The sequence below is a fragment of the Delphinapterus leucas genome, chromosome 13 (genome assembly GCF_059928025.1).
Source record: "Delphinapterus leucas isolate spDelLeu-1000000601 "Yukka" chromosome 13, BTC_Dleu_Yukka2, whole genome shotgun sequence".
Lineage (NCBI taxonomy): Eukaryota > Metazoa > Chordata > Mammalia > Artiodactyla > Monodontidae > Delphinapterus > Delphinapterus leucas.
This window is the reverse complement of record NC_143141.1, coordinates 63,367,058-63,480,464: the sequence shown is the minus strand read 5'-3', so window position 1 is coordinate 63,480,464 and position 113,407 is coordinate 63,367,058. Positions and strand designations below refer to the sequence as shown.

The 113,407-nt window shown below is 39.5% G+C and overlaps 2 protein-coding genes across 5 annotated transcripts; one reads left to right on the top strand and one right to left on the bottom strand.

Moving 5' to 3' along the window:
- Window positions 1-33,668: 33,668 nt before the first annotated feature.
- On the bottom strand, window positions 33,669-90,536 carry DHX57 (DExH-box helicase 57). 4 transcript variants are annotated; one of them, XM_022574036.3, is made up of 24 exons: window positions 90,373-90,536; window positions 80,409-80,626; window positions 75,846-76,004; window positions 74,653-74,835; window positions 73,520-74,358; window positions 71,560-71,738; window positions 69,653-69,774; window positions 68,154-68,349; window positions 67,485-67,609; window positions 63,079-63,212; window positions 62,108-62,162; window positions 60,232-60,437; window positions 56,267-56,383; window positions 53,528-53,624; window positions 52,300-52,473; window positions 51,483-51,683; window positions 49,821-50,097; window positions 45,348-45,443; window positions 45,181-45,264; window positions 41,928-42,065; window positions 41,198-41,272; window positions 39,527-39,661; window positions 36,131-36,331; window positions 33,669-34,475 (listed from the first exon to the last, which is right to left on the bottom strand). In XM_022574036.3, the coding sequence occupies exons 2-24, from the start codon at window positions 80,618-80,620 to the stop codon at window positions 34,332-34,334; spliced, it is 4,149 nt and encodes a 1,382-aa protein (XP_022429744.1). In that variant the 5' UTR covers window positions 80,621-80,626; window positions 90,373-90,536; the 3' UTR covers window positions 33,669-34,331. The 4 variants fall into 4 exon arrangements, with proteins under 4 accessions (XP_022429744.1, XP_022429741.1, XP_022429742.1 ...); XM_022574033.3 differs by having other exon boundaries at window positions 74,653-74,838; window positions 90,373-90,534; XM_022574034.3 differs by lacking the exon at window positions 90,373-90,536 and adding an exon at window positions 90,146-90,347 and having other exon boundaries at window positions 74,653-74,838.
- Window positions 90,131-96,352, top strand: MORN2 (MORN repeat containing 2). The gene is made up of 5 exons (XM_089922495.1): window positions 90,131-90,218; window positions 92,685-92,768; window positions 93,195-93,301; window positions 94,033-94,169; window positions 95,563-96,352. Exons 1-5 carry the CDS (start codon window positions 90,131-90,133, stop codon window positions 95,663-95,665), a joined length of 519 nt encoding a protein of 172 aa, XP_089778621.1. The 3' UTR covers window positions 95,666-96,352.
- Window positions 96,353-113,407: the final 17,055 nt, after the last annotated feature.

The following is a 113,407-nucleotide window of genomic DNA, read 5'->3' as shown; positions in this document are numbered from 1 at the left end:
GTTCCTAAGGTGACTGGCACATAGTACCTGATTAAAATAAGTTGGTTATATTGAAATTATGAGTGTAAATAAATGTGGGAGGAATTTCTGCAACCCCAGTATGGGTCTCAAACTAGCTATGTAGCACACATTAGTTATAAAGTGGACAATCGGCCTTCTTGTTAACTAATCAGATTGCATGCTTCAATTAATCCAGGCTTAGCCATGCTTACTGTGGAAAAGGATGGTATAAAGATTTATGGGCTAGAAATAATGGGGACAGCTTGAGTTGAAATGGGAAAGTGCGCAGGTGAATTTCAGAGACAGAAGGGTGGCATTAACAGAAATGTCTTTAATTACAGATTGTTTTGTGCTGGGTCTATAAGTAGTGGATTAGTTTCCTCACATGGGATAGTCCCTTGGTGCCCGTTGTATAGCGTGGCCTCTGATTTGTAAAGACATCTGTCTTCTAAAACACATAACACATTTTCGACGTTCAGTCTGGTAATCTTACTAATAAGTCATAACAGAAGGTGATTTTTTTTCCAGCTCAATTTATGGGAGACGGGTTACTGAGCATAGAAATTATAGCTCCTAATTAGTCTTCATGTTAGATTTAAACACTTTACAGTCATACACCTGTAGTGCTGTGTACTCCATCCCCCCCTTTATTAACACTATTTGTGTTTTAGCTTATTGGCCAAAGTCTACTAGGTTGGACTCTGTTCAAATAACACAAAGATAAGGTAAGGGTGTGTGTGTGATTTAAACATCTTAATGTGGGCCTAAGTATGAGAATTTTTGCAGAGGAAAGTGCTAGCAGTATTAGCGTCACATACAAGTCACGTTTTCGAAAAAGCATGTTTTGACTTATTTTCACATTTTCAAAAAAAGTGACTTAAAAAAACAAAATTTCGGGACTCCCTGGCGGTCCAGTGGTTAAGACTCCACGCTCCCAATACAGGGGGCATGGGTTCAATCTCTGGTCAGGGAACTAAGATCCCTCATGCCGCAAGGTGCGGCCAAAAAAGACACAAAAACAAAAACAAAATTTGATGGTGGAACATGTTTTTAAAGGAAATATATCCCTACCCATCTGTGCATGACTTTTGCCATTCATACATACATTTACCTCAAATTCTCAAGTACTCTATTTTCTTATAAAATCATGTCCTTCCAGCTCCTCTTCACATAGTACATGTTTATTAGAATTGATTTGGCGGAGGTTTTGCTTTTGTTAGTCCAAGTATATCTACATCTTCAAAGACAACTATGGGCATAATCTATATCTGACTAATAACAGTTAAACTTTATAAGCAGTCACCTGTCTCATTTTTATTTATTTATTTATTTATATTTATTTTTGGCTGCACTGGGTCTTTGTTGCTGCGCGTGGGCTTTATCTAGTCGCGGCGAACAGGGGCCACTCTTCGTTGCGGCGCGCGGGCCTCTCACCGTGGTGTCCTCTCTTGTTGTGGACCACAGGCTCTAGGCACGTGGGCTTCAGCAGTTGCAGCACGCAGGCTCAGTAGTTGTTGCTCACGGGCTCTAGAGTGCAGGCTCAGTAGCTGTGACGCACAGGCTTAGTTGCTCCATGACATGTGAGATCTTCCCAGACTGGGGCTCGAACCCATGTTCGCTGCATTGGCAGGCGGATTCTTAAGCACTGCGCCACCAGGGAAGCCCTGTCTCATTTTATTTAGACTGGTGTTTTCTACCTTGGCACTACTGACATTTTGGACTGGATGATTTTTTTGTTGGGGTGTCTTGTGCATTGTAAGATGTTTAGCAGCATCCCTGGCTTCTAACCACTAGTTGCCAAAAATACCCTCTCCCCCCTCAGTTGTGACAGATCTCCAAAAATTGCCCCCAGTTGAGAACCACTGATTTTAAAACAGAAACTACACTTTCTCCTGTGAGGAAACTTCTTTAGTTTTTGTACATAAGGTCCGTATTTGTTACAGTTAATCAACCTCTCTGGACAAGTAAAGTCTTACAACAAAAGTGTCTGTTAACCTTTCAAATAACACATTTGAAACCCAAGGCTGGAATGAGACAAAACTTATTAAAAGGAGACTCTCATGAAGTACATGGGTCTTCTTGGCTAAGTTATCCTGTCTTTAGTTGTTGTAGAAAAAAACAGCTATGGATAGTCTCTTGATTAAAGTAAAATCATTCAACATAAAAGGAAAATTAACTCCTTCAGGCCATTTTTAGTAAAAGCCAGGTTAGAAGAGGTAGCAGTAACTGCATTTTCTACATAAGGCATAGTTTTTTAAAACTTCGCTTTGAAGTGCTGCTGTTGAAATGTTAAATCACTTTACTATATACTTTATTATACCATTTTTAGCAATAGTGTATTTGTAACATGTCAGGGTCATCATCCTAAACACTGATTCTCACTGTTGGTAGTTATGGGATTGGGCTGAATTTCCAAGGCCACCCCTGGGTAGTTGCTTTTCCAAACAAACCCCTCTAGTGCTGGCTTTTGTTGGCATTTGTTTCTTTCTGAAAAGGTTAAAATAGAGGTGAAAAAACCTAGTTTATTGATTCTAAGCCATCCTCCTCCTAGCTATCTTGCTGGGGCACTGTGTTCTGGCTTGTTTACCCAAGCAGCTGGGTTAGAACTGACTCCGGAGCAGACCTGGAGCCGGCCCAGTTCGGGCACAGATGGAGCAGAGGCCAAACTGTCTGTGGGAAAAAGTTCATGTTTGGGCTGCTGTCCTGTATATTTATGAAACATTGATTCTGTGCTTTCCTGATGGTTCACATACAGGGCTCGAGTTATTCTTCAAAAGAACTCCTTTTCTGCTGTTTGATAAAACAAATTATGAAAAAGATTTTAAACCACCTTAAGGATTAGTGATTGACTGCAAATCCTATTTAAGACCAGTCTCTTTGATATACCGTTTGGGGGTGATAACTTGGAAATGGCAAGAAAAGTCTCTACGTGTTAATGACTCATTGTGGTTTACTGGTCACACAGTCACTGCAGTTTTAGACATGGAAGAAGCCCGTCACTCTAAGAATGGTCTGAAACTATTGCTGTGATAATAAATTGTACTCATTGTTTCTACCTGCGGCACTCTGTACTGTGGCACTCAAATACTGACTGACACAGATTCACGATCAAGCTCTAATTTCTGAAAACAACAGCTCACCTTGTGTGTATTATTTTAAGCAAACTTTCTCCCTGCATTTTGGGGAAAATAAACCCTAGGGATTATGCTTAATTCTAGCATGATTTAGGAAGAAAGAGCCAGCCTCTGCCTAGGCTTGTTCAAGCAAAATAATGGCACTGTGAGCATACTCTGCTGTCCCCAGGAATCCATTATTCATGTGGCAACTGGGTGACACCCACAAGACACCCTCAGAAAGTGAAGCCCAAGCTCACCAGCTCCCAGCCCAGCAATTGAGAACACAGCAGAGTGGCACCCCAACAGAGACAGCCTGGGCTGCATCTGAAAACCACACCCTCAGTCCTAATTTGCTTACATTAGCTATATTTTAATTTTAGGAAGTACTTTTGTTAGAGACCAGGGTTCTTGGCTTCTTTAATCAATAGAAATTGACAAGAAGCCAGACAAATTCAGGCAAGGCTTTATTGGGGCTCCTAATGCCGCAGGCAGAAGGAAAACAAGTAACAGGTTCCCTTACTCCCTCCCAGCGGCAGGCGAGCTGGTTCCTTTCATGGAGGGAGGGTAGGGGCGGGTCCAGGGGTCGGGCCAGAGGGGGTGTTTAGGTGGTCTGCCCACACCCTTGGTGCTGCTGTGTGGGGTTTTGGTCTTTTTGTATCTTGTTGTTCATAATTTGCCCCAACTGCCCATGCACAGCTATTTTAAGTCCCTTATATGTTTTGGTTTTTTGGCCACGAGGCATGTGGGATCTTAGCTCCCCGACCAGGAATCGAACCCACACCCCTTGCATTGGAAAGCAAAGTCCCAACCACTGGACCACCAGGGAAGTCCCGGTGCCTGTCTTTTGAATAGGTATCTAAGATTTCCCACTGGCTTATAGGTATATTGTTCTTCTGTTGTGACCTGTGGGGTTTCTGGAGGTAAAAGCTTTAGTCTGGACAAATGTACCAGCTAGATATCCCTTGCAGTTTGATAGCAGTGAGGGTGTCTAAAATTACCTTATAGGGGCCCTTCCATTTTGGCAATATTTGGTCTTTTGGGGACCTGTCTTTCCAGGTTTTAAGAAGAACTTGATCCTGGGGGTTCATTGGTGAAGGAAATACTCCTGCATCTGTATTTTTATTGGGAGTTGGCAGTGCCTTGTGGGCCTAGTCCTGGATTACCTTCTGAACTTGTCCTAAATTAGTAATATATCGGAGCACCTGGTTCACATGCTCACCCAGTAGAATGTTAGTAGTAAGGAAAGGCCTCGCATAGGTCATTTCAAGTGGGCTGAGTCTCAGACCACTCCTGGGGGCTACACGGACCTGAGGAGTGCAATAGGAAGCAAGTTGGTCCAGGAGGCATGAGTTTCTTGGCAGAGCTTTGCTATGGTTTTCTTTAAAGTATGGTTCATTTTCTCTACCTTCCGTGAAAACTGGGCGTGCCAAGAAGTGTGGTCTATCCCTAGAGCCGTTGTGAGCCCTTGTGTAATTTCAGCTATAAAAGAGGGCCCGTTATTGCTCTGGAGGAACTTTGGAAGTCCAAACCAAAGAATTATTTCTTTAAATAAAGAAAAAGGGGCTTACAGACTTCCATAACCTTTTAAAAGGGGCTTACAGACTTCCATAGCCTTTTCAGATCAGGTGGGGAAAGCTTCAACCCATTCTGTGAAAGTATCAGCAAACACAAGAAGATATTTATGTCCTGATCGTGGGAGGCATTTGGGTGAAATCTAGCTGCCAGTCTTTCCCTGGACATGTCCCTCTGGCCTGAGTAATGAAGGGCGTGTTGGATAGGCCTGTGTTATTATGCGCACATAAATCACAGGCAAGCATTACTTGTTTTACTGTTCTTTTAAGCCCCTTCCCTGAAAAAGCCTTTTGTATCGAGCCTTATCCCTCCCATAGTGGGTGGCATCATGTAAATTCTTAGTAAGTTTCCGGCCTCAGGGATTAGATCCTTATCCTCCTTTTTATACCAGCCTGTGCTTCCTTTCTCATAGCCCCATTTCTCAGCATTTTCTTGTTCCCCTCAGGAGTACTGGGGGAGCTAGGGACTTCAGGGGGGCCCATCACTAGGGCCATAACTTGCTCAGGCTCCTGCAGTCGAGCTTCCTGTTCTGCAGTTTGATCAGCTTTGCTGTTCCCTTGGCTCACAAAGGCTCCATCCATCTGATGGCCCCTACAGTGGATTACTGCTACCTGAGTCGGGAGCTGCACTGATTCTTTTCTTTTCTTTTTTAACTTTTAAATTTTATCTATCTATCTATCTATTTATTTATTTATTTATTTTTGGCTGCGTTGGGTGTTCATTGCTGTGCACGGGCTTTCTCTAGTTGCGGCGAGCGAGGTCTACTCTTCGTTGCGGTGCGCGGGCTTCTCATTGCGGTGGCTTCTCGTTGCGGAGCACGGGCTCTAGGCGCGTGGGCTTCAGTAGTTGTGGCACGTGGGCTCAGTAGTTGTGGCCCACGGGCTTGGTTGCTCCACGACATGTGGAATCTTCCCGGAGCAGGGCTCGAACCCGTGTCCCCTGCATTGACAGGCGGATTCTTAACCACTGCGCCATCAGGGAAGCCCCTGCACTGCTTCTAAAAGAGCCAGAAACGAATCTTTATTTTATGGGGAATTTCAGGCAGTTAACATTCCTCTGTTTTTTTGTTTTTTTTTTTTTTGGTGGGAAGTCAAACACATTTTTAGTTCCACATATTATTCATTCAAACAAATTATGTAAGTTACAGTTTAATCAACTCTAGATTTCATTGTTTTATCAGTGATTTAGCTTTATTCCTAAATATGCCTGATCATCGAAGCCTTGATTCAGAAGAGAAAGTTCTGGTGTTTGGGTTTTTTTTTTCAAAGCTACCCAGGCAGTTCTGTTAACCAGTAGTTTGTAATCAATCTTTAGATTGTAAAACTGAGAATTTATTCAAATGAGATAAAGCTGGACGAAAAGTTTTACCTTTTAGGAATGGAAAATGACTAATGTAGATAAGTTTAATATTTAGGAGAGAGCATATTGTAATATTAAAATTTAGTATCAGGAGTATAATACACAAAAACCAGGAAGATGTCAGTTAAACCCGAGTGATCTCTTAATAGAATAGGACATGATTTTTAGCTTACATATTTTAAAAGATGTATACAAATATTTCCTCTCTGAACATTCCTCTTTCTTTCTAAATGACAGCATGAGCATGTAGCACGTGGAACCCATATTTAGAGTCAGTAAAAATATTTAATTGCTTATCCTTCCCTAATTGCAAAGCTCTCATTAATGCAATAAGTTCAGCCTTCTGGGCCAGTGTCTGGGGTGGCAGGGTCTTGGCTTCTATGACTTCATCTAAACTAACTATGGCACACCCCACCTTTTGGGTTCCTCTCTCTATAAAACTGCTCCCACCAGTAAACTGTTCAACCTCAGGGCTGTTAGGAGGTTCATCTAGAAGATCATACCTGCTGGAGTAAGTTTGTTCTCTGGTCTCTATACACTGATGCAGTAGGGCTTCACTGTCGACCGATGGAAGCAGAGTTGCCGGGTTCAGCGTTTGGCACACCTTTAAGGTAATGTCGGGGGTGTCCATTATGAGGGCCCGATATCTTGTTAATCATCCTCCAGTCAACCAATGTTGTCCTTTGACTTCCAGCACAGATGGTACCTGATGAGGGGTTAATACATCTGAGTGTTGTCCCAGAGTGAGCGGGAAGCCTCATTAACCAACAGGGTTGTGGCTGCTACCGCCTGCAGACAGCTTGGCCATCCCAGGGCTACTGAGTCCATTGTTTTGAACAGCAAGCCACTGGTCTCTGATTCGGTCCCAGCTTTTGGGTCAGGACTCCTAGTGCTGTCCCTGAGCTCTCATGGACTTGTAGGGTAAAGGGCTTGTCCAAATTTGGAAGCCCCAGTGGTGGTGCTCCACTCAACTCAGTCTTTAGAGTTTCAGAGTCCCGCTGATGGTCCTTATTCAACTGAAAGGGTTCCCTTTCTTTTCCCTTTAGAGCCTCACATAGGGGTTTGGCTATAAGGCCATAATGTGGAATCCAGATATTACGACAGAACCCAGCCATCCCAAGAAAGCCTCAGAATTGCCTCTTTGTGGTTGGAGATGGTAATGGACTAATTGCTGTTTTTCCATCTATGGCCAGGGTTCATGCCCGTGGGGTCAAAACAAAACTTAAATATTGAACCTGTTGCTATGAGATCTGAGCCTTGGTTGGGGAGAATTTATATCCCCATTTTGCCAGAAAATTTAGGACCCTAACAGTATTTTGATCTGAATCTTGTTTGGTCTCACTACGTATCAATAAATCATCAACATATTAAAGCAGAGTTCCCTTCTCAAGGCCCAGTTCCCTCAGTTCCCTTACTAACACGTTCCCAAAAAGATGGGGGCTGTCTGGAAATCCCTGTGGAAGCACTGTCCAGGTATATCGGGTAGCCTCCAGGGTGTCAGGGTTCCTCCATTCAAAGGCAAAAAGGTATTGAGAGTCTGGATGTAGGGGAATACAGAAAAATGCACCTGTGAAGTCAAAAACAGAAATCCTGAGCGCTTCCCGGGACTTGGACAAGAAGGGTGTATGGGTTTGGCACCAGTGGATGTATAGGGATAACGGCCCTATTCACTGCTCGTAAGTCTTGCACAAACTGATATTCCTTGTGAGGCTTCTGAATGGGAAGGATTGGGGTGTTGTAAGGGGATTGGCAGGGCCTAATGAGTCCATGTTTTAGGAATCTGGTGAGCAGCGGTTGGATTCCCCTCAGGGCCTCAGGCTTTAAACGATGTTATCTCTTCCAGGGGTATTTTTCCCCAGGCCGTAACCTTATTTCTATTGGGGGAACACGTTTTGCCCTTCCTGGCCCTGAGGTATCCCAAACTGCAGGATCTACTTGTTTTCTAATTTCTTGAGGGATGTCTTGGAATATTTTGATGGCCAGCAGGTGGGTCATCTGGGGCTACTAATAGATGCATTCTCTGTTTGAACTCTCCTTGGACTTATATTTTGGAATACCTCCTTGGACTTCGCCATGGCCTAAGAATATTGTACCTCCTAACTTATTTAGCAATTTTTTCCTGTGGAGAGGGGCAGGGCATTCTGGCATATACACAAAGGAGTGAGAATAATAATGGACTGGATTCCACAGGTGTGGAGAGATGTAAATCGTCCTACCTTTGTCTGTCCATCAACTCCTGTCACAGCACAGTCCCGGTTGGAGAGGGGGCCAGCCGGCCAAGTCAGAGCAGGTGGCTCCGGTGTCTACAAGAAATTCAGTTCTCCTACCTGCCAAATTGAGGGTGACCTGAGGCCCCGCTGGAGTGATGAGGATGGATCGAGTGGGATCTGGAGCTGGGCAGGCACTCAGGTCCCGTCAGTCGGTGTGTGGGAATCTCTCATTTGAGAGATTCACAAGGAGCTGGGGCCAGTTGGGGTTGCCTAATCCCACAGGAGGGTGCTCAGGACATTCCCCCTTCCACTGCCCCCCTCCTTCTCACAAAAGGCACACTGGTTTGGGTCCAGGCGGCTTCTTGGTGGTCTGTCCAGTCTTCTCGGCCCTCCAGAGTCCCCTCCAGGTGGTGGATAAATCAGAGCAGCCAAAAGGTGTGTTTTCTTTATTAGCCTCTTATCCTTATTGGCCTTCTCCATTAAGTCTCGGTTGTTATAGACCTTGAAGGCCTCCTCTACCACGGTTGACAGCGGCGTTTGGGACCCAGCCTCAAGCTTTTGCAATTTTCTCCTGATATCAGGAGTAACCTGGATGATAAAATGCATGGCCAGTAGTGTCCTCCCTTCTGTGGACTGAGGTTATGTATTTGTGTACTTCCTGAATGCCTCTGTCACCTGGCTCAGGAAGACTGCCGGTTTTTTGTTTTGTTTTTTTTCTTGTGTAACCTCTTGGACCTTATCATAATTTACAGGCTTCACCATACACCTTTTCATTCCCTCTGATAGACAAGTACTAGCCTGGCCTGCACAATCTTCAGGGTCCCAGTGTGGGTCATGTTCTGGGACTGCATTCCCATCCACCTGATAAATTTGGTGGTGTGGATTGGTGGCCAGTAGGCCATCTGTGTGTTCCCTGGCCTTTCTCAATATACACTGCTTTTCATCCGAGGTGCAACAGTGGGCCAGAATAACCATGATGTCCTGCCAGGTAAGAGAGAATGTCAACCCCAGCCTGATAAAGTCATCCCTAAACTTGTCACAGGAACTCACACCTTCTGTTATCAAAAGCAGCATTCCAGGAAAAACTTTGTTCTCTTACGAGAGAGAGAAATGAAATCCAGTCTTGCATCAGCCTACTCTTAATAAAATCCATTTACCTAATTAAATTTAATCCAAACTTAGAAAGTCCTGACCACATAAAAGTTATTTTCCCAATGCTCCTTTTCCACAAACCTTCTGCAACTTTCTCTAGCCATATTTTCTCCCTTATTCTTTTCCTATTCAGAAATAACGAGCTCTATGGCAAAATCACCCTTTTTCTTTTAACAAAATATTCCTCATACCTTCTTTTCTTGAGAACATACATCCTACTTTCCTTAAGCAACCATGAACTGTCTTTTACACTAGCATTCCCTGACTGGAATATCCCATAACCTCTAGAAACATGCAACATACATCATCCCAAAGCACAATTTCCTCAATATAGTATGTGGTCCAAGACACATGTCTAATAAACGCAAACATCTTTATTTATTGATTGGCCATACGGCATTCAGGATCTTAGTTCCCTGACCAGGGATTGAACCCGCAGCCCCTGCCATGGAAGCATGGAGTCTTAACCACTGGACCACCAGGGAAGTCCCACAATCTTTAGTTTCCCTCTCACAAGAAGACAAAAGTAGGTAAATTTAGACCTGTTCAACAATTAATGTTCCAATATTTCATCTTATTTGAAATGGCCTGGATATTTATTCAGTGAATTTCTATCATTTAACTTAATTTAGTTTCAAGTTACCAAAATCTGGAGAGACTATTTTAGATGGACATTTCCAAAATATAATTACTCCTATAGAATTTACCAAAAAATTCTTATCCCAGTTATACTTACTTAAAAGTTTAACCATATCAGGTTATTCTCCTTGTTGACAGATTTTATAACATAAACAATATGCACTTATTGACTTCCAGTAACCCTAGGTACATTAAAAGTATACTTAATGTTGATGACTCTAAAGACAGGTCTGTAGTAGTTAAACCCATAAGCTCAAGCTAGCTTTAATACCAGATATTAATTTAATATTGAATATTTCCCAGATCACATGAACCTGAAATGTTTTCTGGTGAGTTTCTTTTATATTTCTGAGAATGTATATAAGCACTCAGTCTCCTTTAAGCCAATTAAATACAGCTCATTTACAAGTTAGTTTTTACGTAAAGACAGAACCAGAGATCTCCTAGTTTTCCTGCTTGAATTTAAAAAGCCTCTTTTTTTTCCCCCCCTCAGTCTGGGAGGCTACAGATGGATCAGGTAGTTCCTGAGAGCCCAGGCAGAATAGTTACACTGCAAATGCAGAGGAGAGAGATGCAAGCTCCTCTTATTTATTTACTTATTTAGTTTTTCCTCTTTAAAATCCCACCAAGCAACCCAAGGCTAGAGTTTGGGCAATGTGGGCTGTGTTTGTATTTCAAGGATTAAATGATCCACCCTGCCCACAATTTCGGCAGAGACTTGCAGGAGCATTTGGACAGACAAAACTGCATAAAACAAAGACGCCAGGGACAGAAACTTAGAGACAAGAAGCCTTTAGGATAAAGGAGGTGGGATTTTAGGGGTGAGGACCAAGGGAGAGGTAAAGGGAAGAGGGACAGAAAAGACTCAAAAAGAGAAAGATTGCCCTTTCAGCCCGCGCCCTGTGGATGTCTATTCAGGTACCAAACCAACCAGTTGTACGTAGTCTGTGGGACTCTGACCCACAGATGGGACTCACCCACGCATACACCAGTATATAGAAATCTGCCTTTTCAGCCCATTCCCAATGGGACTTCTCTTGGTGGCAGGAAAATAAAGATGAGAATATTGGGACAATTGGACTTCCAGCCACTGCACAATATGAGGTTTGAAAACCTATTACTCTCAGAAGTCTCCCATCGGAGAGACTGCTGGACCGAGATCTGCAAAGTGCGAGGCGAGCCTGTCACAGCTCTGCTTGTCACCTGCCAGCATGAGCTGTTACCTGCCAGAGGGAGCAAGTCTCACAAGCTGAGAGGAGTGATGCTGTAGCTGCCTGATGTCCACTCTCGGAAGGATAGAAGTAAGAGAGGACAGAGAGGAGAAGTAGATTTCAAGAGAGAGAAAAGGAGACAAAGGGGAGGGGGAAAGTGGTGAGGGAAAAAGGACAAAGGGGAGGGAGAAAGCGTTGCCTGAATGAGGGCACTGAGGCCCTCAGGGGCCAGGAAGGCAGACCTACCAAATGTGGTGACACTGAAACAAGAGGTTCAGGCAGCCACTTGTCACCCACGGGGAAGCTGCATTTGGTCGTCCTGGAGGTGCCCAGATCCTCTCCTGGGAAGGGGACAATTGTCCCTGCAAGCTGTCATCACAAAGTATGTTACTGACCAGGGTTCTTGGCCTCCTTAATCAATGGAAATTGACAAGAGGCCAGAAAAGAAATTCAGGCAAGGCTGTACTGGGGCTCCTGCTGCAGCAGGAGAGAGGGAAAACAAGTAACATGTTCTGTTGCTCGCTCCCTGAGGGGTGCGAGCTGGTCCCTTCTATGGGGTGAGGACAGGAGTAGGTCCAGGGGTCGGGCTGGAGGGCTGGCTTAGGTGGTCTGCCCACCCCTTTGGTGGTGGGTGTGCAGGGGGCAGGCACAGTACTCTGCTTTTGCTCCAGGCTCTTCAGAAATGGCATTTGGGCTCTTTTGGTCTTTTTGTATCTTGTTCGTAATTTGCCCCAATTGCACATACACTCAGTTATTTTTAGTCCCTTATAATTTCTTTGTATTTTGTTGCTTGAGGAGACGTTTGTCCAGGTGCAAGCACTGCAGCAAAGGGACCCAGGTCCCAGCCTGTCTCAGCTGCACCAATTTATTGGGTTGGCCAAAAAGTTCATTCCGGTTTTTCTGTAAGATGTTATGGAAAAACTCAAATGAACTTTTTGGCCAGCCCAATACATTCCTACCAACAGTGCAAGAGGGTTCCCTTTTCTCCACACCCTCTCCAGCATTTGTTATTTGTAGACTTTTTAATGATGGCCATTCTGACCGGTGTGAGGTGGTACCTCACTGTGGTTTTGATTTGCATTTCTCTAATAACTAGCGATGTTGAGCATCTTTTCATGTGCCTCTTGGCCATCTGTATGTCTTTTTTGGAGAAATGTCTATTTAGGTCTTCTGCCCATTTTTTTATTGGGTTGTTTTTTTGTTATTGAGTTGTGAGAGCTGTTTGTGTATTTTAGAAATTAATGCCTTGTCGGTTGCATCATTTGCAAATATTTTCTCCCAGTCTGTAGGTTGTCTTTTTGTTTATGGTTCATTTGCTATGCAAAAGCTAAGTTTGATTGTCCCATTTGTTTATTTTTGTTTTTATTTCTATTGCCTTGGGAGACTGACCTAAAAAAACATTGCTACGATTTATGCCAAAGAATCCTTTGACTATGTTCTCTTCTAGGAGTTTTATGGTGTCTTGTCTTATATTTAGGTTTTTAAGCCATTTTGAGTTTATTTTTGTGTATGGTGTGAGGGTGTGTTCTAACTTCATTGATTTATGTGCAGCTGTCCATCTTTCCCAACACCACTTCCTGAAGAGACTGTCTTTTCCCCATCGTATATTCCTGCCTCCTTTGTTGAAGATTAATTGTCCATGGTGTGTGGGTTTATTTCTGGACTCTCTATTCTGTTCCATTGACCTGTATGTTTGTTTTTGTGCCAATACCATGCTGTTTTGATTACTGTAGCCTTGTAATATTATCTGAAGTCTGGGAGGGTTATGCCTCCTGCTCTGTTCTTTTTCCTCAGGATTGCTTTGGCAATTCTGGGTCTTTTATAGTTCCATATAAATTTTAGTATTATTTGTTCTATTTCTGTGAAAAATGTCATGGGTAATTTAATAGGGATCACATTAAATCTGTAGATTGCTTTGGGTAGTATGGCCATTTTAACAATATTAATTCTTCCAATCCAAGAGCATGGGATATCTTTCTATTTCTTTGAATCATCTTTAATTTCCTTTATTAATGTTTTGTAGTTCTCAGCATGTAAGTCTTTCACCCCCTTGGTGAGGTTTATTCCTAAGTATTTTTTTTTCTTTTTGGTTGTGATTTTAAAAGGCATTGTTTGTTTACATTCTCTTTCTGATATTTCATTGTTAACGTAAAGTGCACTAAATGCAGCCAATTTCTGTATGTTAATCTTGCATCCTGCTACCTTGCTAAATTCGTTTATCAGTTCTAATAGTTTTTGTGTGGAGTCTTCAGGGTTTTCTATATATTATCATGTCATCTGCGTATAATGACAATTTTACCTCTTCCTTAACAATCCCCCAGTGAAGCCATCTGGCCCTGGACTTTAGTTTATAAGGAGTTTATTTCATTACAGATTCTATTTCATTTCTAGTGATTGATCTGTTCAAGTTATCTATTTCTTCTTGATTCAATTTTGGTTGGCTGTATGTTTCTAGAAAGTTGTCCATTTCTTCGAGTTTGTCAAATTTGTTGGCATATAATTGTTCAGCGTACTCTTTACGGTTTTTATATTTTTGTGGTATCTGTTGTGATTTCTCCTCTTTCATTTCTTATTTTGTTTATCTGGGTCTTCTCTCTTATCTTCTTGGTGAGCCTGGCCAGAGGTTTGTCAATTTTGTTTACCCTTTCAAAGAACCAGATCTTGGTTTTATTGATTTTTTCTTTTCTATTTTTTCTTTTAAATCTCTATTTCCTCTCTGATCTTTATTATCTCCTTCCTTCTGCTGACTTCAGGTTTTGTTTGTTCTTTTTCTAATTCTTTTAGGTGGTGGGTTATGTTGGTTGAGATTTGTTTCTTAAAGAAGGCCTGTATCTCTATGAACTTCCCTGTAAGAACTGCTTTTGCTGCATCCCGTAGATGTTGCATGGTTGTATTTCCTTGTCATTTGCCTCAAGTTATTTTTTAATATCTTCTTTGATTTCATCGTTGACCCATTGGTTTTTCGTAGCATGTTGTTTACTCTCCATGAAATTTTTTTTCTCCTTTTTCTGTTGTTGATTTCTAGTTTTATGCTGTTGTGATCAGAAAACATGCTTGAAATAACTTCTATACTCTTGAATTTGTTGAGGTTTGTTTTGTGTCCTAGTATGTGGTCAGTCCTAGCGAATGTTCCATGTGGACTTGAAGAGAATGTATGTTCTGCTTTTTCTTGGCTGTAATGTCCTGAAGATACCAATTAAGTCTAACTGTTCTATTGTATCATGTAGGATCTATGGTGCCTTATTGATTTTCTGTCTCAAAGATCTGTCGATTGACGTGAGTGGGATGTTAAAGTCTACTATTACTGTATTCCTGTCAGTTTCTCCCTTTATGCATTTTAGTATTTGTTTTATGTATTTGGGTGCTCCTATATTGGGTGCATATATGTTGGCAAGTGTAATATCCTCTCCTTGTATTGATTCTTTATCAGTATATAGTGTCCTTTTTAATCTTTGTTTATAGCCTTTGTTTTAAAGTCTATTTTGTCTAATATGAGTATTATGACCACTGCTTTCTTTTCATTTTTCTTTGCATGAAATATCTTTTTCCATCCCCTCACTTTTATAATACTTTTTTCTTTTTTTTTTGCGGTACATGGGTCTCTCACTGCCGTAGACTCTCCCATTGTGGAGCACAGGCTCCAGACGCACAGGCTCAGCGGCCATGGCTCACGGGTGCAGCCGCTCCGTGGCATGTGGGATCTTCCCAGACAGGGACACGAACCCATGTCCCCTGCATCGGCAGGTGGACTCTAAACCACTGCGCCACCTGAGAAGCCCCATCCCCTCACTTTTAATCTATGTGTGTCCTTGGCCCTAAAGTGGGTCTTTTGTAGGCAGCATATTGGAGGGTCTTGCCTTTTTATCCAGTCTGTCACTCTGTGTCTTTTGATTGCAGCATTTAGTCCACTGACAGATAATAATTATTATTTATTATTTTTTTTTAAATTTAAAGGTTCATAGTATTCTGATATATATATATATTTATACATCTTTATTAGAGTATAATTGCTTTACAATGGTGTGCTAGTTTCTGCTTTATAACAAAGTGAATCAGTTATACATATACATATGTTCCCATATCTCTTCTCTCTTGTGTGTCCGTCCCTGCCACCCTCCCTATCCAGCCCCTCCAGGCGGTCAAGAAGCACCGAGCTGATCTCCCTGTGCTATGCGGCTGCTTCCCATTAGCTATCTACCTTACGTTTGGTAGTGTATATATGTCCGTGCCTCTCTCTTGCTTTGTCACAGCTCACCCTTCCCCCTCCCCATATCCTCAAGTCCATTCTCTAGTAGGTCTGTGTCTTTATTCCTGTCTTACCCCTAGGCTCTTCATGACATTTTTTTTTCTTAAAATCCATATATATGTGTTAGCATATGGTATTTATCTTTCTATTTCTGACTTACTTCACTCTGTATGACAGACTCTAGGTCTATCCACCTCATTACAAATAGCTCAATTTCGTTTCTTTTTATGGCTGAGTAATATTCCATTGTATATATGTGCCACATCTTCTTTATCCATTCATCCGATGATGTAACAACTTAGGTTGTTACAATCTCCGGGCTATTTTAAATAGAGCTGCAATGAACATTTTGGTACATGACTCTTTTTGAATTCTGGTTTTCTCAGGGTATATGCCCAGTAGTGGGGTTGCTGGGTCCTATGGTAGTTCTATTTGTAGTTTTTTAAGGAACCTCCATACTGTTCTCCATAGTGGCTGTACCAATTCACATTCCCACCAGCAGTGCAAGAGTGTTCCCTTTTCTCCACACCCTCTCCAGCATTTATTGTTTCTAGATTTTTTGATGATGGCCATTCTGACTGCTGTGAGATGATATCTCATTGTAGTTTTGATGTGCATTTCTCTAATGATTAATGATGTTGAGCATTCTTTCATGTGTTTGTTGGCAGTCTGTATATCTTCTTTGGAGAAATGTCTATTTAGGTCTTCTGCCCATTTTGGATTGGGTTGTTTGCTTTTTTGTTATTGAGCTGCATGAGCTGCTTGTAAATTTTGGAGATTAATCCTTTGTCAGTTGCCTCATTTGCAAATATTTTCTCCCATTCTGAGGGTTGTCTTTTGGTCTTCTTTATGGTTTCCTTTGCTGTGCAAAAGCTTTGAAGTTTCATTAGGTCCCGTTTGTTTATTTTTGTTTTTATTTCCATTTCTCTAGGAGGTAGGTCAGAAAGGATCTTGCTGTGATTTATGTCATAGAGTGTTCTGCCTATGTTTTTCTCTTAAAAGTTTGATACTTTCTGGCCTTACATTTAGGTCTTTAATTCATTTTGAGCTTATTTTTGTGTATGGTGTTAGGGAGTGATCTAATCTCATACTTTTACATGTACCTGTTCAGTTTTCCCAACACCACTTATTGAAGAGGCTGTCCTTTCTCCACTGTACATTCCTCCCTCCTTTATCAAACATGAGGTGAGCCTATGTGCATGGGTTTATCTCTGGGCTTTCTATCATGTTCCATTGATCTGTCTTTCTGATTTTGTGCCACTACCATACTGTCTTGATTACCGTAGCTTTGTAGTATAGTCTGAAGTCAGGGAGCCTGATTCCTCCAGCTCCGTTTTTCATTCTCAAGATTGCTTTGGCTATTCGGGGTCTTTTGTGTTTCCATACAAATTGTGAAATTTTTCATTCTAGTTCTGTGAAAAATGCCAGTGGTGGTTTGATAGTGATTGCATTGAATCTGTAGATTGCTTTGGGTAGTAGAGTCATTTTCACAATGTTGATTCTTCCAACCCAAGAACATGGTATAACTCTCCATCTATTTGTATCATCTTTAATTTCTTTCATCAGTGTCTTATAATTTTCTGTATACAGGTCCTTTGTCTCCTTAGGTAGGTTTATTCCTAGATATTTTATTCTTTTTGTTGCAGTGGTAAATGGGAGTGTTTTCTTGATTTCACTTTCAGATTTTTCATCTTTAGTGTATAGGAATGCCAGAGATTTCTGTGCATTAATTTTGTATCCTGCACCTTTACCGAATTCATTGATTAGCTCTAGTAGTTTTCTGGTAGCGTCTTTAGGATTCTCTATGTATAGTATCATGTCATCTGCAAACAGTGACAGCTTTACTTCTTCTTTTCCGATTTGGATTCCTTTTATTTCCTTTTCTTCTCTGATTACTGTGGCTAAAGCTTGCAAAACTATGTTGAATAAGTGTGGTGGGAGTGGGCAACCTTGTCTATTTTCTGATCTTAGTGGAAATGCTTTCAGTTTTTCACCATTGAGGATGATGTTGGCTCTGGGTTTGTCATATATGGCCTTTATTATGTTGAGGAAGGTTCCCTCTATGCCTACTTTCTGTAGGGTTTTTATCATCAATGGGTGTTGAGTTTTGTCAAAAGCTTTCTCTGCATCTATTGAGATGATCATATGGTTTTTCTCCTTCAGTTTGTTAATATGGTTTATCACATTGATTGATTTGCGTATATTGAAGAATCCTTGCATTCCTGGAATAAACCCCACTTGGTCATGGTGTATGATCCTTTTAATATGCTGTTGGATTCTGTTTGCTAGTATTTTGTTGAGGATTTTTGCATCTATGTTCATCAGTGATATTGGCCAGTAGTTTTCTTTCTTTGTGACATCCTTGTCTGGTTTTGGTATCAAGGTGATGGTGGCCTCGTAGAATGGATTTGGGAGTGTTCCTGCCTCTGCTATATTTTGGAAGAGTTTGAGAAGGATAGGTGTTAGCTCTTCTCTAAATGTTTGATAGAATTCGCCTGTGAAGCCATCTGGTCCTGGGCTTTCGTTTGTTGGAAGATTTTTAATCACAGTTTCAATTTCAGTGCTTGTGATTGGTCTGTTCATATTTTCTATTTCTTCCGGATTCAGTCTTGGCAGGTTGTGCATTTCTAAGAATTTGTCCATTTCTACCAGGTTGTCCATTTTATTGGCGTAGAGTTGCTTGTAGTAATCTCTCATGATCTTTTGTATTTCTGCAGTGTCAGTTGTTACTTCTCCTTTTTCATTTCTAATTCTATTGATTTGAGTCTTCTCCCTTTTTTTCTTGATGTGTCTGGTTAATGGTTTATCAATTTTGTTTATCTTCTCAAAGAACCAGCTTTTAATTTTATTGATCTTTGCTATCATTTCCTTCATTTCTTTTTCATTTATTTCTGATCTGATTTTTATGATTTCTTTCCTTCTGCTAGCTTTGGGGTTTTTTTTTTTATCCTTCTTTCTCTAATTGCTTTAGGTGCAAGGTTAGGTTGTTTATTCGAGATGTTTCCTGTTTCTTGAGGTAGGATTGTATTGCTATAAACTTCCCTCTTAGAACTGCTTTTGCTGCATCCCATAGGTTTTGGGTCATCGTGTCTCCATTGTCATTTGTTTCTAGGTATTTTTTTATTTCCTCTTTGATTTCTTCAGTGATCACTTTGTTATTAAGTAGTGTATTGTTTAGCCTCCATGTGTTTATTTTTTACAGATCTTTTCCTGTAATTGATATCTAGTCTCATAGCGTTGCGGTTGGAAAAGATCTTTGATACAATTTCAATTTTCTTAAATTTACCAAGGCTTGATTTGTGACCCAGGATATGATCTATCCTGGAGAATGTTCCATGAGCACTTGAGAAAAATAAGTATTCTGTTGTTTTTGGATGGAATGTCCTATAAACGTCAATTAAGTGCATCTTGTTTAATGTATCATTTAAAGCTTGTGTCCTTATTTATTTTCATTTTGGACGATCTGTCCATTGGTGAAAGTGGGGTGTTAAAGTCCCCTACTATGACTGTGTTACTGTCGATTTCCCCTTTTATGGCTGTTACTATTTGCCTTATGTATTGAGGTGCTCCTATGTTGGGTGCATAAATATTTACCATTGTTATATCTTCTTCTTGGATCAATCCCTTGATCATTATGTAGTGTCCTTCTTTGTCTCTTCTAATAGTCTTTATTTTAAAGTCTATTTTGTCTGATATGAGAATTGCTGCTCCAGCTTTCTTTTGGTTTCCATTTGCATGGAATATCTTTTTCCATCCCCTTTCAGTCTGTATGTGTCTCTAGGTGTGAAGTGGGTCTCTTGTAGACAGCATATATATGGGTCTTGTTTTTCTATCCATTCAGCCAATCTGTATCTTTTGGTGGGAGCATTTCGTCCATTTACGTTTAAGGTAATTATCGATATGTATGTTCCTATTTCCGTTTTCTTAATTATTTTGGGTTCGTTATTGGAGGTCTTTTCCTTCTCTTGTGTTTCTTGCCTAGAGAAGTTCGTTTAGCATTTGTTGTAAAGCTGGTTTGTTGGTGCCGAACTCTCTCAGCTTTTGCTTGTCTGTAAAGATTTTAATTTCTCCATGAAATCTGAATGAGATCGTGGCTGGGTAGAGTAATCTTGGTTGCAGGTTTTTTTCCTTCATCACTTTAAATACGTCCTGCCAGTCCCTTCTGGCTTGCAGAGTTTCTGCTGAAAGATCAGCTGTTAACCTTATGGGGATTCCCTTGTGTGTTATTTGTTGTTTTTCCCTTGCTGCTTTTAATATGTTTTCTTTGTATTTAATTTTTGACAGTTTGATTAATATGCGTCTTGGCATGTTTCTCCTTGGATTTATCCTGTATGGGACTCTCTGTGCTTCCCGGACAGGATTATTTCCTTTCCTATATTAGGGAAGTTTTCACCTATAATCTCTTCAAATATTTTCTCAGTCCCTTTCTTTTTCTCCTCCTCTTCTGGAACCCCTATAATTCGAACGTTAGTGTTTTTTGTTTTTTTTTTTAACATCTTTATTGGGGTATAGTTGCTTTACAATGGTGTGTTAGTTTCTGCTTTATAACAAAGTGAATCAGTTATACATATACATATGTTCCCATATCTCTTCCCTCCTGAGTCTCTCTCCCTCCCACCCTCCCTATCCCACCCCTCCAGGCGGTCACAGAGCACCGAGCTGATCTCCCTGTGCTATGCGGCTGCTTCCCATTAGCTATCTACCTTACGTTTGGTAGTGTATATATGTCCATGTCTCTCTCTCGGTTTGTGACGGCTTACCCTGCCCCCTCCCCATATCCTCAAGTCCATTCTCTAGTAGGTCTGTGTCTTTATTCCTGTCTTACCCCTAGGTTCTTCATGACATTTTTTTTCTTAAATTCCATATATATGTGTTAGCATACGGTATTTGTCTTTCTCTTTCTGACTTACTTCACTCTGTATGACAGACTCTAGGTCTATCCACCTCATTACAAATAGCTCAATTTCGTTTCTTTTTATGGCTGAGTAATATTCCATTGTATATATGTGCCATATCTTCTTTATCCATTCATCCGATGATGGGCACTTAGGTTGTTTCCATCTCTGGGCTATTGTAAATAGAGCTGCAATGAACATTTTGGTACGTGAATCTTCTTGAATTCTGGTTTTCTCAGGGTATATTCCCAGTAGTGGGATTGCTGGATTCTCTGGTAGTTCTATTTGTAGTTTTTTAAGGAACCTCCATACTGTTCTCCATAGTGGCTGTACCAATTCACACTCCCACCAGCAGTGCAAGAGGGTTCCCTTTTCTCCACACCCTCTCCAGCATTTATTGTTTCTAGATTTTTTGATGATGGCCATTCTGACTGGTGTGAGATGATATGTCATTGTAGTTTTGATTTGCATTTCTCTAATGATTAATGATGTTCAGCATTCTTTCTTGTGTTTGTTGGCAGTCTGTATATCTTCTTTGGAGAAATGTGTATTTAGGTCTTCTGCCCATTTTTGGATTGGGTTGTTTGTTTTTATGTTATTGAGCTACATGAGCTGCTTGTAAATTTTGGAGATTAATCCTTTGTCAGTTGCCTCATTTGCAAATATTTTCTCCCATTCTGAGGGTTGTCTTTTGGTCTTCTTTATGGTTTCCTTTGCTGTGCAAAAGCTTTGAAGTTTCATTAGGTCCCATTTGTTTATTTTTGTTTTTATTTCCATTACTCTAGGAGGTGTGTCAGAAAGGATCTTGCTGTGATTTATGTCATAGAGTGTTCTGCCTATGTTTTCCTCTAAGAGTTTGATAGTTTCTGGCCTTACATTTAGGTCTTTAATCCATTTTGAGCTTATTTTTGTATATGGTGTTAGGGAGTGATCTAATCTCATACTTTCACATGTACCTGTCCAGTTTTCCAGCACCACTTATTGAAGAGGCTGTCCTTTCTCCACTGTACATTCCTGCCACCTTTATCAAAGATAAGGTGTCCATATGTGCATGGGTTTATCTCTGGGCTTTCTATCCTGTTCCATTGATCTATCTTTCTGTTTTTGTGCCAGTACCATACTGTCTTGATTACTGTAGCTTTGTAGTATAGTCTGAAGTCAGGGAGCCTGATTCCTCCAGCTCCGTTTTTCATTCTCAAGATTGCTTTGGCTATTCGGGGTCTTTTGTGCTTCTATACAAATTGCGAAATTTTTCGTTCTAGTTCTGTGAAAAATGCCAATGGTAGTTTGACAGGGATTGCATGGAATCTGTAGATTGCTTTGGGTGGTAGAGTGATTTTCACAATGTTGATTCTTCCAATCCAAGTACATGGTATATCTCTCCATCTATTTGTATCATCTTTAATTTCTTTCATCAGTGTCTTATAATTTTCTGCATATAGGTCTTTTGTCTCCTTAGGTAGGTTTATTCCTAGATATTTTATTCTTTTTGTTGCAATGGTAAATGGGAGTGTTTTCTTGATTTCACTTTCAGATTTTTCATCTTTAGTGTATAGGAATGCCAGAGATTTCTGTGCATTAATTTTGTATCCTGCACCTTTACCGAATTCATTGATTAGCTCTAGTAGTTTTCTGGTAGCGTCTTTAGGATTCTCTATGTATAGTATCATGTCATCTGCAAACAGTGACAGCTTTACTTCTTCTTTTCCAATTTGGATTCCTTTTATTTCCTTCTCTGATTACTGTGGCTAAAGCTTGCAAAACTATTTTGAATAAGTGTGGTGGGAGTGGGCAACCTTGTCTATTTTCTGATCTTAGCGGAAATGCTTTCAGTTTTTCACCATTGAGGATGATGTTGGCTCTGGGTTTGTCATATATGGCCTTTATTATGTTGAGGAAGGTTCCCTCTATGCCTACTTTCTGCAGGGTTTTTATCATCAATGGGTGTTGAGTTTTGTCAAAAGCTTTCTCTGCATCTACTGAGATGATCATATGGTTTTTCTCCTTCAATTTGTTAATATGGTTTATCACATTGATTGATTTGCGTATATTGAAGAATCCTTGCATTCCTGGAATAAACCCCACCTTGATCATGGTGTATGATCCTTTTAATATGCTGTTGGATTCTGTTTGCTAGTATTTTGTTGAAGATTTTTGCATCTATGTTCATCAGTGATATTGGCCAGTAGTTTTCTTTCTTTGTGACATCCTTGTCTGGTTTTGGTATCAAGGTGATGGTGGCCTCGTAGAATGGATTTGGGAGTGTTCCTGCCTCTGCTATATTTTGGAAGAGTTTGAGAAGGATGGGTGTTAGCTCTTCTCTAAATGTTTGATAGAATTCGCCTGTGAAGCCATCTGGTCCTGGGCTTTCGTTTGTTGGAAGATTTTTAATCACAGTTTCAATTTCAGTGCTTGTGATTGGTCTGTTCATATTTTCTATTTCTTCCGGATTCAGTCTTGGCACGTTGTGCTTTTCTAAGAATTTGTCCATTTCTACCAGGTTGTCCATTTTATTGGCATAGAGTTGCTTGTAGTAATCTCTCATGATCTTTTGTATTTCTGCAGTGTCAGTTGTTACTTCTCCTTTTTCATTTCTAATTCTATTGATTTGAGTCTTCTCCCTTTTTTTCTTGATGAGTCTGGCTAATGGTTTATCAATTTTATTTATCTTCTCAAGGAACCAGCTTTTAGTTTTATTGATCTTTGCTATCATTTCCTTCATTTCTTTTTTATTTATTTCTGATCTGATTTTTATGATTTCTTTCCTTCTGCTAACTTTGGGTTTTTTTTTTTTTAACGTTTCTTCTGTAATTGCTTACGTGCAAGGTTAGATTGTTTATTCGAGATGTTTCCTGTTTCTTGAGGTAGGATTGTATTGCTATAAAGTTTGCTCTTAGATCTGCTTTTGCTGGATCCCATAGGTTTTGGGTCATCGTGTCTCCATTGTCATTTGTTTCTAGGTATTTTTTTATTTCCTCTTTGATTTCTTCAGTGATCACTTCGTTATTAAGTAGTTTATTGTTTAGCCTCCATGTGTTTGTATTTTTTACAGATCTTTTCCTGTAATTGGTATCTAGTCTCATAGCATTGTGGTCAGAAAAGATACTTGATACAATTTCAATTTTCTTAAATTTACCAAGGCTTGATTTGTGACCCAGGATATGATCTATCCTGGAGAATGTTCCATGAGCACTTGAGAAAAATAAGTATTCTGTTGTTTTTGGATTGAATGTCCTATAAATATCAATTAAGTGCATCTTGTTTAATGAATCATTTAAAGCTTGTGTTTCCTTATTTATTTTCATTTTGGATAATCTGTCCATTGGTGAAAGTGGGGTGTTAAAGTCCCCTACTATGAATGTGTTACTGTTGATTTCCCCTTTTATGGCTGTTACTATTTGCCTTATGTATTGAGGTGCTCCTTTGTTGGGTGCATAAATATTTACAATTGTTATATCTTCTTCTTGGATCAATCCCTTGATCATTATGTAGTGTCCTTCTTTGTCTCTTCTAATAGTCTTTATTTTAAAGTCTATTTTGTCTGATATGAGAATTGCTGCTCCAGCTTTCTTTTGGTTTCCATTTGCATGGAATATCTTTTTCTATCCCCTTACTTTCAGTCTGTATGTGTCTCTAGGTGTGAAGTGGGTCTCTTGTAGACAGCATATATATGGGTCTTGTTTTTCTATCCATTCAGCCAATCTGTATCTTTTGGTGGGAGCATTTCGTCCATTTACATTTAAGGTAATTATTGATATGTATGTTCCTTTTCCCATTTTCTTAATTATTTTGCGTTCGTTATTGTAGATCTTTTTCTTCTCTTGTGTTTCTTGCCCAGGGAAGTTCGTTTAGCATTTGTTGTAAAGCTGGTTTGGTGGTGCTGAACTCTCTCAGCTTTTGCTTGTCTGTAAAGGTTTTCATTTCTCCATGAAATCTGAATGAGATCCTTGCTGGGTAGAGTAATCTTGGTTGCAGGTTTTTCTCCTTCATCACTTTAAATATGTCCTGCCAGTCCCTTCTGGCTTGCAGAGTTTCTGCTGAAAGATCAGCTGTTATCCTTATGGGGATTCCCTTGTGTGTTATTTGTTGTTTTTCCCTTGCTGCTTTTAATATGTTTTCTTTGTATTTAATTTTTGACAGTTTGATTAATATGTGTCTTGGCATGTTTCTCCTTGGATTTATCCTGTATGGGATTCTCTGTGCTTCCTGGACTTGATTAACTATTTCCCTTCCCATATTAGGGAAGTTTTCAACTATAATCTCTTCAAATATTTTCTCAGTCCCTTTCTTTTTCTCTTCTTCTTCTGGAACCCCTATAATTTGAATGTTGGTGTGTTTAATGTTGTCCCAGAGGTCTCTCAGACTCTCCTCAGTTCTTTTCCATCTTTTTTCTTTATTCTGCTCTGCAGTAGTTATTTTCACTATTTTATCTTCCAGGTCACTTATCCGTTCTTCTGCCTCAGTTATTCTGCTATTGATCCCATCTAGAGTATTTTTCATTTAATTTTTTGTACTGTTCATCATTGTTTGTTTCATCTTTAGTTCTTCTAGGTCCTTGTTAAATGTTTCTTGCATTTTCTCTATTCTGTTTCCAAGATTTTGGATCATCTTTACTATCATTATTCTGAATTCTTTTTCAGGTAGACTGTCTATTTCCTCTTCATTTGTTATGTCTGGTGGGTGTTTATGTTGCTCCTTCATCTGCTGTGTGTTTTTCTGTCTTCTCATTTTGTTTATCTTACAGTGTTTGGGGTCTCCTTTTTGCAGGCTACAGGTTCGTAGTTCCCGTTGTTTTTGGTGTCTGTCCCCAGTGGCTAAGGTTTGTTCAGTGGGTTGTGTAGGCTTCCAGGTGGAGGGGACTAGTGCCCGTGTTCTGGTGGATGAGGCTGGATCTTGTCTTTCTGGTGGGCAGGTCCACCTCTGGTGGTGTGTTTTGGGGTGTCTGTGGACTTATTATGATTTTAGGCAGCCTGTGTGCTAATGGGTGGGGTTGTGTTCCTGTCTTGCTAGTTGTTTGGCATAGGGTGTCCAGCACTGTAGCTTGCTGGTCGTTGAGTGAATCTGGGTGCTGGTGTTGAGATGGAGATCTCTGGGAGATTTTCGCCATTTGATATTATGTGGAGCTGGGAAGTATCTTGTGGACCAGTGTCCTGAAGTTGGCTCTCCCACCTCAGAGGCACAGCACTGACTCCTGGCTGCAGCACCAAAAGCCTTTCATCCACACGGCTCAGAATAGAAGGAAGAAAAAGTAGAAAGAAAGAATTAGAAGTAGAAAGAAAGAAAGGAGGGAGGGAGGAAGGAAGGAGGGAAGGAAGAAAAAAAGAAAGAAAGAAGATAAAATAAAGTAAGATAAAATATAATAAAGTTATTAAAATAAAAAATAAGAAAAAAAATTAAGAAAACAACAACAAAGAAAAAAACGGACGGATAGAACCCTAAGACAAATGGTGGAAGCAAAGCTATACAGAAAATCTCACACAGAAGCATACACATACACACTCACAAAAAGAGGAAAAAGGGAAAAAATCATAAACCTTGCTCTCAAAGTCCACCTCCTTAATTTGGGATGATTCGTTGTCTATTCATGTATTCCACAGATGCAGGGTACATCAAGTTGATTATGGAGCTTTAATCCGCTGCTTCTGAGGCTGCTGGGAGAGATTTCCCTTTCTCTTCTTTGTTCTCACAGCTCCCGGGGTTCAGCTTTGGATTTGGCCCCGCCTCTGCGTGTAGGTCTCCGGAGGGCGTCTGTTCTTCGCTCAGACAGGACCGGGTTAAAGGAGCCGCTGATTCGGGGGCTCTGGCTCACTCAGGCCGGGGGGAGGGAGGGGTATGGATGCGGGGCGATCCTGTGGCAGAGGCCAGCGTGACGTTGCACCAGCCTGAGGCGTGTGTTCTCCCGGGGAAGTTGTCCCTGGATCCTGGGACCCTGGCAGTGGCGGGCTGCACAGGCTCCCCGGAAGGGGGGTGTGGATAGTGAACTGTGCTCGCACACAGGCTTCTCGGTGGCGGCAGCAGCAGCCGTAGCGTCTCCTGCCCGTCTCTGGGGTCTGTGCTTTTAGCCGCGGCTCGCGCCCGCCTCTGGAGCTCCTTTAAGCAGCGCTCTTAATCCCCTCTCCTCGCCCACCAGGAAACAAAGAAGGAAGAAAAAGTCTCTTGCCTCTTCGGCAGGTCCAGACTTTTCCCCGGACTTCCTCCCGGCTAGCCGTGGCGCACTAACCCCCCGCAGGCTGTGTTCACGCCGCCAACCCCAGTCCTCTCCCTGCGCTCCGACCGAAGCCCGAGCCTCAACTCCCAGCCCCGCCCGCCCTGGTGGGGGAGCAGACAAGCCTCTTGGGCTGGTGAGTGCTGGTCGGCACCGATCCTCTGTGCGGGAATCTCCCCGCTTTTCCCTCCGCACCCCTGTTGCTGTGCTCTCCTCCGTGGCTTCGAAGCTTCCCCCCTCCGCCACCCGCAGTCTCCACCCGCGAAGGGGCTCCTAGTGTGTGGAAACCTTTCCTCCTTCACAGCTCCTTCCCACTGGTGCAGGTCCCGTCCCTATCCTTTTGTCTCTGTTTATTCCTTTTTCTTTTACCCTACCCAGGTACGTGGGGAGTTTCTTGCCTTTTGGGAGGTCAGAGGTCTTCTGCCAGCATTCAGTAGGTGTTCTGTAGGAGTTGTTCCACATGTAGATGTATTTCTGGTGTATCTGTGGGGAGGAAGGTGATCTCCGCGTCTTACTCTTCCACCATCTTCCCCTCGTCCTCTCTAGATAATTATTGATTGATATGTATTTATTGCCATTTTAAACCTTGTTTTCCCATTGATTTTATATTTCTTCTTTGTCCTTTTTTTCTTTTTGTTTTTCCTTTTGTGGTTTGATGATTTTATTTTGTATTATGCTTATGTTCTGTTCTTTTTGGTTTTTGTGAATCTATTGTGTTTTTGATTTGTGGTTGCCCTGTTTTTCAAGTATGTTAACCCTTTCCTGTATCTACTTGCTTTACACTGGTAGTCATTTAGACTTAAACACAATCTAGAAAAAAAAATCTACATTTTCTTACTCTCCTCCCCCACATTTTATGATTTTGATGTCCTCTTTTGCATCTTCATGTTCATCCTTTTGCTGTTCATTGTGATTATCATTGCTTTCACAGAAATTTTGTGATGTTTTAAAAAATCTGTGTACTGGCTTATTTAAGTGATTTACTTTCTAATTGTGATTTTCTCTTTCCTATAGACTCTTACTTTTCTATTTAGAGAAGACCTTTCAATATTTCCTTTAGGATAGGTTTAGTATTGCTGTATTCTTTTAGTTTTTGCTTGTCTGAGAAATTCTTTATCTCTTCTATTCTAAATGATAACCTTGCTGGGTAGAGTATCTCAGGTTGCAGATTTTTCCCTTTCAGGACTTTGAATATGTCTTGCCACTACTTTCCAGCCTGCAACATTTCTGTAGAGAAATCAGCTGATAGCCTTATGGGGGTTCCCTTGTAATTAATTCTTTGTTTTTCTCTTGCTGTGTTTAGAATCCTCTATTCATCTTTAACTTTTGCCATTTTTATTATAATATATCTTGGTGTAGGTCTGTTTGGGTTTATCTTGTTCAGAACCCTCTGTGCTTCCTGTATCTGGATATCTATTTCCTTCTTTAGGTTTGGGAAGTTTTCAGCCATAATTTCTTCAAATACATTTTAAACCCCTTTTTCTCTTTCTTGTCTTTCTGGGATCCCTATTATGTGTAGAGTGACATGCTTTATATTATCCCATAGGTCTCTTAGCTTGCTTTCATTTTTAAAAAATTTTGGTTTCTGTCTGCTGTTCTAATTGGATGATTTCCATTATTCATCTTCTAGATCACATATTCATTCTTCTGCATTATTCATTCTGCTATTTATAGCCTTTAGTTCAGCTTTCTTCTCTTTAAATGAATTCTCTAATTTTTCTTGGCTTCTCCTTATAGTTTTTAGTTCCCTTTTACAGTAATCTGCATTTCTGTTGATAGCCTTTCTTAATTCTGTCAGTATTTTCATTATCTCCTTTTTGGGCTCGGCATCTGTTAGACTGAAGAGGTCTGTTTTATTCTTTCAGGGGAAATCTCTCAGTCTTTTAATTGGGAGTGGTTCCTGTTCCTTCTTCATTTTACTTATATTTCTCTTGCTCTATGCGTTTAGGGGAAACAATTATCTACCGTGGTCTTGGAGGGCTATTTCTATGTGCGAATGTTCCTGTGTAGCCTGTGTGGGTTTAGTATTTAGTGGTGCGAGGGCTGTTTTTAGTATGGGTGGCTGTCGTTTCTTTCTTCATTGTATACTGGCCGTTATCCCCTTGATAGGAGGTGTGAGTGATGTCGTGGTGACCAGAGCCTGCACTGGATATTGAGCAGGCCTTCCTCCTTGCTCTGTGGTTGTCACTGCCCTGTCAGGAGCAGGGTCTGCTCCCTAGTTGATGGAGTAGAAGCTGCCAGGTCCATTCTGAGCTGAGTTTCTAATCTGTGGTGCAAGGTAGGTGGGATTGGAGCACTCCCATTGGGAGAGGAGCCACCGAGTATTCCTCTGCTGGAGCTGTTCACCTGTGGCTGTGCTCTGTTGTGTCACCTTTCACAACCCGTTGTGTGGGCTCACAAAGTACACTGTTGTTCGCATTGCCCTTGGCCCTACGGCCACTGTATGCTGGCGGTTGGCCCTGGTGCCTCTCAGGCTTTGTTTTCACAAGGCTACCAGCACAAATCCACTGAAGCCGGTCCTAGGACTGCAGTAGTCACGCACCTGGGCCCGCTATGGGAGCTGTGGAGGCAGCTCAGACCCTGACCCAGCCCAGCCCCTGCATGTACATGCCCACAAAGCCCATAGCTGCTAAGGCCAGACCTGTCCCAGCTGTGAGAGCACCCATTGTCCATGTGGATGTTCCGCAGGTGCTGAATTCACAAAGCTGCCTGAACCTCTTGTTTCAGCGTCACCACGTTTGGTAGGTCTGCCTTCCTGGCCCCTGAGGGCCTCAGTGCCCTCATTCAGGAAACGCTTTCCCCTCCCCTTAGTCCTTTTTCCCTCACCACTTTTCCCTCCCCTTTGTCCCTTTCCCTCTCCTGAAATCTATCTACTTCTCCTCTCTCTGTCCTCTCTTCTTTTCTGAGAGACTGGACATCAGGCAGCTACAGCATCACTCCTCTCAGCTTGTGAGACCTGCTCCCTCTGGCAGGTAACAGCTCACATTGGCAGATGACAAGCAGAGCAGGGAGAGGCTCCTTTCACACTTTGCAGATCTCGGCCCAGCAGTCTCTCCCTGATGGGAGATTTCTGAGAGTAATAGATTTCAAACCTCATATCAGGTAGGGTCTGGAAGTACGATTGTCCCAATATTTTCTCCTTTATTTTCCTGCCACCAAGCGAAGTCCCATTGGGAACAGGCTGAAAAGGCAGGTTTCTATACACTGGTGTATGCGTGGGTGAGTCCCACCTGTGGGTCAGAGTCCCACAGACAACATACAGGTTTCCAGGCTTGATCACCCTGGTGGGCAGTGGACAGGGTGCTGCCACCTTCACTGGCCCTTTCTGGAAGTTTACAGGTTGGTGCCTGGATACCCACAGGGAGTGGGTTGAAACGGCAATCTCTCTCTTTCTCTTTTTTCAGTCTTTTCTGTCCCTATGTTACCGACCAGGGTTCTTGGCCTCCTTAATCAGTAGAAATTGACAAGAGACCAGACAAGAAATTCAAGCAAGGCTTTATTGGGGCTCCCCTTGCTCACTCCCTGAGGGGTGCAAGCTGGTCCCTTACGTGTGGCTGAGGGTAGGGGCGCGGGTCCAGGGTTTGGGCCAGAGGGGTGGCTTAGGTGGTCTGCTCACCCCCTTGGTGGTGCCGTGTGCAGGGGGCATGTGCACTACCCTGCTTTTGCTCCTGACACCCTGCTTTTGTTGGGATTTTTGTCTTATTGTATCTTGTTGATCATAATTTGCCCCAACTGCTCATGCACACAGTTATTTTTAGTCCCTTATAGTTGTTGTTGTTTTATTTTGTTGCTTGAGGAGATGTTTGTCCAGGTGCAAGCACTGCAGCAAAGGGTCCCAGGTCCCAGCCTATCTCACTTTCACAAGATCTTATTTTATGATAACCTCTAAGGGACATATTCAGACCATTGCCTAGAAAGAAAAAACCATGATCATGCCTATAGATCCACAGGCTGCATGCTTTGATATACTTTTATCCTCCCCATTCTATTATCCGAGCAGTTTAAAGGCCAAAGTTCATTACTTGTCAGCGAGTTTGAATGGTAACATTCAGATATGGAACTTGAGGAAGAAGACAAAGCTAATGTTTTATCAATCTCACCCCCTCTGTAAGTGTTGAGATAGTCTCATTTCCTGAGAGCTTCCCAATTACATGTACTACAAAACAGCAGTGCAGACTAATTTTGTAGCGAGTATTTCATTAATATTGTTCCCTAACTAGATTCCAGTAAAACAGATATTTAAGAAAACATTTACAGAGTTCTCCATAAAATTAGCATTAAATTCTGACCATCTTGTTGGGGCTCAGAAATCCAGTTCCACCTTGAAATACTACTGTATTCTGACTTTAATCAAAAAGAAATAATCCTATTTCATTTCTTATTTCATAATTTTAATGATGAGCTTAAAGAAATTTAGTTTGGGGGTGAGGATTTCCTTATGAATGCCTTCAGTCAAGGCTTTCCAACCTTTTTCACATTCTGGCACATCTACAGGATGATAGGGTTTGTGCATTTTTTGTTTTTTTGGTTGAATTACAGTTAGTTTACAATGTTGTGTTAGTTTCAAGTGTACAGCAAAGTGATTCAGTTATACATATATATACTTTTTTAGATTCTTTTCCATTATAGGTTATTACAAGATATTGAATATAGTTCCCTGTGCTGTACAGTAGGTCGTTGTTAACCTATTTTATATATAGTAGTGTGTACATGTTAATCCCAAACTCCTAATTTATCCCTCCTCCCCACGCCCACCCCACCCGACCTGGCTATCCTCTTGATAACTATGTTTGTTTTCCATGTCTGTTAGTCTGTTTGTTTTGTAAATAAGTTCATTTGAATCACTCTTTTAGATTACACACATAAGTAATAGCCTATGATATTTATCTTTCTCTGTCTGGCTTACTTCACTTGGTATGATAATGTCTAGGTCCATCCATGTTGTTCCAAATGGCACTATTTCATTCTTTTTTATGGCTGAGCAATATTCCATTGTGTCTATATACATCACATCTCCTTTATCCATTCAATCTGTTGATGGATATTTAGGTTGTTTCTGTGCCTTGGCTATTGTAAATAGTGCTGCTATGGATTTGTGCATTTGTGTGTGGCTGAAAGTAACCAGCCCAGCACGGCTTCCCTGAGAGAGCAGTTTCTCAGCACTCTGAATGGAAAGTTTTGTTATTAACTACCTTGCAGCTGCGTGCTCTGCTGCAAACTTGCATTCAAACCTGCAGGTCCGGGCTTCCCTGGTGGCGCAGTGGTTGAGAGTCCGCCTGCCGATGCAGAGGACGCGGGTTCGTGCCCCGGTCCGGGAAGATCCCGCGTGCCGCGGAGCGGCTGGGCCCGTGAGCCATGGCCGCTGAGCCTGCGCGTCCAGAGCCTGTGCTCCGCGACGGGAGAGGCCACAACAGTGAGAGGCCCGCGTACAGTAAAAAAAAAAACAAAAAAACCTGCAGGTCCACGTGGGCAGATGGCTCTAGTTAGGGCAGCATGAGCTCTGCTATAGCACCAACAGTCAAAACTGGTTTGAAAAAAACTTGTTTAGAGGGTTAGTGCAGTTTTCTCTTTCATTTCTCCTAAATGTCCCAGCCTAATCGGTTTTGTAATGTGAGCCTTGTTTCAAGAGCAAGTCAGAACTTGTATACTGTGGGTGCTATGCATATGTATGTTATTTAAAGTGATGATATGAATTAATGCCTTTTTTTTTTTTTTTTTTTTTTTGTGGTACGCGGGCCTCACTGCCGTGGCCTCTCCCGTTGCGGAGCACAGGGCCCGGACGCGCGGTCCCAGCGGCCATGGCTCACGGACCCAGCGGCTCTGCGGCATGTGGGATCCTCCCGGACCGGGGCACAAACCCGCGTCCCCTGCATCGGCAGGCAGACTCCCAACCACTGCGCCACCAGGGAAGCCCGAATAAATGCCTTTTAAAAGCACTGCTTAGAGCCTAAGCTCTTTAAGTGCACCGAAGCTTAAACACACTTCAAAATGACTGTTTTGGACAGTTTCAGTGGTTTCCTGAGAACTTAAATACCTTGAAAAGTGAACATCCTTCACTGAGGTGGTTTTGTTGAGTTAGTGTGAATTCCATGTATAGTGGGAAACCTGTAGTGACTCTCTACCTGAGGACTACCGAAATACAGGAATACTTTTTCCACCCAGCTTTTTGGGATTCTTCTTAGTCACACTGAAAAATGTCCAGGGAAAGTGTAAATATATATATACTTTTTTTTTCAGAATGCTAGTGCCCCATTACCCTAAGTGGTGGTTGAAAATAACAGTCCCATGGAAGGTATTTTTATGGCTGTAAACCTGACACTAGTATGGCAACCTTTTCTACCTTAACCATGCCAACTCTGTTCTGAGAATACCACTAAAATTCTCCTTCGGGTAATGTGAAATGTGGCCATTAGATCCAGGTGAGTTCATAAGACAGAGTTCATAAGATTCCTAAATAGAAAACCTACAAGAGAATGAAAACACCCAGACTGTTCTGCTTTTAAGAATAAGTGTGGGGGGCTTCCCTGGTGGCGCAGTGGTTGAGAGTCTGCCTGCAGATGCAGGGGACGCGGGTTCGTGCCCCGGTCTGGGAGGATCCCACATGCCGCGGAGCGGCTGGGCCCGTGAGCCATGGCCACCGAGCCTGTGCGTCCGGAGCCTGTGCTCCGCAACAGGAGAGGCCACAACAGTGAAAGGGCTGCGTACGGCAAAACAAAAACAAAAACAAAAAGTATAAGTGTGGGGTTTCCCTGCTGGTGCAGTGGATAAGAATCCGCCTGCCAATGTAGGGGACACGGGTTCGAGCCCTGTTCCGGGAGGATCCCACATGCTGTGGAGCAACTAAGCCCGTGTGCCACAACGACTGATCCTGCGCTCTAGAGCCCGCGAGCCACAACGACTGAGCCCACATGCCACAACTACTGAAGCCCACGTGCCTAGAGCCCGTGCTCTGCAATAAGAGAAGTCACTGCAATGAGAAGCCCGTGAACCACAACGAAGAGTAGCCACTGCTCGCCGCAACTAGAGAAAGCCTGTGCACAGCAACAAAGACCCAACTCAGCCAAAAATTAATAAATAAATTTATTAAAAAAAAAAAAAGAAGTGTGTTACGGATAAAACCAGCTCACATTCTGATAACAAATAAGTGCTCATTAAATTTGGTTTTTTTAAGCTGAACTTTAATGAGTAAAAATCCCTCACGAATGAAGTTTATGTAATGGCCTATAGCCGAAATGAAATTTTAATTTTTCTTGCTCACATGATTTTTTTTCCTTCTCTGTTCTGACTTCTTTCAGTTGAGCCTTTATGACAGAAAAAAAAACAACTGATATTTCTCCTCATGCCCTTTATCTCACCCCAGTAAAAAGCTAGGAGAAATATAATACATAGATTAAAACAGAATTGTATTAAATATTCACTTTCCTGTTAATCAGATGAATTTCATTCATTCCAGGGCAGTCAGAGAGAAAAATACAGGCAAGTTGGTTTTCGAACTCACATCGACACTCCAAATTGTGCTGGGAATGCCCACTGCTTGGTTAGAAATACTTAGTGTGGAAAATTTCCCTAAAGGTGTGCGTCGCCTCAGCTGACTTGGCAGTGCCTGCCCTGGGCTCCTTCACCAGGGCAGCCCCATCGCGGAGCTGCAGGCTCGAGGTAGAGGTGCTGCCGTCATTTCCCAGCTGAGCAAGCAGGTGAGTAGCAAGCACTCTCCCGAGCCTGGTCTTTATTGTGTGGTGACAAGTTTCACAATCATGCTGATGATCCGTGACCCTCGAGGACAGGTACACAGATCTATGCTTGGGTTTTTTATCTTATCCTGGAGAAGCTGGTCAAGTTCGCAGCGAAGTTCCTTTACTAATTCAGCCACCTAAAATGAAAGTTGCAATGTAAGCAGTGCTTGGACCAACAGGGGAGGAAAGGTTATTAAAGGAAATTCTCCAGTTATGATTATCATTATTCTAGATTTCTGCTATTTTAATTCCATGGTGGGGGAACTAAACGTTTTTTTCTAAAACTGCTTCTAAACTTTCTTGATGCAATTATAGGAACATACACTCAATGTCAGCTCTGTAATATACTAAGTGGGGTCCATTTTAAAAAGCCTCCTCTCTCACATCTCATTTAAAGAAAAGATTAAATCGGGAAATATGGCTTTTATATAGTGTGCTCCATAGTAAAGCTTGGTCGGCTTTTACAATTTGCTCTGAGAGGAGAAGCAGGAAAATGGAGAATTAAAAATGGCAGATGTTAAACCAAAAAAATCTCTTTAACTTTGGAATTTGTCCGCTTTTGTTGGTGGGGACAGGGTTGGGAGACAGCCTCCATGTTTTACGGCGGTTTGCCTGTGCTGACGCAGTGCCACTGTGCGTGTCTTGCCAGCATCTGTTCGGCTGCTGCTCCTCTGTCTGGCAACCCTGCAGCGTGGACTCTGTCTGCATCACGCAGGCTCACGCCATGTGCCCTGCCAGAGTGAATGGTTCAGGGGGTCCAGGCCTTAGAGTCCATGACATTCTTCAGCCACAGGAGTTGGTTTAGGAGAGGAGGTTTGCTGGAACTTTTAGGAAAGAAGCGTTCTGTCTTCCCTTTTGGACAGTATATGCTGCACGGACGTGACCCAGGAGCCGCTACAGCCGTCCTGCTACCACAGGGCCAGACAGGCTTTTGTTGTTAAGCAGCTGAATCAAACCAACACTGCCTGGCCCTCTTGACCTGTACTGTCCCATGTGGCTAATCTCCTGACCACATGAAATGTGCCTGATCCGAATCGAGATGCGCTGTGAGTATAAAATACACACCAGATTCTGAAGACTTAGTATGAAAAAAGAGTATAAAAATCTCAATTGTTTATATTGATTACATGTTGAAATTAAAACTTTTTAGATGTCTTCTGTTATATAAAATACTAAAACTAATTTCACCTATTTACTTTTTTTTAATGTCGCTACTGGAAAAATTATTAGGTATGTGGCACATATATTTCTCCTGGGCTGTGCTGCTTCAGACTTTAAAGGGAATTAACTGTAATGTCTGAGTTGGTGTTTCTGCCTCCTGCAATAGAAGATTTCTAAGAGATGCAAATATTAAACATTTTTATATCTTAAATATACTCCCCCTTAAACGTTTTCTAGAGACTCCATATAGTAAATAATTGAGACATTTTTTTAATGGTGGTTGTGGAATCAGGGTGATTTTTACTTAGCTCTGCTCATCTATATTTTGATTTTCTTTGAACTTGTATTGGTATAACAATTAGGAAGTGCCAACACCTCCCTCATAGCTTCTGTCCGAAGCCTTTCACACCGACTGTCCTGGGCTTCCCCTCCTAGTGTGCTTCCTCAACTCTTACTAAGGCTCCCCCACTGGCCTCACTTCAGCCTCAGTCTTGCTTAGTGTCCCCTGCAGACCCATCATTCACTCTTACTCAGCTCTGTGGTCCTTGTTCCCTGAAGAAATGCTCTATACTTCCTATTATCAGAGCCCCTCATGGCCTGAGTCTCATGCGACAGACTCGTTATCCCTTACCTGATGTGAAGCTGCTGCAAAACGGATCCAACCATCATCCAAGGAGACAATGAACTCTCCCCTTTGGAGCTGCACATTCACTTGTCCTCCTCCGAACAAGACCAGCGGGTACACAGACACCATGCTGCAGTCTCGGATGAACACACGACTAGTTTTGATCTTCTCATGGTACAGCAGGTAGGGGCTGTCAAAGTGTCTGACCTGAAACATATGACAGTTATGTCACTGGCAACATAAGGGGAACTCCACCAGTCCCAGGGATTTAATCATCACCTGTCCAATGACTCCCAAAATTACCTTCAGCCTGTAGGTTCCCCTGAGCTCCAGCCTTGTATGTGCAACTGCCTACTTGATGTCTGTACTCGGACATCTAACAAGCATCTCAGACTTGTTGTGTTCAAAAGGAATTCTCAATTTTCCCCTCCTTGTGGTGTTCACTATCTCATTAAATGATACTCCCATTCACCCAGTTTGCGCCCAGTTGCTCAAGCTCCCAATTTAGGAGCCATCCTTGATGGCTCTCTCTCCCTCACTCCATCTATATCATCACTAAGTCCTGTCAGCTCTGTTTTCAAAATACATGAGTAACTGACATATTCTCACCACTTCTACAGCTACCACCTCATGCAAACTGTCATCTCATACAGACCACTACAATGGCTTCCTATGTACCTGCCCTTTTGCACCTTCACAGTTTCTTTTCCATACAGAGGCCACAGTGATCTTTTAAAAACCAGTTAGGGCTCAGAACCCTCCAGAGATTTCCCAAGGATAAAATCTCAGATCCTTCTGTGGATCCTACACGACCTGATCCCTGACCACTTGTCCCAACTCATCTACCACTTCCACCCCTAACCATCCCCTCCATTTGCACTGGCTGCCTTCTTGCATTTCCTGGGACACACCAAATATGCTCCCATCTCATGGTCTTTGCACTTATTTCCTCAGCTTGGAATGTCCTCTCTTTAGATACCTGCATGACTTGCCCTTTACTTCATTTAGGATCTGCTCAATTGTTTTCTCCTGAGAGTTCTTCCCTGGTCACTCTATGTAAAGTAGCCCCTCTTGGGAGGTAGAGGGATAAATTAGGAGTACGGGATTAATACTGATATTCACCACGGTATATAAAAGATAAATAACAAGGATTACTGTATAGCACAGGGAACTATATGCAATATCTCGTAATAACCTATAGTGGAAACGAATCTGATGCTATATACCTGAAACTAACACAATACTGTATATCAACTATAGTTTAAAAAAAAAAAAGCCCCTCTTCTGTCACTCTCGATCTCTTACAGTTTTATTTTCCTTCATAACATTTGTCATTAACCTGAGATTATCTGTTTACTTATTCCTTGCCTGTCTTCCCCATTAGAATGTAAGTTCCCTGAGGGCAGAGACCTTGCCTCCCTAGCTCATCCGCTGTCCTCCATGGCCTGCAACAATGCCTGGCACAGAGGAGGTGCTAGCAGATACTGAGTGGATGCATGAATGACTTGGATTCACTGAAGAAATGCCATGGTAAACTCAGGAGAGGACGAGTGGAGGTAACTTGGGCCCCCGGTTCCCAAGTACACATGCAGCCAAGAGGGCAGATGACTTCCTGGTCCTCAGACTCTCCTGAGCTTAACACTTCTTTTCATGCTTTGCTGACACTTTACTCAGTAGTTTCACAGGTTGACCAGCCCTAACACTTCAAACTCCCTTCCTGCAGTCTCCTTTCCTCTCTTCCTCCTTCATCTCTTTATCGAGATGAAGCTTTATTGAGCATCTGCTTTCAGCTATGCTGGCTAGGCACTGTGCTCGACATCAAGAAGGCAGAGATGAATAAAATTCAACTCCTGTCTTCAGGAATTTTACAAGTCCAAGAATGAGACATACCATAAGCTATAAAATAATGTGATAAGTACAACAGTGGAAAAATGCACACTACACAGTGACGGAACAGAAGTAAGGAGCAACTTGGAGAGGGACACTGGGAAAGGGATATATGATGGGAGCCTGGAGGATAAGTAGGAGCCTGCTGGGGAATTAGAATGCCATTCCAGGCATAGAGGACAGTGTGTCCTGTGTCATGGCACCGGGGGACACTGTTGGTAGTCTGGTATTGCTGGAGCATAAAGAATGACAGGAGTGGGCAGGGGACATGGGCTAAGAAGGGGCTAGATGTGAAGGGTCGTAGGAGAGTTTACAGTAAACTCCATCTATGAAGAGTTTCAAGCAAGGGTATGACATGATCAAATGTGTGTTTTGTAAAGATGATTCTGGGAGCAGTAGTATAAAAGGTTGGAGAGAGAAAGCACCAGAAGTAAGATTAGTACTTCAGGCAAGAGACAGATATTTGGGGTTTGAACTGAGGAAATGGCAGCAGGGACAAGAGAAGTAGGCAAATCTGAGACATGTCAAAAGGTGGAAGTGTTAGGACCTGGTGACCAATTAGACTGGCATCAGGAGAAAAGAAGCAGGGTCCATGTGACTCCAGGGTTCTGATTTGGATGGTCCCATTTCACCAAGACAGGGAGCACAGAGGAGTGAATTCAGAGATAATGAGTTTGATTTTTCAGCTTTTGAGTTTGAGGTGACTAGAAGGCATCCAGGTGGTGATTTCCAGCAAGACAGCTCAGAAAAAAAAGCCCAGGACGAGAGAGAGAGATTTGGGGTCTGTGTCAGCATGTAGGTGGCAGTTAGAACCACGATGTTGTGCCCTGGTGGTTCAGGAAGATTCTGTGCACTGTAATAAGAGAACAAGGATAGAACCACGATTTCAGAGTAAGGGAAGAGAATCTGGTAAAGGGGCTAGAGGGGGATGATCAGTGAGAGAGAAGAAAGTGGTATTTCAGAAGCAAAAAACATCAAAGATAGTGTCAAGAGGTAGGGAAGTCAGCAATGTCAAAAACTTCATGAGTCAAGAATGATGAGAGCTAGGGAATTTGTTCCCTATATTTGACAACTAGGAGGTTATTCATGACTTCTGATGAATTTAGTGGAGGGGTGGGAGCAGAAGCCTCCCAGCAATTGGCTGAAGGAAGAAGGAGAGCTGAGGAAGTTGGATCGACAAGCACAGGTCATGGCCTCTTAAGGCACAGATGGCGTGAGAGAATTACATCATGACCTCTTAAATCACCACCACAAAGAAACAATTTTATATCTGAAAGCAGGCTTAATAGTTCAATTTCCAGTACATTTGTGCTTATTCATCTTTCCCCAAGTCAGTGATGCTGCTAAAGACAGTGAGTGATAGAACAAGGTTTGGCTGAAGTGAAGGGACTGTTTCTCACCCCAACAACAAGGCTTTGAACTGCATGGGTCCACTTACACTCAGTACTACACAATTCGCATTGGTTGAATCTGTGGATGTGGAACCTGACTGTAAGTATACCCAGCCATCCTGACCTGGTAGTTCACTGATGAAGGGTGAATGTGTACATATCCATCGTTCTTGGTGACAAACTTCAATTCCTCTGATTTCGGTTGCATTCTGACAGCTCCGGTACTGGTCTTCTGAAATTTCCCTTCTGGGCTTTTCACCTAAACAACAGGTATTTGTTAAAAAAAAAAAAAAAAAAAAAAAAATATATATATATATATATATATATAAAATACGTATTTCCATTGTAGGATCTATCCCTTGACAAAAAAAGTCTTGTTTGAATGCCCTTGTTGCTGCTTCCCTCTCTCTGTTTCCTTTTGGAAGCAGTATAAGCATGCTTTCTTTTTCTTTTTTTAACCATGAGGAGGTGTGGATGTAAATGTAGTTCTGGGTGACTATACCACACACCAGCCACATGGGGGAGAAACCACGTTGATGTTTCAGGTCTGCCCTGATTATCAGGGAAAGAGATTCAGCTGGCAACACTGGACCAGGAATCTGCTGACAATTCCAATACCAAGCCAACATTTCCAAATGAATTTTTCAAAATAGTGAAAAACAGACTGTTTCACACAAAAAAATGAAAAGTTTATGTGCACACACACACACCTCCATATTTACTGTAGAAAATAACATTACTACTATATAACACAGGGAACAATATTCAATATCTTGTAATAACCTATAATAACTCCTGTAATCCCATGATTAAGAAATAACTAACATTAATGTTTGACATACATCATTTTAGTTTTCTGTTAGATTTATATTTATATATAGAAATAAATATAAATGTATTAAAACTAATATAGGATCATTTTCTATAAATATTTTCCTAAAACATACTTCTCAGTGGCTATATAGCACCTCACTGTCACATCATCATCACCCAAAGGCCATAGTTTACATTAGGGTTTACTTTTGTTGTTGTACATTCCGTGGGTTTGGGCAAGTATGACATGTTATCTATCATTATGGTACCATGCAGAGTATTTTTACTGCCCTAAACATCTTCTGTGCTCTGCTTATTCATCCCCCTCACCCCTGATTTTTTAAGTGTTTCCACAGCTTTTCTCCAAATGATTTTTTTTTAAAGCAAATTTCAAATGATTTGAAAAGCATGCAAGCACTAAGCAAAAATAAGCCATAAATGAATCAGGAGACATCAACTGAACATTTATCAAAAAGTTAAGTGAGAAATGCTTCAGTACTCTGACAAATTCACATTCTAAGTCTGACAAGGACTGGATAATCAAATCTCAGGTAAAAGTCCAACAGTACATTCAGGTAGGGTTTCCAGAAGAGGGGGATCATAGGCGGTCCCATGACAAGGCACTGACTTGTTCTTATCTAATTTTAGTCCAGAGTAGAGGGCATAAGGGAAATTGTAGTAGAATCAAATTTCTACCTAACATAGGTTAGTTATGCACAGACTGGCTGACAGTGACATTTATGTCCATTTTAATTCCTGGAATGTCATAATGTCAGAAGGATTAAAAAGGCACCTTATTTTATACAATAAATGTGTTCTTGAATGATGTATCAACACATTTGGGGAACTGAAGAATTGGAAATATATACTATGCTTAGAAGGCTGTGTGTGTGTGTCTTTAAAATGATTAATGTGCATGTCTTACATCCCTTGGCTAAAATCAAACAGGAAGTGGGAGGACCCAGGAAAAATGTTTCCTTACCTGCACTACATTTGGATACAGAGCAGCACACAGCATTGCTGATATCAACTTGGGGTTCTCAGCATTTGAGTTAGCCTGTGAGAAATACAGCATTAAAGTAATGTGGCTATTTCTGTCTATCCCTGGAAATTATTATATTTCTCTTGATTTCTAAAAAGCATCTCATTTCTATCACTTTGCTAGAAAGATTATTTCTAAGTAAAAAAAAAAAAATCTACTGGACCACATTCACACAGTACCCATTCCAAGAAGTCCACAATTACTTTCTAGATCTCTGCAGAGCAGTTACAAAGCCAGTGTTCCTAAGGATCAGTCGAGAGAAAGATTCTGGTTCATGAGATGTTCACAATTTCCAGAAAGTACTAACTGTACTTAGAACAGAGTGGCATCAGGTTTCATCTTGAATTGTTCTTCTGATACTTATTACATACAAAACTATCCTGGGTTTGAAAAAGGCTGGTCTGATTAAGAAGACATTATTGGAAAGTCCGTTCTACCTCTGATGGACCTACCAAGAACCAATGTGAAATTAAAAAAAAAACAAGCAACAATCAACAGAAAAACTCTTGTTTTTCTGAGTGTTAGGTGACATTTGTGGAAAGAAAATCAAGAATGCCACTAACCCACTGCTCATAGGGCTTAAGTGATCAAGGCCTACAAGTGTTCCTGAGGTAACAGACTATGAGTGTGATCATCAAAGAGAAGTAAGAACTAACTACACATTCTTTACCTCTTCTCCTGTGGCATCCAAGATACCATCTCCTCCTCCTTGGGCCCTTTTCTCAATTTCCCTTGCTCTGAGTCCCTCTTTTACAAAGCCTATATCCGATAACAGTTCTGTGAACTGTCGTTTGAGGCTGGCCATTTCCTGAAAGAAATGGAAAAAATCTTTAAGCAGGGGCATCAACTTATCAAAGGTAAGAATGACTACAAAAACGAATTAGTTCAGTGTATAGTAATGAGACTCATATGGGTTTACCAAACAGGTATGAAGATTATCTTGTCTCTTCATTCACAAAAGGGCAGTTTTCACTCATACAAACCAGCAGTGTAAAACCATTACACAGAAATTCACAAATTTCAGAAAACCCAAAGATCATTTAATTCTAGATTACGTTAAAAAAAAACAAACCATTAATTGGATTTTGGGTAGGTCTGATTTTCCTCGCAATTCTTAGGACAGCCAAAAACGTATTTTACTTTGTGGAACTCTAGCTCCAGGTGCTGTGACACTGTCTGGTGTCCCTACTTCCTTTCTGCCCAGGTCCTCTCAGTGCCTTACCCGAGCCTACACTGGTTAGTGTTCTCTCTTCAAAGATGCAGAACACCCACCTCAGAACCTTCCCTCTTTCTCTTACTTTGTGAACTTGGCTGGCTCACATTTTCCCTACGAATAGGAATACTATTAAGTGGTTTAGATTTAGAAACCCCTTTCTGCATCTGAGCACAAGTGTGAGAATGAAAAGCACAAACCTCTGGCATCTGTTCGAATATGAGCTGTATATCAGACAATAGAAAAGCAGATAATGACAATCAAAGGAATGGAAAGCTAAGCAATGCTACCCTGTATCTGATGACAATTTAAGTATTTTCTTGGACTGTCAATCACAGATGTATAACATGGTAAAATATAACTAGGAGTTAAATATACCAGAGTTCTATTTCACGACAAGGTTTTAATATCTTAATAAAACTAATTCTAGGACTTCCCTGGTGGTGCAGTGGTTAAGAATACGCCTGCCAATGCAGGGGACACAGGTTCGAGCCCTGGTCTGGGAAGATACACATGCTGTGGAGCAATTAAGCCCGTGCGCCAGCCACAACTACTGAGTCTGCGCTCTAGAGCCCACGAGCCACGACTATTGAGCCCAGGCGCCTAGAGCCCCTGCTCCGCAACAAGAGAAGCCACCACAATGAGAAGCCTGTGCACTGCAATGAAGAGTAGCCCCCGCTCACCGCAACTAGAGAAAAGCCTGCATGCAGCAATGAAGACCCAATGCAGCCAAAATAAATAAATTATTAAAAAAAAGTCGATTAAAAAAAGAAACACAAAACATTCTACAATACAATCTAAGCTGGACTTTAGTGAAGTCCAGAGGTAGCTGTTTGATGGCCCTCATAGATCACAGCAAAATCTACACACATCCTAAAGAAAAAGAATAAATTTACTAAAAAATGTAATTTAAAAGAAATATTATTTTATACTTAAAACTCTTAATGACTCAAGAAAATATTACTGCACCTTACATATAAAATACCCTTTAGACCAGTGCTTCTCAACCCTGGCAGCATATCAGAATCACTTGGTGAACTCAACAACAAGGAAAATAAACATGCTCAGGCTCCACCCCTGGAGATCCAGATGTAATTGGCCTGGAGTGGAATTTGGGTATTTTTACTTTTTTTTTTTTTAAGCTCCCTCGGGTGAATCTAATGTGTAGCCAGGATTGAAAATCATTGCGTTTGTTGTACTTAGAATAAAGCTAGAGCCTTTGTCTTCTCAAAACGCCTCACTGCAGTACACCTAAAGGCAGAGAAGAATAAAGGCAAATACTGGGATGGTTTTGAGGTCTCTTACTTCATTTTAAATAACCATTCATTCATGCATTCAATGAATTTTACTGAGCATCAACTATGTGCTAAGTACTGTTCTAGGCACTGGGGATACAGTATTGAACAAAACATAAAATCTCAGCTCTGGGGCTTCCCTGGTGGTGCAGTGGTTGAGAGTCCGCCTACCGATGCAGGGGACACGGGTTCGTGCCCCGGTCTAGGAAGGTCCCACATGCCGCGGAGCGGCTGGGCCCGTGAGCCATGGCCACTGAGCCTGCGCGTCCGGAGCCTGTGCTCCGCAACGGGAGAGGCCACAACAGTGAGAGGCCCACATACCGCAAAAAAAAAAGAGAAAAATAAAGAAAAAAAATCTCGTCTCTGATGGAGCTTATGGGGTAGAGAGAGAACTAGCTGTCAGGTAGTGGTAAGTACTACGAACATTAATTTTGTGTTCTATTCCAAGACATCTTCTAATATAGAAATAAAGTCCTTCCCCCTCCCGAGCCTCAAAATCTTTGAGTGAAATAGATGCTTTGTAAAGATAATGCACCATTATTATTCTGGCTTTTTTTTTTTTTTGCGGTATGCGGGCCTCTCACTGTTGTGGCCTCTACTGCTGTGGAGCACAGGCTCTGGACGCGCAGGCTCAGCAGCCATGGCTCACGGGCCCAGACGCTCTGCGGCATGTGGGATCTTCCCGGACCGGGGCACGAACCCGTGGTCCCCTGCATCGGCAGGCGGACTCTCAACCACTGCGCCACCAGGGAAGCCCTATTCTGGCTTTTCATGCCACTTTGGAAGGCGGCCTAAAATACTGTTACAACAGAAGACAGAGCCCTGCCTGTTATTACACAGAAGATAATAAACCTTTCTTTCTCTTTCTTGTGTACTTGTTATTGACATAGTAGCCTCTGATGGACAGAAGAATTAACAAAGAAAATGTGGTTCAGTATTCAGTCTTTGGTTTTAGGGAGAGGGTAAGGGGTTTGGCGATGGTCATAGACCGCTTTGAGGATCTGATGAAGCTATGATCCCTTTCTCCAGAATAATGCACGTTATGTATAAGGGTATGACTTTGCATACAATTTCAGGGGCTTATGGATCCGGGTTATGAATGTTTGGTATAACTATGGAAAAAACTGACTTCCAGTAAGCAGTAATCTTCAGAGTGCCTATATTCCCCTAGCCTCCACAGAAGTTAAACACAGATTCACTGAAAAGAGGAAGAACAGATCAGTTGAAAGGTTCAGCACAAAAGGCCTGATGTCATAGTTCAGGAGTCTGTTTTACCCAGGTGGTAAAGCCAAGCATATTCCAAAAATAACATTTTCAATGTCAAGGCAGGACAAGCAAGATAAAGTTGCAACACCCTCTGGTGCGCTACTACAATAGAAAATGAATGAAAACAAATTTCCACAGAAACAACTCACCTGAAGAACTCTTCCTGACAAGAAGTTTTGTCTGCAGTAATTATAACTTGCACGCATGCCTTCTTTCGTACTTAGCTGCCATCCCTAAATTTTGGAGAAAATCAAAATGTTACTGTCTTTAGTGCCAACTCTGGTAATAAACCTCAGCTATTAGGTTGTATGCTTACCTTATATGCTCGTAGAAGGGCCAGGTAATCACTGTTTGCAAATGCAAATTCTAGCTTTTTCTGGTTAGCTTCCTCTTTTTTATCCCAGGGAGATACCTAATGAGGAAAACCAGGTTTGAAGGACACATTTTACCCAAGGTTTCAAACGGCACTTTCCTACTGCTGAAGCCAGGTGCCTCGGGAAGTATTTTGTGTGGAACAGAGTACACAGTGGGTGGCTAGTTAAAAGTAATTATGGTGGTTAAGTGCCAAGCTAACAGTCCTACTTGTCCTTGTGAGTCCATCTGCCCACCCGAAATAACCTCTACTGGGTCTTTTACTTCCTAGTGGCAAGATGTCATCAAAGAGCCACTCACTCTAAAAGCTACATCTAAAATCTAAGATTCTGTTAACTCTGTGGTATCTTTATTTTACAGATTCTTATTCATCTTCTATACTTAAGTCTCCCCTATTTCTATACCCATAATTCATGTTTTTTTCCTTTTAAAAATAATGTTTACAGGTCCTCCTTTTCCCTACAAATTAGTAAAATCAGCTGAGAACTTAATTTTCACTGCCTTCTCTTGCTGCAACATACACATGTACTAAAGACACCAGCAAGAGCAAGTTACACTGAGGCCCAAGCTGTATCACACTGAAAATCATTCTAAACCAACTACGGTGCTTCTAATTTTCATATATTTGGACACCTTTATAGCTAACACAACAATAATAAAATTTTATTTTCTATTTGAAAATAAATTTTCTTCCTTTTTAGGAAGACTAGTGGGAAAAGGATTACATTTGGGAATTAACTATGTTTACAGAACCCAGCAAAGGACAGGTGTTCAGTTTTGGCTAAGGATGACATCAATATTTCTAATGAACAATTTCTGCATTCCAATAAAAGAAAACAGACAGTGAGAGGTTATTTAGATGATTTGAGAAATAGGCAATGGAGGTCTTGTTCACAATAATACTGACTGTATGTCTCTGAGCAAGCTACATCACCTAGCCTGGCCCTTGGTTTTGTCATCTGTTGTTAAATGAGGGGGCTGAACTAAGATCTTTTTGCAGATCTGTGAGTTTACAATTCCATGAAGTATAACATTAAAACTGAAGAAAATTATTACATCTATTCCCCTACCTATCTGAGATAAGCCATGGTGAAAATAAAGGAAGAGTGACACTCTACCCAAAGACAGCTGAATATTCATTTTCAAGTTTACATGGAATACTTTCCAGGACTGAGCATATACTTAGCCATAAAACAAAGCTTAGTATGTTTTAAAGGACTAAAATAATACAAAGTATGTTCTTTGACCACAACAGAATGAAATTAGAAGTCAATAAAAGGAAAAAACTGGGAAACTCATAGATATGTGGACATTAAACAACACATGCCTAAATAACCAATGAGTCATAGAAGAACTAGAGAGGGAAATCAGAAAATACTTGAAATGCGCCAAAACTACTGAAGACTGCATGCCTAGAGCCCGTGCTCCACAGCAAGAGAGGCCACTGCAGTGAGAAGCCCACGCACCGCAGTGAAGAGTAGCCCCCGCTCGCCGCAGCTAGAAAAAGCCTGCATGTAGCAATGAAAACCCAATGCACCAAAAAAAAAAAAAAAGAAAATACTTGAAATGAATGCAAATGAAGACAAAACATACCAAAACTTATGGGATGCAGCTAAAGCAGTCTGCAGAAGAAAATTTATAGCTGTATATGTCTATACTAAAAAAGAAGAAAGATCTCAAATCAATAAACTTCCACCTTAAGACACTGGAAAATGAAGAACAAACTAAAACTGAAACAAACAGAAGGAAAGAAACAAAGAGCAGAAATAAATAAAATAGAGAACAGAAAAACAGTAGGGAAAACCAACGAAACCAAAAGCTGGTTCTCTGAAAAGATCAACAAAACTGACAAACCTTTAGCTAAATTGATCAAGAAAAAGAGAGAGAAGGCTCAAATTATTAGAATCAGAAATGAAAGGGGATATTATTAACAAGCTCTCAGAAATAAAAAGGACTATAAAATACTATGTTTATATATTAATAAATTAGGTAATTTAGATGAAATGGACAAATTCCTAGAAAAAGCAAATGATCAAAACTGACTCTATAAGAAGTGGAGAGGTTGAATTAATTATAAAAAAAAACTACCCACAAAGAAAAGACCAAGTGGCTTCACTGCTGATTTCTACCAAGCATTTAAAGAAGATTTGACATTAATTCTCACAAAATCTTCAAAAAATAAAGGAGGAGGGAACACTTCCCAAATCATTATGTGGCCAGTATTACTCTGATACCAAAGCCAGATAAAGACATCACAAGAAAAGAATACTACAGACCAATAACTCTTATGAATGTAAAAATCCTCAAGACACTAATAAAAAGAACAAAGTTGGAGGACTCACACTTCCCGATTTCAAAACTTACTACAAAACTAGAGTTTTGTATTTTGAATCAAGACAGCATGGAACTGGACTAAGGATAGACATATAACTCAATAGAACAGAATTGAGAATCCAGGAATAAACCCATGTATTTATGGTCAGTTGATTACTGACAAGAATGCTAACACCATTCAGTGGGGAAAGAACAGTCTTTTCAACAAATGGTGATGGGACAACAGGAGAGTCACACGCAAAAGAATGAAGCTGGATTCTTACTTCACATTATATTCAAAAACTAACTCAAAATGGACCAAAGACCATAATGTAAGAGCTAAAACTATAAAACTTACAGGAAAAAACATAAGGATAAATTTTCAAGACTTTGGATTTGGCAATGGATTCTTAACCATGACAACAACAAAAGCTCGAGCAACAAAAAACTAGATAAATTGGAATTCATAAAAATAAAAACTTTTGTATTTCAAAGAACAGATCAAGAAAGTGAAAAAGGCAACCCATAGTATAGGAGAAAATATCTGCAAATCATGTATCTGTTAAGGAACTTATATCCAGAATATATAAAGAACTCTTATAACTCAATAATAAAAGGACAAATAACCCAATTAAAAAATGAGCAAACTATCTGAATAGACATTTCTTGACAGATATACAAATGGACAATAAGAAACTGAAAAGATGTTTAATATCATTAGCCATTAGAGAAATACATATCAAAACCCACAAATTCACACCACCTAGAACAGTTATAATAAAGTCAGATAATAACAAGTGTTAGTAAGGATGTGGAAAAATTATAATCCTGATAAAATGCTGGTAGAATGTAAAATGCCACTACTCTGGAAGAGTCTGGAAGTTCCGCAAAAAGTTAAATAGTATTTGACCCAATAATTTCACTCCTAGGTATACACCCAAGACAAATGAAAACATATGTTCACATAAAAACTTGTACATGAATGTTTATAGCCAAAGGTGGAAACAATCCCAAATGTCCTTCAAGTGCTGAATGGATAAACGAAATGTGGTATACCCATACAAAGGAATATTATTTGGCCATAAAAGGAATGAAGCACTGATACATACTATAACATAGATGACTCTTAAAAGCATTATGCTAAGTGAAGAAGCCGATCACAAAACACTATATATTATATTGTTTCATTAATATGAAATGTCCAGAAGAGGCAAATCTATGAACATAGCAAGGAGATTGGTGGTTATCTATGAATGGAGTGGATGGGGGGTTGGAGGGAAACAGGAGAGTGACAGCTAAGAGGTGGTTTTTTGTTTTTTTCACATCTTTACTGGAGTATAATTGCTTTACAATGGTGTGTTAGTTTCTGCTGTATAACCAAGTGAATCAGCTATACATACACATATATTCCCATATCTCCTCCCTCCTGCGTCTCCCTCCCACCCTCCCTATCCCATCCTCTAGGTGGACACAAAGCACCGAGCTGATCTCCCTGTGCTATGCAGCTGCTTCCCACTAGCTATCTATTTTACATTTGGTAGTGTGTATATGTCCATGCCACTCTCTCACTTCATCCCAGTTTACCCCTCCCCCTCCCCATGTCCTCAAGTCCATTCTCTACGTCTGCATCTTTATTCCTGTCCTGCCCCTAAGAGGTTTTTTTTTATGAAGTGATTAAAAACGTTCTAAAACTGACTAGGGTGATGACTGCACAATACTAAAAACTACTGTATACTTTACATGGGTGAATTATATTTCAATAAAGCTGTTGAAAAAAGTACTCCAATATATTTATTGTTTTTTAAAATCAGGAAGGGGCACTTTTTGCTTGCTTGCTTTTCTGGTTTTCCTATAATGAGCAAGTAAAGCAGATACATAAAAAGCACATTTAGATGACTTAAATAAGCTGGCTCTCTAGTTCTTAATCTTTATTTGGGGCATGGATTTCTTTGAGGATCCAATAAAAGTTAAGACACATTGTGCCTGAAAGATTCACATATAATATACTCACAGGAAAAGTATTAGGGGCTCACATAACCCTGAAGCCCCCATGGTCCCCTTAGAGACTTACGGACTCCAGTTCAGATGGATGCTGTTTACTTACAAAAGGAGACTTAAAAGCTAAACTCGCAGCAATGGTGAGAGCAGGATCCAAACAGCGGAAGATAGACCCAAACAGCATTAGTTTTCCGATTCTCACATCTACAGGCAGAGAAGCCAAGTGATACCCTAGAGGGGTCAGTTTTTCATCTGGAGTTAATGCTCCCAAGTCTCGTAACCGTATTTTTGAGGCACGGAGAGAATCAGTGTGCGGGGGTTCAATGAGCCGAGAGAACACAGACTGGAGATTATGAGTGCTAAACATTTCTAAAATTTTAATTCTGAAAAAAGAAAACAAAACAATTTGTCATTTTTATTTCTGGTGGGATGACACGAAGAGGTAAGCTTCTTCTGTGAATGAAAATAATTTATAATTTCCCAAATATATGCTTTCATAAACCAAACCATGCCAGTTTAAATAAATTTTTAAAAAATCTCTTATGTCTTTTACTTCTCCTAGCAATAAGTTACAGAAACACTTTCAGATTCTGAAATTTACTGAGATTCAGAATAAATTTCTCTCTATAAACTTCCAAAATGCTTTTTTCTATAACAGTGGGTTCAAATCATGAAATAAAATTCAAATGATCCACCTACTCTCTTTCCCACATCTGAAATTGCATAATAATTGTTTATAAAATTAACCTGCATTGTGTCCTGCCTTGTAACAGCTCTTGAGAAGCTGTTTTAAATTATGAATTTAGGCAATTTTCGAAAGAGAAAAATCTAACATATATAAAGTTTATTTATTTCACTTATAATTCCTTTACATTTTTACTAATGTGATGGAAGCCTCTCAAAATACACCTATTGGATAAAAGAAGAGCTGTAACATCTTTGTACAAGTAACTTTTTTCCCTTTGGGTAAACATTTTATGGGCATACTCCCTCAAAATAATGACTCAGTCAAAGAGCATGGATAGTTTTATTTTATTTATTTATTTATTTATTTTTTGTGGTACGCGGGCCTCTCACTGTTGTGGCCTCTCCTGTTGCGGACGGAGCACAGGCTCCGGACGCGCAGGCTCAGCGGCCATGGCTCACGGGCCCAGCTGCTCCGCGGCATGTGGGATCTTCCCAGACCGGGGCACGAACCCGTGTCCTCTGCATCGGCAGGCGGACTCTCAACCACTGCGCCACCAGGGAAGCCCCTAGTTTTAGAGTTCTTATATACGCTACGCAAAGTTTCAGAAAGGTTGAACCAAAGGTTCTCCAGCTTCAGTAACACTGAGTTCAATCATTCATTCGTTAAATCCTATTTTATGATATTTGTTCTTGTTTGTTCATCAGGTAAATAATGGTGTTTTCAAATTGTTTTTGTTCACTTTGTTCTAACTGATAATGAGGGTGTAGATTTCCCCCTGCGATGATTTAATATTGGTGTTGCCCTAGCAGAAATTTCTTGATAAGTTAGATTACTTTCCTGACTTATAAATGTATTCTTAAGCTATTTTAGGGCCATCCTCTGCAATGCAAGAGATCTTTATGTGTAGAAAGTTAAAAGGAATGGTAAAGGCAACACTGAAGAGCTCTTTCTTTGCAAATGAATGAGTTCATCCAAGTCCACGCCTAGCAAAACATCTTCTACTAAGAAAAAGAAAACGTGGAACTTAGGGTGAGAAACGTTGGGACCTTTCGGAAGCAGAACACAAGGATCAAGATGTACCTCAGACAGAGCTGTTCCAATGGCACTCTTTGTATTTCTGGTAGCTGCTGCTTTAGAAGCTGGTGACTGAAGTGATGGCTGGTGAATAAATGGAAGCAGACCCCAGAAGCAACACGACCTGCTCGACCTTTTCTTTGCAGGGCATTGGCTTGAGAGACAAAAGTATCCTCTAAACTTTCCATCCCTTTGCTGGCATCATATCTATAAAGTAAAAGAAAAGGTAAAAAGCAGTTACTTTATAAAAATGTGGCCAAAATTTTACTTAGCATGGACAGAACAGATGAACCATCCTACTTCTGTAGAAGGACAGTGTCCCGCATGTTCTGGGGTAGCTGAGTCCGTGGTGGGAGCACTTTGTGCTAATTTAAATGGTTTCTGTACTATATACTACATACAGTTTCTTTATTCAATTAAAAAAATTTTTTTTCATTTTATTTTCGACAAATAAAAATTACAGATATTTAAGGTGTACAATGTGATGTTTTGATATATGTATACATTGTGAAATGATTACCAACCTTTTGGTAATTAACATTTCCATCACCTCCCATACCAATTCTTTTTCATTCAAGCACATGTAAAGCATATAAGAAAAAGAGGAAAAATAATTATTTCTAAGGTAAAAACTTAAAATTTCTACCTCTGTTTGAATATAAGATTCATGATCCTAGCTACAGAATCACTCATATCTACAGAGTTTTCATAAAGTATTTTTTCAAACGTAATCCATGTAGCTTAATAGCATTAGCCTTTAACAGCTGTGTTGCTCCAAATGAGGCATCGTTAGCCCCTCTCTTACATCACCAAAAGAGGATACCTCTTTTCTTTCATTTTCCCAGAATCGATGACATAGACAACATCATCGATGGTTATGGATGTCTCAGCAATGTTGGTGGAAATTATAATCTTAGTTACACCGATAGGAGGTTTTACAAACACAGCCTGCTGCTCTTCACTGGATAAAGATGAATGAAGCGGGTGAACAACACATCTAAAAAAGAAAAAAAAAAAAAAGGATTTAGTGTTCTAGTACAAAACACTGAAATTGGGTTATAATGGGTGAATTTCTATTAAAACTAACAATGTGACTCCAAAAATCAGCAGCTTCTCCACAACCTGTCCTCAAGGCCCAGGTCTTCTAAATGGGAAAGTTCTTTCTGACCCTTAAAAAATATTTACTCAGTTCTATGAACTAAAAACCTTGCATCAACTTGGGAAAAACTGGAGTGTAATTCACTAGTAAATAATCAAGAGGACTAAGTAGTTGACATTCTACAAGTAACAAGCCTGGAGCACACTAACCAACAAAGAATCATTTTTTTCCCTACCTTTAAATTCAGAGAAAGAGAGACAGAGACAGTCATGTATGCTAAGAAACTTGAGTCTTATATTTCTAGGGGGTGTTCATCTGTCAAGTAGTGTCCCCTTCGATATGAAGACACACCCAGTCTGTCTTACTACTGGAATAGGAACCACTGAAAATTATTTTTTCTCAAAATGGTAGCATTTCTTTGTTGTTATTAACACTGGCTTCTCCAATCCCCAGTATCTGGCAACTGAAATTACAGTTGACCCTCAAAAAATACACGGATTAGGGAAGGCCATTCCTCTGTGCAGTCAAAAATCCATGTATAATTTATAGCTGGCCCTTTGTATATGTGGTTCCTCTGTATCTGTGGTTCTGCATCCATGGATTTAACTAACCATGTATCATGTAGTACTACAGTATTTACCATTGAAAAAAATCCAAGTATAAGTGGACCCATGCAGTTCAAACCCGTGTTGTTCTAGGGTTAACTGCACATGCAACTTTGCTGAGTCACTACGCTAAGTGAAGAGAAACATTTTTATATAATGGAATGGAAATGACTGACTCCCTGGAACAAACTGTTTTGTCTATTCCCAGCTGGCATAAACAAACATATTTTTGAGCAGTGACACCAGGGTTGAAAGAGGGTGATGACAGTCAAAGAGATCTTTCTGGTTATTCATTTTCACACATAACTGGAATAGATGATTAAGAATATAGAAAGCAATTAACTTACCGATTACTACGTCTGTTGTTGAATAGAGAATTAGACTGTAGCTGTTCATAAAGCATTTTGATTTCTGCTAGTCCCGGTAAAAATACAAGTATAGCACCTGGGTATATAAAAAGAATCAATCTGATAGATGTGAAAAAGAAAAAACTAATACAGATTTAATTTTAAACGAAAAATGTAATAATCTGAGATTTTTCACAATTTTCTTTTCTTTGTAAAGTCCCCAGGGGACTAAATGGAAAACAAACTTGTAGAATATATTTTCTGACTTAATAACTACAGAATGAATGAGGTACTATATCTTTCGAAAACAGAAAAAGAAATGATGTGTAGAAAAATATAATGCCTTACGTTATACAAGAATCATTAGCAAAGCTCTTTAAACATACTTCTTCAGTGCACTGGCCACTGACATTCTGTTTCTATAGAAAGAGTTATCCTTCTAATCTTATATGACAGGAAGACTCTTCTCCCCATTAGTAAATAAAATCCATAAACATTTTATTGGAAATGAGAAAAAGAAACTATAATTGGCCAGCCAATCTGGTAATCTAAATTTAGATACGTGTTGAAGAGGCAGTATATTAACTTACCATGCCATAATAATGGTTTATGGGCTTTAAAATTTTACATTAAAGAAAATAAGCAGTGATAACTGATTATAGTGTATTTCTGTGCCAAGAGCAGTCACTCAGCAATAGTCACCTCCTTTTGTGCTTTATTCACAGAGGAAATTGACACTGTCTTCACTAACCCTGCCTTTAATCCCACAAATATTTATTGGGTGTCTTTGTCAGCTCTGTGCTAGGTACAATGGAAAATAAAACAAAGATCTGCCCACAAGGAACTCATGACCAATAATTTATCAGAGTTATTCTCCCCACTAAGTAAATAAGGAAACTAAATTATTACAAAAATTGAACTCTGAAGAAGGACAAAAGATTATCTTTCAAGGTTGGTTTTAATACTATACGTCATAGTTTACAAAGAATGTTCACATATATTAGCTCATTTGATCCTCATAACCACCTGTTAAGAAGATTAATAGTACCCTTAAGGTGACTCAGTAACATGGTCAGGTCACAGAACTTAATAAAAGGGGAGTATGAAAACAAATATAGGGTTTCTGGTACCAGATCCATGCTTTTTCCATTACATACCCCATGCTTCTCTCTACTAAAGTAGCACAAAATTTAAGAGTGGTAAAATAATCTATATGGATGGAAAAAAAAATTTGTCTGTATTTTTATGTGCCTTCTGATCTGCTCTGCCCTCATGGCTTGGCCATCTGTATCAAGGATATCTTTAATATTCACAAATACATCACCAACTGCCTAATCACTACATCAACTTTGCTTTGAATTCAGATAATTTTCTAACATTTCTTTTTGGCTGCTATACTTGATTTTTTTCAGTAATAGTCTTTTCCTTTGGGATGAAATAAGATATTCAATCCAGTTGACTAATGCATTAGCCAACAATGGCTATTTGCCAAGGAATGAGAAACAAGGCACTTCAATAATTTTATGTGGCTCACATGTTTCCTTAGAAAAAACCACATAATGATTAAGATCTAATCAGAAGAGGGCAGTCATTAAGCACTGTGTAGTGAGCATATAATGTAGTTTTCTGATCTATGATTCCACTTAATTTTCACTCAACAATGGCTGCATCTGTTCATGCAACAAATATTTACTCCACACCTAAAGATTCCAGGTTCTGTTCTAGGGTCTGAGGAATACAATGGTGCACAAGAAATTCTTATTCTTAAAGAGCTTACATTCTACTGAAGGAGACCATCAGTAAGCAGAACTATAATTTTGGATAGTGTTGAGTGCTACATTGAAAATGAAAACCATTTTTGGATATTGTGATAGAGTGAGGGGACAGACAACAGATAGGGTGGTCAGAGAAGACTCCTCTGAAGAGAAGACATTTGTTGGAAACCTGAATGATGTGAAGGATTCAGTTATGAGAAGATCTGGGACATTCATTCTGGAGATAACGGACTACAAATGAGGTAAAGAGGTCACTGGGAAGACACTGAGCAAGGGGAAGGGAGGGATTGCTCTGTGTTATAACAGTGGGAGTAGTAGTAGTAACAGTGATAATAATAACAATGATAAATATACTAGCATAACTATAATTTTGTTAGGGGTAGTAGCTACTGGGCATTAAATATATGTCAGGCACTGTGCTAAGCGCTTTGTATATGGTTTCTTTTAATCCTCAACATAGAGGATTTATTATTGCCTTCATTTTACAAACAAGGAGCCTGAGGCATAGAAAAGATAAGGACTTTATTATCCAAGGTAACAGAGCTCGGAGTAGCAGGGAATTTTATCAGACTTTCCAAAGCCTGTTCTCTTAACCCCATTGCCCTGTGGCCTCCAGGTATAGTCTTCACATGATTCAAACACTCATTATTAGGCTCCCATTTAGCCAGGGACTGAGTGTTGACACGTGGACACCCAGGCCTTCTTTTCAGCCTTCTTCATTTTGGACTTTGTCTTGTTAACATCTTTTTGCTCAGTGGGTAAAAGGTAAAACTTCCTCAAAAGGTAAACGGTAAAATTTCCTCCTGAAAAACCTAATAAGCAACTGTACACACAACTGGGGGTGAAAAGGTGAGGAACCAGGGCGAGGGCTCCAGGAAGAGAGGCTGTCCCCACAATCCCCACCATCTCAGGAAGTAGACTCCCTGCCCTTTGCCGTCTCACACTTAAGACAGGAAGCAGTTACCTGGAGGGTAGGAGTGCTTTCCATCCACAATCCACTCTAACAAGGCCTCGATTAATTCAAGATTAACCTTTTCAAAATCCATAATGGACATTGTTTTGATGACTGATTTGCTAACCCCTGAAAGAAAGGTAAAAATCAGGATAGTTATACCTTATTGAAGAAAATATGCCTGGGAACTAAGTGGGTGTCTTGATTTGATTTAATAACACAGATGTCCACATTTAATGTACTGAAATGAATTTTTTTTCCTTCAGTCTCTCAGAAAATACAGGCTCACTAGAAGCACTTTTTGCTTGAACAATGACCCAAAGAGCAGGCTCCTGCCCCTGCTGGAAAGGCCGAGAGAAGCAACTTTTAACTTTTCTCTTTCCTTCCCCTTTTATCTATCATATAAAATATATTTTATATATATTTCAGATATATATTAAATATATTTATATATTATATCAGTATATTCTCTCTATATATATCAAATACATGTGATATATAAATATATCAAATATATTTCAGAAAACCTTTCCAGATTCAGTCAACTTGTGAGTCAGATCAGCCAAAAGTCCAGGCAACAGTTAACTGTGAAAATCAGTGCACAGAGGCCACAGCTTTACTTTACAACAGTGACTTTACAGCAGCAACTTTATAACAGTGACTTTTAAGTTCCTTGGGAAAATCATAAAAGTTATGAATCTTCCCTGAAAAATACATGTGATTTTAATGGCTTCACCAATACCCCTGAAGTCTACCCATCGACCCTCAGGTTCAGGGTCTACAATCTCCTTCTAATTCATCGGAAGCCTAGTAAAAGATATACTTCCTTGTGTTGTACTAGAAGCCTCAGCTTTTTTAAAAACAAACAGCATATGCCTGGGGAGACAAATTCTCTGAAGATGGCTGCCTTTTCTTTTTAGTTCTTTCTAATGACCCATCACCTGAAATAGAGCCTAACTGGAGCAAAATAACTGTAGCTGGTATGAAAGAAGAGAAGCTTTTTACGCTTTGCTGAAAAGCTTGAAGAGAGGCAAAAGCAGTTGCTAAACAATGTTGTTCTGAAGAATGAACCCTATGTTGGTAAAAAATGAAAGAAAGGAAGAAATAAGCTACACAAGCAAAAGTGTGGTTGGGTGTGGATGGCAGAGCAGGAATCATTTTTATTTGCCAAGATTCCAAATAGCCAGACTTTTCAAAAAGGAGAAAGAATCAGCTAACTGAAAAAAAGGGAAATGAAAATCATTAAAAAAAATTTTTTTTATACTTTGGCAGGTTTTACTAATCATTTATATATTTTAAAAGACTGATTTTTATTATTATTTTTTAACTAGAAAAAGTTTTAAAAATCGAGCTAGGGAACATTGTTTAATTTTCTGAAAGAGAGCACTGAGATCAACTAGATAAAGTCTTTGTTTCATAGGAAAGAGGAGGCTCGGAGAAGCTAAGTGATCAATCAGCCCAGCATCATACAGAAGCTAGTGGTAGAGCCAGGTTTCCCAACCTCAAATCCTTAGAAAAGAGTTCTCAGAGGTGCTTTCTGAACTTTGATATCTCTGTGCTTGACATCAGAAAGACCGTGGCTTAGATTCAGTCATAATTCTTAAAGAAAACTCTGGAATTTCAAAAGAGAAACCAAAGAGATTTTCCTGTTAACTAATTTAATAGAATAAGGAAATGGGAATTGTCAGCTGGTATGATGTACAGAAAGAACACATTTGAGTCAGACATTTTCATGAGAATCACAAATCTGCACTTACTAGCTCTGGGCACTATGCTGTGGATTTGTATTCTTATTTAATCTCCTAAATAACGGCATTTTATAGATAAGGAAACTGAGGAAAAGAGAGGATGAGGAACTTGCATATAACTGGTTTTATGAGAGCCTGGGGAGTCGAATCCAGGTCTGTAAGATACACGTCTATGCTCTTAACCTTACTTCTCAGGATGTTGGGAAGATTAAGTGAAATGTTTGGGAGCCACATATATCTTCCTAAACAGCAGAACAAATGGCTAATGCCCTAATTCCTTTATGATTACCATTTCCCATGCAGGACTGCATCTTTGGTGGAAGGAGAAAAAGGAAAACTCACTTGCCTTTTCTGCTATAGAAGCACAGTAACAGGGGTTGGAGGCTCTTACTCCTTGAAAGGTAAACACCTTTTTTTTTTTTTTTGGAAGGACCAAGAGGAGTTGGGGTGGCAGTCCACGGAAAAGAGAGCAGGAAAGGCAGCTGAGACCTGTCTAGGCTTTAGGAAGAAAGCAAAAGTAGTAACCTTAGGGTTTCTATGGGTTCAGCCCAGCTGAACGTATGGAAGACTATCTAGGAACAAAGCTGCGTGAAGTCCGGCATGGGAGGAGGGAGCACCTAACATATATAAAAATGCTCAGCACAGGGTGGGCCCTGAAAAGAGATGTCATTTTCGAGGCCTACTGAAAAATGCTAAAACTAGTGGGTGAAATTTTGAGGATGTTATAGGATAAATAGTTTCAAATCTCTCTCCACAACTAACTTAATTAACTACAAAGGGAATAAACAGTAACTACACAGAGGAGAAACATAGGCATCACCTTAACCAGATGATCAAAGTTAATACTGCTGGGGGGCTTCCCTGGTGGCGCTGTGGTTGGGAGTCTGCCTGCCGATGCAGGGGACACGGGTTCGAGCCCTGGTCTGGGAAGATCCCACATGCTGCAGAGCAACTGAGCCCGTGCGCCACGGCTACTGAGCCTGCGTGTCTGGAGCCTGTGCTCCGCAACAAGAGAGGCCACGATAGTGAGAGGCCCGTGCACCGCGATGAAGAGTGGCCCCCACTTGCCGCAACTAGAGAAAGCCCTCGCACAGAAACGAAGACCCAACACAGCTGTAAATAAATAAATTAATTAATTAAATAAAAAAAAAAGTCAATACTGCTAATAATGGGACGAACCAACATCATGTGCCTCCTGATATGATGCACTGAGAAGGACTCAACATTGTTTCTGTGGTTTTCTAAAAATGCATTACCTAAAATTAATCATGGGGCAACGTTAGATAAACCCAAACAGAGGGACATTCTACAAAATAATTGGCCCAAACTCCTTAAAAATGTAAATCATAGAAGAAAAATAAAGGCTGACAAATTTCTCCAGATAGAAAGAAACTAAAGACACATGATGACTGAATGCAATATGTAATCTTCGGTTGGGTCCTGTACCACTTAAAAAATAGCAATAAAGTACATTATTGAAATAATTGACAAAATTAGAATATGGACTGTGGGTTAAACAGTAGTACTGTATTAGTGTTAAATGTTTTCATTTTGATCATGTCCTATTGTTTGTTTTTGTTTGGGGCCATGCTGTGCAGCTTGTGGGGTCTTAGTTCCCCGACCAGAAATTGAACCCGGGCCCTGGCAGTGAAAGCGGCAGAGTCCTAACCCCTGGACCGCCAGGGAATTCCCATATCCTACTGTTATGTAAGAGGATGTCCTTGTTCTGAGGAAATACATACTGAAATATTATGGGTTAAGGAGCATCATATCTGCAATTTACGCTCAAAACATTCAGGAAAAAAATACATATATACACCCAGAGCAAATAATAAAGCAAATGAAGCAAAACGTTAATAATTGGTGAATCAGGGTAAAGGATATATGAGAGTTCACTGTAGTCTTGCAAATTTTTAATTCTGAATTCGAAATCATATCAAAATGCAAAGTTACAAAACACTCAAGAATATAATTTATATTTTACTACCTCCCAATTTTTCTATAATGAACACATTTACAATCAGGAAAAAACCCACTGGTAAATATAATAACAATTTTAATCTAATATGTATTAGAACTGTTATTTTTCTAAGTTTAAGGTTGTTCTGATGAACTAAAGACAAGGTAACTATGAAACAAGAGCCACGTTTTTCTTCTTCTGGATCATGGCGTGAGAAAAACTAGTTATCTTTGGCATAATTGTAATATTCCCCCCAGGAAGCACATTACCTTTATAGCGGGCCAGGAGCTGCTTAAAATCTAACTGTTGATCTGGCACAGCATCTTTGGTGGAATCCGGATCGTGGAGGTGCAGGGAGAGGCGCAGGTCCTCCTCCACCTCCTCAAACGCGGTTCTGCTGCGCCTCGCCTTGAGCTTCTCCTTTGACATCTGTTTCATGGAGCGCGCATATGGGCTCCCATCCTGCAACACATACCTGAGGAAAGAAGACAAAGAAATGTGTGGGTGTGGATGCGGGTCTGTTGGTGAGGAATGACACTATTCACCTGTTTTCCATGCTCATTCAGCAGAACGTTGCTCTGCTTCTGTCCAATTCAAGTGCTATTCTTCCACCAGTCCAGGATTCTGTCTGCCGTGCCCTATTGCTGGGGGGGAACACACTGGAATGCTTTTGGCTCTGTTTTAAGATAATTCTGGAGGCAGTGAATTTGGAAAAGTGAGAGAAAAAAGACAGGGAAACTAGCTGAAAGATGATTTCCCCAGAGATTCACATTCAGTGGAAGTGGGATCGGGCCCACAAAACAACAATTTTAATAAGCTCTCCAAGTATGCTTACTGCACACTGAAGTTTGAGAGCCACTGTTTCAGGGTTTTTAGCTTGAGAATACTGTATCATTAAATAACGTAGAATTAGGAGGGGGCTTATTAGGAATGGAAGGAGCAAAGAGAAAGAAAAAATTCTGGGTTGAGTTTAAGGTGTCAGACATCAAAGTTGTTTCCATTCTGGAGCTCAGAGGTCAGGAATGAAGATACCAATCTGGGAGTTCTCAGCACAGGGGTGACAGCTGAAATCACATGAGTCTTAGAGAGCCAAGCAAGAATTTAACAGTGAGAAGAAACAGTGCAAGGATAAAACCCTGGGGAATCTTCAAGGTCAAAGAGTAGGAAGAGGAAGCAGAGCTTTCAGAGGGGAGAAATCTGTTGATATCCAACAGACATTACCACCTTCTATCCGGTACAGAACTTATACACTCATATGTACTGCAAACTCCTTGAAGGCAGAATAATAATGATAATAATAGCTAACATATATAAAGCATTTGATATATGCCAGGCACAGTTCTAATCCCTTTGCAAGTATTAACTCCAAATATTAATTAATCCTCATAACTCTTGAAGAGGCTACTTTTAATATGCACACTTTACATATGATGAAACTAAGTCACAGAGAGATTAAGCTACTCACCAATGTTACAGTTGGTAAGTAGAGGGATTTAAATACTAGTAGTCTGTCTGCAGAATTAGTACTTTTTTTCCCATGTTAAATTCTCCATAGATTTGGTCCATCATTTTTTATTTTTTATTTATTTTTATTTTATTTTATTTTTTTGGCCATGCCACAAAAATTGTGGGATCTTAGTTTCCCCGACCAGGGATTGAACCCAGGATACCACAGTAAAATCGCCGAGTCCTAACCACTGGACCGCCAGGGAATTCCCCATCATTTTTTAAACAGACTTTACTTTTTAAAGCAGTTTTAGGTTCACAGCAATACTGAGCAGAAGGTACAGAGATTCCCCATACACCCCCTGCTCCCCGCCCTACGCAAAGCCTCCCCCATTAGCAATATCCCCAACCCGAGTGGTACATTTGTTAAAACTGATGAACTGACATCCATACATCATTATCACCCAAGGTCCTTAGTCTACATGAGGGATTCCTGAGTCAGTACTCTTAATATATAATATTGCCTTTGAATTCAAATAATTTGTATAATAAATATTCGCTGAAAGGGGAAAACAAAATGCTCAAATAGAAAAATTAGAAGAAAAGTTAACCCGTTTATTAGTATCCAGGCGCACGGAGGTAAAATAGTAATTCTGTTTTCAAGGACTTTCCCCAAACTTTAATTAATATCTTCCTTACCTTGTCACAGCAATTGCATCTTCCAGAAAAAATTGATCAACAGGAAATGTACGACCTAGGAAAACAAGAAAATAAAACAGAAAAGTCTCAGAATACCCGTTCAACTATCTTGAAACTGTTTGTATATGTAAAATTGTCTAAAAACGAAGCTTGGCACAGTAAGGTACTATTTACTCTGTGGTCTTACAAGTATTCAGAAAAAGCTTTTCATGATAAAAATGGAAGGAGTAGATTCTAGTTAGTAAATAAAACAGAAGTGCATAGTTGAAGAGATGATCATTTGCTAATAAGACTTTTTTTAACCTCTTTTTAAAAAAAATCTGTTAAACCTTTTTATCCCCCTCTGCTTCCCTGCAGGGGACCTTTAAACAGTCAACAATTGTATTCTAGATCAAGCATATAATTTCATCTTTAAATCTACTGTCGATATCCTCTATAACTAGAACGAATTATTCACCACTGAGTGTTTCCAAATTGTTCTTTACCAATCAACTGCAGAATGATAAACCAAAGCCCAAGGTGATAAATTAATCCCACAATGAGACTGTGAAAGCACCAAAAGAAGACACAGACTATCCAATTTCACTTGCTCCCAGAGTGGACCAATATCCAGAAGTTTAGCAGAATCCAGCAATGAATAAATATGCTATACACAGATACAACTTTTCCCTTTATGATAGATTACCATTATAAACTCACATTTTGATGTTAAACACAACAGAATGCTAGAAATCCTAATAACCTAGACATTTTTTTAAAAAGCACATATAAATTGAAATCTCCCAGCAAATGAATATAACATTACCTCTTCAATAATTTCATTATATGGTTATGATTTTATTTGTTATAAACTAATCAATTCTTCTCTAGAAACAGATATAAATACTCATTCATTTATATCTCAAATGAACTTTAAAATAATTATATTTGCTTATTAGGACAATACGTATTTAATGATGGATTTTAATCACCTGGTATAGTGATAACTGGGCAGGAATTAAAATATTCTGAAAAGAGCTCAGCGTTTAAAGTTGCACTCATCAGAATAACTTGAAGAGTTGGTCTCTGCAACACAATGTCTTTCAAAACTAGCAGTAAGAAGTCACTAGAGGAAATAAAAGAAACATCTGAGGATCAAACAAATTTAATACATGAAAATTAATAACCTTTGACATATTTCAAGTAAGTGTAAGACTTATGTGAAAAAAATTTATAACTCATAGAAAGATGTGTCATGTTCCTAGATGGGAAGACTTAATATTGTAAAGATATCAATTTCCCACCAAATAAACTAAATTCAGTGTAGTACCAATCAAAATACCAACAGCATTCATCATTGCATTTGATAATTCTACTTCTTGATATCTACATGTACATAAAGAGGTATATACAACGATTTTCATTATAGCATTGTTTGTAAATCAGTGGAAACTACCAAAATGTCTATCAACCAAGAAATGGTTAATTATGACAATATCATCTATTCTAAGGAATAACATGAGGCAGAATAAAGGAATAAAGTAGAGCTCTAGATACAGACATGAAAACATCTCTAAGAGATATTGTTAGTGAAAAAAACCCAAGTTGTAGAACAATATGTACCACAGAACAGCAATGTCCTAACTGGCCTCCCTGTTTCAGCCCTTGCCCCCCTAAAATCTATTCTCAGTATGGTAGACCAATAATTCTGTGCCAATGTAAATGATTGTGCCACTCTTCTGCTCAAAATCCTTCAACGACTTCTTATCAAAGTCCTCACTAACGAGGTCCTATGTGACATGATCTGTACCCTCACTACTCATTTCCTGTCGCTCTCCCTCTTCATCACTTGGCTGCAGCCACACTGTCCTCCTTGCTGTCTTTAAGACATGGACCCCAGGTCCCTTGCACATGTTATTAATGTGCCTAGAAAGGGCTTCTCCCAGACATTCAAGAGGTAGCTCACTCACTCACTTTGAGTCTTTACTCAAAATGTACCTTTTCAGCTAGGCCTTCCCTGGCCACCATGTTTAAAATTTCAAATGTTCCCCTCCCTTGCATTTCATATTACCCTTTCTCTTCTTAGCACTTAACATACTTTATATTTTACTTCTTTATCTTGCTTATTGTTGGGCTCTCTCACTAGAATATAAGCTCTATGAGGATGGGGATTTTGGTTATTTTGTTCTACAAGATACTACTCAGTACCTGGAGCACTGCCTGGGATATAGTAGGTGCTCAATAAATGTTTGTTGATTTACTAAATGAATATATAATTTGTATAAGAAAAAAAGTTCTGGAAATAAAAGTACCTATTTCTGACAAAGCAAGCATATATGTCAATGTACAGTAGGACATATCACCAATCTGATCACCGTAGTTATCTCTGGGGCAGGGACTGGGAATGGTTTGGAAGTGTTACAGGGGACTTTCACTTTATCTGTGTTGTTTGAATTTTTTTTTTTTTTTTGGCGGTACACGGGCCTCTCACTGTTGTGGCATCTCCTGTTGCGGAGCACAGCCTCCAGATGCACAGGCTCAGCAGCCATGGCTCACTGGCCCAGCTGCTCCGCGGCCTGTGGGATCTTCCCGGACCGGGGCACGAACCCGTGTCCCCTGCATCGGCAGGCGGACTCTCAACCACTGCGCCACCAGGGAAGCCTTGTTTGAATTTTTAATGAGTATATTCTTGAACTACTTAGTTTTCTTTAATGAGCTAATTTAATTACATTTATGACTATTCTTTTTCTTTTTTAGGGAAAAGGAAAATAATATAACAATAGGTAAATGGTTAAGTAACTTATGGTACATCCACACGTTAGAATTTCCTCATGCAATTACTAGCAATAATTTCAAAGATAGTTCATGCTCTCATATTAAATATTAGATCACGTGCAGCACACAACAGTATATAATCCCAATAGTGTCTGTGGAGGCACATCTCTGCTAACTCCCAATATACGCCCAGAAGAAAACAGGACAAATTGTTAACATGTAATTAGCAATTCTATAAGGGACAGAAATTCTTCTTCTTGACATTTAATATTGCCTAAATGTGTTAGAATAATGTCATTATCTCTATGATCAGAAAATGTATTAAAAATTTTAAACAAATATAACTATAAATTTTCTATATTCAACCTTTTATCTTATTTTTTAACTGATCTTGGTTCCTAGATTTTACTTTTTTTTTTTAATTTTTAAATTTTATTTATCTTTTATCTAGTAGGTTCTTATTAGTTATCCATCTTATACATATTAGTGTATATATGTCAATCCCAATCTCCCAATTCATCACACCACCACCCCCTATTTTCTGCCTTTTTCAGTCAGAGCTAGCAAATATTCCCCTACTTTTTCTTATAATTTGTGTACTCCATTCCCAAAGACTGGTATTTGTAAATGCTCAAATCTCCCTTCTCCAGTGTGTAATTTATCTTTATTCGGATGTGAAAATACTTTGTTTTTAACTGTTGATATTCTATAGGTCATTAGGTTTTATAAAAATCTCTTTTTGAGAACATCATTGCAGCCAGGAACCAGATCTAGTGCTATCTTCCAGTTTCACTGACTTTGTGGAAGTATAAATGTTATGAAACCCAAAGCTACTCTTTATGTTCAAAATTACATTGGATATAATTTCACCTAAAATTAAAATTTTATTTTTATAATACAATCATTTAAATATTATTAGTTTGGCTGAATGTTTTATTTCATTCCCTCTTCTAGGTTGTTCAGTGATTCTGTTAAAATAAATTATTTCAAATGATCATTTCAACATTTAGGTGTAAAGTGACATTATTTACCATTTATTTTTTTCCCCAATGTTTTCTGGAGTCTCTACATAAAGATTATTTGCCCCTCAAAGATTTTCAGTGTTTTCTATATAGCTATTTAAAATTTATTATTGTCTTGTTCTAGGAAATATTTCCTTTTATTTTGATCTATTCTTTTTATTCTTTTTAAAATTTTTTGCCACATCACGCCGCTTGCTTGCAGGATCTAAGTTCCCTGACCGGGGATCAAGTCCGGGGCCCCGGCAGTGAAAGCGCTGAGTATTAACCACTGGACCACCATGGAATTCCCTGATATATTCTTTTTATATAAAAATCTTTTTCTTTAGTTTCAAATTTCTTTATATTTCTTAATTACTACTATATTAGTGTATTTATTTCTTCTAACAAATAGTTTTCTGTTTACATGTCTTCCCCGTTCATTTTTTAAAAACTCTTTATCAGCAATAGCTGGGACCTCTTTTCATGTTTGTTTCTTTTTTTTTAGTTTTGCTATGATTTATTTTCTGCTTCTCTGTCAGCCCATCAACTTTACTTAGACTTTCTTCTTCTCAAGATATTAATAATAATATAGTCCTTTTTGGGAAAGCCTCATGATTTGCACAGGATCATCTCTCTTTTTCCCACTACTTTTTTACTACTTTAGAGCATGATCTACATGACAAACTATGATCAATGCCATCTATTTACCTGGCCCTTCATTTTAAAATATTGAGAATTTTGATTTTATACCTTGACCCTTTAATGACTTCTAATTCCATTGAAGTAAAATCCAAATGCTTTATTATTAATGGTGCATAGTCTCCTGCTTTTTTTAGCTGTCACTTTTCCCCTCATTCACTACATATCAGCTGCACACTGGCCTTCCTCCAGTTTTTGGACTCATGAAGCCCTTTACCACTGCAGAGTCCTTGCAAATGCTGACCTTGCCCTCATATATCTCATGAGACTCCTTTTCATACTTCTGTTTTTAATTTAAATGTAATCTCTTCAGAGATATAATCTCTGATTATCTCATGGCTCTCTCCCCCCAAACACAGCATCCTGTTTATTCCTTTATGGTACTTATTCCAATTTGTAGTTATTTACTTACTTGTTTATTTACCTGTTCATTATTTGTTTTTCCTACCAGACCATAAGACATAAAGGGGGAACATATATGTTTGTTCACTACAGTATCCCCAGCAATTAATAGGCCACTTGGCACTTAATGCAGGCTCAATAAATACATGAATGAATGTCAGGGCTGAATGACTGACCAAATGCACAAAGAAGGAAGCACGTATTGACCAATCCATCAGCTATAGCATGCATTACATCTGATATTCCTGCTAAGTACAGCACCCAGCTCAGCATGGTGCCTCTTATTAGACAATGTCCATCTAATAGGATCTCTTCCAGTGATGAACATGTGCTCTCCTAGCATTTTTCGTGTCACAGACCCTGGAGACCAGGAAGGCAGTTCCTCTTCTCTAACTTAAGCCTTCCCTATGGCAATTACCATCACTAGCTCTAAGGAACTTAACTGGAAGCAGAATAAAATTCTTTCAGCCATGTCTTCATTTGACATGTGTGGGTATTCATTTGGAAAATCTTTGCCTTACCTTTCTTCTGTCCTCTCATGGACTTCATCAACAATGATATGGGTGATTCCTTGTAGGGCTGTGTCCCCCTCTAGCCTTCTTAGCAGCACTCCTGTGGTGCAGTATAACAGTCTGGTGGCTGAGGACTTACACGTAAAAGGGCATAGAAAGCTTTAATGAACTTTCTGAAAAAAGGAAGCACTTTCCTGGCAAAGCCATTTTTAATGGATAGGGATAAAGAATACTGAAAACACCAGCAGTTCTATTTTAATATAAACCAAGAAACTAAATGCATAGTTTCTTGCTGGCAACAACAAAAGCTTTTCTACTTTACATCAAAATTTTAAGACTCATAGAAAGCATTCAAAAATTATTATAAAACATAAAAATAACAGTGAGTGATGAAGTCAATTCTGAATTTGTTCATTCCATATTTGGTTAAATGGATTAAGTCCCAGTTTAGGAACAAAGCAGCACCTACTAGATCACTTCTGCCAATAAAGAATAGAAGGTCTTTACAGAGGAAATTAAGTACACCCCAAAAAGAGTTTAAACCAAAATATTTCTAAAAGGACTTCAGCCCTATTGAAGTATATATTCCAACTTGCCCAGAATCTCCAGACCCCAAGGGCTCTTTATACTTGAAAATTGTAAATTTCTGTCATCAGGAAATAAGAAAAGCATACAAACCTTGACACTTTCTAACCGGATCTGGTATCCCACAGTCAGACCCACTCTCTCTGCTCTTTCTTTAGCAACGCGTTCGGCGACAGAGATCGCAGAGATTCGTCGGGGTTGGGTACAGATGATGTTAGCCACCTTCTCAGGTGGTCCGTTCAGAGAATCATCCAGAATAAACTGTGGAATCTGTGTGGTTTTCCCACATCTGTATGTCAAAACAAATAAGTCCTAAAATAAGAGTTTTCAAGTGCTCTAGTTAACTAAAGAAGCAATCATATCCAATGAGGAAAGTAAGAAGCTAATTAGAATAAAAGTTGTTCAGCTTCATCTATCTTCTAAACCTACCTACTGACTTATTACCTATAGCTGATAACTCCTAGGAATTTGCACTTAGGTTAACAGGGCAATCAAATAATAGTTCACTATTATTTGTAAAACTGGGACTATTGAATAAACATTAGGTTAAGGTCTATAAATGCCTTCAGGAATGTGAACTCTACATGTGAATCCTAAAGAAACAGGAACATTATCTTATGATTATTAAAATACTTTATATTTTTCCCATTGGTGTGGTATTGCTTTGGCTATACCGAAGTACTGACTGAGGTTAAAAAGATAAGAAACTGGAAGATACAAAGTTACTACTATATCTGTGAGTCTGGGCACAAATGTAATTATTAAATTGAAGACCCTTGAATACAGAACTAAATTAAGCCTGCAACTTGCCCCTGCCAAATAGGTTTGGATAACATATGGAGAGTGTGGAACAGGAAAAATAATATACCCTAAGTTGTTCTTAAACAAAAGCTTTAAGGAAATCAGAATAAATTTAGAAAATTCATTTCTGAAGTTTCAAGCTAAATGTTCTGGAACTGTCCTTTACATTTTAAAATGGGCCTTGTTAAAAGCCTTCAGCTAGGCCTTTTGCCTTAAAATTGTCTTAAGGCAGAGGTATACAATATCTATAAATTCCCAAATTTCTGGGCTTCCCTGGTGGCGCAGTGGTTAAGAATCCGGCTGCCAATGCAGGGGACATGGGTTCGTGCCCCGGTCCGGGAAGATCCCACATGCCGCAGAGCGGCTAGGCCCGTGAGCCACAACTACTCAGCCTGTGCGTCTGGAGCCTGTGCTCCGCAACGGGAGAGGCCACGACAGTGAGAGGCCCGTGCACCGCGATGAAGAGTGGCCCCCGCTCGCTGCAGCTGGAGAAAACCCTCGCACAGAAACGAAGACCCAAAACTGCCAAAAATAAATATTAAATAAATAAATAAAAAATTTTTTAAAAATCCTAAATTTCTGAGTTTTGTTTGTTTTTTTGTAATTTGGCTCTTTAGGCTACAGTTGCCACATTATTTGCCTCTGTGAAATATTATTCAATATTTAACAGGAAAAAGCACAAATAACACCAGCAACTGTTTTTTTTTTTTAAAGTAGAACTGGTGGTGGTAACCAGGGCACACACCGTATCTATAGATGAAAGCTGCATTAGAAATAAATCACATTCTTACCCAGTCATACCACTTATAACAAGCACTTGGTGCTTGCTCAACAGTTTAAGAATGTTTTCTCTTTCTTCCCAAGCAGGGAGTAATTGTCTTTCTTGCAGAATTGACTGGAACTGTCTGGAGGCCTGATAAAATAAAAGATAAGACATCAGTTTGGTTACTTTCAATCACCTTTCACAAAACTCTGAATGTGGAATCCCATAGTTAGACCTCCCCTTTCTGCTCTTTCTTCACCAATTTGTTTAGAGACAGAAAGTGCAGATTTGTTGGCGGTTGGATGCTGGTGACTTTAGTCAGAAGGCTGTTCCGAGAATCAGCCGGAATAAGCTGTGGGATCTGAGTGGCTTTCCTACATCTGAATGAACTGAAGGATCTTACAAGAGAAATAACCCCTCTTGCTTAGCACCTATCCAGCTCTTTCTGTAAGTCTCTATACTAGCACTGTTCAACAGAACTTTCCGTGCTGATGGAAATGTTCTGTTTGCGCGGTCCAACATAGCAACCTCTGGCCACATGTGATTGTTGAGCACTTGAACTGTGATCAGTGCTGTCGAGGACCTGAATTTTTTATTTTATTTAATTTTAATAAATTTAACTTTAAATAGTTACACGTGGCTAGGGGCTACCATACAAGACAGCATAGTTCTACACAGTATCAGATTTTTACCAAAATCACTAACAGTAACAGAACTCGCTAAATGGTTCTTTTTCTTTTTTAACATCTTAAATATATACAATTTTTATCTGTCAAGAATAAATAAATAAAAATAAACTGGTATGGATTTATAGATTTCTTTTTTTTAAATTCCTGGGTTATAATCCAATACTGTACATCCAATACCTACGATATAATCCAATTTATTTTGTTGCTCTCATTATTTCATTTTGGCCATTGGGAGCTTTTCCAGGTTGATTCCTGAGTCCTTCTGACATGTCCTCATCTTTTTTGTTTTGTTTTGTATTGTTTCTGAATACTCCCTCATTTAAAGGGTTCTTTTTGGCCAATCACCACATCTATGTAACTCAGTTTGACATCTAATGGCCAATGCTATAAACATTGTACTGTAGGTTAAAACTGTGAATGTATTTTTGACTAATGTAAGAAATTTATACTAACATTTATATTAACATACACATTTTCTGCATGTAATTTTATCACCTCTAAACACACTGTTCAAACTGAATGTGTAATTTTTTATTTCCACCATCTTATTATTTATGGTGTGATTTTCTAGTCAATTTGACATTCTATGGGTGTTGCGGTATATATGTACTAGTGTTATATATACTCTGTCAAAAATCAGAATCACAGAACTTTAGAATCGGAAGGGCCTTAGATAGCATCTAATCTAATCCCCAAACTGGTTAAGCAACTCGTCTTTATCCTCCATCCAACTCTGTCCTAATACTTCACTTACGAGTTCTTTTAAAATAATCTTATTTTTACCCCTGAATGGGGTAAAACAACATGGACTTTGAAAACAGAGAGAATTAGCTTGAAACCCTGTGTTGCCACTTACCAGCTATGTGACCTTGGGCAAATTATTTATCCTGTGAGCCTTTGAAATGGGGTAAGAGTCCCTCCTCTTTCTCCTTTTCTATACTGTTATTTCTAATGTAAATCACAGTACTACTTTTCCTTTCACTTATCAGATTTCTATCATAGTATCAAAGCCACATGATTCTCAGAATATCTGGTATATATGTGTTTCATTTTCATCAGCCATTGGATTTTCCAAAACTATCTAGAACATGCATCCAAGTTTGCTATGGCATGCAGAAACTTTGCCCAATCAGAGTAAAAGACAGCTGAAAGTATACCATGGAGAGTAGCCAAAGCTCCCTAATTCCCAATCCCTTCATCCATACATTAGGGAGGCAATGCTAGCCATTCTCCCAGAACACCCTACCTGTTTTATTCGGAACTGCTTGCAGATTTTGACATTCTCAGCATGTACTGATTTTGCCTGCCAGTCATATCTTTTGGAAATCTTTTTCTTAAGGTTGACATAGCTTTCATTCTCCACCATAACTGGTGCAGGACCTTCATCCTCATCTGTCTCCTCCTCAGGCTCTGATTCCTTTTCAACTTGAAGGGGATAAAAGGAAACATTTTTGATATGGAGCCCTTTCTTTAGCAGGGAAAAGTCACTATCTAACAAAGTAACAACAACAAAAAAATCATAAAATGGAGAAAGAGTTAAAGCTTGAATAAAACAAGTTCATTCATTTCCACACTACTACTTCTACTGCTGAAGAACTTAAAATGCATCTCCAAATAAACTTTAATCAAGTGTAAGTGGCTCTGGTTAAATCAAATTAAAAACAAAGAAAAGGGCTTCCCTGGTGGCGCAGTGGTTGAGAGTCCGCCTGCCAATGCAGGGGACACGGGTTCGTGCCCTGGTCCGGAAAGATCCCACATGCCGCAGAGCGGCTGGGCCCGTGAGCCATGGCCGCTGAGCCTGCGCGTCCAGAGCCTGTGCTCCGCAACGGGAGAGGCCACAACAGTGAGAGGCCCGCGTACCGCAAAAAACAAAACAAAACAAAACAAAACAAAAAAGAAAATCATGCCTTGCCTTGTTAATCCAGTAGACTCTGTACATTCAGAAATTAACTGAAAGTTTCAAATATTTGCAAGTGTACCTACAATTCCATGACACAAAATAGCCCAAATGTCTATCATATGATGAATCAATAAATGAAATGTGGTATGTCCATATAATGGAATAGTATTCAGTAATAAAAAGGAATGAAGTACTGATACATGCTACAACATGGATGAACCTTGAAAACATTATGCTAAGTGAAAGAAGCCAATCACAAAAAGCCACATATTTACTATATGATTCCATTTCCATGAAATGTCCAGAATAGGCAAATCCATAGAGACAGAATATAGACTCATGGTTGTTAGGGGTTGGGGGAAGGGAGAAATGAGGAGTGACTTGCTAACAGGTACAGAGTTTCTTTCTGGGGTGATGAAAACGTTCCAGAGTTAGACAGTGGTCATGGTTGCACAACTCTGTTAATATACTAAAAACCACTGGATTGTACACTTCAAAAGAGTAAATTTTATGGTGTGTAAATTATAGCTTAATAAAGCTGCTATCTTAAAAAAAAAAGTTCACGACACACAGTTTGTCATTTCTTGAGGAATACATCTGAGTGCTAGAACTCGCTGCAGGTTGGGAGCGAGTCAAGGGGCCAGTGAGGGAACCTAGCCAGCTGTCCGGCATCCGCATCTCAGTGCAGTTTCACTGTTCTCTACCTGTTGACATTTACCTAGGAACTCCTGGGAAATAATAAAACTTGCTGCTCTGAAAGAAAGGTGGCAAAAAATAAGAGAGATCCTACGGTGAACTTTGAAAGGGGGGTTACTTGTGATGTAAGACTCTGTATGGCACACTCGGATCTGGAGGAAGCCAGAGGCTCGTACAAACATTTCTCTATTTGAGGATTTAGGGACCCATAAAGAGAGACATCCCCTAATGACTTTCGGGGGTCTAGCATACTAAAAGCAGGAGGGTATGGATGGTGGTATAGAAAGAGAAGTATCTCTAAAAACTCATTTTAAAGTAATCCTATATACAATAACAGAAGTAATCACAGGAAACCAAATGGATTACACGAAACAGACTTTTCTGGAAGGATGCTTTAAGGTTCTTCCAGCCCTCGACTGCTAGAATAAACTTATACATCACTACAAACTTTCAATTCAGGGAGCCAGAACACAGTGACAGAATTAGGCCTTACAAGTAAAGTCAGGTCATAGCTGAGGGGAGATCCTATACCAGCCCTCAGAGCCTCTGATTGCTGTAATCCATCATTCCAAATCCCGCCTCCACAACACCTCATCAATGACTTACATACCTTCTGGAATTTGATTTGAAAGAAACGAATTACTTGGAATCACTGGTTTACGACAGACAGGATTATTTATTCTGGTCCCAGAGGATACTGGCAGAAAGTTCACAGGAGGGACACTGTACTTGTGATGGGTATATGTTAGTAACTTGGTTATTTCTGATTCTTCCTCTAAAAGGGTTATCAAAGAATATACAACAGGTTCTGAAGTTTCTGCAAATGTCAAGGCCTTGCCATAAAGGAACTCAGAAATATGTAAACGACAAGCCAGAGGTAGATTCTCATTGGTGGAATAAAATGCCACAAGGGGAGCTTGGTAGGGGTATTTGTGGTCTTTAGAAAATCGAATTTCAAGTTCGTATAAAAAAGATGCATCTTCGTCAGCATTTAGATGGGAATCATCTACACTTCTTTCTGCTCTTCCAACAATTTGATTTGGGGACACTTCATGTTTGAATTTGCACTTTGATCCAAATTTGCAACTTCCTTTGAGGTAAAATTTACAGATTTCAAGTGACGTCTCCTGTATATTTTTGGTACTTTCCTTTTGCTTGGATTTGCAGAATTTACTTGTCAAATACCCCAGTTCTAATCCAATGGTCCAGACTCTGTTCTGAATTCTTTCTATAAATTTTTCTCCACAGATTGACTTGAGAGCAAAGGCCTCTTCCTGTCGCTGCTCCACACACTCATCCAAGCTTATACGTGCAACGGCCTCAGAGATCTTCATCCTCTCTCCAAATGTCTCTGAAAAACACTGGGTGAGCAGATGTTCCAGTGATGCCCCCAAGTCTCCATTGCAAATTCTCAGGGCTACCTGACAGTGCTCGGTGTTGAAACCATACCTGCCAAGTGAGAAGCATGACGAAAACGACTGAGTAATATCAAACCTCAAAAGAGAAATTCATTTAAATACATATATGGGAAGGCATAACTATACATAGGCAGGGTTTGTACCTTGAAAAAGTGTACCTGATAATACTAACTCCTCCTTCATCTCCCTATCCTAAAAGAGAGGATACTGGGCGTATCAGGTACCACTGGAACGCACACAACACGAAAGTATTTGAGGAGTGGTAGGTGCGTTTATAATACACTTTCAGTTTCCTTCAATTTTCCCATAAATGATGAAAGCAAACCTGGAAAGTTTCTGCGCTGCAAATGTTGAGACTGTAAATTCCGGATGATGAGGCTCCACCAGGCCTGAGCCAGCACACTCCAAAGGATCTGAGTCGGGAACAAGGGAAGCTTCTCGTCCCGCTGGCCAGCACCGCTCATCATCATCATCAGGCTCGTCATCTTCCTCCTCCCCAGAAACACCTCTTCTGGCAAAGGTAACGTTTTCATATGTTAACTTCTACTTACCTCAAAGAAAAACTTAGCAAGAGTCTAAGAAGTTAATTCAAGGAACCAAAGGACAGAGAATCCTGACCACTATTCAGTCACTGATTTAATTTTTTATTGACCTATTAATTTATACCTCGGCAAGTAACAGAATTTATTACCTGCCAGGTACTATGTTAAATGTTTTATATGTACTATCTCTTTGAAAATCTTCCCAATAACCCAGCCAGATTGGAATCTCTATTTCTTTTTTCAGATGATCAACTAAAATTTAAGAGAAGATTAGTAACTGCCAAAGGTTGTAAAGTAAAGAGCAACTAGAGATTTTAACCAAGGGAGTCTGACCCAGAGTCTGTGTTCTTAACTACAGAAGCCTTGGCTATCCTCTCTCTCTTCTCATTTATAAAAACCATCGCTATTGTTTTTCGCTTTGCTGCATAACCACCTCTCCTAAATTTAAGACAGATATGCACTTTGTAGATAGGATGGAAATTGAGCTGTTCATGACTGACCGTTCATTAATTCTGGCAAATGGAAAGGATTAACCTCTCCAACTGAAATCACAAAGCAAAACAGCCAAAAGTGTAAAACAATCTTTCTCTTAGGCAGATGGTCATGAGAAGTGTAATCGTAAGACTTCGTCTGATCAACTCAATATTTGCTCCTAGAACAATGCTTCTACTTGTTCACTACAAGGTTTTACTTGAAAGGTTATCAATAAAGCAACTACTGAATCCGTATTAGCACTGTCCTAGAAAAAGTAAAGACGAAAAGGCGATCTGTACCATTGCTCACAGATATTGCAAAACAAACTCACTCTAAAACTGTTGCTGAATAATTATTCTTGTATTTCTCTTGGCTCACTTTCAACTAGTTATACAGCCACTACAGGATCAGTACTGATACAGTATTCCAAAGACACATAGGACCCTCACACTGCCAATGCATCTTCCTCAATATAGTAATTTACTGAAATAAAATAATTTACTCAGATCCAGCATCTGCATCTTGTTCTTGCAGGTCTCGGAGAAGAGCTTTCACTTTCTCTTGATTCTCAGAAGTCATATGTAGAGTCTGAAGGGGCGCTTTGGCTTCAGGCTTCCATTTGGGGTGTGCGTCCCCTTTTCTCACGCTACTGTTACTAGGTCTGCAAAGGACACAAGAACAAAATTACACATTTATCCGTGAGCAGAACTTTTACACTCTCCTCAGGGTCCCCAAATATATATAACATGACTGGACTGTCAAATACCCTACAAAAGATGACAATGAATGTGAAGAGATTCTCTATTTTCTATAGTATTTACCAGATTTCATTATATTGAAACTGCTGGAGAAAAACCTGATTCGATGCTTCATCATTAAATCTGGCTTCACTAACTCAAGAGTCCTCTGGAGAAAGTAATGCTATGGTGACTCCTTCTGCACTAGTGGATGTTCAAAAGAAATGTGCTACATACAAAGAGTACATATTTCATTCTATTTGAGGTACTTGATCTGAAAACAACTGAGAGTCCTATCTTGTGAATATTAGGCACTATTTTTTTTTTTTTTTTTTTTTTTTTGCGGTGCGCGGGCCTCTCACTGCTGTGATCTCTCCCGTCGTGGAGCACAGGCTCCGGATGCGCAGGCTCAGTGGCCATGGCTCACGGGCCCAGCCGCTCCGTGGCATGTGGGATCCTCCTGGACCGGGGCATGAACCCATGTCCCCTGCATCGGCAGGCGGACTCTCAACCACTACGCCACCAGGGAAGCCCTAGCCCTATTTTTGAAATATTTACCTAAATTATTATTTCCTGATTACAAAAATCATAATAATACATGTTCACTGTAGAAAAGTAGAGAACCAAGAAGAAAACAGAAGTCATCTTAAATCACATCATTCTTTTTCACATACATTTTTTATAAAATTGTACAGCACATATAATCTTTTATAATTTGCTTTATTTCCTTATCAAAATAAAACTGTCATTTCCCCCAAATTAAATATTTTCCTACAACTTAACTTTTAAATGGTTACACATACATATAGAGGTACTAGAATTTATTTCACCAATCTTTCATTTTTGGAATTTAGATTTTTTTAGGGATACTTTTTAATATTTAAAACAATAATCAGCTCTAAAGTTTAACTTTACTCACTAAATTTCTTTTTTTCACTTGGCATGTTTCATTATAAATTTTCACAAATCTAGGGAAATGGCAGAAACTTTCTCTGCACTGAAAATCCAACATATTATTGAGACTTTGAAAAGAACCACACACTTACACTCGCAAAACTGGGTACCAAAGGAGAAAATAGAGTAGACTGGTTTTTAACCACTTAGTTGCAACCTCTGAAAAGAAACGTTAGCCCAAATTCATCATTACCCCTTTTGGTTTCAAAAAATTTTTAATCTACAGAAATTAACACCATTTACTAAGATTCACCAATTGTTAACAACTGCCATACTTAAATGCACACACACATTTATGCCCTTCTCTTATTTCTCTCTCTACACACACACACATATGCATATATATATATATGCTCCCTCATATATGTACATGCATGCTCTGCTGAACCATCTGAATGTAAGTTGCAGGCATCACATTCACTCTTAAATACTTCAGCATGTTATTTCCTAAGAACAGAGACATACTTTTATATAACCACAATATTCTTATCACTCACAAGATATCTTATATTGATATCATCTAATATATAATCCATATTCAAAGTTCCTAACTGCCTTAATCATGTCTTCTACAGATTTTCTTAATGAGTATCTAGTTTAAAATGACATTTAGTTAGCTGTTTTTCAAACTCCTTTAATTTAGAATAGTTCCCCCACCTATTTCCTGGCAGTGACTTTTTTGAAGCACTTAGGCTAGCTGTCTTGTAGAATTCTCACTATTTGGACTTGTCTGATTGTTTCCTCATGATTAGAAAAAAAAAAAAAAGGGGGGGGTGGGTGGGTGGGTAGGGGGAGAACTTCCATATGCTCCTATCTCATCTACCTCTTATTTGTAAACCCCTATACTTTGCCTTCCTTCCAGTTCCTAAGGATGAACCATCCTCGATCCTAAAGTCAGTCCCTCTGTATACTGTATACACAATCTCCTTAACCTCCTCAAGGAAATCATTCCAGCACTTACCCCCCCTCTGCATCATCAGATCATCAGTTCTTCATTCTCCTTTGGATCATTTCCATCAGCTTACAGACATGCTATATAACATCTACCATCTTAAAAAAAAAATCTTCCCTTTGACTGCATATCCCTCTCAAGCTATTATCCTATCTCTCCTCCCTCCCCTGCCCTTTAGAGAAAAACTCCCTCAAAGGGTTATCTAAATCATTGTCTTTGTCACCACTTTCTTTCCTCTTCTCTCTGAAACACACTCCAATAGGGTTTTCTCCACACTAAGTATACTAAACCAAACAGCTCTCGTCAAGGTTACCCATGCTATCCACATTGCCAAATCCAGGGGACAATTGTCAGAACACATTTTTCTTTTTTCTTTATATTGGCTGTGTCATGCAGCTTGTGGCATCTTAGTTCCCGACCAGGGACTGAACCTGGGGCCACAGCAGTGAAAGTCCTAACCACTGGACCACCAGGGAACTCCCGGAACACATTTTTCTTGACCTATTAGAAGCATTTTTTATACAACTTGCGTATTCCCTTTAAGTATCCTATCCAAGCTGATTGGATACTTCCCTTGAAAACACCTTCATTCCTTGACTTCCAGAAATAAGCTTAGTTTTCCTCCTACTTCACTGGCAACTCCTCAATCTACTTTGTCACATTTTCCTAATCTCTCTCAGTTCTAAAGCCTAGAGTGCCCCAGGGCTCAAAGTTCAGACCTCTTCTCTATATCCTATCTCATCCAGTCCCATAGCCTTAAAGCACATTTATTCCTAGAGGACTCATACATTTACTTCTCTAGCCTAGATCTTATTCTTGAACTCCAGACTTATATACTAAATTGCCTATGAAACTGCCACTTGGAGTGTACCTTCTAACTGGTCTTCCTGCTTCCAACCCATGTCCCCCTGTAGTCTATTCTCCACAGAGCACACTGAGGCAGGGCCACTGAATATGGGTGCACAGACTATACACTATGCAAAGGGTCCTAAAGTAGGGAAGGAGGGGACAGCAAAAGCTAAAATCCAGTCTATGCTCTGCTTGCCAAGACATCCATCCTGGAGCTGTAACTGCCCAAAGAAAGGGGCACCATTTTCTAATTCACATGAAGGGATATACTGAATAGCAGTAACTCTGGCTAGAGTGATTGATGTCACACACTTGCCTCAAACCCTTCAATGGCTTCCCATTTTACTCAAAGCAAAGCCAAAGTCCTTATAATGGCCTTTTTGGCCATGGCACGTGACTTGGCTCAGTCCAGTTCAAGATGCTGACAAACCTCACAGCTGGTGCTTGAAAGACAGAATTGTGGCGCTTGAAAGAAGCACTTCAGGTAGATAAGGTGTATTTGAACATGTGATGACTGATATATACAGAACAGATGTTTTTGCTTTCTTTGACCTTTCCTGGTGGTAGCAGGGGTGAACTTTTGAGGTGCCAAATACCTGTGAGAACGTATGTCTGCCCCATTGAGAATGTCTGTAGAATTCAATTCCATTATTTAAAATAGTTTTTCTACTGACCAGCCCCAGCCTGAAGCTTGACACAATAACTAGACTAGCTATTCTACATCTATCCTAAGACAACTTTCTCAACTGTGCTTTAATTTTCAAAGGTTATTTTAAAATCCCATTCTTTGAACTATTCTAAAGATTATATATTCCAAAGTATCCTTTTAAAAACTTGGTTTTATGTGCTTACGATTTTTTCTATAATAAATAATTTTAATGATTATATCTGACCCCTTTGACAGAAAACAGATCAATGGATTCCTAAGGATCAGGGAGGAGTGTGTTGCAAAGGGCATGTGGGAGTTTTGAAGAGCTGTTTATGGCGATGATTGCATTTGTCAAATTTTAGGTTGAGTTTTACTGAACGTAAATTACACTTCAATGAACATGACTTTTAAAACTTAAAGAAAAACAAAAACAAACAAAGTCCTTATAATGGCCTATAACATCCTATACAGTATAGTCTCTCGAATCTAACTGCCTATTTGGTTGATCTGGTTGGAAAATAGATAATTCATCAACTAGACAGATGGAGTATAGCCAGATCTCATTTGGAGACCTTCAAACTACAATGCCTAAGAAATACTTAAAATAATTTTCATCACCTTCACCATTTCCAATATTTACTTTCCTAGTAATACTGATTACAATAACAATATTATACTCAATTCACAGTGTCATGTGGAAGTTAAAGTTAACTTCAGATTTCAAAGCACCACCCCCATCCCCGGCCTAACAAAAGGTGTTATTTGCCATCATGCCTTTAGAAAAGGTTACAAAGAAGGGGCTTTAAAACAAGAGGAAGATAACTTGGCCAGAATTACTTGACATTTTCCCCCTTTGTCTTAGTCATCTGTTAGATCAGGAATTGATACTGTTTTCACATTTTAATATTCAAAGAGTATAATGACCTGGATGAATGCCTTGATTCACTGAAGATACAAAAGTCATCGCCATCATCCCAAATTCTACTTGAGGCCTTTCTATTGCCACCAATGCCACCGCCACCGCTGCCACCCCCATGAGATTTACTAGCATGACTTCTGCCTCCTCTTCCTCCTCTGGAAGACCCCTTTCCACCTCCTTTCCCTGGCTTGCCTTTTCTTCTTACTGAAGAACTCATTTTCACCTGCAAGAGAAAAAAGTAATGCAGACATTATAAAAATCAGACAAGTATAATAATCCTTTGTTTGTCAAGTTATGGAAATAGCCTATTTTAAAGAAAAAAAGGAAAATGCATACTTTAAAAGGGCCAGTTTAGGACAAGCATGGATAAACTCCTTCACAAAAGATTTACAAGCATATCCCCCTCAGGATTAATATTTAGTGAGCTTCTCTGACACAGATTTCTTAACCAGGATGTGCATCAGAAACACATGGAGAAGTTTCAAATCATACATAGGGTGTGTAGGGTCCAATGCTACATTCTGATCTGGCTAGGTCTTGCACAGGGTTTAAAAAACTCTAGTTGAGAAGAGATATTTTCATGTATTTAATACATAATTTGATAAGTAAAATTTATATTTACATATACACTTGCAGAAACACAGCCCTAGCTCAGAGACTTTGCCTGGGGGAAGTAAAACTGTAGAGTTTTGTATGCGATCAAAGTTAAGATGTTATCAGCTTAAAATAGAATGTTACAACTAAAAGATGTTTTATGTCAGTCTCATGGTAAAAAGCAAAAATACAAAACAAAACAAAACAAATTACACAGCAAAAATCTATAGTAGATACATAAAAGATAATGAGGAAGGAATCAAAGCATACCACTACAGAAAATCATCAAATCACAAAGGAAGACAGCAAGAGAGAAAGAAAGAAACAAAGGATCTATAAAACACCCAGGAAACAACAATCAAAATGGCAATAGTAAGCCCTTACCTATCAATAATTACTTCAAATGTAAATGGACTAAATTCTCCTATCAAAATACACAGAGTAGCCGAATGGATAAAAAAACAACACTCGGGACTTCCCTGGTGGCGCAGTGGTTAAGAATCCACCTGCCAATGCAGGGGACACAGGTTCGAGCCCTGGTCTGGGAAGATTCCATGTGCTGCGGAACAACTAAGCCCATGTGCCACAACTACTGAGTCTGTGCTCTAGAGCCCGCAAGCCACAACTACTGAGCCCGTATGCTAAAACTACTGAAGCCCTTGTGTCTAGAGCCTGTACTACCCGACAAGAGAAGCCACTGCTATGAGAAGCCAACACACCACAACGAAGAGTAGACCCCACTCACCGCAACTTGAGAAAGCCTGCATGCAGCAACAAAGACCCAATGCAGCCAAAAATAAATAAATAAAAATAAATTTTAAAAAGTTAAAAAAAAAAGACTCAACTTCATGCTGCCTACAACAGAATCACTTCAGCTTTAAAGACACACATAGACTGAAACTGAAGGTATGTAAAAGACAGTAAATGCACATGGAAACCAAAAGACAGCAGGGGGGCTTCCCTGGTGGTGCAGTGGTTGAGAGTCTGCCTGCCGATGCAGGGGACGCGGGTTCGTGCCCTGGTCTGGGAGGATCCCACGTGCCGTGGAGCAGCTGGGCCCGTGAGCCATGGCCACTGAGCCTGTGCGTCTGGAGCCTGTGCTCCGCAGCAGGAGGGACCACAGCAGTGAGAGGCCTGCGTACCGCAAAAAAAAAAAAAAAAAGACAGCAGGGGTAGCTATACTTAGACAAAATAGCCTTTAAGTCAAATACTGTAACAAGAGACAAAGAAGATCATCATATAAAGATAAAGGGGTCAATTCATCAAGGGAATCTAACAATTGTAAGTATTTATGCTCCCAACATCAGAGCACCTAAGTATATAAAGCAAATATTAACATAATTGAAGAGAGAAACAGATGGCAACACAAAAATAATAAGGGACTTTAATACCACACTTTCAACAATGGTCAGATCATCCAGAAAGAAAAATCAGTAAAGAAATATTGGACTTGAACTATAATTTAAGCCAAATGGACCTAACAGACATACACAGAACATTCCATTCAAAGCAGGAGACTACATTTTCTTCTCAAATGCACATGGAATATTCTCCAGGAAAGATCATATCTTAGGCTATAAAACAAGTCTTGACAAACTTAAGAAGACTGAAATCAGATCAAGCATCTTTTCTAACCACAATGGTATGAAACTAGAAATCAATAACAGAAGGAAAACTGGAAAACTCATAAATATGTGGACATTAAATAACATGATCCTGAACAACCAATGGGTCAAAGACAAAATCAAGAGGGAAATTTTAAAATATCTTTAAACAATTGAAAGTGGAAACACAACATACCAAAACTTATGGGATGCAGCAAAAGGAGTTCTAAGAGGACAGTTTAGAGCAATAAATGTCTACATTACGGAAAAGAAAAGATCTCAAATAAACAATCTAAATTTACACCTCAAGGAACCAGAAAAAAGAACAAACTAAGCCCAAACTAACTACACCCAAACTAAGTCCAAAGTTAGTATTATGCATAATAGGAGCACCAGAAGGATAGGGGGGAGAGAGAGAAAAGAGCAGAAAAAATATTAAAAGAAATAACAGCAGAAGACTTCTCAAATTTATTGAAAGACAATAACCTACACAGCCAGGAAGCTCTAAGGAGTCCAAGTAGGATACACCCATAGATCCCTAAACAGACACAGTATGTAAAAATGCTGAAAGTTAAAGACAAGGAGAAATCCTGAAAGCATTTAGAGAAAAACAACTTGACACTTCCAGATATAAACCCAGTAAGATTAACAGTTGACTTTCTGGCAGAAACGATGGAGGCCAGAAGGCAGTGACATAATACATTCAAAGGACTTAAAGAAAAGAACTGTCAACCAATAATCCTATATCCAGAAAAGCTATCTTTCAAGAATGAAGGTGAAATTAAAAGTTTCTCAGATAAAAGCAGAGAATTTGTCGACAGCAGACCTGATTTACAAAAATATACTAAAGGAAGCTCTTCAAGCTAAAGCAAGTGACCCTAGATGATAATTTGAATCCACACAAAAAACAAGGAGCACCAATAAAGGTAATTGTGTAATTACAAAAAAACCCCAAAAAACAGAAACCCCCTCCCCTCAAAACCAACAAAACAGTGTAAATGTATATTTTTCTCCTTTCTTCACATAACCAATTTAAAAAGCAATTGTATAAAATGATATGTACATAATGTAATATTGGGCCTGTGATGTACAGAAATGTAATATATTTGCCAATAACGAACAAAGCAGATCAGTGGGAGCATAGTTGTATTGGGTTAAAAAAATGATTACAGATGGTAAAGTAATAACTGTAACAATGTACAGCTGGGGAAGCAACCTAAGTGTCCACTGACAGATGATCGGATAAAGAAGATGTGGTAATATATACACAATGGAATATTACTCAGCCATAAAAAAGAATGAAATAATGCCATTAGCAACAACATGGATGGACCTAGAGATTATCATACTAAGTGAAGTAAGTCAGACAGAGAAAGACAAGTATCATATGATATTGCTTTATAAGGAATCTAAAAAAAAATGATACAAATGAACTTATTTACAAAACAGAAATGGACTCACAGACATAAAAAATAAACTTATGGTTACCAAAGGGGGAAAGGGGGAGGGGTAAATTAGGAGTGTTGGATTAAAATATACACACTACTATATATAAAATAGATAAGCAATAAGGACCTATTGTATAGCACAGGGAACTATACTCAGTATCTTATAATAACCTATAATGGAAAAGAATCTAAAAAAGAATATAAATACACACACACACACACACACACACGTATAACTAAATCACTTTGCTGTACACCTGAAACTAACACATTTTAAATCAACTACATTTCAATTAAAAAAATAGAAAAGAATGTACAGTTGCATTTGTAATATTAATAGATGTAATATGTATAACAATAATACTGCAAAAAGGAGGGGAAAGGAATACAGCTGTATGAGAGTAACATTTCAATACACACTAAAATTGAGCTAGTATAAATGTGAAGCTGATTCTGATATGTCAAGATGTACAAGATAATCCTTTGGGCCGTCACTAAAAAACAAAACAAAAACTCAAAAAAATATCGTGAAAAAAATCATTAAAGAAATTAAAATACTGAATTATAAAATGTTCATTTAATGATAATGCAAAAGAAAGCAGTAAAGTAGGAACAGAGAAACAAAATAGACAAGAGACATATAGACAACAAAAAGTAGAAGGGTAAATGTAAATTCCACTATACCAATAACATTAAATGTGAATGGATTGAACAATTCAATCAAAAGACAAATTATCAGACTGTATAAAAACAAGAATCAACTATACGCTATCACTTTAAATTCAAAGATACAAATAAATGAAAAGTAAAAGGATGGAAAAAGACAAATCATGCAAACAGCAACCACAAGAAAGTTGGAGTGACTATACTAATATCAGACGAAATAGACTTTAAAGCAAAAAATGTTGTTAGAGGGCTTCCCTGGTGGCGCAGTGGTTGAGAGTCCGCCTGCCAATGCAGGGGACACGGGTTCGTGCCCCGGTCCGGGAAGATCCCACATGCCGCGGAGCGGCTGGGCCTGTGAGCCATGGCCGCTGAGCCTGCGCGTCCGGAGCCTGTGCTCCGCAACGGGAGAGGCCACAACAGTGAGAGGCCCGCGTACCGCAAAAAAAAAAAAAAAAAATGTTGTTACAGATAAAGAACATTTCATAATGATAAGAGAGTTAATCCATGAGGAAGATATTAACAATTACAAATATATTGCACCTAATAACACAGCACCAGAATACATAAAGCAACAAATGACAGAAATAAACAGAGAGGACTTCCATGGTGGCGCAGTGGGTAAGAATCCACCTGCCAATGCAGGGGACACAGGTTTGAGCCCTGGCCTAGGAAGATCCCACATGCGATGGAGCAACTAAGCCCGTGCACCACAACTACTGAGCCTCCATGCCACAACTATTGAAGCCCGTGTGCCCTAGAGCCCACGCGGCGCAACTACTGAGCCCATGCACAGCAACTACTGAAGCCCGCAAGCTCTAGGGCCTACATGCTGCAAGTACTGAAGCCCGTGCACCTAGAGCCTGTGCTCCGCAACAAGAGAAGCCACTGCAATGAGAAGCCCATGCACTGCAATGAAGAGTAACCCCTGCTCACTGCGACTACAGAAAGCCTGCATGCAGCAACGAAGACCCAGTGCAGCCAAAAAAAAAAAAAGATACTGTACTACTGTACTCTATACAGTACTGTACTGTAAAGTACACAAAAGCACAACTACTTGTAGAGGATGCACACGTGACGATGTTCACCAGACACATGAGCTAACTTATGTGATTGGACATGCAAACACATGTTCACATCTTTGAAACTTCACAACTTAAAGGTTCATATGTAGGGGACTTACTGTAGACAGAAGATCAATAAAGAAATAGAAGACTTGAAACAGTATAAACCAACTAGACCTAAGAGACATCTATAGAACACTCTACCCAATAAAAATATACATTTTCCTTATGTGTATAAGGAAACTTTTCCAGGACAGACTATATGTTAGGCTATAAAAAAAAAAAACTCAATAAATTTTAAAAGACAGAAATGATACAAAGTATGTTTTGCAACCACAGTGGAATGAAATCTGAAATCAAAAGCAGGGAAATACCTGGAAAATTCACAAACATGTAGAAATTAAACTAGGTCTCTTGATAGTCCTTTCTTCAAAATCCTTCATAATTATTCATATTTATTGTTTCTTTTATGTTTATCTTCCCACCTCCCCAAAAGCTCTCTGAAGGCAAGGATTATGTCTATTTTGATTACCAATGTACCTCTAAGACAATGTCTGGCATATAGAAGAAATTCAATATGTATTTGAAGAATGGCTGAAGGTTGAATAAATGACTGATGTGAGAATGGAGATTCATTCATTTATTTATTCATTCCACAAATATTTATTAAGCACTTATTATGTGCCAAGTCCTAGGGATATAACAGCAAAGACAACAAAAATTCCTGCCTCATGAAGCTTATCTTCTACAGAGTAAGACAGACAATAACTAAATACATAATATCAGTTAAGTGCTATGAAGAAAATAAAAAACTCTGAGGGTGCTATTTTAGATAGAGCGGTTGAGTTAGAGTGGTCATCTTTCTGAGGTCATATTGAGCAGACACCTGAACATTCAGAAAATGAGTCATGAAATATTTGTGAAAAGTACATTGTAAGCAGAAGCAATAGTAGGTGAAAAGGCGCCAAGTCCAGAACATCTTCAATGCACTGGGCTGGATGAAGAGTAAGGAGTCTGGTGGGTCTGCAATATAGTGAGCAAACGAGATGAGGTCAGAAAGTAGACGGCCATGTAGGTCCTGGGAAGAACTTTGAATTTTATTCTAAATATAATAGAAAGTCACTAGAGAGCAGAAGCAAAAGCTTGGTACGACTGACTTAGGTTTTAAAACAATTACTCTAAAAAGGGAACCCTCCTACACTGTTGGTGGGAATGTAAATTGGTAGAGCCACTATGGAGAACAGCATGGAGGTTCCTTAAAAAACTAAAAATAGAGCTACCATATGATCCCACAATCCCACTCCTGGGCATATATCCATAGAAAAACATGGTTAGAAAGGATACAGGCACCCCAATGTTCACTGCAGCACTGTTTACAATAGCCAAGACATGAAAGCAACTTAAATGTCTATCGACAGATGAATGGATAAAGAAGATGTGGTACACATATATAATGGAATATTACTCAGCCATTAAAAAGAATGAAATAATGTAGGGGACTCCCCTGGTGGTCCAGTGGTTAAGACTCCATGCTCCTAACACAGGGGGCCCGAGTTCGATCTCTGGTCAGGGAACTACATCCTGCATGCTGCAACTAAGAGCCCACATGCTGCAACTAAAAGAGCCCACATGTCACAGCTAAAAATCCCACATGCCGCAACTAAAGATCCCACATGCTGCAACGAAGACCCCATGTGCTACAACTAAGACCCGGCACAGCAAAATAAATAAATAAATAAATATTTAAAAAGAAAGAAAGAAAGAATGAAATAATGCCATTTGCAGCAACATGGATGGACCTGGAGATTATCATACTAAGTGAAGTAAGTCAGACAGAGAAAGACAAATATATGATATGGCTTATATGCGGAATCTTAAAAAAAAAAGATACAAATGAACTTATTTACAAAACAGAAACAGACTCACAGACTTAGAGAACATCGCAGACTTAGAGAACAAACTTACGGTTACCAGGAGGGAAGGGTCGGGGGGAGGGATAGACTGGGAGCTTGGGATTGACATATACACACTGCTATATTTAAAATAGATAACCAGGGACTTCCCGGCGGTCCAGTGGTTGAGACTTCACCTTCCAATGCAGGGGGTGTGGGTTCAATCCCTGGTTGGGGAGCTAAGATCTCACATGCCTCTCAGCCAAAAAACCAAAACATAAAACAGAAGCGATATTGTAACAAATTCAATAAAGACTTTAAAAATGGTCCGTATCAATAAAATCTTTAAAAAATAAAATAAGATAAAATAGGAAACCAACAAGGACTTACTGTATAGCACAGAGAACTCTGCTCAATATTCTGTAATAACCTAAATGGGAAAAGAATTTGAAAAAGAATAGATACATGCATATATATATATAACTGAATCACTTTGCTGTACACCTGAAACTAACACAACATCAAATATATTTGTCAATCAAATATACTCCAATAGAAAATAAAAATTTTTTTAAAATTCAGATTAAAATTATCTAGAAAAAAAAAAATCACTCTAGCTGTTTTGTGAAGAATAAAAAGTCTTTAGGGAGGTGAGGAGAACCAGGAGGCCAGTTAGAAACTACTGCAGTTGTTCAGTCTGGAGATAAAAAACAAAACAAAACAAACAAAAAAACCACAGTGAGATGGACTAGGGTGGGAGCAAGTGGAGCTGAAAAGTGGCCATAGATTCTCAATGTATTTTAACAGTAGATCAATTAGATGCAAGGTATGAGAAAGAAGTGTCTAGAATTACTGTAAGATTTTAGGGCCTAGATTAACTAGGTGAATAGGGGTCCTGTGCTCAGCCATGTGATCAAAATGGGAATAGTGGGGAGGAAAAGATATGGGGAGTGTCACAAGTTCAGAATGAATGTTACATTTGAGATGTCTTCTAGATATTCAAATGGAGATATGTAGAAGGTATTAATAGTTGGAAATACAAGTCTGCATTGAGGGGAAAGGTAAGATTTTTCATTTACTTCTCTAAAACTCCTATAAGTTAAATATTATTTTCTATATTTTATAGCAGAGGAAACTAGAGAACAGATATATTACATGACTTGCCTAATGTCACCAACTATAGAAGCAAAGTCTGGAGCCAGGGTTTGAAACAATCCATTCAACTCCAAAGATGAAATTCTTTCCCCCATATTTCCCTCTTACCCCCCAAACATGTACTTTGTATCTTCAATTCAAAACTTAGTGTTGGGACTTCCCTGGTGGTCCAGTGATTAAGAATCCACCTTCCAGTGCAGGGCACGCGGGTTCGATCCCTGATCAGGGAACTAAGATCCCACATGCCACGGGGCAACTAAGCCCACGTGCCACAACTACTGACCCCGCGCACTGCAATGAAATATCCCGCGTGCCACAACTAAGACCCGACGCAGCTAAATAAATAAATAAATAAAACAAGAAAACAAAACAAAAAAACAAAACTTACTGTTAAGCCAGCCCCCCCCCTTGATTTATGCCTGGGTCTTAATTTGTAAAGGTGACTGAGTGCTGACACAGAGAGATCAATACCACTGAAAGAAAAGTTTGTTACTTACAACTCCCCTAGAAAGGAGAGGCATGCCATGCCACGGTGGGCCACAGGGGGAAGCACCAGTGTCAGGCAGAAAGGAACAAGAGTGAGGCATAGGCTGTAGCCTTTCTTGGGTTTTCCACGGGAAAGGCGAGGCAGGGCAGGGTAATCAGTTTAGGATTGGCTCGTTTGAGTAATTCCCACAGACGCTGAGGCATAGGGTACCTGGCCCCAGACTGATTTAGGGCAGGGGAACTACTAGCTTGGCGGTTAGACAAAGGAGGTGGTTGGAAGTAAGGATGCAGGACTGGTTGTTTTGCATATGAAAGGCGCGTTCACAGGTTAATTGTTAATTAGCTAGCCCTGGGAATGGCAGTTTCTTCCCGGCCAGGTAGGCCCACAAGACGCCAAAATCTGGGAAGATTCCAACAGTCTTTGCTCACCGTGGACACAGGAATCTAAGTTTGGCTGGAAGAGTATCCTTTGTTTAACATCCAAGTTTGGCTCCCAGGAACAGAATCACCAAGCTGAGCGCTGAAAACTGACCACAAACCATTCCCCTCCCAGGCAAATCTCTGACTCACCCCATATATCCAGCTCCTTGCAGATACCCAGACCTGGTACCTTTCTTCCAGCATACATCGCAGCAAATCCTCTCCCCAAATAGCCACCCAGTGGAGATGGAGACAGAGACAGGAAACGAAACCTGAGCCCCTCCAATCCCACCCTTTATCCGGCTCCGAGCCTGAATTCAGCTCCCCCCGCCTCCAGCCTGAGCGTGGACAGCCTCAGCTGCCGACCCCCGCCAGGCCCGGTCTCAGGGCCTGGGATCCTAATGCCCCAGACTCACCGGCCCCTGCCAGACAGGCTGTATCCCACCGGGCCGGGAGGCGCCTCAGACCCTGACCACTCCGGGATAGGGAGTTGGTAGAAGGGTCCGCACACTGACTACTGGGGCGACGCGCAGACCACGCACACGGAAATACATCCCTCATACGCGGCAGGGGAGGCCGCCCCGGGCTCGCAGCGCTGCTTCCCGTGGCGTCTGTTAGGACGCGGCGCCCACCGGGATCTCACCTGGAGCAGCTCCGCAGCGGCCCAGCTGCAGCGGCCCAGCCCTGGCGCCTTCTGATTCGCTCAACCTCGGGCCTTTGCCTATTCGCTTCCGGGTGAGAGGTGCCTGGTCGCCCTAGCAACCAAGTCGCAGTCTGCGCTGAGCTACTGTTTCCTTCCCTCCAGGCCACAGAGCTGGCGGCCCAGGGGGAATCGCAGAGTTCAGAAAATCTCTCCAGCACCCCTGTGTCAAGTGAGTGTCCCATCCTCCCAACGCCCCTTTAAGTAGAGCTCGCACTGAGCCGGAGCTCGGCCCCTGGCAACTCCGGTACAGGTGTAACATGTTTCCTGAGCGTGGTGGGATGGGGGCGCGGAGAACCCGTGCTGTGGGAATCTGGAGACCTGGATTCTAGCTCTCATTCGGCCATCGATTCGCTGTTGTGACACCTTAGGGAAGTGCCAACGTCTCTGGTTTCAGTTTCCTCTCTGTTGCCAGTCTCGATCTCTTAGGTTCCCTCCCTCTAGCTCTAACAGTCCAAAGTTTCGGATGTGGAACCATTTAAGGGCAATTGAAATAGTTCGGTTTCTTGTATGATCACGTTTAGTGCTCTGCTTAGTAAGCCTTTAACGATTGCTTCCCAAGTGCCACTCATTCACTAAACTTTCAGTTCCTACCAGTAAGTACTAAGCACTGAGCTGGACACTAGGGTGGGAAAAGAGATTTAACTAATCCGTGATCCTGACCCAGAGAAGTGGAGTGTGAGAAGGGATTCTGGCACAAAAGCGTAATTTTAATAGGGCCCTAAGTACTACATTAGGGATAGACCTCCTGGGGGCTCCTGGAGGAGTCTGGGGGTGAGGGGAGATATGAAAGGCCTTGTCAGGTGATATCTGTTTTCCTTTATGCCTCTTTCTGGGAAAAATTTTCAACCTTGTGTTCCAGTTCACTAATTTACTTTTCAACGGTATTCATTCTGCTATTCAGCCCTTCTAAAGAGGTTTATTTCAACAATTACATTATTCATTTCCTAGATTGCTAATTATTTTTTCACAAGCATCTGCTCCTGTCTCAAGGCTGCTATACCCTCCCTTTCTCTCTGATGATGTTTAAGTCTTCTGCCTATTGTGTTATTAACTCTGTTTCCTCAGAGGGGATGAGCTTCCAGCCTTTCTCAACTGGCACTCATTAATTTTTCAATTAAAAAGATCAGTTCTCTTGTCCCATCCACAGAGATTCTGATTCAGCAGTGTGGAAGGGCGTAGGAACTTGTAAAGCATCCCAGATGATTCTAATGGATGGCCACACTTTGAGTAACATTCTAGTAGACTATTGTCCTAGAAGTTATAGTTTACTTATCTTCACATACGTTTTCTTCAGTATTGGCAAAAATTAGTTTCTAACGTTTTAGTCCACTAAATGTCCCAGGGCCCTGAGGCATCGATTCCACCCCTCCTCCACCCCCTAGGCCTGCGGTTGTCTTTGTCCCTTTTTCACCTGGTCTCCATTCCAATATCATTCTGTTTGGACCCCACTCCCTCCCCCACCCCTTCTCACTTACTATCTTTCTTTATTTTCTATTTCCTTCCACTGCCAAAGCAGAGATTGCTCACTCTACCTTACCTCTGTGGGACAATCAATAGATCATATACCCAAGAGAAATAAAAATATATGTCCACACAAAAAATTATACATGAATGTTCATAGCATTATTCATAACAGCCAAAACTCAAACAACCCAACTGGCCATCAACTGATGAACAGATAAACAAAATGTGTTATTTTTGTAGCATGGACTATTCAGCAATGAAAAGTGGTGAAATACTGATACATGCTACAACATGGATGAACCTTGAAGCTAAGTAAAAGAAGCTAATCACAAAGGACCACATATTGTATGATTCCATTTCTATGAACTGTCTAGAATACACCAGTACCTAGAGACAGAGAGTAGATTAGTGGTTGCCAGGGGTTGGGTGAGTTTTAGGGTAATGGAGAGTAACTGCTAATATGTACAGGATTTCTTTGGGGGGTGATTAAAATATTGAAAAATTAGATTGTGGTGACAGTTACACAACTCTGAGTATGCTAAAAAATGAATTTTGTATACTTTTAAAGGGTAACTTTGGTGGTATGTGAATTATATATTGATAAAGCTGTTATAATAAACAAGTAAAAACTGATCATCTAGACAAAATCATTTATTTCCCCAGGACCCTACACTAGACTATGGAAATGCCAAGTAATCATGATATACTTGTGATCATATGACGTGAGTCTATTTGGTTGGCTCTTAAAGCAAATATGTTATAGGTCTTATGATGTAAAGATATTTAAGCTCATGTGACTTTTCTGAAATCTTTTAAAACAGCTCCAGAAGTATTTAAGATAAACTTTATATTTCCAAATGGAGACAAGTATGGTAAGCATACATTTCAATTACTTTTTTCTATAGACTAAAATTAAGTAGATTAAGGGTACAAAACTGAGACTGTTACACTTTATAAAACTACTACTGAGATATTAACTCCATTAAATAAAATAACATAGAAATACTAATGGAGGAACAGATTTTAAATCTAAACTCCAATGTTAAGTATAGACAGTGTGCCTTGGAAAGCTATGGGGAGGGCCATAGCCATATGTCAATCTTCTGGGCCCTTGAGTGTCAATGATTACAAGACCTTGGTCCACAGAGCTCCTCATCTCTGGTCTCATCAGTTTCAGTGCTAGGAAGCCAAAGAGACCCATAGGGGATGCAGTTCTGATTAAGCCTGAACATAGATATTTTATTACTTAGTCAAACAGGGTTCCCTTTTATAATCTTCAGTATTTCTCTCTTGTTTAGATGGGGATTGTACAAGAACATCTTCTGGAATATTTGAGAGAAATGGCATAGGTATTCATACCACTCCTAATGGGATTGTCTACACAGGAAGCTGGAAAGATGACAAGGTATTATTGTTGTTTTGAGCATTGACAGTGGCTAAGTAACTCTATTGGTTAAATGATTCCAGGCATTTCACCATTAATCAAAAAACACATATGAGTAGACCATGCAATAAAAATAAAAAATGATTATATTTAACATATATGAACATAAGAATAGTATTAAACTCATGCAGAGAGCTAATTATCATCATTATCATCTTTCTTATTTCCTATTCATTGAGCAAAGTGAACTCATTACATAGTTTTCTCATTGAATCCTCATAGCAGCCTCATGAGTCAGATACCATTAATGTTCCTATTTTACAATTGAGGGAAATCAGGCTCAGATTTCTTGCCCAGCTAGTAAGTGATGAAACAAAAATGTGTTCTCAGGTCTGCCTGAATACAAATTTTTGTTCTTAACAACTTCTTTGTGCCATTTCTGGGCTAACTAAACTGATTGTCCTTTAAGCTTTTTGATATAGTCAAGGTATCTTGAGGACTCCTGTTATTATCATCATGGACCCCCAAGATGTTCAAGTGCCCCAGATCAGAAACATTGACTTGGTGAGCTTCACAGAAAGATACATACAAAGGACTGTGATAAAATGTTATCTTATTTTTGTGAAAATAAAGGATGATACAATGATAGATTAAATAATAACAAAGTAGATGATAGACATATGTGTACATTTTTGAAATGTTCTAGGGAACTGAAGATTAGTTACTGAGGTAATTTCCTTTGTTACAAACAGATGAATGGTTTTGGAAGACTTGAGCATTTTTCAGGAGCAGTATATGAAGGAAACTTTAAGGACAATATGTTTCATGGACTGGGTACTTATACATTCCCAACTGGGGCAAAGTACACTGGAAATTTCAATGAAAATAGGTAAGTTTAAAATAAAATGTCATTGTAGTTCTAAAAGAGTCTTTTCAGGCACATTTGCTTAAAAACTTAGTTAATGCTAAATTTCTTTTGTAATGTATTTAGTTAAAATATATTTATAATATATTTTGGAAAATTTGGGTTATATGTTGGGGAAAAAAATGTTATAAGAGAGGCTAAGGCCATCATGAGCCTCCAAAAGAAAATATCATTCTTGGTGATAATCTATTAGACTTTTCATTTATTTCCTCTTGACTTCTGTTCCTATAGAACTTTTTGCAGTCGGAAATGGAAAGCTTGTTGCAATTATTGAGAATATTTAGGCCAAAAATTATTTTCACTTGAAATATCTTGATAAACTTTTGTTTTTAGTTTTAAATTTTATTTTTTCTTCCAGTTTGAGATATAATTGGCATACACTGCTGTATAAATTCAAGGTATACAGCATAATGATTCGACTTACATACATCATGAAGTGATTACCACAATAAATTTAGTGAACATTCATCATCTCACAATGACACAAAATAAAAGAAAAAAATATTTTTCCTTGTGATGAGAACTAAGGATTTTCCCTCTTAACAGCTTTTACATATAACATACAGCAGTGTTAATTATATTTATCATGTTGTACATCACATCCCTAGTACTTTATTTATCTTGTAACTGGAAGTTTGTACCTTTTGACCACCTTCCTCCAAATCCCTACCCCTACCCTCCACCATGTATCTTCCCAAGCTTAATCCTCACACCAAATACCATGCCGTGTCATCCAGAAGTTCATGGTTCATTTATAACTACCCCTTTATTATTTCCAGAATTGAAAATGCAACCTAATTGCTATGAAGTGGTTGATACATACTGAGGAGGGTAGAAAGTGTTCACCTATTCTGATGCCAAGTCTGTGATGACAACATGTAAACTTTTCCCACTGATGTTAATAAAGGGAGAAAACTCTAACCCATGGGATAAAGGTCTGTTTGGTTATGTGAAGTGCATTTTCACCACTCTGAAGAGTCCAGAAAACACCAGCATAGAGCATAGCACCTCAAACATAGTTGAAGGTCAATAAACATTGGTTGAATAAATGAATGAACTAATTAAGCCAGATAACCAATATAACCTTTTCACTTTTTTGACTGTTTTGGTCTAAACTAAGCATATGTAATCCTAAAATCTTAGACACCAAAATTTGTATAATGACAATATTTGTTTGGAATAGTAATTTCTTTTTTTGTTTGTAGGATGTGAAAGCAGGATGTCAGGTTTTAGAACAAAACTTGATAATGGAAAGATATAATTCTTCAGACATAGTATATAATATACTGGACAATCATATCTGGACTGTAAATTTTTGGTCTTGGTTAATGAACACACTTATTTTTTACTATTACAGGGTGGAAGGTGAAGGACAATATACTGATATCCACGGACTAGAATGGTGTGGTAACTTTCATTTCACAGCTGCTCCAGGCCTGAGGCTAAAGCTCCACATGTAGATATTCTGCATTGAAGTTTTAATGTGGTAATTGCAGCTTTTAGTTGTAAGGAAAACAACTAAATGTCATCTGCAGTAACTTCATACACTACCTATATATTGTAATTTTGCCAATAAAACCATCACTCATTTATGCTTTTTTGAACTTTCTTTTGATCATCTTATAATTAGTTTAAAATAAATTATGTAGGGACTGCCCTGGCGGTCCAGTGGTTAAGACTCCGTGCTTCCACTGCAGGGGGCACAGGTTCAATACCTGGTCCGGGAACTAAGATCCTGCATGCCACACAGTGTGGCCAAAAAAGGGGGGGGAAAAAAAAAGAAAGAAAAGAAATTAATGTGATTCAATAGAGAGTTTGCTCATTTTAAGAAAAACTATGCAGATCTTGACAAAGTCAATTTCCAATCCTGTGCCTGAGTTTTGTCATCTTTAAAAAGTGTATCTGGGCTTCCCTAGTGGTGCAGTGGTTAAGAATCCACCTGCCAACGCAAGGAACAAGGGTTTGAGCCCTGGTCTGGGAAAATCCCACATGCCGCGGAGCAGCTAAGCTCGTGCACCCCAACTACTGAGCCTGTGCTCTAGAGCCCGTGAGCCACAACTACTGAAGCCCGCGCGCCTAGAGCCCGTGCTCCGCAGCAAGAGAAGCCACTGCGATGAGAAGCCCGTGCACCGCAACGAAGAGTAACCCCCGCTCCCTCAACTAGAGAAAGCCCACGCGCAGCAATGAAGACCCAACGCAGCCAAAAATAAAATAAATGTATATATATATATATATATATATATATATATATATATATATAAAGTAGAGCTTCCCTGGTGGCGCAGTGGTTGAGAGTCCAACTGCCGATGCAGGGGACACAGGTTCGTGCCCCGGTCCAGGAAGATCCCACATGCCGTGGAGCGGCTAGGCCCGTGAACCACGGCCGCTGAGCCTGCTCATCTGGAGCCTGTGCTCCACAATGGGAGAGGCCACAACAGTGAGAGGCCTGCGTACCGAGAAAAAAAAAAAAAAAAAAAAGTATATCTGTGTGTTAAAGGAAACTATCAAGAAAATGAAAGAACAATCCACAGAATAGGAGAAAACATTTGCAAATCATATCTGGTAAAGGTTTAGTTTTCAGTATACAGAACTCATATATAAATATATATAAATAAAAAGACAACCTAGTTTAAATATGGACAAAGGATTTGCATAGACATTTCTTCAGAGAAGATATACAAATGTCTGATAAGCAAACGAAAGATGTTCAACATTATTACTCTTTAGGGAAATGCAAATTAAACCCACAATAAGATACCACTTCCCAGGACTTCCCTGGTGGCGTAGTGGTTAAGACTCCGTGCTCCAAATGCAGGGGGCTTGGGTTCGATCCCTGGTCAGAGAACTAGATCCCATGTGCATGCTGCAACTAAGAGTTCACATGGCACAACAAAGGAGCCTGCCTACCACAACTAAGGAGCCCATGTGCCACAACTAAGGAGCCTGCCTGCCACAACTAAGACCTGGCACAACCAAATAAATAAATATTAAAAAAAATACCACTTCCCAATCTCTAGGATGGCTATATTTAAAAAGACATAATAACAGAGATTGGCAAGGATGTGGAGAAATTGGAAACCCCAAATATTTCTGGTGGGAATGAAAAATGGTACAGCCGCTGAGGAAAACAGTTTCTCAAAAAGTTGACATAGGACTTCCCTGGTGGCGCAGTGGTTAAGAATCCGCCTGCCAATGCAGCGGACACAGGTTCAAGCCCTGGTCCGGGAAGATCCCACATGCCGCGGAGCAACAAAGCCCGGGCACCACAACTACTGAGCCTGCGCTCTAGAGCCCGTGAGCCACAACTACTGAAGCCTGCGTGCCACAACTACTGAAGCCTGCGTGCCGAGAGCCCATGCTCTGCAACAAGAGAAGCCACCACGATGTGAAGCCCACACGCTGCAACGAAGAGTAGCCCCCGCTCACCGCAACCAGAGAAAGCCCGTGTGCAGCAACAAAGACCCAACGCAGCAATAATAAAATATAAAATGAATAAATAAATCTTCAAAGAAAAAAAAATTGACATATAATTACCATATGTCCCAGCAATTCCTAAGTATGCACCCAAGAAAATTGACTTGTATACAAATGTTTAGAACAGCACTATTCATACCAGCCCAATACTGAAAACCCAGATGTCCATCGACTGATGAATGGATAAATAAAATGTGATATATCTGTACAATGGAATGTTATTCAGCCATAAAAAGGAATGAAGTATTGACACATGCTCTAACATAAATCAACCTTGAAAACATTGTACTAAGTGAAAGGAGCCAGTCACAAAAGGCTACATATTATACGGCCTTTTATGTGAAATGTCCAGAACAGGCAAATCCATAGAGGCAGGAAGTAGATTAGTGGTTGCCAGGGAGGAGGAGTTCAGAGGCATGGGGCTTCTCTTTGGGGTGATGCAAACGTTCTAGAATTAGTGGTTGCACAACTTGTGAACATGAAAAACCACTGCACTGTTCATATTAAAAGGGCAAATTTTATGTATGTTATGTGTAGGGGAGCAAAATTTGCCACCCCAAAATGTGTCTCTCTGGCATGAGGATTAATTTAGGGAGATTATTTTTAAGAAACAGAAGACTCCTGAAGTCTTTCTTTTTACCTCTGCCCTGAGCTGCCTAAAGAGTTTTGATAAAGGACCTCTTCCCAGAATAGAGGTATCTGCAAACAATTTAGGCTAGGTGTGGCCGGGGAAGCTGAGCAGGGCCTAGAGATCAGAGTCCACTCTGTAGCATTGCCTCTGCAGGGCCCAACAAACAGTTGATTACCAAGAGTTTGCATTTGCGTTTCCATCTCCACTTGAACTACCCTCCTTTGAAGTCCCAAACCACTACCCTCAACATCCTCTTTTGTCTTTAGCTGATACGGTTTTTAAGAGAGGGCTTTGGCCATTTTAGTGAGCTGTTCAGTTTTCCTGATTCCCTCCCACATTATTAAACTTTTGTTTGACTTTCTCCTGTTAATCTGTCTCATGTCAAATTCATTGTAATTCTTAGACCAGCCAGAAGAATCTAGAAGGGTAGAGGAAAATTTCTCTCTGACATAGGTGAGTTATACCTCAATTTTTAAAAAGTAGATCAGTGTGTGCTCATATATTCTATGCCTAAAAAGCTTCTTTACCTTTTAGATAACATAATTTTGAAATTACCAAAGCAGTACATGACAGCTACATATTAAAATTACAATAAAGACCCTAGTGTTTTTACTGAAACTATTTCTCCAAAACTGACCCCCCACAAGATGGTGCATGTAATAGATAACTTCCATATTATGTAATATTTCTTCCCTCAAAATCTTGTGAAAATTTGTATTTCTCAATATATCATTGCTAAATCCTTTTTTATTTTTTGTTGTACTACTATAAATTTGGGTTGAGATGTCTTTTAAAATGTTGAAATTAAAATGGTATTTTTTATAGCTTCTCATGATAATAACTTTGTATTTAATTTCAAAAGATCCTATTTATAAGTGTTCAAAGATACATTTTAACAATTAGACATTTTGGATATGTTGCTTAGCATTAACTGGTATGGCTTTAGAATTAAATACTTTTATTGTACTGGAATTTATAAGGAGATAAATACTGGGCAAGTTAAGGTAAGGTGAGAGGATGTTTTCAGAGACCAGGACATATAATGCAAATTCAAAACTTCTGGAAAATATAGAAATATCTGCTTTACTGAAAACTAAATTTTCCCCAATATTTTTCTTCAAATTATTTAAGGTAGCAAGATATATACTTTGCTTTTAAACTATTTAACTTTTATTGATATATAAGTAACTTTTCAATGCTCAAGTCTCCAGTTTTCTAAGATACTAAAGTCATTCCTCTTAAACAGTTTTCTTTCTTTTACTCCTTGAAACTAAATGCAGTTCAGTTATTTGATTAGTTGATGCTAGAATTTGACCTGGAGCTTATATAATTAGAAGAGACACTAGTTTTCCTCATTTAAAAGCCTAGTTAGCATATGACAGTCTCGTTTCCGGGGAAGTCAAACCTCTACTGCTTCTTTTTATAACATTTAAGTTAATTCAGAATCCAGATAAGCCTTGATCTGAGGACGATATAACCACAGCAAGCAACATGGGGTAAGTATGTGCTCTTATGTACTTTGAGAGGCATTGAGAGGGCAAATATTTTCATAAGAGAAGAAATCCCATAAATCCTTACTAACTTAGATTCAAAATATGCTAACTTTTATTTAAGGAAATCATTTAAAGAAATTACTTTTTATTCAAAGTTAAAACAATTTGTAAAATATTCATTCATTTTCTTGCTTAATTTTTGTATGATGTCATAATCTGTCTTTAAATGTTGTTAACTAATGAAACATTTAGACTGAAGAGTTTTGCCTATTTACATATTTAGTTGAATCTGAATTAAAATTTGAGAGTAATCTTAAAGAAAGGATGACTGAATGCTTGTTTTACATGGCAGATAAACCCAATATGTGTATGCCTCTTCGGGATTAAGAATAAAGAATGGAAAAGATTAGGAATGGAGGGAGGTTAATTTATGACTTTTGTAACACAGAAAAGGGATAGAGGATTCTATCAGAGTTTACTCCTCTATGTACAGAAAACTATGTGCTAATTAGTTACATAGGAACATTAGTGAGAAATCTAAGTCCTTTGCAGGGGTTTTGGGAGCATGATGAGAAGAATTAGGTTTCACTTGAAAGCTTTCTATTCTTAAGTGAGAATAGGAATCCACTATAATTAGTATTTTATATGCTGAAACAATAGTATTCTGAAAAATATAGAAATTTGCCTTTGTATAACCCTTTTGTCCTTTTTATAGCTCCTTTTAATATAAAATTATATTTGTTGCAAATGGTATAGCCATTTAACTAAAGGCACTTCTGAAGGATTTAGCATAAACAATCAGAAGTTCATACTAAAGAAATAACTTTTTTGACACACGTTTCTTCTAGTTTCCATGAATTTAATTAATATCTATGTTTTTGCTAATATCATGGGCTCTGAAATACAATCTAAACCAGCTTGAAACCTCAGAGGCTTTTGAAAGGAAGATGATCATACTGTTGTTAATTTTTAATATAAATATAAAGGTTAATAGATAAGTGCCTTGTACAAATTTCACATACATTTGATTGATTTGATTGGCGACAGAGTTGATGAGACTCCTGGATTCTCTTTATTCCCCTCTTTCCTCTCTTTCTCTCTCTCCCTCTTCCTCCCTCTGCTTTTCTTTAATGACTGGAGCTCACCTTTTTGAGGGTCAAGGGTCACTCTAAGAATTTTTAGAAACCAGCCCACCCTCTCTGCAAAAAAATGTAAAATCACACCAAATTTTGCATATCATTTCAGGAGATTTACAGATGGCCTGACTGTGGACCCCAGGTTAAGGAATTTGATTTTGAATTTTAGGACTGGAGTATAAGTTGCTCAATATTTTTCTTAGCTTTTGAGTTTTTATTAAATGTAAAACTCTTTTAAATTAATAAGTCCTGCTAATCTTCTCTCAGAGACAATGTCGAAGATGCTGATTCTCCCACTGACCAGCTCCCAACACACACACACACACACACACACACACACACACACACACACACACACGCAACTTACATGAGTGAAACACAGTTTAACCGATATCCATAGTTTTGACAATCACATTTCTGCTGTTTGTCTCCAGTGACTTGATTAATCACTTCTGCTTTCAAGAGTGCCAGGAATCACCTTGGGAATCACGGAAGAAAAAAATCCTCATTATTTTATTTCATGTATTGCTCTCAGCGCCCCACATAACATGAACTAAACCATAACTTGCAAAATATTACACAGGACACTATTCTGATTCGTAGGTTCATGATTATTTTGTTGTCAGCTCCTGCCCTTACTGAGAAAAGAGAGATTATTAGGTATTAACACCTACTGAAATCTTCCTCAGTGATGATCAGAAAAATGAAAAGACACAGTGGCAGCTGATTAGATGCTCAAATTTGTCCATTGGGGGAAATCTCTAGAATGTATCCCCTGAGAATGAGGAAGTAGCTGTTTGGGATTTGGGGGAGGGGGTGTTATTTATCTGAAAGCTATTTGAGAACACAATGCCCTTACATGAGTCTGTGCCAGCCCTTTCCATTTTGCAGGGGGCTATGCTGGCGTGGTTTTAGTGAGCGATGAAGAGGCAAACATTAGAAACTTCTTATGCTCTTTAGAAAGCCACCTCCTTCTCTTAAATTTTCACTGGATTCCTTATGGAGTGTGTGTGAGGGGGAAGGGTGAGTAGAGATGGTGCATAAGGGTGGGTAAAGGGATAACTAAGGAGAAGAGAAAGAACGTTACCTTGTGAAATACCCTGCCACCTGCTATTTACCATAACACCTGAGCAAAGGATGAACAATGGGATAGAAGTGATGGTTGCCTTTCTTTCCTGAGATGCTTTTCAATATTCTTTCCCCATCTCCTAGCAGTCAGTCAGTGTACCCCCAATTGATGTCTCGGGAAAATAAATGTTAAGGCTCTGCTAAAATTGTAGAACAAATAAATCCATTATTACAGCATATTCAGCCTCCTTTTAGTTTTCCAGTTTATGTAACCGTAGAGTAATTTTAAAAATTCTTTTATGGATAGATTTTCTACTTCCGGATCAGGGAATTACAGTCTGACTCTTTTTCCTGGGCAAAGCATACATTTAGCTCATGTAGTAACCTTTGAAATATTGCTTCTATCTGTGCCCTCCTTTCCTTTCTAACGGTCGCTTCCCTAATTCAGGCCATCATTACATTTTACATGGATTATTAAAGGTGCCCACTCCCAGCCTCTCTGCAGCTGGTCTTTCCTCTACAGTCACAAGAGTCATCTTCTGACTGAAGACATGTGGTCTGGTTATTCCCTTGCTTAAAATCTTTCAGTGACTCCTTATTCTCTCCACTTCAGAGCAGGCTCCCAAGAAGATATTCACCACCCTTTATCTGTCTCTAATCCACCTGTCTAGCTTTACCTTCTACTCTATCCTTGATGCTGCCTGGGATCCCTAAATCCACTGATGCATTGTAACTGTCTACCTCTGATCCTTTGCTGAGCTTCCCACCCCACCTTTGTTTTTTGGTTTTGTGTTTATTTTTTTTTTTACCATTTCTACATACTGTTCAAAGCCCAGCTCAAATCCTATCTTCTTCATGACATTTTCTCTAATCCCCACAAGTGGAACTCATCTTTTCTCCTCTGAAAGTTTTAGGCACTTTATACTTTTCTTATTGCATTTTTTCTCAATCCATCATATGCTGTAGTTATTTGTGTGTCTCATCTTTCCTACTCTAGACTGTAAGCTCCTGGAAGCCAGAACAACGTCATCTTTATATTTCCTCCCAGGACCCGGCACAATGCCTTTTACATAGTATGTGCTTAATAAATGTCTGCTGAGTTCAAATGAACTCTGCTTTTCCTATAATCCACAAAAAAACTAAAAACTTAATTTTAGCCAAAATTCCCTCTTTCTTCCCCAATAGAGTGGCCCCATTTTCCAAGTTCCTATCTGAGGAGCTCAAATGAGTGTATAATATCTAAAATATGGGTGATGCAAGAGAGAAAAGGTAAAAACAAAGACTGGAGGGCTACACTAGAGGCTTTTGAAGAGTAGAAAATCTACTGTTGATATGTAGAAAGCACACATAGGATCAAAGGAAGTGTAAGAACACTTCTAAGAATTAAAAATGGTTCTTGGTTCGAGACAACTTCCTAGAGGACCAGCATATCATTAAGGTTGGGCTCATTTGTATATATTGGAAAAACCAAAATAATAGTGGCTTACATAAGCTAGAAGGTTATTTCTCTCTTACATTAAAAAAAAAAAAAAAGTCCGTAGGCAATCTAGAGTTATTCAAGCAGTTCCTTGGTGTGAGAGACCAAGGTTCCTTCTACCTTGCTCTTCTGCCATCCTTGGTGTCTCACCTCTTGGTCTAAGAAGGTTGCTAGGACTCCACCTATCTCACTGGTGTTCAGCCAGCAGGAAGGAGGAAAGGGAAGAAAAAGATGTGTTTCCTCTTTTAAGGCAACTTCCCAAAAGTCACTCACACTATTTCTACTTGTAACTCGTGGGTAGAATCTATCTCCATGGTTACACCTACCTGTGAAGGAGAAGGGGGAATATAGTTTTTTAACTGGGTTACTATAAGGAACAGGGAAAATGGATATTGGGTGGTAACTGGCAGTGACTGACAGAGCCAGTAAGGCCATCCATTGATTCTCATATTCCTTTAGGACAAAGAACAGCATTTGCACAAAAAAGAATGTTTTAAGACACATTTTCTGTAAAGTTAAGGGGAAAAAAAGAGCAAGCCAAGCTGGGAATAAACACAGATTCACTTAGGATAAAGGACAGGGACGTGACAAAATGACAAAGGTGACTGAGTAAGCTGTTGGTCCCCCCACTGTCCACTTCTGCATCCTGGCCCCTGACCCTCAGCTTGCATCTCCCTTAATCCTCACTTCTGCACTGTGAGGTGCCTATTATTACTACTGTGCCTATTATACAGATCAAGAAACTGAAAGCCCAGAGATTCAGAGACTTGGCCAAGCTGCCCAAGAGGCTTCAGATAATGAAAAAATAAATAAAACACACAGCTGGCTTGGAAACCGCTGTACTGCTCACAAAACCATATAATTCATAGAGTGTTCTCCAAAAGGATTTGCACTTACTTTTGATTGTGAATCATCTCAATTAGCCCCTACAGAAAAACCTCTTATAAACCTACTTCACTTGTCACTTGATGTAGGTGATTTCATTTAATGTGGGATACTTAGGAAAACCTCTAGATTTTTGGCTTTCATTATTTTTAGGTCAGATGAACTGCTTTGAATTCTTCTGATTCAGCAAAGCCCCCTAAGCCATGTTAGAGTATTCCAGCTATGCTTCTAAATACATAAGAATTTATTTTTATTAGTCACCCCAAAGATACAAATCATTGTGCCTACTCAGCACCAAGTGACTTAAAAACTAAAAGACTAAGAGAAACAAGAACTTTTACATTTTACATTATGTATTTTAACTATTAGAAATTTTAAACAATCAATTGCATATATAATAAAAACTTTTAGTTATGAAATTATAGGAAAAAAAGGATGGTATACATTACAAAATACCTGTCATTATCAATGGCATTTTATTTTTTTATAGAACCTCTAAAGAAATCAGGAAAGCTTCACAAAACATGGTGTGATGTCTACAGGTGGAAACAGGCCATGAGGTGAGTGAAAATTGCAAAGAGCTTATTACTAGTAAGAATACATAAACTGAGAGCCTACTTTAAAACAATGTACTTGTACTTTACTTAGTTTAAACCAGTACTTGTACTTGATTCTTTTTTTTTTTAACATCTTTATTGGAGTATAATTGCTTTACAATGGTGTGTTAGTTTCTGCTTTATAACTGTACTTCATTCTTGAAGTACAAATATTACAAATTGTTTTGAAGAATTTTGTAACCCTTCTTTGTTTAAAAACAAAAGCAAATGGACATACTGTGGGATTCCTTTATTAGTTAGTAGTCAGAGCTAATAGCCACCTAATAAACCAGCCATGTTACATCAAACTTTTACTGCATTTATGTTTACTCACAGTATTGAGACAATAATGACCATGTTTTGAGTTCTATTTTAGATGTCTTTGGGGATTGCAAAAAAACCTTAAGAATGAAAACATTTACTTTACATTCAACTAATATTTACTGAGTTCCTACTTATACTAGGCTTTGCGACATAATAACTATGTGCGATTGGTAAGTCTTAACCTCGTTTTACAGTTGAAGTAGGTTTATGAAGATTAAGTAAGGTTCCAGGCTCACAAAACTAAATAAGTCACAGAGCTGGAATTTGAAGCTAGATGTTTAATGCACTTAAGAGAAAAGTCCCATAGTTCAAAGCAATATTTTTAAATTTCAAATCTAAAAAGTGCACATTATAAAACAAACACTTGTTCAAGACAGAAGAGTGTAAGTAAAATGTTTAAGCCCATCCCTCCCCTACCCCATCCCTCTTTTCAAGCATAACCACTGTTAGTAGTTTGGTATAAACCCTTCCATATCTTTCCTTTTGTCCAATATGCTTTTCATTACATCACACTTCCTGCCTACTTAAAAACATCAATGAATAGAGGAGGTTGAATTTACCATATATCTGTACTAGTATAAATATCTATCTTTAAATAATAACTGAAAAGCTCATTCAGCTAACATTAGGCATCTAACTATCGAGACTCAAAGAACAGAATTCACTCTTTCTTTCCTAGGGACTCATAATCTAGTGCAGTGGTTCTTAATTTGGTTTTGAGAGAGTAAATATGGACTCTTTTGAGACTCTGATGTGAGCTCTGAACCTTCTCCCCAGAAGAAAATAAATCTGTATAAAATTCTGGCTATAATTCAGGGGATTCATGGATACTCTGAGAGTATACGGACCCCTGATCTTGTAGAAGTAAGATTTTTAAATTAGTAATTTAACATAAATACTATAATAGAAGTGTGGACAAGATGCTATGGCAGCACAGAAAAGCAAGGACTTTACTGACACATGTCAAGAAAGGGAAGAGTGATACTTGCACAGAAATCTTGAAAAACACAAGGAGTTTGACAGCTAGCCCAGGGTAGGGGAAGGATGTCCACTGAGGAAACAACATTTATAAATCCTAGAGGCTAGAAAGGACAGGGACCCACAAGACTGTCTTTGTGTTAGGAGCCCAGTATGTATATGAAAGTGACTAAAGAGTTTGCAGAGCTAGGTAGAGGCCAGATCATGAAGGGTTTTGTCCATTGTGTTAGGATGTTTGAACTTTAGGAGTCACTGAAGGATTTTGATCAAGATTTTCATTGGTAGGTAAGAAGTCTACAATTAATGCATGACTAAATAAATGATCATGGGAATACTAATGTGGATGATAGAATAAGATATAAAAAGGAGATAAGACCATTTGATTCAGATTTGTTGGGGGATCACTGATGAAATAATATGCTATTAAAAAGATACGTTGCTAAAATCAAATGGAATTGAGTGGAAGGTCACTGCTTTCACAAAGGAGATTGGGAGACTGAAGCTCTGAGACTGTATTTGTAAGATAAAACTCAAAATTTGGGCAGTACATCTGCCCCCTCACTGCAGTGAGTCCCAGGCACAGTCATGCTAGTGTCAGTCCCTCGGGGTGTCTGTATCACTCCTGGTCTGCCACACCATCTTGCCTTCCACTGTCCTACAGTAACTCCTGATGGACCATTTGGTTTCCTATTGACTTTGCAAAGAGTAGGAAAAGAGAAAGGGTAAAACGGGTAAGGTTATCAAGTTGTTTACACTGAGCCTGTATTGCTTTTATAGTTATTTTTCTAATTTTGTTTTAAAGTAATGTGGTATAAAGCCAGGCTTACAAATAATGTCATAGCTAGTTCATTGCTATTTGTCTGTACTTCACCTGATATACCTACCTAAAAATGCAATATTAGTCTCACCTCCTACTTCTTGGCAGTGACTTCATAAATGAGGTAAGACTATAAAGTCTCAAAGATATTTCCCTTGATAAATATTTATTGTTCAATAAAAATTTTACTTATCAGATGCTACAAAGGCTGTGAAGACTAAACTTGTACATATATTATATATGCTATTTTGTGTGTATGATGTATCATAAGAACTTTTTAAAATACAAGAAGCATTTGGTCTTTGCCGAAGGGTAGTGCTCTGAAAGATTTCTCAGTCTACATGTATAGATAGTGAACTTTTGTTAACAAAAAATTTACAGTTTAGGTGATACAGCGTTGATTTCTCCAGCTTGCCTTTCTAGCTCATTATTTTTTAAAAAATGCATTTCCTTGCTATTAATAAAAATAAATAAGATTCCATGTTGTTTTCTTTTTTCCCCAGATTTATTGAGGTATAATTGACAAATAAAGTTATAAGATATTTAAAGTGTGCAATGTGATGATTTGATATATGTATTCATTGTGAAAGGATTCGCCCCCCCCTTTTTTGGTGGGGACATTTAAGTTCTACTCTTTTAGCAAATGTCAATTATATTTACAATTCAATCTTAACAACTATAGTCACCATGTTATACATTAGATCCTCAGACTTTATTCTTCTTATAACTGAGAGTTTGTACCCTTTTACCAGCCTCTCCGTATTGTTTTCTTTAGGGAAAGAAATCATTAACTATAAACATCCTCTGGAATTTAAATAAATTCAACTCAAATTTGTGTTGAGTGCCCACCACAAAAAGTTCTCAAACTTTTCATATCAGAGGAATGTGAACAAATGATATAAATGTATTTACCTTTAAAACTCAAGCTAATTTTGCATGCCTCTCTATGAACTATCTGAACATTTAAAATATATAATACTGGGCTTCCCTGGTGGCACACTGGTTAGGAATCCACCTGCCAATGCAGGGGACACGGGTTCGAGCCCTAGTCCGGGAAGATCCCACATGCCGCGGAGCAACTAAGCCCATGCGCCACAACTACTGAGCCTGCGCTCTAGAGCCTGCGAGCCACAACTACTGAAGCCCGCGTGCCTAGAGCCCGTGCTCCGCAACAAGAGAAGCCACCGCGATGAGAAGCCTGTGGACCGCAACAAAGAGTAGCCCCCACTTGCCGTAACTAGAGAAAGCCCGTGTGCAGCAACGAAGACCCAACACAGCCAAAAATAAATAAAATAAATTAATTTAAAAAATAAAATAAGATAAAATATATAATACTTTTTAAAATTGCTTACCATTGAGTAAAATTGCTATTATAAAGAGATAATCTATGTTTATCCTGAGGCTTAAAGTCTAGCAGTCTAGTTTGATAAGAACCAGATGCTCACCAGGTGCAATGGATATGAATATGAATAGTCTCTGTCCTGGTGCAGCTTACAGTGTCGTGCGGGACACAGACAGGGCCTGTTGCCTATAAATCCCAACAGAGAGAGACACTAATAATATGGTATGAGAATGTAGTAGAAGAGGGATCAACTAATGATGACTTGGAGGACCAGGGCAGGCTTCATAGAGAAGGAGGGGCTTAAATTGAGCCTTGATGGATAAGAAATAGTCATTAGGTAGGGAAAGATATTTGAGGCATAGAGGATGGAAGGAACAAAGGTACACAGGCAAGGATTTGATGAAATGCATGAACTGTGATTATCTATCTACACATCTGTATCATATATACTAACTGCTATGAAGTTTTATTTGAAATACTATGAAACAGAGAAACAAATCAAGTAAGTTCAGCCAGTCCAGTCATTAGCTGTTACAAGTAGCAAAATCATATCAACTAATGTCTAAGTGGCTACAGGGATATATCGGGAGCCACACTCAGGCATAAAATTAAGGTCCCATAGTCAGAGCTTGATCAAGAGACACGAGGCAGGCTTAAAATCTGACACTCATTCAAACAGATTTTCTTTCATTATTCAACATTTGAATAGAAAAGAGGCTGATTCCTCCACGGAGGTAGAGCAGGAAAGGAGGACTCCCAAGGGCAGTACTCAGTCTCCTGTGCAGGATCAAGAGCGGCTCAACTCTGGCCTCACACTGGCTGCACCACTCGTCAAAAGAAAAATCCTACAAGGAAACCAGACTCACGCTTCTAAGAGGGCTTTCTGGCAACCATTTGTTGCTATTCAAGCCTGCATCTAGGGTGTCCCATCACCCACCCCAAACACACACACATACATACACACCCTCAAGATTCCACACCTCGGGGAATGCAGAGTGAATAAAACATCCAAGCCCTCATGAAGTGGAGATGATGGGCCAAGATGATCAATAAACAGATAAACAGACCATTGTCATTTGGTAGAAAATGCTGTAGGGAAAACTGAAGCAATGGAAAGGAGACAGGCAGTGAAAGCTGAGTCCTGCTCTTACGTGCGTGGTCAGGGAAGGCCCTTTTAATGAGGTGACATTTAAAGAGACCAGGAGCCTTAGAACTTTTTTTGTCCTTAATGTATGATTGTGGGATATTGTAAATTTGACAAAACTTTGAAGTTGTCAAGAGATAGGAGCAAAATGGGCCCTGGTGAAGGTGCGTAAGAGTTTGAGTTTCAACCTCGCTTTTTCCCCTCACATCCTGTGGGTCCCAGGATTTTCACAAATGAGCTTTTCTTGCTTCTGTGATTCTAAATATTCTGTATTAACATTTTAATGACTTTTCAAATGTACAGAATCTACTTATTTATATAATTTTTGCCAATGGGGATTATGGCTATTAAAAGTAAATTCAAAAGGCTATGAAAACTGAATTTACAGGATTTTAAGAAGCAGGATTTTGATTTGCATGTAAACTCTGCATCCAGATTTAGAGTATTTCTCTCCTCAGCTTCACAAGCTACAGGCTAGAGGAAGGACCTAAGTTTAGGAATGTGTGGGAAGGAGTTAAAGATTCAAGGAGCAGGCTGAAAATACTGCTTTCAAAGGTGTGGGTGTGGTTTCATTTTTGTTTTTGTTTTTCCTGGATTCCTAGATCTTGCGTCTACAGGCTCATTTACTGCCTCTCTCATATTTGTTTTGGAGACTAGGAGCATGGATCCCCAAGAAGATGAGTGGTAGATGTTACAGGCCAAAGGCAGGTCCCTGAGTGTTAAGAGAAAAGAAGTGGGCAAACCCCAGGCAGTGAGGTTTCTAAGGTGCGTTACAAAATAGGTGGAGAAGAAAAGGATTGACTTTGTCTCTAAATCCAAAACATTAGAATCTAATATATATAACAAAGGGTAAGCCATCGCAGATCATCTTATTTTAGACCTTGTCACTCTGAAAATGCCCTTTAGGACTGAGATAGAGCATTAAACCCCTATGTTCTACTTTCCTGGCCTGGATTGCCTACAGCCAAATTCCTTCTCCCTTTGTCTCTGCGTCCACAACTGTTGATTGCCAGATTGTTAGGTAAGAGAACACTTAACAAGTAATTATTAGTAAGGAATTAACACCTAATTAATTAGGGGAGGATTATGTGCTACATAGTTATTATTGACAATGTTTAGCAGGTTTATCATCTCAGTCAACACATTTTTATTGAGCTTCTATTCTATGTAAGAATATAAAACAGGCACCAAGAATACGAGGAGTTGGAAAAAATAGCCTCTTTTCTCAAGAAGTCTATTTAGAAAATCAGACTATAACATAAGATACATACAGCAGAAGATCATGGTTTTGGTTCCAATTGCGTTCTACAGATATTCCACGACAGGGATAGTTTCCTGTTGGACTAAAGGTAAAAGTCCCAGAGAGGGATGGAACCTGAGTTAGACTTTGGGGAGTGAGTAAGGATTTGACAATTGGAGTAGGATGAGGAGGGCAGACTAGGCTGCAGGGAAGGGGAGAGATAAGGTAGGAACGCAAGTGGTGAATAAGAGTTAGGGGGCTGGAATACCTCCTAAATATCACAAACAAGGTTGGAGAGGAAGGTCAGGGACATTGTGGAGGACCTTGAGGTTTGTTGTATATTTTAATAAGGAGAGAGCTATTCAAGAGCATGAACAAGGGCAAAAGATGATGAAAGTGATATTTAAAGGAAAATAATCTAGTTCTGTAGCAGCATAGAGTGTTGATAAACTAATTAGAATGTTCCTATAGATGTTTAGGAACAAAGCAGTCAGGTTGAACCAAAGAAGTGACAATGGAAAGGAAGGAGAGGGACTTCCCTGGTGGCGCAGTGGTTAAGAATCCGCCTGCCAATGTAGGGGACATGGGTTTGATCCCTGGTCCAGGAAGATCCCACGTGCTGCAGAGCAACTAAGCCCGTGCGCCACACCTACTGAGCCTGGGCTCTAGAGCCTGTGCTCCGCAACAAAAGAAGCCACCACAACGAGAAGCCTGCGCACCACAACGAAGAGTAGCCCCCGCTAGATGCAACTAGAGAAAGCCTGTGAGCAGCAATGAAGACCCAATGCAACCAAAAAAAAATTTTTTTAATAAATAAATTAAAAAAAAAAAAGGAAGGAGAAAATGTAAGAAACCATATAAAGGAAGACTCAGGATTTCACTAATGGTGGCTCATAGGATGAGAGGAAAATCATTCCAAGGTCTTAAGTCTGGGTCAATAGTGGTGTTAGTGACAGAGCCTGGGAAATGAAATCTGAAGGGGGTACCTGGATAGGGTGAAGGTGACCGATGTGATTTAAACAGGTTGAATTTGAGGTGACCATGGAACAGCCAAGTGAAAATCTTCATTGGAGTGAGAGAGTGGCATGGACATATATACGCTACCAAATGTAAAATCAATAGCTAGTGGGAAGCAGCCACATAGCACAGTGAGATCAGCTCGGTGCTCTGTGACCACCTAGAGGGGTGGGATAGGGAGGGTGGGAGGGAGGTGCAAGAGGGAGGAGATAAGGGGATATATGTATATGTATAGCTGATTCACTTTGTTATAAAGCAGAAACTAACATACCATTGTAAAGCAATTATACTAAAATAAAGATGTTAAAAAAAAAAGAAAATCTTCATTGGAAAGAAATATAAGTCCAACAAGGGATATTCATTTAGCAGAAGAAAAAGATCAGAAGAACAGACAGTTTTGTTTCCTTCTCTCAAAATAAAGACCTAAATACTAAAAAGATAGCTAAAATGACATAGCAGAAGAAATAGGGATTAGGAAATTGTGAACTGTTTAGCATCATTTTGGTTTGGGGTGCAGTGGGTCTTTTTTTTTTTTTTTAACATTTATTTATTTATTTTGGCTGTGCCAGGTCTTAGTTGTGACATGCGGGTCTTTAGTTGCGGCATGAGAACTCTTAGCTGCGGCACGTGGGATCTAGTTCCCTGACCAGGGATCGAACCCAGGCCCCCTGCATTGGGAGCTCAGAGTCTTAGCCACTGGACCACCAGGGAAGTTCCTGGTTTTTGTTTTTTAAATTGAACAAAGGGACAGTTATAGAAGGCTCTGGACTGAGGGCTGGGAAGGAAAGCCATTGGTTGCCATATCACCATATTGCTGAGTAATATTTGGAGATGCCCTGCTAGGGTTTTAGCCTCAGCATTTCAGAGCTGCAAGGACTTTGAGAGACTCCGCATACTAGATATGAGGAAATGGAAGCCTGGAGAGGGTGCCTGGCTTTCCCACAGCCCCACAGTGAGTGAGAAGTCAGGGTTGGATCTCAGTCCAGTATTCCTTCCTTTCCCCAATACTGCTAGTCATGAGGTGCACTACCTTCCTGACTCTTTAGGGAACATTTTTACATAGTTCTATGGTAGGAAGCCTGAGGAAAATGTTCACAGATTGCGTCATCAGAAAGCAAAATGGATGGCCTAACAAGAGCGCTAAGTACATAGCAACAAAGGCAAGAAATGATGTGGGGCAGCATGTGTGTGCCCTGTTAGACCAGCTTGCCTTCAGTTAAGGGAGCCATTTTCAAATGATATCTGAACAAGTTGAAATGGGCATGATCTACACAGGGAATGATTTGCTATAGTACATTTAAGTAGCCCTAGATAGATTTCAAGTGAGGTTGTTCAGTGTCTTTCCATACATATTTTTAAAGATTCTGAAGAACAGGATTGCTATCCAACTATCTGGGATGGGAGAAGTATGTAATTCAGTTTGGAGGCAGAAGGATGGAGTACTTCTTTCTATATTTTATTTCCTTATTCCTGTCCCAACTTTTTCCAAAAAGGAAATTGAAATAGTGCAATATGAGATTTAGGAATCAGAATATAGCTTCTTAGCAAAACCAGACCCAGTGTGCCCAATGTGTTCTGGT

Excerpts from the sequence above, each read along its gene's own strand:
- MORN2 (XM_089922495.1), top strand. The coding sequence starts at position 90,131 with ATGCCCCAGACTCACCGGCCCCTGCCAGACAGGCTGTATCCCACCGGG. Across the intron at positions 92,769-93,194 it reads TCCAAATGGAGACAAGTATG|ATGGGGATTGTACAAGAACA; the intron begins GTAAGCATACAT and ends TCTCTTGTTTAG. Across the intron at positions 94,170-95,562 it reads GGAAATTTCAATGAAAATAG|GGTGGAAGGTGAAGGACAAT; the intron begins GTAAGTTTAAAA and ends TTACTATTACAG.
- DHX57 (XM_022574033.3), bottom strand. The coding sequence starts at position 80,620 with ATGAGTTCTTCAGTAAGAAGAAAAGGCAAGCCAGGGAAAGGAGGTGGA. Across the intron at positions 68,350-69,652 it reads GTTATAAGTGGTATGACTGG|ATGTGGGAAAACCACACAGA; the intron begins GTAAGAATGTGA and ends TTTGACATACAG. Across the intron at positions 34,476-36,130 it reads TTGCAGCAGCTTCACATCAG|GTGGCTGAATTAGTAAAGGA; the intron begins GTAAGGGATAAC and ends CTTTCATTTTAG.